The following is a 103,418-nucleotide window of genomic DNA, read 5'->3' as shown; positions in this document are numbered from 1 at the left end:
GAAAGAGAGCGGGCGGCAAAAGGATAGACGAGGATATCGTTATGGATTGCTTGTTTGCTCCTTGTTGTTGTTAAATTTTATGTTTCCACAGGTAATACTCGTAGTAGTCATGGCATCGCCTGAACTTGCTCCTTACACTCCACATCCTGCTACATCCGGCTTGAGCTCCATTGCAGCAAGGTTTTTTTGATTGATGTTCCATCCTTTCGGTGGTCCTTCCTGGCTGCTTCCTGGCAGCCTTTCTTCCTTTCTTCTGACTGGTGCTGCTGCTGCTGCTGCTACCTTCCGCTTCCACTTCCCCCCTGGCTCCTCAGCTGCTTCTCACTTGCTTACAATCAATTTAAATGCGCCTCTGTGCATTGTAAAATTCTCTTTGGCTAAATCGTTGTGTGCGCAGCCATAAAACGGGGGATAACTGGGCCAACGTCGGGTCATACCGGCACACTGCCACTTTCCACATGCTGCATGCAGGAGGCTGCCTCCTGCCTGCCACACGGCTACACAAGTTACAAGCAAAAGTTCCTCCTTCTGCAATTCTGATGCAAGTTTTGCTGTAACTGTGGCTTTCGCTTTTCGTTGGCATTTCGTTGGCATTTTCCCTTGGCTTTTCCCTTGGATCTGCCGAGCAGATCATTTATCATTTTTATAGCTCCTCAATGGGACATTGGACTAATCTAAATGATAGCATCGCAGCCTCCTCCTCCGCCGCCATCGCTCTTTCCCAAATCGAGAAATAGTCAAAAGATAAACACATAAATCAATCAAGTTACGGTAAACTCCGACAGAATCACAAACAGAGAGACAGAGAGACAGACTGTCCGACACTTGATGTTTCATTGCAACTTCTTGAAATTGTCGACGCTCCCAGAAATTTAATGATACCCAAAGAATGATGTCTCAAGCTTCAGCCAATGATTTGTGAAGCTTATGAATGCACAGAGAGAGGAGAGAGGAGAGAGAAGAGAGAAACTAGAGGAAAACTAACGCAATTTTCTGTTCCAGCTTTGCTCTTTTTATGGCAAAAAGGAAGAAGCTCTTAAGCAACGAAATCTCTCCCTGCAGCCCCATAAAATCTTGTGTTGCTGCCATGTGTCCGGCACTAAAGGCATTTTCTGCATCCGTAGGAATGTAGCTACATATTTTCCTTAATAGATTTTCCAACAGAGCGTTTTCTTGGGTACCAAGACTGCATTCTGGGAAACTTGTCACGTCAATTTTGATGGTAAAAAAGGTAATTTGGAGTGCTCTGAATTGAAGTTTGTAAGCCGCTTAAATGGTGCAATTTGTGTCCGATTTTTGCCGAATTTATTCTCCACATTTAATGTTAATGTGAATAATATAACAATAATCGCCATAACACCCACAAAAGAGTTTTTTTTTAGATAATAATAATGATTATTGAGACTGATGTATGGTAAAATATTGTATGCGTAAATGATTGGCAACATTTATATGGCTAAGAACCCATAATAAGCATGCCAAATTTTGGACATTCATTTTGCACATTGACTTTGATAAGGGTCCTTCAAAAGCTCAGAGTGGGAGAGGGATTTTAAGGGCAAACTGAAATTACAGTTGGACTTTTGTTATGCCCTGACCGAGCACATTCCATGTATGAATAATTAAAGCAATAAATATCTGAATGAAATGAACACCCAAGTTAGGTATTTTTTATGCACATTTGGTTTAAATATTTATCAAATTGAACTGAAAATTGCATTGACAACGACCCTTGGGGTGGGCGCCGTGCTCTAGTTCTTATGCCAGAGTGACCGCAGAATTGCACTCATCTAATCCGATTTTCACACTCGACACGCCTCTCCACTCCACCACTCTTGTGTGTGGGCTGTGGCAAGGTTCTTGCTTCGTGTTGTGGCAGGGCATGGAATACAGGCAATTGAACAGCAAATTGAATTATGCATTGCATATGCTTCTTGTTTTGTGTGCTCCCGGCTGGCAGGGTAAACAAATTGATTTTGATTTGATTTATTTACGGAACCAAAGCACACCCCCACCGCCAACCCCGCTCTAGCCTCTATTTCGCTATTCATTTTCAGTTTTTCAGGCTGCAAAAGTGTTTGAGATGGCCCAAAATGGTTGCACTCGTCGGCTGCTGGCTGTTGCCTAGAAATACGACAACCAGAAAAACCCAAAAACATTGCCAGAAAAACCAACCCGAAACCGAGACCTCAGCCTCCAAAATAATGTCCCGCTGCATGCATTGAAGTTGACATCACACAGATACACACACGGACACAGGCAGTAAAAGCATTTTGAGTGGAGCGGCGGTGGAAGGAGTACAATGGTCATCCAGTGTACATGTGATTGCAACTGCAGTGATAGTAGAGATAACCGGAGCCTCATCGCGTCCTGCCTTCCAGCAGCCACAGTGCCAGCAGGAGGACAGCAGCAGCATCATCCCTACGGCTCTTTAGCAGCAACAGCAGCAACAGCAGCAGCAGCCTCTGGTGGCGATGATATGGAGCATAGGATACCATACTATCGCCGCTTATCGAATACCTCATCAGCCCTATACGGCAGCTGTCCCCAATTGCTGCCCGCAGCAACAGCCGCCCAGCCCTGTCCCCACCATCTGGAAAGACACGCGGAGGATAGACAGTACTCGAGTCTGGTGAGGCCCAAGCACAGGAGTCCCGTGCTGTGCAACAAATGTGCGCTGTGACGAAGATACAATCTGAGCTGTGAGCATCCGCAACCGAAACAGGGCCACAAGTCCGCAACGAACACAACGAAGAAGCTGGCAGAGCAGAGCGAGCGAGAGCTGAAACCGAAACTGCAGCTACAGGATAACAAGGAGGCGACACAGGCACAGGCACAGGGACAGGCACAACCTGTCCACCACACACCCGCGCGTTATTTGTGCACCGAGTGTCGTTTCAATAATCAGCCATTGGCCTGGTGGGTTTCATGTCCCCGTCTCTCGAATCTATCCACTGAACAGCTCCAGGAGCTCCACGAACAGCAAACAAAAATGCAGTCACACTGCCAGGCTGGAGGCACAGCCGCTGGAGCTGGTGCTGGTGCCGCCGCCGGCGCCCTGCCGCGTTTCCCTCTGCAAACGGCCAAGCGGCATTGTGACAATTTTGGCAGCTATGCCACATTGCCCACGATTGACCAGCATCAGCAGGGACAGGCACAGGGACAGGCACAGGCACAGCATCCTGTCGCCTGCAGTCGACATGGCGGCGCTGGCATATTGCCCGCCCCACCGCCACCCAGATGGTACGGGGGTGGTGCGAATGCCAATTTGAATGGCTGCTGTTATATGTACAATCCCAGCACGGGCACTCCACATCACCAGCATCATCAGTATGCCCCCCAATATTGCATCTGCGATAATTGGTATCAACAGCAGCAGCAGCAGCAGCAGGTGCACCATCAGCAGATGCAACAAAGAAACAAGCCGAATGGCGGCGGCTGCTACTTTGGTGAGTAATGAGGCCAACCCGGTGGCCATTTTGTCCATCATTTAATCAGTGGTTCGATTGTTTTAGGCTATGAGGGCCACTCCCACCCAACCATGGGCATGCCCATTCATGCACCGACGACGACACATTTGCCGGTGCCACACATTGCCGACGAGGAGGATTCGGCTTTTCCGGCACTCGCCGATCGGGAATTTCATATGCTCCATCGGAATATACCGGCATTGCGGCGCACGGGTGTGGATACCACACGCATCCGACAGGTGAGCACCGCCCACTGGCACTCCTCTTTCACCACTGCTTGTCAAACTGTAATTGTCTCTCTCTCTCTCTCTCTCTCTTGCTCTTTTTTTGGTATTTTGTGTTGTGGTTTTTTCTCCCGCTTGCAGTACTTCTATCCCGATGGTGGCTGGGGCTGGATCATCTGCGGTGTGTCCTTTCTCGTTCACATTCTAACCACCGGACTGCAGCTGAGCTACGGCCTGCTGTTGTTCTACGCCGTACAGTATTTGCATAATACCAGTGGCATAGGTAAGTCACAGGACACAGGTCAGAGCCTAAGACCTGAGACATGGCCATGGCCTAATCGGCAGTGTGTAATCAGTGGCCAGGGCAGTCTGTTGTTGATTGTCATGTTTTGCTGGTAATTTTCTAGTTTTGCTCTGCATTTTCCTGGTTTTTCTGCTTGTTTTCTTTGTTTTTCGAGAGCCTGTCGACTCCCCTGACTAGCAATCAAAATGTTTGTGTGCCTGCATCTACTTGTGCATACTGAAAATGCAAATATTTTGTGTAATATTCGATGTGTGCTCTTTGCTCTATGAATATTTGTTTGAGTTTCGCTTACCTCCGGTTTTAAGGCCAAGTGTTGAGTGTCGAACAAGGTGTAAGAACACTGCCAGCACTCGGTGTTAACTGACTCCGACGGCAAGAATAATACAAGTACTCTGAAGGATGTGTAAGTTCATCCTTTAACACACATTTTCATGTCCATCGGCATGTCTTCATGTTGAAATTGCTTGTATTTCCTTTTGATTTCTTGCCTCTGAAATGGCAATGTGGATACATACGAGTTTATTCACTTTAAAAATGCTGTGAAAGCGAAACAATTTCTTCATTGAATCAAATATCGGAATAAATGCACAGATGTTTACTAACCTTTTGTGAAATGCAAGCTAATTCAATTTTAACGTTTAGCATTAGTCCGACTTTACCCCATCAAAAGCTTGCAACCAGTTGAACATTTTTACCCACTAAAAAGTTTGTAGCTCGTTGGAAATGTTACCATGAAAACACACATTTTGCACACCCAAATGTGACATTAAAAAATCAGTTAAATTTACAACATACGAGTGCCGCTCTTCAGCTTTTAAACTTCATTTGTATTCCCATGGCGCATACATTTTCCTGCAATTAAATCCAGACACTCACACGCAGATCTCTCACGAAAGGACACATTTGTGTGACAACACAATCCTTTTCATTTGCGTTCTAATTACATGAAACACATCCCCACATCCGCACAACCCCAAAGCAGTAATTAAAAGCTTAGAATCAATTTCAAAGAGCTGTGACCACAGTTTTCACACTCTTAAATTGCTTTCTTTTTATTTTAATCGTCTTTCCCCTTGTGAGATTACTCAAGAGATTACTTTTCACTGCCACCTGAAAATGTGTTAATTCTCCTTGGTTTGCCTGCTGCTGAGGGAGAATGACCTTCGTCAAAGTTGACTTTTCTGCTTTAAAATATTATCACTCAAAAGCTTAATTTTCCACCGCTTGTGTCTGCCATTCCACAGAGCTCCTGGGCGCCCTGAGCTGGTCAATTTCCATGCTGGCCACACCGTTTGTGGTGTCCCTGTGCCGAAAGCGTTCCATTCGTTTGCTGTCCATTGTGGGTGGACTGGTGATGCCTTTGGGCATACTGTTCACCTCATTTGCCACGGAATTTGGACAGGTTGTTTTCAGTTATGGTGCGTATAAATAAATAACTTTGCCCGGACAGTGCCCATACTGAAACTCGCACCCCACTAAATCCTCGCAGGCATCGTCTTTGGCATTGGTGTCGCCATGGTGCGTGAGGCATCCACCGTGATGCTCGGCAATTACTTTAAGCGTCGCCGTCAATTCGTCGAAATGGTGGCCATGTCCGGTGAGGGTGTGGGCATCGCATTGTTCTCCGTCATCCTCAAGGAGGGCGTGGGCAAGGCCGGCTGGCGCCTCGGCCTGCAAATTGTGGCCGCCCTAACGGCACTCAGCTTCTTCATGGGCCTCATGTATCGACCCGCCTCCCTCTACCACCCGCAGCGACGGGCCATCCAGCATCTGAAGAATCAGCGCAAAAAGGTAAATTAAAACCCACGAATTCCATGGATACAATAAAGTTTTCGCTTTAAATCAATTTTCCATCCACTTAGATGAGGGAAAAGAAACCGATTTTGAGCCAGGAAGTTGGGGTGGAGTCGCCCACGAGATATCTTTTTTTGGACATATCATCACTGAAATCGGTGACAGTTAAGATTTTATTGATGACCTCCAGTGTGGCGTCCTTTGGCATTTATACACCCATGTTCCTAATGGTAAGTAATCCATAATTGATATTGTATTCCTTGTTTAAATCTGTTATTTTTGCAGGCTCTCAATGCCGCCAAGGAGGGCTCTGATGTCCAGGAATTGGTTCTACTGCAAACATTTCTGGGCATTTCCATGGCCTTGGGTGTTGTTATAGCTGGTGCTCTGCTGCGTCGTGTTTTTGTGATACGACACTTTGTAATTAATACAAAAATTGTCACACAGGTGGGTGTTCAAAGAGAAAACATTTCCATTGAAAACGTAATCCTTATTGGCTCTTTCCTAGCTCTTCATATCAATTGTGGCGCTGGCCATACTCTTTCTATCCTTTGTCATGGGCTACAAGGGCCTGTGCATACTCAGCTGGCTGTATGGCATAGGCCTGGGCGGCTTTCAGTACTCGCTGAAGATTTTGGCACTGGAACGCATCAAACTAAAACATTTCTCCAAGGCTTGGGGTAGGTAGAAATAAGCAAATACAGTACAAATAAATTGCATGTGAATCAAATGCATTTTAAGTTTGCGTTTGACGCTTCAGGTACCTGCGCGCGTTGCTCGTACTTTCAATTCTCTTTTATGCTGACCTTCGCCTCTGAAATGCTACTCAGCTTCCTCAATGCATTGACCAGCGCTGAAGTTTTTGGCGCGGCACAGTGGGGACTCATCCGAAAATAAGTGGCTAAAGTCAAACCATTGAATGAGTGCCCTGTACATTAATTATGAAAATACGCATTTTAGAGAGAGCTTAATTTTAGTTTAGTATATATAAGCACACAAGTTGAAATAGCCCACCGTGCGATGGGCTAAAGCTTGAGTTTATGCAGGCATCAACGTGCAGCAGGGTCTCGGTCAGAGGCGAAAAGATAATTGAGACACCGCGCACTCCCTCTGTCTAACGGGACGTCTCACACACTCATAGAACATATTTTTTCATTGTCTCTGTCAGAAGATTATACCTCAACAATTTGCATTGCTTATACTCTGATTGTATTCCCTTTCAGGTTTCATTCGCGGTGTGGAATCGGTGCCTGTGCTGATCAGTGTGCCATTGACTTCCTTTCTCAACGATTACTCCCTGAAGTATGGTCGTGCGGGTTACTACATTTGCTCCGCGGCGGCTGCCATCTCTGGCATCATAATTTTCTTTATCAGTGAACCGCATCACCAGCAGCAGCATCACCAGAACCACCAGCAACACCAGCAGCACCATCACCAGCATCAGCATCGAGGTGGACAGGCACATTTGAATGGACACCTGCCCACTCCCATGCTAATGCGGCACTCCTCGGCGCGACAGCATCGGCCCACCCCTCACATGCACATGGACTATGGCTATGGGGAGTATCCGGCACCAGATCTCCTCAGTCGCAGCTGCATTAGTCTCAATCAAATGGATCCGTATCTGCAGACCAGCGCCAACTATTGCCAACGCCACATGCAGCAACAACAACAACAACAACAACAGCAGCAGCATCATCATTCCCATTCCCATTTACATGGCACTGGTCCGCCTCAGCAGCAGCAGCAGCATCCACAGCAACTTGGCTGCCACAATCTGGACATGCAGCAGGTGCGCGGTGCTGGCGGCGCCTATGAGGTGGGCCAGGGCAGCATTGGCGCACGTATGGGCAAGCGTCTGCAGCGCAGTCTGTCCTTCATACAGCAGCACAACTGCTGCGATGGACTCTACTGCAGCTTCCACAGCACCTACGAGCTGGGCTGCCACAAGAGCAACAAGTAAGTACACACAGACACAGCCAGACATTAGAGCCACTGGCCACTACTCTCTAGTAGCTCTGGTAGCAGTCTGACGAATGGGCTGCCTAATCGGTCCCGGTCACTGGAGAGCAATGAGCAACCCCAACCCCAACCCCAGCCCTCTCCATTGACTGGCTGTCTGGCCACAGTCGCCGGTGTGCAGTGAACCTTTGCCTTGGGGCTTAGCTGTGTTTATCTGCGGGCAAAGTACTGGAGTATTGGTAGCAAGTCGATTGCCAAATCAAAGTGCACATTAAGCGGGTGGGGAAACGCTTTAACTAAATGATTACCCTTCGACCAAAGCTGGGCATAGAAAAGGCAATTAAATTCTTCCTTAGAGTGCGTAGAATGCCGATTAATTATCGATAAATGCCACTCCCAAAAGTCTAGCAATTCTACATGCCAGGCAGAAACCTCTTGAAATAAGCAATACTCCATGGGTGGCAGTACCCAAATTCAGGCATCCAAAACCGAATCGAAATGAAACAGTCAAAAACCAATTAAAAGATTTCCCATTGAGCAAGACAATCGAGAGCAATCAGGCGAGAGCGAAGCCATAGAGGAACAGACAATCAATTTAGCAACGGGCTTCGCGTGGTGGCCTTGTGAGGCTCCCCCTTGATAGCCTGCTGTGTCGATGTGTTGACACTTTTGCCTAAAACCTTCAAATTGTTACACTTTGCCTTTTGCAGATCCCAGGATGGCAGGCAGGCATTGATATGCACCTGCAGTCCCAGCACCACCACCACCACTGCCACCAACTACGGAGGAGGACACATGGCTGGAGCACACTTGGCTGGTGGTGGTGGAGGAGGAGGAGCGAACTCCACTCGCAGCCGCAGCGTTCCAGAGGGTTTATCCACCATGTCGCAGCAGTGTAACTGCCGGCACGGTTCAGGTCTAGGTCCAGGTGCAGGTCCCACTCGTGAGTTCATCTACGTGCCGCATGCCTATGCCTCGCTGCAGAGAACGCCACATCGTCATAGCCAAGGAGCAGGAGGAGCAGTAGGAGGTGCCTGCCAGACAATGCGAAACAATCCACAATGCCGTCTGAAGCGTTCTCAGTCTCTTTGTCGACCCGGAGCCGTGCAGTTTGTGGAGCAAATCACCACCTCGGTGTAGAATGTAGAATGTAGAACCCCCAATTGGGTCCTATAAAACTTATATTTTGCTATTATAGTAGTCCAACCCACACACACACACACACACACACACACGAACACACTTGCATGTTACGTGAATCGAATTCAGAATTTTGGTCAGATCTCTTCTAGTCTTTTGTCGTAGCTCTATTAGAAATGTAAACATACACGCCAAGCTCCCAGCTCCAGGGAGCACTAACGGAATGTGGAAAATGCTGAAAAACCCACTGCCAATCCCCCCCTGCCAACACCTTAAACAAAGAAAGAGCACTCACAGCACATTCATTAAGCTAGGATGAAAATTTGTACTCATTAGCATATGAATATATTATGGAGATTACAGACAGACGAAAGAAAGCTTTATCGGGTGTCTCAAGCTAAAAATAATAATAATAAATGGAAAGAACAGAAAAAAGAAAACAGAAAGAAGAACAAAAGTATTGAAATGATGGCAAAAGTAACATAAATATTTATGAGGCACTTCAAAATGGGTAAAATCGGCTCCAATCGAAACGAAAAACGAACGCTATAAAACAAAAGAAACTTCTTAAATGGTCCATTTTATAAACGTGCATACAATTTAACCACCGAATACCGATTACCAATCTATATATACTGAATACATGAATACATATATGAATATGTAAGGTCGACACACATTACAGATGTCTCCCCTGAGGCGGGACCCAGCAGGCACCAGCGGCGATCCATTGGGAAGTGCCAAGTGCCAAGTGCCGTGTGCTGATTGTCGTGACAGCAAAAGTACTTTATTTTTCAATAATATATACATGAATGTATACACAATATACATAATTAAGCAAAAGACACAGAGAAAGAGAGAGAGAGAGAGAGACACAGAGAGACCGTAACTCAATGAAAATGAAAATTACTTTTGCCACGCTGATTGAGTGAAATGAGCCTTATTTTCGGAACTCAAACGAGGCGAAACTGCAGCGAAACCGATACCCAAACGAGGCATATAAAATAACAATGATTACCATTATGATAAACATAATTAATTGAAGCTGCAAATTATCACAGGAACCGAGCGTTAATCCACCATAAATTGCCTACAACAATGGCAGCCAATATTGGCATACAAATTGTAGCAACAACAAAAACAAACACAAGTGAAATTAGTATAAGAGAAAGCCATTTGGCAAACAATTAGAAATTCAACAACAAAAAGTGGCAGCTAAATTAAAACTAAAACTAGAAATGCGGACTCGAGGTGTACATATAATTAGTGGAAAAACAGTGGAAAGGTTTCGTGCAACAGTTAAACGATGGCATGAAAACATTTAAACGAAAAGACCAAAGTGAAAATGCCAAATGGCAAAGGGCAAAGAGCTGCTGTTTCACGATGCGTTTTACACCGACAGAAAGTCGCTGCCTAGAAAATGTATTCAATCGAAATCTCCCATCGTATACATAAGGCCATTCTCGTGACTCTTTTGTTGCTATTCAGCGAATTTTTGTGCACTTTGTCATGCTGGGCGACAGGATTTCCCATAGATACTTGTTGACCCGCTGTGAATAGTGGGACAAGCGCATCGTTTAACAGCCGCTGCAGCTGCTGCAGCTTGAACAAACATAAACAGAATATTTTATAAAATACTTGACAAAAGCCCAATGAAACGGCAAACAAACAGCAAAATATCAAAAAGGAAAACAACATCAAAGTGTCAGCGGTGGATGATTGTTGCATATTGTTTTTGGAAACAATAAAAGATACAAATCTAATGCAAAAAAGGCAAGTGAAAATGTTTGCATAAAAACAATATGTAAAATAAATGAATAGAAATCCTAAAAGTCATGCAAAAACCAAACGAAATTGAGGGATTCCCATAAATGGGAAAGAGCCCAAGGAAAATGTACGCCTCAAACACTGCCATCTAAATTTCTCACACAAAACTCGATGAAAACGAAGCAAATAAACTGCCAGCAGGAGAACATTTACTTATATTATGATATCGAAGCCAAACTAAACTCCTACGAACACATTTTTCCACTCTTTCAAGGTCATTAAAATTAGATATAAACTTTCCACTAAGAAAAAACCCTAAATACTCCCACATAAATGTTTGCCATTTGTGTTCGATGCGAAAAAGAGAGAGGAAAAACCAATGAAAATTTGCATCAAATGAACGTACATTAAAACAAGAAAAAAACGGAAACTGATAACTGAAAAACTAACCAATTTGAAGGTACAACTTGTAGCTAAAACAATTTTTATCTGTGCCAAGATTTAGATATGGGATTTTTTCTGGCGCAAAACCTAAGCAAGAAACTCAAGAAAACTTTGTAACTCTTTATCATTAGTAGTTTAGTGTGATAAATGTTAATAAAGGAAAGCAACTAAATGGAAACTTAAGCCCAAGCCCCACAACTATATTCAATTCCATTCAATTAGGGTCGTGACATTAAGCGACAGCCCCAGGACGAACAGTTTTAACCCCAAACGACGTGGCCAAAGGACAATGGACGCTTGCCAGTGGCCACAGTAAAGTTTTCATTTATTACGTGCTAAAATTTAATAAACAAGTTCAACAGCACTGCCAATGTCATATTTCATTTATTAATTAATGGCATTAACATGAAGCGTCAATTTGTGTGTGTTGCCACAACATGCCCCAAAAAGGGGGCCCCCCCTCTGACCACCCTCTGTGGCACTGTAAAGCCGGGGCCGATTAAAAAGTTTACCCTAGCCGCTCGCCAAAGTCAAGACCTCCTCTTAATGTTGCATATATTGTGTGTACACACAGCCCCAAGCTACCCATTATGGTACGTGCCTAGACTGTAAACAACCGCACAATCGACACAGAGCACAATTCCACACAACGTCAATGACATGCTCAATTTTTCATGCATTATGCCACAGAAACAGACACAGCGCACAGTGCGTATGCTTGATATTGACTTGGGCTGCCGCCATAGCAGAGCACATTTAAGCCTCGGAATATTTGCGTAGTAAGCGGCTCGACGGGCGAGAAATTTCACAGAGGCAGCTACGGCCGAAAAGCCATAAGACAATTTGCTGCAAGCTTACACAGCCGAACACACGCGTCTCATAGATGCTATTCTCATACATATGCATGCCACACAGAACGTGGCACAAACATAGATATGGTTTATTTTACCCAGAAGCACAGACACACCCACACACACCCTGGGCTGGGGGTGGATTTTGGTTAAGCAAACACACACGCTGCGGCGCCCGAAACGGATACGGATACGGAAACTATTGTCATCTGCTCGTATATGGTTTGCCGTATATGGGGAAATGTTTAGGGCAACGTTCGGGGCATTTTGGCTATATAACTGATTAGAGATTGCCATAGCTCAAGGGATCGTGATCCCTGCCTCAGCTTGTTGACTCAGCCCCCAAGCAAAAGGTTTGCAAATTATGATTTACTCTGCGCTTGCATGCCGGCTAGCCATTGTCTTGGGTCTTGGGCCATCATTCATAAGTACATAATTTTATTGCAAAAAGAGAGAGAGCGCCAAGCAACTCTTTGTTGAGTAAACTGAGGTCTTCCCCTTTGCCATTGTTTACCTTTTTACAGCCACAAAAGTCTTGGAAATAATGCAAATTTATTGGCTTTTTATGCGATGCTTTTTTCGACTGTGCGTTGAGTCTTTTATGGCTGAAATCTAGATCGAAAATGTATACTAAAATCGTCTGCAAACTATGATTTATTTATATTAGAAAGCTTATCCAAGTGTTTAGCCGCCTAAGCCTCTCCTAAGACACAAAATCCAACCACTAATCCCCAACTATTCATTAAGAATCTCCAAAAGAGTCCTTCAGCCCATTTAGCACCTTTGTGGCCCACATTCTCGGCCATTATCTTGCCCTTAGCCCAAATGCTAAATCTTTTAAAATTGTATGGCAACTACTGGTAATAACACTACACGGGGCAGCCATGGTGCACAATGATTGCCTTCCCCGGCAGCAGCAAAAAAAATATTATTTCGACCCCTAAAAGTATGCCACACGAAATGTTTGCTTTTATTTTTGTGGCTGAAAATGCTTCCAGCTGCAGCGGCGTTTTACTTCCGTTCCTGGGGCGGCTTCTGTGTGGCTTTGTTCTTTCATTTGTGGCAGATATCTCAAGCAAATTAACCTAACTACTCCTCTAATGCCGAGCTGCGGCCCTGCCCCCCCACAGACACACGAAAACCAATTAAATTCTTCCGCAAGGCAAGGGCATAAAAGCTTCGATTAAAGCTTCCCCGAAACTAGGGAGGCTTCGCAGGGAGTACAGAAAAAAGACAAGTGGAAGGGAGTGTGTGTGTGTGTGTGTGTGTGAGATGTTGTTGTGCCGCTTAAAGCTGCAGGGCCCGCCGTCGTGTGAAGTCAACTTTGGTGGAGGCGTCCAACACGCGTTCTAAGTGAAATTTAGCCGCTGGCTGGCTGCTGGGAGATGCTGCTGGGTACTGGGTACTGGGTACTGGTACGTGCCGCGCTTAGTTGGCTGAAGCTGTCATGCTGCCACTGCTGTTTCAATTGCTGCTGCTCTGCTGACGTCGCTGCTGCGCTGTCATGCGCACACGCACGCTCTGTTGCCTACTTCCAGGCGTCCGGATACAACATGAACCCCCCACCCCCCACCCGCCCTAGAGCAAAGACAAGTCCATTGTTGCGCTTTTGCAGTCGCTGCTGCCACGCACCCCACGGATGCCGAACATCTGTTTAATGTTTGCCGCGCTTCCAGCAGGAGTCTCTCTCTCTCTCGCTCTTTGCGACTCTGAACTCTCTCCGGACACTCTCTCTCGCACACGCTCCTACTCTCGTGTGCGTCGCGTATGGGAGACGTTATCCTGCGAGTGCCCAGCCGCACATTTCGTTTCAGTTCCAGCATCAACGCCGCGGCGCACGGAGCGTGTTTTTTGGATACAACTTGCCATTCCGTAACGCTGTGTCGTCTGTCGGGGGTTACCTAAAGCCACACGCAGCGCACCACACACACACATAGACAGGAAAAACCTTTGAAAGCAAAGGACTACGATGTGGAAATAGCTCAAGATATAAGCAACATTTAAACCCAAAAAAGGAACAAGCAAAACGCACTTTTTGGTGCAAGGAAAAGACAGCAGCAGCAGCAGCAGCAGCAGCAGTGAAGGAAAATCTACCGGAAAACGGAGTCTAAATTCTTGTCGGTGCTTTTTCGCCACGGTTCCCCCTTTTTTTTTTTTTTGGGCAGCCAACGCGAATATCGATTGCTGACGAGGACGAGGACTGCCTTGCATAAGTCCACAGGGGAGCTTAGTGTACAAAAGGCAGCAGCAGAAGGAAGCATCCAAAAGGATAACAACTCAAATGAAACCATTCAAGTCGAAGACAACGAACGAAGCGCAGAACTTGTAGCAATTAAGTTTTCATTTTAATCATCAATATTGATGCCACGATGCTCAGGAATGCTGCGAAGATGCCTCAGAAGATGATGTTGCAGGAGGAGCAGAAACTGCCTCAGAAATAACAGCAGAAACAACAACAACGAAGAAGATTTTGCACACATCTCCACATAGATTTCCACATTTATCTCTACGCTCTCTCCGTGTGTGTGTGTGTGTGTGTGTGTGTGTGTGCCTGCCCTTGTTTCGCTTTTCCTTTTGCTTTTCTTTTCTTTTCTTTTATTGTATTTCTTTGACTTGTGTTTGTTTCGCTGAAAATGGATATTGCCTTGCGTGGCACGGGCACAGCATCAACGACTGGCACTGGCACTGGCACAGTCGCAGGTCCTCGCAGCGGCACTGGTAAGTCCTTGAGTTCGCCACTAAAACATGGCACCTAATCACATATTTTATGTGTGTGTTTACGCCATGTTTTATGTACTTCTCTCTGAGAAATTTCATTTCATTTGCAGGCCTCCACCATGCTGTGTCATTGGGCAACATTGAGGTCTCCGCCAAGGTACGTAACCTGTGCCACACGCAGTCAATTAATTTGCAGAGTGGTTAAATCACAAGTGGCAATTGGCTAGAGGCAGGGGGAGCTGCTGTCAGTGTCACTGCCAGTGCCACTGCCATTTGCGGATGATTGACACAATTATTTCGATGGAAATCTTACTTCGGGAATCAAGGAAAACATTTGAAAGATAACTGGGGGCAGAAAGGAACTGAGGCACTTGGAAGGGCAGTGGAGTCATTCAAAGAGATTATAGTGGAGAAGTCTTTGTGGGAATAGAACTGTGATCAATATCAGTTAATGAACGGGTAGCAAAAGGGTGGAGCGAAAGAGTTAAGGCTGGGGAATGACTGAAAAGAATGAACAAGGAGCAGAACACAATCAAATTAAGTTAAAAAGAAAGGCCAGAAATATGCCAAGAAATCACTCTCGATACTTTTCTCTCGAAAATGAGTGATTAAAACTTGCTGTAACCATCGCAGGCCACCTACTCCAGCCACATGGATCGCAGCTATGACTCCGAAGATGAAAACACAGGCCGAAGACGACTACGTCACACGCTTTCCACCGAGCTACAACCACGAGCCAGCGTCTACTCGCGCGGGGATATCAGGGAACAGGCAAGCAATAAGATCTAACTATTATTTGTAAATATATATTCCTAAAATATATATTCCCTTACAGTATTGCCTCACAGATCGACAGCTGCACAGCATTGAGCAGCGTCCGCGACGAGAACGCTTCTTTGGTTGCCTTTCGCGACGCGGACAGACGCAGTCGGGCAGCTTTTTGGGCGGCTGTGTGGGCCGTCGTGTGCCCTCCGATGAGAATTTGGCAGCCTACGCGCCCTTCGAGAAGTATCCACGGTGAGTAGAACTAAACAAATAATACGAAAAGTATTCAAATTCCTTTGATTAGATATCAAAACAACTATACGGACACACACGAATTGGATAGTTCCTATTTTCGACGACAGCCAGCCTCGATTCTGAGCACGGGCAAGTCGAGTGAGCCGGATCTGGGTGGCAGATACACCTGGATAGGACAGCAGCAGCAGCAGCAGCAAAGCAACAACAACTCCGAGTACCAAACGAATCATAGGTATGTGCTCCGATACGCTGATAACTGAACAGAAAACATAAACAAAAGTAAATTAAAATCGAAAAATCGAAAAACTGTTAAAACTGCTATGCCACCAACTGTCTCGCTAGATCATGCTTTCAAACTGTCTCGCACTATCCGTAGACTCGTAGCTCTCTACCATAGCTGTACTGTAACCCTCGTAAATATCGTAACTGACTATCGCTTGCCAATGCTTGCCCCCAAAAGAGAATCAAACACCTTCAGCGCTTTCCCCTTTCCCCTTTCCAATCACAAATTTCACTTTCCATTTTGCTCGCCGCTCGCTTTTTGCTTCCCAAAAAACAACAACAACAACAACAACAAATATTCAATAACTTCTGCCCGAAACCTGAGAACTAGAAATGCTGTATAAAAAATACCTTTTTTCGTATACTCTTTCGTTATTCATTCACCTATCCCTTCTCTATCCAAAAATCAATCGAAAAACCAAAAAAAAAACGACTGTAAAAAATAAACAAAATTCAAACCCACAAATACTAAAAAAAAACAAAAAATGATGTAACAAAATGTGTAAAGGGCAACTTGTTGTACAGCACCACTTGAATCCTTTTACCAGGATGTTTTGCTACGGAATTATTATGTCGAGCTTTGCGCTCCACCAAATCCTACACCACCAACATCACACACCAATCAAATCGCTAATCTAAATGTTTGGTATGTAAAGTGATCCTAAAACTAACAAAAACTAAATACTTAAATTAAAAAATAGCTAAAGAAACGACAAAGAAAAAAAGAGCAAAAACCAAAAAGAAACATTAAAAAAAGTGCGCTAAAAATGTTTTCATTTTATGTTCTGTGTCTGCACGTGATCGAAATGCAAATGAGTAAAAAAAGAGAGCAAAACATAGTTGAAAACTAAAGTTGAATATAAAAAACTGAATGTAAATAATAGTCCCACGAGCAAGCAGCAAATGGGGAAAGTTGTGCTGATAGTTCTTTGTGTGTGATTTACTTACTCCACAGCTCGTATCACTGCCCCACATATGCCACGATGCCACACGCACACCATCATCAGCAGCAGCAGCAGCAGCAGCAGCAGCAGGCAGCGGGAAGGTAACCCATGGATCTACCCACAGATAAATCCTTTTTAATCCTTCAACTTTCTCCTGCAGAACCAAACACGTGAGCTTTGCTCGCTCGCACACGCTGACCAGCTTCGATAATGTCAATGCGGGATTTCGCTCCTCGGGCCGCTTGAAGTCGGCCAGCAGTCAGGAGCGTTTGATTGGTGGCAAGAAGCCCATCATAGCCTCTGGCTCCATGTACGAGACACTGCAGCCCGCTGCACAGAGCTCCACGCTGCCCAAAACGTGGCTGCCACCGCCCGTGCAACTGCAGACATGTCAGCATCATCATGCGCCCATTCATCTGCATCAGCCATTGGGGGGTAAGCTGCCATCAAGTCAGTCCATGATGATTATTATTGAACGCTTTACTCTTCCGCTAGACAACATGCTGGGCCTCATCATACCACAGCCGCTGCCGCTGCCGCTGCCACTGCCACCGCTCAGTCCGGAGGTTCTGATTGTGGAGAAAAAGTTTCGCAATGCGATGAAAACTCAGGCCACACAAACGGAGGCGGCGGCGCGCCGGCAGGCTGGGTACAGCACCCAAGTTCTGTCACTGAGTCCCAGGCCGCCACATCGCATCAAGGTGGTCTCCCAGGGAGCACAAACCAATGGCCTGCAGAATGGCAAGAAGTTGACAAAGAGCCTCTCGGAGATACCCAATGGCAGGGATGCGCAGGCGCAGCCTTATCCACAGGGGTAAGGCAGAGACACTCCTTCCAAGTACTTTGATCTAGTGGATCTTTGATCTTTTCGCAGCATAATCTACCCACATGAAATGATCTACCGCACCCAATCGCAGGATGTGACGCCGCTGCAAACCCTCTCGGATGCCCAGAACAATATTATGTACTACAAGCCACCGCCGCCGCTCCTCGACCCCCACAGCTATGGCCTGGGCATGGAGCACTTGAGCCGGGCAGGACGTCCCTCTGCGGCGGAACAGAATGTGGAGTATGTGAATGTAAATGCCGCAGCTGTGGCGCTCAACGAGAGCTTCGACTACGAGAGCAACAGCTTGCCGCGACGCACGCGCCCCGAGGCGGATTTTTACTCGAACAGTTTGCCCCGACGAGCGGATACCCTGCACGGACATTTGACGGAGGTTGTGGAACTGGACTTTACGCGTCCGCACTTGCTGCCACCGCCCAGTGAGTACTGCAAGAACGACGACGAGCCGGAGGATGTGGAGGAGTACTACGACGATGAGGAGGAGGAGGAGGAGGAGGAGGACGGTCCCTCGCATCCACACGAAACGGAGAGCTACAGCTCGGAGCTGTGCATGGAGCAGGCGGCGCGGCGCATGTCCATGCTGCCGCAGATGATGGACTCCCCGTTCCGCAGGGACGATCTGCGGCGCCAGTCCATGCCGGTCTATGGCCAGACGGAGAAGCTCATCGATGGCTTTGGGCCGCGCACATCCTTCCGACGGCGCGACAAGGTCAGCTGCTTCCCGGATGAGCCGCACGCAGGCGGCGGGCTGCGACGCGATGAGCAGGAGATTTTCATTGACTTTAAGCCGCACGTGTCCCCGAAGCCCAGTCCCAAGCTGCAGCTGAAGCATCGGAAGCAGCACAAGGCGGAGATTGCCATGCGGAAGATGCAGCAGCAGCGAATGGCCCAGGCCGCTGCTTTGACGCTCCCGAAGCTGAAGTCAGTCGAGGTTGAGGCTAGAAAAGTTGAGCTTGTGCCCAGCGACGCGGACGAGGACGAGGACGAGGAGGAGGACGATGAACAGGAGCAGGACCCCGAGGAGGATGACGAGGAGGAAGCCGAATCGGAGCGGAATCGCACAGAGAACGAACACCCCGAGGATGAGGATCCCATCTATGAGAACATAATCCCCTGTGGCTGCAAGGTGGAGCCACCAGCAGCACCACCGCCACCACTCATCCTCGAGGACATTCAGGACAAGCGTTCGCAATTCCGCAAGCGTTCCGTCAGCCTGGATGATGATTATGCCGCTGCCGCTGCCGCTGCCGCAGGCATCTTTCCAGCACCTGGACCTGGTCTACGTCTGCCCTCCACGCCGGCCAGTCCCTGCCGCGAGGAGCTGCTGCTGGCCAATGTCTCAACTTATCCATCCTCAGACTCGCTGGCCAACGACACGACACGCGACCACTCCGATGGCATTTGGAATGAGTCGCAGGTGACCGTGCTGACCGCCGAGCAGCACATCTCCGATGGCTCCTACAGCTCCAATCTGCTGCTGACGCCCTCATCGAAGCGCAAGAACCTGCTGCTGCAGCATCAGCAGAGGAGTTCCGTGGACACGGATGCCTTGGATTTTGAGGAGCAGGTGGGACGTGGGAGAGCTGCTTTGGGAGTGGTTGCTGATCTTCCCTTTTATCTTTTAGAGCCCCACCTATGGCCTACAGACACTGCCAAAGATCATCAAGACGCCAACGCCAACCACTTCCAGGCCTGCCTCCTCCACGCTGCCGCTGGTGCCGCCTCCAGCCATTGCCGTAACCCCATCCAGCATGGACTCTGCCTCGCCGCTGCTCAAGCTGCGGGCCATGATGCCCAGGAGTTCCGTGCCAGATGCGCGCCAGCTCATGTATCCAAGTGGACCAGCAGGGAAACAAAGGTGGAGCAGAAGCAGGATTTGAATCCTTCTTTCGTTTACCAAATTCTACTCCCCTTGCAGACACTCGGATGCCTCATTTCTGCCCATGGCTGTGCCGGACTATGCTCGAAGTGCGGACATCTCCGAGTGCAGCACGAATACAGAGGAGTATGCCACCTGCACGGATAACTCGAAGCGTACACCAGGTATTAAGACACCGCCGACAACGACCAGTTCATCGTCCGCGACACAAGTGCCAGGTTTGGGAGAGACACTCAAAAGTATTCTCTGTGTGTGTGTGAATGTCCTGTAACCATCATCAATGTTGTGTGCAGCCTTGTTCCGTTCAGCAGAAAGTGAAATCCAATCATATTTTGTGACCCACCCACCAAATCACCGCTTTCACAGCTTACAGATCCTTAGAACTAGTTGTAGTGTTAAACAGCCTATTAGCTCTCTCTCTCTCTCTCTCTAAATCTCTCTAAATCTCGTTTTCTCTGTCTCGCTAGTTTGTTGTTGTTGCCTGTTGCCTTGCTCGCAATGCTTTTAGCTGTGAAAAACCTTACAAAATATCTGCCAGAAGTTTTGTTAAATTTCTTCTTTGCCCTTTTCTCTCGACAGTCTCCACTCAGAGCTCGCAGCTGGATAAGACCCATGCGGGCAGCTCCTTCGAGAGTGCCAGCTCGCTGTACTCCATGCGGGAGGATCTGCTGCACGATGGTTCGTCTGAGAAGGAGAAGCAACTGAGAGTGTCGCAGTCGTCGCTCAAGTCCCCCATGGGTGGCTCGGTGGCAGAGTTGACCAGAAAGTCGCCCTCGCATTCGATCAGCAGCACCACATCCTCGGGCAGTTGTCAGGTTATCAAATCGCCAGCTAAGGAGATGCAGTCCCAACCCCAACCCCAACCCCAACCCCAAGCACAGTCGATGGCCAGCTCTGCTAGCCAGCAAATCAAGGTAACAGATGCAGCGGCTGAGTCTGCGGCTGTGGGGAAACCCAAACCCGAATCCATATCCGAGGATGAGCGCAGTGAGGTGCGTTACTCCTCCTCCGGCTACTACGAGAGTCCACACGAAGAGGACGACGAGGAGCAGGTCACCACCACCTGCAAGGCTCGCCGCCTCAGACACGAGGATAACAAGCGGCGCAAGACCAGCATGAAGCTGGACATTGAGAAGGAGAACATGCGCGCCCTCACCAGTCCCATCAAGAAGTCCCTGGCGGGGAAGCAGTCGCTGCAGTCCCCGGAGCAGCACAGTGCTGGCGCACTGGAGAATGGAAGTCCCAGCAAGATCAAACGTTTCCGTCCCAAGATACGGCGACAGCTGCGCAAGAGCTCCAGGGAGGATGTGCTGGCAGCGGCAGCGGCTCGCAGGACTCGACCCACCATCTATGGACTGAGCAGCGCCAGTGGGGATACGGAGTTGCTGCTGGATGGCAGCATGACCACCACAGTGGGTCCCAGCCCGAGGCCGAGCATTGTGCCCACGACAGCAGCCATAACGACGGAAACCACCACCACCACAGTCATTGGAGTGGCGCCACCGCCGCCACAGGAGAAGGAGCTGCAGCAGGACCTCGAGCAGGTGAAGAAGCCTCAGCCACAGCCACAGCCACAGCCACACAGCTGTGCCACGCCCACATCTCTGCTATCGCCGAAACTGCCCACAGTCAGAAGCACTCACTCCAAGTCCGCTTCGGAGGCGACGGGCCAGCTGAAGGCCAAATCCATCGAGTCCCTGCGCTCGGTGTCGCCCGGCTCCGATTCGGTTTTCTACAGCGAGGCCGCGGATCAGGGCCACTGCCACCACTGTGGCAAGGAGATGGAGGGCAAGCAGCAGGAGCTGGTGGGAGACTCCGTGGAGTCCATACCCTACATCGAGCAGGAGGCGGACATTGTGAAGCCGCCGTCGGACTTTGCCGACTCCCCCGTGACCACGAAGACCACTCAGCGGCTGTACAAGAAAATGGACAAGCGATTCCGCTCCGAGGAGCGCTATCACGCCGGGGAGCGGGGCAGGCACTACAAGACACGCCAGGAGAACATCAGAGCCAAGAGCGAGGAGCGTGGCCGAGCGCCCAGTTTGCCCAACACCCCTGTGCTACGTCCCGCTGGCTCCAGTCCCTGCGTGCTGCCCGACATCGGCACGGAACCGAACCAGCATATCATCTACAAGGGCCACTACGACGAAGGCAGATACACCCGGCTCACGGATGATGATCTGTGGACGCAGCTGGACCATCAGTGTTTCGGTGAGAGGAAATCCTAAATGAACTTTAGCTGTGGATGCTAAGTTGTTCTCTTCCACAGATCGTTCGCGTGAGCGCCGCGCCTCCACAGAGTCCGAGAAGGGTTTCCATGCCAAGTACCAGGTGATACTCCATCGTCTGGTTCAACGTCGCTGCACGCTGGAGATGTATCATCGCCAGAAGAATAATAATTTCCGTAAGTGAAACAAAAGTAAACAAAATACCAGGGAGAAACCGTTACATTAACGACTGCAATGGGAGAGCGAGCTGCGCACGCTCAATGAAGAACAGCTACAAAAGAGAAGCGCAAGAATCGGTCTGTGCTTGAGCGCAAAACGAAATGAGCCAAGAGAGACTCGATTCGCATTTGTTTACAGTTATTTGCGAGCTGTGGCTGTGCCGTTTACTCTCCCACACTCTTCGCTGCACTTTGTTGCTTTAATCTTGAGACACCCTGTTTGGTACTCACACTTCGGACACCCTTTTCTGTGCACAACCAAACAATATTCTAATTTTGGCACAACGTGCGCGCTGCGAGAGAGGCGAGCCACTGGCCGGAGCGGGAGAACTGTTCATAGATAATGAATGGTCGGTCGGTCGGTCGATGGCGCTCCGAATTTTCATGACCGGCACTTGGCATAGAGACAGACAGATAAACATATGCTGCAGCACCATTAGAGCGAACCCGTAAAAAATAAACTACACACTCGTAGTAGTTTTTTGTGGCTAGTTGTGGTGCGTGCTTTGTTGTGTGCCGACCGTAAAAACGCTGCCCAAATGTGAAATAAAAGTGCGAAAAATTGTGAGAGACTATTACCAAGGCCAAATTCGATATTTACACAAAATCTTAGTTCCAATGATTGGTGGGTAAACAGTGGAGCAGCGGCGCCATGCGCATGGTTGTTTAAGCCTTTTTGTTTTCGTTTGTGTCACAGAATTAATAGCGTCTAATTCCACGCCGGATTCCGTGCGTCGCAAGTTGGAGGAGGTCTTAAAGCTAATGCTTTTGGTATGGGCACGTGAAAGTTTTGTGATATCAAAGCTAAGCAACGGCACGAGTGGTAAATAGTGAACGGAATATATATTCCGGAAATAAAATCACACAAATCAAACAAATCTCTTTCGCTTTATATAAATTCTCTTGATTATATTTATTCCTCTCCTCTCACGCAGGCGTGGACAAAACCGTTGTGGTGAAGAGCGATTCGGGTGAATTCGGTTTCCGCATCCACGGCTCAAAGCCTGTCGTGGTGGCCGCCATCGAGCCGGAGACGCCAGCGGAGAGCTCTGGCCTGGAGGTGGGCGACATTATCATATCGGTAAATGGCATCCAGGTGCTGGACAAACATCACACAGAGGTCGTGAAGATTGCCCACGATGGCTGCGAGAAACTGGAGCTACAGGTGGCCCGCACCATTGGAGTGCTAATGCACGAGCAGCTGGAGCCACCCAGCGAGCCCATCTTCAGTGGTTATTTGTGGCGCCAGAGCGGACAGGCCAAGGGGGCGCCCAATGCCAAGAAATGGGTGAGACGTTGGTTCTCCCTGCGGCCAGATAATTGTCTGTATTACTACAAAACAGAAGATGTAAGTGCGATCCCTGGCAGAGTTTGTTGGAACATTTCATAATGGATGTTTTTGCAGGACTCCCAGCCCGTTGGTGCCATGATCATGGCCAAGCACACTGTGGATCTGTGCCCCGTGGACATTGGCAAGCCTTTTGCCTTCAAAGTGGATGCTGGCGAGGGCATACCCATGTACGTGGCCGCCGACTCGGATGACTTGGCCAACAGATGGCTGAATTTGCTGCGCCAGGCTGCCGCCCAGGATAATCAGTGGCTGGACAAGAGGTGTGTGGGTTACTGATCTTTGAGGCTGGGCTCGTTTCTCACATCATTTTCCCCTCACAGTGCGCGGTGCTTGTACCAGGCTCCGACCAGCATTCAGCGGCCCGATTGCTTTGGCTATTTGCTGAAATTGGGCTCAAGGTGGTGCGGCTGGTCGAAACGCTATTGTGTACTTAAGGATGCCTGCCTCTATTTTTACCAAGATGCAAATAGCAAGAGTGCATTCGGTGAGTCAACAACAGCACGATACACGGACAGCCAGACAATTAATTGAATTTCTTTAGGAATGGCCTGCTTGCACGGCTATAAGGTGGCCTCAATGTCCACAAATGCGTCCGGCAAGAAGAATTCATTCGAGATAATACCACCAGAAACGAAATTGCGTCACTATTATTTTTGCACTGAAAGCGAAATGGACAAGAAGCGGTAACAGCTCTGGAGATAATCCCTATATCTATTGTGTAATTATTGTGTGTGTTCCTTTCAGCTGGATATCCGCCTTGGAGTACTCCATTGATCGCTGGATTAAGTCCGGGTAACTAAGGTTAAAAACGCGCTCCAGATCGGTCTTGGGCAGCCGTCGAAAGCGTCGCAGTTTTAGCTACTTCATGGATTAAATTGATAGAAAAACCAAACAAAAAACATAAAACGATTTTCAAACATTGTTCGACACTAGTACGGGTACTACATTACATTACATTACATTACATTACATACATAAATACATACATTTACATAGGGTGTAAGCCAAGGAACAAACACAATTAGTTATAGTCGATAGATGATTGCTTAGTCCAAGGAATTTAGTCGGTCATTCAAAGCGGGTTTAAAACTATTTTGAACATAAATGAATACAATTGAATTTTTGGTGTGTATTCTTACAACAAATATAATATATCTATATACACATAAAAATACTTATGTTTAGTGAGGTTGTCATGTCATACACATATACATAAATATTATAGTATATTTAGCCCCGAGAAATGAGAGAAAATGATCATACAGCAGACCAAAATTGATTGTCTAATGTATATAGGAATTCGTATAGAAAATTGAAAATGTTTAGGTATTCAAAGGCTCAAAGTTTAGATAAATGTCTATTTACAGAAAAAGCGTAAACTAGAGACCAAAAAATTCGAAATTACGACAAATGCAAATTAATGCGAAATTTCAAATAAGTATAATGGAAAATAGTTATTGTTACAAATCGAATACACAATGATTTCCTATGCTTTCCCATATTCCCTTCCCCAAAAAAGATTCAAATGAAATATTGCTTAGTTAGACACGCTCAAATATTATGATAAAGATTTTGTATAAGCTTTGACTTTGTTTTTTTGATAAGTTGAGGTTTTTTAGGACGACAGAGACATTTCCACAAGCCACACATCACGCATACTAATTCATTGTAGAACAAATAATAATTGTATAGAATATGTATATTAAATGCATTCAGAATCCAGTAGTTACTTTGTCATTTAAAGATATGATCTTTAAAATGCTGATTTCCCTTTTTTTGGGTTCAGTGTTCGTATGAGTGAAAAAGCTTCATTTTTAGTAACCAAACAAAATAAATACAATATATATTTTGTATATTTTAAATAGAGATTTCCACGATAATAAATGTATGCATTATGATTATATTATATTATATACAACACATACAAAATATACAAGCAGAGACAGCCATTTTATGTTGAAAACAAAAACAAAAAACAACCAAAGACAACAACCAAACAGAAATGAAGCAAAAAGAAAACTAAATAAGAGCTTTAATTATTAAATAAAGAATATACCAAGAACAAATGACAAATGCGTGTACTGCTGACAGCCGCCAGGGGATTGGAAATGCACCTAAATATCATTAATTAGGCTCAACGATCCCATTCCCAGCCCCCCATTCGATTCGATGCGATCCCAGGGCCCAACCCAAAACGATCTTGTGCCGTGCTCCTACCTGCCGGCCTGCCTCCTACCTTTCACTAATGTCGAGCCAACGAAGCATTTCAAATGCGATCAATGAACCTGTTGCCGGCCCCCACACTCTAGCACTCTTTCCCCACAGCACAGCCAAACAGACAGACAGGCAGACAGACAGACACCCAGTTGGCCACATGTTTTACACAATTTTCAAGTAATTTATTTTAAAATCGTAAAGCGATGCAAAATATGCACACAGCGCAAAGTAGAGGAACCAAAGCAATGCAATGGAGACATCATTGTGGGATACCCTGTAGATTTCATTGTACTTAATATTGTCCCCATCTTTATTTGCGCATCAGCAGATATGGATTCTAGCATTAGCTTATTGGGTCAATAATACTTAGTTGCTATGTTCAAACATAGTTTCCGTCGAATGCGTCTTGCTTCTTCCTGCTATAAGCATACATCGCTTCACTTCATATATACCCTTCTAATCTACATACAGATACTGGGTATCAAAGCAGCAGCAGCAGGCACACAACGGCAGCAGCAACAGTTGCTGATGGGGGAAGTCAACGACTAGCATAACAATTCGCTCGCCCTATGAGGCGGCTACCGTTTTCTCTTCTCTTCCCCTTCTTTAACTACTTCTTCTTTCGACTGCTGCTGCTGCCGCTGTTGTTATTGCTTCTGCTGTTACTTTTGCTGCTGCTGCTTTGGTTCACCGTTTACTGTTTTGCTATTTCTCGAGCAGCAGCAACAAAAACAATTTAGTTCCACTGTGCGCTGTGCACTGCCTTAATTACAGGCACAGCAGCCGCTGCTTCTACCTCCACCTCTGCTTCTACCTTTGTCTCTCTGTTTTTCGGGTTTTTCTTTTCGGTGTGCTCTGGCAATCATCACCATCACCATCATCATCATTATCGTGATCATGACGAACGTTACTCCCTCTCTTTTCGGACGCACATACTCCCTCTGTATTTTTGGACCACAAACTGAAGCCGGCCAGCAGCTCACCTCAGAAGCAATGCCAACGAAGACCCTGACTGCTTTTTGGGTCTTTTGTTTCCTTCTTTCCTTTTACCACTTGACCGCATTGATGCTGTTGCCTCGAGAGATGAGAGGTTGCACAAGACGTTGCCAGATTGTTGTACGCAAAAACAGTTAGATGGGATATAATAAATCCTATCATAGGTAGGATAATCTACAAAAAGAGGATAAGGTTCTTAATCTGTTTCAGCAATCATCAGTCCACAGCCAAACACTTGATGGAATTTTTATTTTTGAACTTTTCGCAAATTAAGTTCAGACATCGTATAAATAAGTTATATAAAACCCTTCCCCAGATTACCTTCGATTGTACTCTTGATGCTCTCGGAAAATATCAAATGATTATAGAGTCTGGAAGGAAACCAAACCCCTCCATTCACCAGTACTTCAGGTAATCTTCAATAAATATTCATAAATACACCTTGTTGGAAGTGAATCATTGCTTTACAACCCTCTTTTGTGCAAGGAAGGAAGCCTTATCTTCCTTTTTGGGCCAAAATAAATTCCGATTAGTCATTCCCCCAGCCATAATCACACATCACACGTCTATAAAGAAACAACAAAAAAACTGCCCCTTCAAATGAGTGAACAATAAACGGAGAGGACTACCCGAATTACACCCTCTCCAGTGGCCGGAACCGAACCCCTACACTGCCCCTGCCTCTTACGACCATGAAGCCAAAGCAATCTGGCAACACTCGGTCGGTGCACCACCAGTCAGTCTCCATGCTACCCTCCGTCGCACCCTCCAACGAGCAGAAAAAAAATGAAAATAAGAAGGCTGTCGGTAGTCGGTAGTCGTCGGACGGTAAACTGGTAGCGCTCTAACTGACAATAACTCGTCGTACGTATGCACGTTCCACGCTCCGTAATATCTGTCCGCCCGCTCTGTCCAAGTGTCCGTCCAGCAGCGTACGACTGGCGGACGGTTTGGGATTTTTGCTTCTTACTGGTTTTTCTCATAGCTACTACCGCGGCTATCGATCGGTCCTCTCCCTACTCGTTGGATTTCTGTGTGTGGAGAGTAAACACAGATACAGTTCTCTCTGTATCTCTCTGAGAGTTACTCTCTCTCTCTCTCTCTCTCTCTCTCTGAACGTGTTTCGAGCCCTCGTAGCTAGTTTTTTGTGGCTCATTCTTCGACTGTTGATCGTGGTTAAAGCACCTGCGCGCGGATACGTGTTCCACCGAAAAAAGTGAACTGCATTTTGTATGTCTTTTTCTCTCTCTCTCTCTCCATATCTATCCATCTTTTTCTCTCTTCTTGTGTGTGTGTGAGTGTGTTGCGTGGCTGAGTGAACTTGTTGCACAGAGAAAAGCGCTTTTCAACTGCAACTGTTGCCGCTGCGCTCGGCTCCTCGCAGCTCTGCCGCTCCTCTCTCGCTCGCGTTGTGTGTGGGAAGAGTTTGGGGACTACTTGAGGAGCGAATTGGTAGCTGCACTGGCTTCAGCTCCTATTTCAAACAAAATGTAGAAAAACACATTTCAGCTGCCGTGTATCTTTCGGTCTGGTTGTGTTCGTTTCGAGTTCGGTTCGGTACATTTCGTCGCGATCGCTGTGGGGTTCGTTCGGTTCGGGTTTTCGTGGATACGAAAGATACTTTTGTATCTGTCTGTGTGTGTGTGTGTTGTACGTGGTTTCGGTCGCCGCCAGTCGGCCCCATCTACGTGGTTTTGTGGTAGCTGACTGCCGTTGATGCTGCTGCTCCCGTAACACCCCCTGACTGCCCTCCCCCCACTCACACCCACCGCCCGCGTCTTTCCCTTTGGGGTGCTGGGGGACCGTGATCGTGCCGTGATTTGTATCTCAAGAAAGCCCAGCATTTGTGTGCGTGTTTCGAGACGTGTTCGTGCGTGCGTGTGTTAGCTTTGGCATAGAAATGTTTAACGAAAAACCACAAAGATATCATTTGTTAATAATATCTACTATCTTTTATATTATAGAAAATTCTGTGGAAATGCAAACCAAATTCCCATTGAAGTGAACTAAAACGCCACAAAAATAAACACCCAAAATAAATTTCCTGAAACTAAATCTAGTTCTGTACGGAAGTTCATTGCTAAAATTTCTTCGCCAATCATAAAACAATGCCAAGCATTTTAGAGCTTAAAAACTAACAAGAAATACCATAAAAAAACCCACAAAAAAACTTGTTCAAACTACTTCGGATACTTGGGAGCTCAACCACCAACCGCCAGCATCATAATCATCATCATCGGAGCCAGCAGCATTTGAAAGCTTGTAGAGCCTGAGGCTTTCTTCCACCAAAAGGTAAGACGGAGTACCAGCCCAGACGACAGGCCCTGCCCACTAATATGAACACTGAAATTCCTTAGTAGTTGTGTTTTTTTTGGTTGTTTTTCTTAGCTGTTTCTTAGGGCTAGCTAATTATTTTCTGTTTTATTTTTGTGTGTTTTGCGTTGGCCAAAACCAAAAGTCAGCGAGTGCTCAAACCAGCGAGTAAATAGCGAGAGAGAAAACCTGCTCCCAAAGAGACAGACAGACAGACAGAGAGAGAGAGAGAGAGAGACAACGTTGGAGGCAACTGTCGACCGTCTGCCGCAGCGGCTTCCACTACAACTGCATGTGCCACTGTCATTGCCACCGAACTCAGTGTGGTGCCACAGCAGCAGCAGCAGCAGCAGCAGCAGCAGCAACAGCGCTCTGCCCCAGCCACAGCCCCAACGTTTCCCCCATTGACAGCGCCGCTGTCTGTGGCGCTCACCCGGCTCTGGGCCCTGTCTTTGGACCGGGCTCGGGCTCGGGCTCTGACTCGCGTTCGGGCCTGGCCCGGACTCGAAAAAACCTTCGCTTGGAATTCTTTGCTTGTTTTTTTTTCCACTGCTCTGTAAACCAGTTCACTTGTAGCCAGTGCCAGTGGCCAGTGGCTCTCTCTCTCTCTCTCTTCCTCTCTCTTCCTCTCCGTGTTCCATCGTGCTCGTTTCGGATCCGGTTTTCATACCTTTTGTTACTCGTAGGCTGCAAGGGTATGCTGTGTTTGTGTGGATCTATGCAACATAAAACATTTTAAAATGTACCAAATAAATTACTTTCATTAAAAATTGGTTAAATAATAAAGTTATTGGTATCCAAAGAGACCTTATGATCATTTGCCCAATACATTCCAAATATCTTAACAGATATCTACCAAAATACCTCCCATTAGCGGGTATCTGATAGTCCGAATATACAGAGCTATAGCCATCTCTCACTGGTTTGGGCTTGGTTGTTGTTGTTGTTGTTTTTTTGGTTTTGGTTTTGTTCGTGGTCGCGGTCTTGGCTTCCTCTGCTCTGCCCTGCCATCCATCCCCAGCCCTGGCTTCAGTTTCAGTTTGCCGCGCGCTTTAATTGTTCAGAACGTGTGTCCAAAGAGGAAACGCAATTGCCGCAAGCTTCTGTTGGGTACGGCTCGCTTCAGATTCAGATTCGGATTTGGTCTGTGGCTCCAGCCTCCGCTACAGATTCAGACTCCCAGCCCCAACAGCGGCTTCAGATTCATTCCCAGCCCCAGCTGTGGCTTCATCTTTGCTTCAGTTTCGGACCCCGATCATCATCATCATCATCGTCATCTACATCTCTTGATTTCTTTTAAATGCTTTAGTTTTTTTTTCCATCTTCGGTTTTCCTCCTTTTTTATATTTTCTCTTTTTCTTGTAGTAAAACGCCTCCCGCGCTCTCACAGTCTGGTTTTTTTTTAACTTTTTTTTTTGTTAAGGTTTTCTTGTTGCTGGCTTGCGGTTCTATAAAGTTATTGGCTTTTGTTTCGCTTCAGTGGAGGAGATCTATTTTGAATGTTCATTGTGTCTGGTTTATGGGCCATTTGGTGTGTGTCCAAAACAGATTTTTAGCATAAGAATGGACCGAACCATAACATTTTATTGCATTTTACCTCTTTGGGTGGGTTTTTCTTTCATTTCGATCTTCGGTTGCAACGACTGCTGCTGCTTCAGTAGGGGGGGAATCTGCTTAATTGCCTTTTGGCAGGAAAATCTAAATTAATTAAAAGACGTTAAAAAATCGTGATTAAAAAAACAGTCAGATCCATAAAGCGAATGGAACAATGGCCACTCAATTGATCGTTTGGTTTTTTTTTTGCCATATTCGGAAAGAGGAGACACGGCAGACACGCCTCGGCTGTGGCACGTGTCTATAATTCACTTGATCGATTCAATTTATTCGACGTTCTGCTGCTTGGAGGACAGTCGTAAACTCTGAGCAGCAAATTAAATGCTGTCTCGTGGGAATATGAATAGTTACAGGTTTTAGCTAGGGCCACAAGATTGATTATTCAAGATCATTTTTGGGCATTTCATTTGGCAGGAAAAATATGTATCTCTTGGTTACATCTTAAGTCTAAACGTTGCCTGAAATTATTAACATAAATTTCATTAAATAAATCGGAATATCCTCTCATAGAAATCGCCAGACAAAAGAGTGTCTGGAAAAAGTGGCAATCCGCTGCACAAAAGAATCTTAAGAACTCTATTGATGGGTGAAATTGTTTGAATGGATTTCGAGTTCGAGTGAAAAGAGCAGCACAATACAGCCAAAGGAAATTTATGAAGAGATCCGCTTAGCAAACAGCAAAGTAGATTACGGAAAATGGGTGTCGGCTTAGACAACTTCTCGAAGTCAGACTTAAGTCAAGTGTGGATCAGTTGGCAGCGCGTTGACAGTAAGAACCAATCAATTGGAATTAAAACTATAAATAAATGTTGGAGTATCTGTAAATAGCTCTTGGCTGGAACCATCTTTGCTTTTAAGAATAACAAAGCTGATGTCATAACTTTAAAGCATTTTCAATTTCGACTAACAACAGTATCAATCCTTGTAAACGCAGACTGCAGCTGCGTTCCCGAACCCATAAAACTTCATTAGCAGTTGTCCATTTTCTGGCCCCACTTTTTCCGCACCCATCGGGCAGGCAGCCACAAAACATGGCCGCGAAATTAGCAAAGCTCTTAAATTAATGGCCAGCGCACACATAGAGCCGCAGAGCAGTTGGGTTTGGGGAGGGGAAAGCACTCCAAATGTGTAAATCTTATGGATATTAATCAAGAAAATTATATAGACAAGGCAGTGGGCTCAGAAAACCAAGCAGATCGGAGGCAGCAGTGGCAGTGGCAGTGCGCAGAGCGCCTCAGAAAAACAACAGCAGAGATCGGAGGCAGTAACTTGTTTTTCCATCTCCCTGCTGCTGGAGCTGCTGCTGGAGCTGCTGCTGGGACCTGTGCACAAGGCAATGATTATGCTAGATTTTTAATAGCTTTGACTATAATCTGTGATGCCAGAGCATTCCCCATCCCATGCCCACCATCCTCCAGCAGCAGCCTTCTGGCCGAAAGGGTTTCCAGATTAACGCATGCGAAGTGCAGGTCTCTCGTCTCTCTTCTTCGACTATAATTATAAGTCTGCCGCGCTGCCCCTGCCCCCGTGCTCTCCTCTCTCTCTCTGCTTTTTGTATCTTTTTGGTTCGTTTCGTTTTCTTGATTATTAGCTACCTCGACACACACACAGAGGGAAAAACGTATCCCGAAGGGATTAAAAAATGCTTGCCCAAGAGCATTCCTTCGTGACCCTTTTCTTCCCCGACCACTTCCCCTGCCCTGGTCCGTCCCTTCTTATTCATGGGTTGTCTGTCGTTGTTTGTTGTTGTTGTTGTTGTTGTTGTTGCATGGCGTTGGTATTTTGTAAGCAAACTAAAGTGCATATACTCAGAGCTCTCTCAATCCAGAAGATATTCGGCTGAACTACAGGGATACCCTGCATGCTGATCGTGAAGAAAGCTGCACACGAAATGAAATGAATACTTGATAGAATATCTCTCTAGCCACTTTTCTCATGTCATTGTCAAAGTTAACACCCGTTTGAACCCAAGTTAAGAATAGGAAAACAATCGCCACTCTTCGCAGATGATTGTTAAAGCTAATACAAATTTATTTTAGCGTTATTCCTGGCAGCTTTTTATGGTTATAACTTATGAGGATGTTAAAGTTGCGTTTTAGCAGAACATAAAGTTGAATTAGCAGTTGAACAGAGTTACGTTTGCGCCATTTAGGGGAAATATTTGTGGGGAAATATGTGGGGAAAACACGCAACGTTCAAGATAGCTGCAGATTTTAGTGTGTAAATATTTCGTGTAATGCAGCAGCGCACATCTGCTGTCATTGCTTTCCTTGCTTACTGCTGTATTAGTCTGTATTCAAATTTTCCTTTGGTTTGACTACCGACTATGCCCACATCCAAGCGAAAGTTTTTGTCAGCGCGTTCATCATGGACGCCGTGAATTCTGAAAAGTACAAAAGAGCCATCAATATTTGAGTCATAAGAGACAAAAGGTAACACACATTTCAGCAGCCGCTTTGACCAGCTGATCCGTAGGCAAATCTTTAAACTCAAACTTCTCCATTTCGCTCCGAGCCTGCTCTGAGCCCTTGCCAAAGGAGCAACAAAAGTGTCCCGTGGTGGTGCCTGATGGCTCAATTTTGTAGAGTCTCGGTCCATTTTTGTTATCCCAACTTGCCATCATAATGCTAAGTGCAAAGGGACGAACGGCGCTGTACAGAGTGTAGGCATGCAGAAAGCTGTCCACGCGCTCGCAGAGCAACTCCAGGGTAATGCCTCGCTCATACTTTTGCCGATAGCTCGCGGCCTCCAGGCGGGCGCGATCCACCAAGATGCTGCAGTCGCCCAGCAGCCCACCGACGGCCATGCCCATGTTGCCATCAATATTAAAAATGCGCTGATTAGCATCCTTTTCAAATAGTTTGTTTATGTTTAAGTTCTCAACGGCTAGAAGAACAGAATCCTTGCCACAAATGCCTATGACAGTGCCACTATTGTCAGCAGCTCTGGCGGCATATTCCAGCTGCAGCAGACGACCATTTGGCGCATACTGACTGGCGCACAGATCAAACTGCAAGCAAAGGATATTTATGATTATTTAAGGAGATTTTTGTTGTACTCACACCAGCGCCTTTGGAATATGTTTCCGACATTTTATGACTAAATGTTCAGTGAACGATAATGAGCAAATGATTGACAAGTTGAAGGCTTTAGCTTTGACAGCATTTTCATAGATATTCTTCCTTATGCCTAACCGAATATACCCTTTCAACGCATGGACATTGCCGTACCAACCATCGTTGGGTAGGGTAGATGGTAGATCATCATCATCATTCGAGGGACAAAACTTAGCGTCTACTCTGCTGCCACCAGCACTCCTCTGACCCTCCTCCTCACACACTCTCTCTCTCTGTCTCTGTCTCTGTTTCTGGGTTTTCTATACAAACATCAAATCCGTTTGCGCAGTGTCCATGTGTGCCCGAGCCTGCGTGTGTGTTGGTGTTTGTTTGTATATTTGTCTGCTTTTTTTTTATCAACGCAACCAAGAAGAAACCTTTCCACTGGGCCCTGGCTCGAGCTCTGGCCTGGCCTCAGATGTGTGTTTACACAAAAACCCAGCAAACGACGCGATCCCGGACCCAGAGACCAGACACAGAGTGAGGCAGCAGCAGTGGCAGCAGCAGCAGCAGCAGCACCACCACCAACAGCAAGAAAGAGGGAAAAAAAGTGGCAGCCAAATTGCTCCTCGATATCTTTTATTTTCCTCCAGCAGTAGTTGGGTCTTCTGGCGGGTTTTTATTATATGTGTGCATATGCCCGCGTACCGTCCATACCCTCAGATACTCTCACACACAAAAGATACAATATTTAAGCCTTTGGCTTCATTTGGTGGGCAACGCAACCGTTTGCGCAAACGTTTCTGGGCCCAGACCCAGACCCAGACCCAGAGCTATGGATGTATCTGTAACTCTCTCTCTCTCTCTCTCTCTGTCTCCCTTTGCTGTACTCGCACTACGTGCCGTCGCTTTTGCTGATGATGTCCATTATTTACATTAACTTTATTTGTTTTTCTTATTTGGCTTGACGTTTTTTCAAAAGTGCCGATGTTTCAAAAAGATAATGAACGCCTGGAAATCGTACATACATTGTATGTAGACACACTCACAGAGGGGGTGGGGGCAGGGGATGGGGAAGGGGAAGTATCGGTCAGACGACAGTCATAAATGCAAAAGTGAGATACCTAGAAAAAAATATAAAGTACAAAACCCCAAAACGGGTTACACATTTTCGAGGGTTTCGAGTAGGCTACCAGAAAATGCTACGTGAGATTATCGCCCTGCCCTGCCCTGCCCAGAGATATGATGGGCAATCGCTCATCTCTGGTAGGGGGGGAGGAGGAGTTCTCGCTGATTAGATCAGCATTTTGTGTGTGTGTGGTGTGTGTGGTGTGTGTGTGTGGGGGATTTATTGGATAATAAAGAGATCAGATAAGTTTTTTTTATGAAATTCAATCTAGGCAGATATAAAAGAGAATATTGGCTATGGGTTCCATTAATCAAACAATAAATGAATTCGTTAATTAATCACTTTAACCAGTTGGGATTAGTTGGGCATGTGCTAATGATAGCGGGGATTGCATAGAGATAAAAGAGATAGTTTTCCAATATTACGATTGAATGTTAGTCAGATAAAAAGTTCCCTGATCTTCCCATAAATGCATTCTAGTTATTCCCATAAACCACCCAAATTCCCTGCTTAGCCACTCCCCTGCTCCCAATATCTGGCTCCAGCAGTCACTTCTGATAAAGCCATTTACCATAATAAGAGCTGACTTATCCCAGTCATGATGTCAACTACTTTATGGAGCTAATCTGACAGCGCACTCTTCAGTCAGCCAGTCAGCCAGTCAGCCAGTCAGTCTGACAATGCCAAAAATCATTTCCAAAAATAAGAAAAGATTTCCATGGCTAGTCACCGCCTAACAGAAACGGTAACTCCAACAATGGGGCGCCTCTTCAACAGTCCCAAGAGATCCAAAGCTGTGGGGGGAGCCTACGCTCTAAGAAATCTAATCTGTGGAGCAGCCCAAACTCTGACAATCACTGTGGATGGAGGTTACCTGAGCTATGCTTTGGGTTGAGGTTTGGATGGATGTTGGTGATCATGACGCTGCAGCATTGGGCATTACGATTCACTTTGCCAGACAGAGAATGATTCTGGCAAAATGATAAGCAAAACTGTCATTGCACACAGAGACCTGGGAGACGTTGGATAGTCCAAGTAGAAGAGTTATTCGCTGTGCTTTTGCGCAACTGGTTTTATATTTAAATGAGGCTTCAACAAAACGGCATAGACAAGAAGCGAAGAGTAAGTTTTGGGTAGCGAATATTTAAATACCCTAGGGAATAAGGTTTATACAATTTCTTAATGCAAACCATCAGCATTAATAAGTATTTCGAGTTATAGCTACTGGAGTTTAATTACTTTTTTTTTGCTGTATGATCAACTTATGCGATCCAATACAAAACGATATACCCTTCCCATAAGAGCATAAAATCCCCAAGAGTCTGATGTAGTGGTTGGGCGGAGAGGGGTTATAAAACGGGCAACAAATTTTATGGTTCAGCCATCATTATGATCATCATTATCTGCATTATTATTTTGTTATTATCGTGATGATCACGTTTCCCAGTGCTCCCTCTGCCGCCGCCAGCTGCTGCTGCTCCACTCTTCTACTCCTCTTTCTCCTCTTTCGCTGCTCCTCTGCTGCTGATGCCGCTGCCGCTGCCGCTGCGGCTCGGCACTCAGAAGTCGCTCCTGTTGCGTAAATCCAGTAAGCAGTCGGTCGAGGTGGTGGGTTCGGAGTCATTTACCAAAGCAAAGCGGACGGCACGGGCACGGGCACGGGCACGGGCAACTTGGGCCGCGACTCGACTACAGTTTTTCTATCTCTGTGGCTGTGTGCCTCTCTCTCTCGCTCACTCTCACTGGGTGGGTGTGTGTGTGTGTGTGTGTGTTTATATCATTACTACTGTGCTGTGCTGCTGCTGGGTCTCCTCTTTGGAGGTAGTAGTCAGGTTTTTTTAGACGCACAATCTTATCTAACCTGCCAGCAGCACCGACAACTGCGACTCGTTTTCAGTTTAGTTTCACTCGCCGTCGACGTTGCCGTCGCCGCTGCCTGCCTGCCTGCCGTTCCTGATAATAATTTAACTTCAACAAAATTCGTAAGAAATAACAACAACTAAAATCCAAGTACAACAGCCCACGCGTAACGCGAATGTGATGAAATATTTACATACCCTGTGATAAAAACAAAAGTTGTGCCAGCATATGGGTAATGCTTCTTGAATGTGAATCAGGCGGAAATAAAGTGTCAGACGGATCAAGTGTGTGCCATTAAAGATACAAAATCTCATGATATATGGATAAGATTCAGTTTATAGCGTGATAAGAAGTGCAAAAAACAAATTTGAAGATCTTAGAACGTATAAAACCAGAGTTACAATGGGATATGATAAGGGATAGACCTTTATGATTTTTGTGAATAATCAAGGAAACCAGATATACGCAGATAATATATTTTAAAGCAGTGTAGGCCATAGAAGAGAAGAATAGAAGGTGGAATACTTGAAGGATACGAGTGGGTGAGGAACTAATTATAATTTATATTCAATAAGGAAGATAAAGAACCCAATTTAAGGATTATAGTTACACCAGAAGTCAAGTTACTTTCGGCTAGTAAGCACACATTTGCGCATGTGCAAGACGAATATACATAAATCGATGTTTTATCATCCAAGAAATCATGATACAACATTTGAGCAATCTCAATCTTACAGCAGCTGAGTTACTTGAGGATGGTCACTCTATTTCAAGCGATATCCGAGCAAAACATATCCAATTTGTTTTCTTAGCCATAATGACACACCAATAACAAATTTCAGCACTTTGGCTACCACGGAAGCTGAGTTACGCTGGGTCCAAACACATAAAATACTCCCAAAATAAAAAAAACCCACTCTGATTCCCCCTGTGCTTATCATGCTCGTGTGTACCCTATGAATGGCTCATAAAAATACACCGCAAAATAGCTGTTTATTGCACTTGAAACGTAATTAAGATAAGCTCCAGTCCCGCTCCCCTTCCCATTTTGCGTCAATTAACACGGCACAAAGTTTTAGCTAATTGTTATTTACCACCCTCAACCACTCAACCCTCCGCTCTCTATCTCTATCTGTCTTACAGTTCTAACGGAATGTGAAAAGCCTCCATTATGCCCACGGAAAGCTCATCCAGCGATGTCGGTGGCGGCGGAGGAGGGGGCGCCATACCCATGCTACGAGCCTCACGCATGGACCAGTTCATGTCCACGGTGGCTGCAGCAGCAGCGGCAGCCAGCGGTGGCGCCTCGGATGGCTCGAGTGGAGGTGGCGACTCGAGGAGCTCATCGGCCAGCAGGATCTCGGCGGCAGCAGCCGCCTACGAAACACAATTGGCCTACCAGCAGCACCTGGCCGCGGCCGGACTGCATCCTGGTCCACCGCCACATCATCGCGAGATCTCCGCCTTTGTGCCCGTGCTGCCCACGCGACAGGCACTGGAGGCCAAGGCGCGGGCCGGGAGCAACTCCAACTACGAGATCATTGCCATGATGGCCGACAAGCGGAAGGAGCTGGCCCTGAGGGAGGCCGCCGCCGCGGCTGCCATGCTGGGACGTGGTGGCCCGGGGGGTGGTCCACAAGGTCCGCCACCCGGTGTCCTGTACGCACCGCCACCCCCACCGCCATATCTAACCGGGCCCGGTCCCTCGCCCACGGGTGCGGGCAGCTTTCCCTTCCCACCGGGTGCCGCCGCAGCAGGACTCTTTCCCCCCGGCCTGGGGCCGGGCATGCATGCCGGTCTGGACCGTCGCCTGTTGCGTGCACCCGGTCGCGCCTCGAGGCCCAAGAAGCAGTTCATCTGCAAGTTCTGCAATCGACAGTTCACCAAGTCCTACAATCTGCTGATCCACGAGCGGACACACACCGACGAGCGACCCTACTCCTGTGATATTTGCGGCAAGGCGTTCCGGCGACAGGATCACTTGAGGGATCACAGGTGAGATTCGGGACAGAGAGTACTCCGGGGGAGTGTCTGCACTGGTAATTGCTGTCAGGCCCACAGAAATAATGGTTCCAGTAGTGGTGGGGGCTGCTCGAATGTAGGAATACCCTAAGGTGGTAGCAGAAGAATGAAACTGATGTTGGAGATGCTTCGATAGGAATGAGTAGATACACTCTTTCAGATCTGAACTCTGTGATCTTAAGTTTAGGATTATTATAAAACATTTCTGTGTAGACTCTAAGGGGTTATCCCTAGCACAGGTTTCGCTTAAGTTTCCTCTAAGTTTTGTTACCTAAATTCCATTGTCAATGGCTACAAATTCCCTTCCAAAATGAACTTACAAGTTCAATTGGCAAAACACCAAAAAGAGCTGCCACCAAAAAGAGCATCTGTCGTGTACCTCCATCTTTGTCCGAGTGCCACACTTGACGCTGGATCTCCATGCAGCAAGCAAAGTTAATTAACTTTGTTGGTTTTCCGTTTGTGGTTTTCGACCAGCGTCGCAGAGTCGGGAGGGAGCGAGTGTAGGATTTAGGCAGCTCTGAGAGACCTCAAGTGTCGGCCTGTCCGAGCGGAGGAGCGGAGGAGCGTGGAGCGTGGAGCGTTCTGTCTTTTGATCGCTCGGTATCGGTCCATTTGTCGTTTGTTTGCTTTCTGCCGCGGGGCTAATTCCCTCTCTGCTCTTTCGGGCTGCGCGTCAAGCATCAAAGCAGAAGAGGCCAGGCAGCAGGCAGCAGGCAGCAGAAACGAGAAGAATCTGGAGATCGTGGAGAACCTGTTTGGTTTTCGGTCTCTGAAGCAGCAACAACAACAGCAGCTGCTGATGCCTGGTGCCTGATGCTGGGGTTTAGGTTGAGGCTGGGGACAGCGACTGTGGGACTGGGGCGGCTTATGTCCAACAACAAGTGGACGCCATTGCCAAGATGGCGGCCATAAACATAAAAAAAGAATAATACCCAACAATAATATCAGTGGGAGAGCAGTTGTCTGGCGGAGCAGAGATAACTGTCAAATGGAGCTACCAACTTGGGGCTTGGTAGCCGCCACACACGCCCACGCATTCCATTCCTCAATGTCTCACCTTCCCTTCTCTCTTCTCTTGTGTTCCCTGCAGGTACATCCACTCCAAGGAGAAGCCATTCAAGTGCACCGAATGCGGCAAGGGCTTCTGCCAGTCGCGCACTCTGGCGGTGCACAAGATCCTGCACATGGAGGAGTCGCCGCACAAGTGTCCCGTGTGCAGCAGGAGCTTCAACCAGCGCTCCAATCTGAAGACCCATCTGCTGACCCACACGGACCACAAGCCCTACGAGTGCTCCTCCTGTGGCAAGGTCTTCCGCCGCAACTGCGATCTGCGGCGACACGCACTGACCCATGCCGTGGGCGAGGTTAGCGCTGGGGACTATGTGGACGTCGGCGAGGAGGACGAGGCACGTCATCTGAGTGGGGATGAAGAGGACTCCCTGCTGGAGGTGGACTCCCCACGGCAGAGTCCTGTCCACAATCTAAGCGAGTCCGCAACGAACGGGGAGAAGGATGAGGCGGAGCGCAGGCGTCTGAAGCGGAAGGCGCCCGTCGATCAGGAGGAGAGCGAAGAGGAGTTCGATGACTACGATGAGGAGGAGGAGCTGCAGGAGGCAGCAGGCACTTTTCCCAGGGAAGAGCTGCGCGAGGAGGACGACGACTTCGAGGCCGAGGATGAGGTGCAGCAGGAGGTGGCTCTGGTGGCGCCACGACAATCATCAGCAGCTCCAGCTGCTGCCACAGCTACGGCGACTGGGAAGCCGGAGCGTCAGGGTGTCACCCACTGCCATCACGAGGGTGGAGAGACCTACACCATGCGGCCACATGGCGAGAGGCAGCAGGAGGAGCCATTATCCCTGCCACCCAATGGACCACCGCCACCGCCCGGGTTTGTGGCCAGTCTGAGGTATGCAGGAGGCGCACCCCCACCTGTTGTGCCGCCCCCACCGCACCTTCAGCCGCATCCGCATCTCCTGCCACCCAACGGAGATCCCTATCTGCCGATACTCCACGTGCGTAGGGATCTGCACCACAAGAGCCTCAATCTGAGCAAGGGTGCACCGGTCCCAACACCCGCCACACCGCCCACCATCATCACGCAGCCACCGGAGACGAGTAAGCCACCGAATCAGCCGCTGCACTCGCCCCACGAGGCAATGCCCAGCTTCCTGGGCTCCATTCCCATGCGCAAGAGGATTCTGCCGCCGCCAACGGTCGATCTGATGGATCATCATGCCCATCCCCATCATCATCCGCATCATCAGCGTGCGTATCTGGAGAATCAGAGCATCTATGCCCTGAACATGTCGCGGCATCCGCCACGCCAGCTGCTGGGCAAACCCCCCAGCACCGAGACGAGTGGCGCAGCCACAGAGAAGGGTCCACCTGCAGTGCAGTCGGTACAGTCCGTGGTGGCACCACCACCTCCTGTGGCACCACCTCCCGCTCCGAGACGCACGGGCTTCAGCATTGAGGATATCATGAGACGCTGAAGATCGTTTTTAGTACACTATGACAAGATTGATTGACCCGGGGGACCGCATTCCTATAACCCCCCGAACGCTATTTTAGAGAAAAGTGCACTTTTTAGTACATTTTTAGTACAATAAACCCGCTAGACTAAGGCCTAAACATAGTGCTTAGCCAACTGTTGTTGCATTTTATAGCCAAGTAGGAGCATCCACAGCCTAAATATACGTCGACTTAGTTCAGTTTTAGTGCGAGCGTCTATCGATAAGTAATCGATTTAATCGGCCAACATTTCCTTTCCAAGCGAGTGAATTCCAACCTTTAATTTATGTTTCTTTTTAGCATCTAAGATTAAACTTAATGAGTGAATAAAATAAAGATGTACGCGAAATCGTTCGTCGATTTTGTGTGTAGGGAAAAAATGGTTGAAAGTAAAAGTTGGCTAAGTGAAAAATCAAAAAGCAAAAGCGGAAAACAACATTCCAGCTGCACATTTTTGTCTAGATTTAGTCTAAAATTTAAGTGTAGACTTTAAGGACTTTTTGTAGTAGCCTTAGAGAGTATCCCATAGCATTCCATTCCATGGTCTTCCTTGAATTTAAAATGATTTTATTCAAACTATTTCAAATAAAGTTTGCCTATTATACAAGAGACCTCTCTATGGGCTTCTTATCGGGACTCGGAGATCAAGTGAGTCACAAGAGCGTACGCGTACACGCGCATAAAGGCCATCAATCACAGTCCGCAGCCACACATCAGACTTCATAAAATAATAATAATAATACTTCAGGCACGTTTTCGCATAGGTCTTTCCCGTCTCTTTCCAGCTAGACACGACAGTTTGCGGTTTTTGTGGCAACGCCTTTAACATTGGACTCCACTCTCCGCTGTCGAATCGAATCGATTCCAAGGCAAGGCAAGAGCAAGGGAGGAGGCACATAGCACACATCACACATCACACATAAACAAGTACAAGTACGCCACTCAAACACGTAGAAAGTTCAATTAAAATGCCACGTAAATTGTCGTCATCGTCATTCAAAACCAAAATGAAGTTGCAATGTGGATTTCCTGGAAATCTGATGGGTGCCTGTGCCCGTGCCACTGCCCCTGATGACATCAATTTCTGGCTCAACTATAAAATAATTCCAAGTTTCTCTGCTGCCGGAGATGATATCATATCATACGGGGTCCATGAGGAGCACGTGATTTGATTGCAGAAATCTCTCCCCCGCGACAAGACTGTGAGAACATTTGGAAGACAAAAAAGTTTAAAGTTACCGGCAGACTTTTTTTATGGGGTTTATGAGTGCAGAATTTGTAAGCGGAGTTTGCTGAAAGTTATGTTATTATTGCTCGAAAAACAGTTTTAAAAGCCTGAAAACAGTTTACGTTCCATCCATGCGCTCCACAATCCACATCAGCCTCAGGCACGGTCCTCACAACAATTTGCCGCTCGAAAGTATGCAACAACTTCGCATAATTTATGTAGTGCCAAAATCAAACGCTAAAGCGCCACTGTACTGCAAATAATTCTGTTATCGGCATCGATTTTTATATTTGAAAACTTGAATCCGTTGCAATCAGGAAAATTTAAAGATAATAAAGAAGAAATTGGAGAAGTCTAGGCAGTATTTGCAGCGCTATTTGCTGCTATTACGAATTAAATAAAAGCTCACTTTTTGCTTAAAACTATATTTAACGGGTGTGTAGGAACACATAAAAGACGCCTTCCCCTTCCATGTGCCTTGCACATAAGAACCCAGCTAGGCTCTAGAATTTTACATAAAGCCACCAGAAATGTTAACAAAGCAACAGGTACCACAACTGCCTCTGTTACGAATCCCGCTAAAAGCTGCTTTGTTGCAGCGACTGTTACTGGTTGCTGCTTGCTGATACTTTACTGCCACTGCGGTTGCCGCTGATGACATTTCGGCCAAGGTAACTCGAGAGCAGAACGCCAGCAACCTCTCTCACCTCAAACCTCAAGCCCATTAACATTTTGCGCTCTGGCTGTAGGTACGAAAGCTTCGCTGGCGTCTCTCACGGCGACTCAGCGTGCTCAGCGACGCTCTGGAGTCTAGACAGCTCTCCCAGCCAGCCCCCAATTCAAAAGGTGTACGACGGCGCGGCCGAGAAGACGTGTGCGCTCTGGACATATTGATCTCAACGGTGCTTCTCATTGTATTAGTCTGTCGCGTATACGTATACGCGAGCTGTGCCCAAGTGTAAGTGTGAGTGTGAGCAAAAGATCGCTGCTGACCGCGCCTTAAACGTCAAAGCGAATAGCGTCGTTCGCCAAAGCCCACAAAACTCATCGAAATTGTGAATAAAAACCAAAAATAATGAATTAAAAGTGGCTAAACTGGATGCATTTGCAACAAATTGAAGAAAATATTCAGTGCACACATGTGAAAAGCGTTAAAGCTTCCAAAAAGTGAGGTTGTGTTGGTGCTGGCTTGGCCAAAAAGTGTTACCAAACACATACACACACACACACACACACAGGCATAGAGCAGTGCGCGGAGTACACAAAGAAAACATACAAGAGGGAGAAAAAAATAAACGCAAGGCGGCGGGTTCTCTGGCCAAAAGAGATTGGGTTCTTGGCTTTTGGTTTTCCAGATATTTTTTCGGAGGGGAACACTATGGATTGTTAGAGCGCAGATGCAGAGTGGAGTGGGTCTCGGATCAGCCATGTGTAAAGATAGCTTGGAAGCTTCCAGCCACCAACTTCAACTTCAAATTCTGGTCTACTGCCAACTGCTTTTGCCTCTTCTTGCTGCTGCTGCTGCTGCTGCTGCTTATTGCACGCTTTCTTGAGTTTTGTGTGCTTCTTTTTTGTTGCTGTTCAGTGCTTAATTGCCACATCCGATCCACAACATCTATGCCAATTTCTGTGGCCAATAAACTGCAACTTCAACTGTGCAAACTGTGCGTTCAGCCAGCCGCAACGCGTTTGTTGCACTTGCTGCGCTCCCTTTAACGCATTCCTCTCTCTCTCTCTCTCTCTCTCTCCCTCTCTCTTTTTTCTACATAGAGACAGGTTGGTCCCCTGTAAGTTCCTGTGTTACTTCCGTTATGCATTACTCATCGGAAATTGTGTATGGGCACCCGATGACGCGTTGCCCCCGTGCCTCTCTCCCTTCGGTTGCTTACAGGAATTAAAAGTTCATTTGGCTTACGTGAAAGGAAGTGGAACATTATCAATCACGTTCTCATAGATAAGGTGACCAGCAGCAAAGACAAAGACTTTGATAAATATTCTCAGTGCATTCTGTGGTGGGGCTATAAAGTCGCCTAGATAAAAACAAATAAATATAATAAAACAAACTAAGGGCAGTGGATTGAGTGAGGAAAAGTGTTGCGACAAAGAGATATCCATTAGTTGAGGAGCATTCTCTAGCAGCATTTATTTTTCCTTTCACCAAATTCTCAAAAAATAATCATAAAAATATGATTTTATTTCTTAAAAAGTCACCTTAATCTTTTCAATCTGTGCACATCGAAAGAAACAGAAAAATGATTACAGGTTTGCTTTAACTGCACATTCTCCAACACAATATGCTCCGCACGTGCAGGGTATCAAAAGCTTGCTGGTCAAACTTATCAGCATTTTAAGCATCAAGTCGCATCATGAACGCTTGAATGGAAGAGGGAGACAGAGCACATACTACGCCGATAAAGATAGAGATAGCATTAGGTGACTCCTATTGTGGGTTGTATTAGTCACTCCAGCGTTCATCTCATTGATGCCGGCAAATGACTAACAAGTACTAGATGCAAATGCGAGCGAAACCAAAAATACAAAACGAAAGCAAATTGAACAATGATGAGGCGAGGAATCAGCCGCAAACTACCATAAAATTGTTTAGGTAATTGAATGGGTTGCCACAAAGTGTGGTCTAACGGGTTGTTGAACCGAACCTCTCTGAAAGAACGGAAACTAAATTAAATTGCTGTAAAATTGGTCAAAAAGCAGCCGCACAGCAGGAGAACCCCTTCAAATTGTTGGCCACTGGAGTGAAAGCTTGAACTAGAATCGAGGAAAATGAACTTGGGCTATGGGAATTTTGAGGTTTTAGAAGAATGTTTTTAGTTTGGAGTTGAGAAATGGGTGGTAAAATGTATGGCAGATGTTTAATTGGTTTAAGCAGTTCCCCAGCCATCTCTAAAAGCATTGTTCCAATATTAATGTTCACTTTACTAACAAATGCATTTCCATCATAAAATACCAATCAGCAGCAAGAGCAGGCCTAGTCGCAGTTCCAGCCACAGCCCCTGGCCCCCCGTTTAACATTAACTTAAAGTTAATAAACCCATAAAAAGGCAGACAATAAACTTTTGAATGCACTTCAAAATGCAGTCACTGCAACAGCCACGTTCAACGTCAACGACTTGCATCGCTGGCAGTTGAGTCACATCCAAGACAAGATACAATCCACACACGCATCGCTTGGCCCCGGTACGTTGCTTGTGCCCCACCAAAGCCACTTTGCATATTCGATAAATGTAAAATGCTGGTTGCCTGTCTGCCCCAAAAGACACTGTGGAGGGGGGGGGGGTAGAGCTGTTAGAGTTGGGGGAGTTGTCAGAGAGGTGGAAATGCTTTCTTCTTTCTTACTACGCACACGTAACCCCCACACAGAAGACGAAGGAGAAGATGCAGAAGAAATGAGAAAAACAGACAGAAACAACAGAGAACCGTTAGCTGCGGAGAACGAAGCTTTGGATACGCTTGCAGTTCGATCTTTGCGTATTATATGGGAATGGGGCGATCGTTTCTACAGATAATATTTCAGCCGAATTTGAGAAACAAACTTTACATATTCGATCGCTAATTTCAGTGATAACTTCGATAATCCGTCTGTTTACTCTGATCAATAGCGCTTTCTTCACTCCATTCCCAAACCCCTCTAAAAATCTGAGTACTCTCTTCGTGCAGTGTAAACCACAAAACTTGCAGTGCGTGCGTCGCTCTCGCTCTGGCTACTCTCTTCGTGCCGTTGCTCTCTTTCTGGCATGAATGAAATGCCTACACATTTACAGTTATTTTACAAAAAGCGTTCGCGAGGAGAGGGAGCGAGGTACAAACAACTTCGAATATTTTACATGCTGTTGTTTTGTTCGGTTGCTTGGCGTCCACCACGCTCTTTCGTGCTCTCTCTCTGCATGCTGCTTTCTCTGTCTCGCTGCCCAGTTGTCCCCCCACTTAGTCGCTCGCTCTCTCTGTCTCTGTGTGTAATGCACGTAATATAATATATGGAAACCCTCTTGGAGCTCGCTCGTCACAGTCGCTGCTAACGGTTCTTTGCGTATAGACGTGTTTTTTTTCCAAACACGAAACAAACAAAAGCTGCGTGAGTGGGTTAGCGGGGTGAGGGCGGAAGGGGCATGGGGGAGTGCATTGGTATTTGTGTTTTGAGTTGTGCGTTTTTGTTGTCATTCTGTTGTTGTTTTGTGGGATTGGTAATATTTTCGGGCCCTGTTTTTCCGTTTGCGGCTTATCAGAGTTGTTAACAATGCAAGAGACGACGACGGCCTGGCCACAAAATTCTCAGGTTTCGGTTGGGAAATCTTCGAGAGGAAAACAGTTGAACAGAGCCCAGCAGAGAGTGTTGTGAGGTGTTAACTGATGGAAGAATGCATGAAAAAGCGCAGGGAAATCGAATTTTGTTAACGTAAAATGAATATTAAAGTTTTGATAGTTGTGAGAAGAGTGAATGTTGAAAGTTATAAACGAAATTCGGTTTTATATATGTTTTATATGTTATAACGAAATTATAAAAATTAACTAATTTAAAACCATATTTTCTATCAATTTAAATAAACTTTCATTGAAAATGTGACTAAAAACATTTTACAATTGTTATGAAATTATAAAACAAATTTTCGGTGTGACATAAAAGATAAATGTCGTAAGAAAAAACTTTAAACACAATGGAAAAGCAATTAAATAAACAATTAAACAATTAAAACAAACAATTAAATAAAAAATGTGTAATAAATTAAAAAAAAAAAACAAATAAATTAACAATAAAGTGTCTAAAATATAATAAAAATTTAACATTTCAGTGAAATTTAACCATAAATGACCAAAAAAAAAAACACAAACATAAATTCCTTTAAAATGTTATCTTAATATTCCCCCTACTCCCTTCAGCTTTTTAAACAAAAATCCCACTGCCATGGAAAATATGTGAAAACTAAGTTAAGTGCAACAAATTATTGAGCGAGAAATCAACGACACGATATTCAACGATAAGGAAAAGTGATATAAAAACAATGCACAAATGAAGCTGCAACGACATAAAACGACATTCCACTGTCACAAATCAGAGAATCAACAAAAACACTGCCTGCCGCCCACTGCCCCACAATGGGGCAACATAAGGTTGCTGCCACTGGCGGCCCTGCTGCTATTGTCCTCGTGCCAAGTGGGTCGCGCCCAACAGGCACAGCCACAGCCACAACAGGGGTTGCCCCCAGTGGCAGACATGGATGTGGAACTGCTGCAGGAGAATGATATCGAGTTCGCCAGTCTCGATGGCGCCACACAACTTTTACCCGCCACACGGCACTCGGCAGACGCCACCATGACGCCGCCGCCGCCCCAGCTGTCGACAACAGCCCCGCTGACATCATCGTACACGGAGCTGCAGGGTGGCGAAATCCTCAGCGAGCGCACTCTCCGGCGCAGCGAGAGCCCATACCTGGCGCGCGATGACCTCGAAGTGATGCGCGGAGCACGCCTGACCATCGAGCCGGGCGTCACCATAGAGTTTGCTCCCACCAAGGGCCTCAAAGTTAAGGGAGTTCTACAAGCGGTGGTAAGTTTTGATTGGCATAAAACATGAGAAATTAGTGGGGAATACCCTTTGGCCTTAGGTACTATGGGGATGATGGGATGGTGGAAAGATTAAGAAGATTTTCTGACAATTTCTACAGACAAAATTTCAAAACTTCAACTGTTCCTGTAATTTTCTAAAATTACCTACAGGGCACTGCCCCAATCGACTATCCACCCACTTCCCTAGGCACCTGTAGGCACCTTTTTGGCGAGTGATTAAGCGAGAGGGGCACCTGTTGCTATCAGAGCAACCTGCTCGGCGAATGAGTAACCTTAATGATAGATAAGCCCCAGCACAACACACAACCAAGAACGCCACTACGAGTTCTCCCAATGTTGACTTTATCGTTGGAGCGATAAGATTGCGATTGTCTGATTTACACATTGAGCGAGAGAGGGGAGATACCCCATTCTGGGGATCCAAATTCCATATGGAACGAGAGTGGTGGTAGGTTAGGGCGTCAGAGCATGCGCAATGAATGGAGATGTGACTGTGGCATGTGGCAAGTGGGTCACCAAGTTCAGACTAACTTCCTTCCAATTACCGTTGCCGACATCAAAGAGCGACGGTTGCATTCACTTTGCATGTTGTTCCGTTTCTTTCCGCTCTTTGAGAGTCGCTTAATCAGCGGTCAAGGGGTCATTAGGGGTTAATTAGATTTAAGTGAATGTCGGAGTCGCATAATTGACAAATTCATAGAGCCCAAGCCAAAGGGAAATTATTCAATTAGCTCTGTGGCAGCTCCTCCCTTTTCTTGAGATGATCTTCCCGTAAAATATTGAACTAATTTTGGACACTCTTTTGGGGGAATATGCAAAACAGCTGTGAGTCATTTGGGTTAATAGTTCACTGGCTTTTTGTCTTTAATTAAATAATATTTACTCGCCGCTGGAGTGGGCGACTGTCTGTCTGTCTTTCTACATCTTCGTCATGGCACAGACACTGCTTAGGTGTTAATTGATGAGACTCGTAGCATTTCTGTTCAAGATGATTTTCATTGGCAAACGAAGGCCAAATGGCGAGGCAGAGCATCATAATTGAAAATGAAAATAATTGCATGAAAAGCCACGAAACGTGAGAGCTGAAAAGTCAAAAGTGAAAATGCGTGCGAAGTGGAAAATGAAGCCACAGAAAAGCTTCGAAAGAAGCGGGTTAATAATGGGGATACAGGTACAGATTTTTCATCATTTTATGAGCCAATTCACTACTTTTGGTAGATGTTTAATGACCAAAAGAAAGTTCAATTTGGGCGGCATAAATCAGAGCTAATTATGGCTTTAGCTTGCCAAAGATCTGCTCCAAATAAATCTCTATTAAATCTCTTTTTTACAGGGCACTCCCACCGCAAGAATTGTGCTGAAATCTCAGAGCAACACAGCAAACTACAAAATGGAGCTGCCCGATGATCAGGATAAGGGCATACGTCTGGTGGATGGACCCACGCCCGTCGAGGGCCGACTGCAGCTGTACCACAAAGGTGCTTGGCGTTCCGTGTGCTCCAATTCCAGAAAGTAAGCAACAAAGAAGTTACCCAAATATCCATACTAATCCAAACAAATTCCAGTTGGACTCTGGCGGACTATGGTGTGGCCTGCAAGCAGTTGGGCTATCGAGGGGGACGCTTCTGGAACTGGGTGGAACGGACTCCAGGCTACTATCCGCGACTGCTGTACGAGCAGCCCAAGTGTCGTGGCGGAGAGAAGCAACTGGTGGATTGTGCCTGGAGTTCGAGGCAAATGGGCGCTGGAGCCTGCGACTACCACAACGATCTGGGCATCCAGTGCCAGCCCGTGCATGCGGTGCCACTGGGGCACTGGCGTGGCATCTACTTCGACAATGCACCATCCACGAAGGCACTCGGCAGGGATAACACGGTGTACGCGGCACGATCCGAGTCACGACTGAAGTACGTGGACATCATAAGAGCGGGAAATGGCGAAGGTTTCAGTGCAAAGTCCGCCGTGGAGGTGCAGGGTTTGCCGCCGCAAATGGAGCACGTGGTGATCAGCCATTCGGCGTACACGGGATTCAACAGCACCCTGCCGTGGGCTGGATTCCAGCTGCAGAATGTCACCGTGAGGAAGTGCAACGGCATTGGAGTGTTTGTCAATTCCAGCCAGGGAATGGTGCAACTCGACGGCTGTTCCATTGTGGACAATGCGGCAGATGGTGTCAAGTACGTGGGGCACGATCTGCGCGGCACGGAGCGCAAGGATCGTGCGAGCATCTACGACTTTTGCACACTGCCCACCACCTCGGGGCAGACCTATCCCATTTCGCTGTCTTTCACACAGAAGTACTACGCGGGATCGGTGAAGGAGTGTGGCAAGTACTTCTTCACGCGTCCCGGCTACCTGTTGACGCTCCACTTCGAGCACTTTGTGCTGATGCAGAATGAGACGGCCACCGTGGAGATCTACGATGGAGCCTCCACCAATGATCGGCTGCTGTTCCAGTGGCAGGCGAGGAACTACACGCGTCCGCAGAGTGTCACCACCACCAGGGAGAAGATGTTTGTCCGCATTCGCGCGGATGCCAGGCAGGAGATGAATGGATACTTCCGCATCACCTCGGGCGACTCGGTGGCCTACGATCTGCGCGTGTCGCAGTCCACGGTGGAGGATAATGGTGGCCGCGGTGTGGCCATTGATAACATTCGCTCGAAGATCCACGTGCACGGGAGTTCCGTGTCCGGCAATGGCCATGTGGCGGGAGTGCATGTGACCAGCGGTGCGGGAGATGTGAACATAACCAGCTCCAACATAAGCTTCAACAATGGCGCAGGTGTAAACATCACTTACTATGGCGGAAATCGAAACATTTCCCGCTCCGCGCTGACTGCCAACAAGGGCTATGGCATGGCCACGTGGCTCAATCACACCACGGACATCGATCGCGTGGAGTTTATACCCTTCAATCAGACCAGCGTCGTGGAGTACTCGCAGATTGCCGGCAACCTGGAGACGGGCGTGTTCCACGGCAACTTCTGTCGCCCCATTTGGGTGAACATCACGGGCAACAGCTTCAATGGCAGCCAGCAGAATGACATCTTCATCGAGTCCTGCTACCAGGCCACAGCCAATGGGCAGCCCAACATGCAGCTGCAGCTGGGACACAATCAGTTCAAGTACTCCCAGGCAAACTCCATTAATCTGAGTCCCGCCTTGAATCTCCAAGGCAGAATCGAGTTCAATGTCTTCCGCTTTGGCAGCTACGGATGCCTCTACGTGAACAACGACTACATTTATCCCGAGTTCAACTACTTCCCCGTCAAGCTAACCATTCAGAGCAATTACTTTATGCGGAACAGCGGTGTCCATGTGGTGTCACTCGGTCTGTCCCCGTATAGCCGCGCGGAGGTCCAGTACATTCTCTTCACGCGAAACTTTGTGCGGAGCAACAACATCACCGAGGCCTTTGGCCCGCTGATTGCTGGCAGTGAAGGCTCCGACGGGGCAGGCAGACTCAATCCCAGATCGAGGGTGGCTGCTCCTGTCGTGGTGGGCTCCAGCAACGTGGACATCTATCGGAACATTCTGCACAATCTGGACTCCATGTACGAGATTGGCTCACAGCTGACGGACCAGAGCAAGATCATCAATGCCACCTGCAACTGGCTGGGCCACACCGACGAGAACCGCATCTATGCGCGACTCTTCCATCGCAACGATCGCTACAATCTGGCCAAGATCAACTACATCCCCTACCTGCTGCACAGCTCCAATCCGGGATCCACTGCCATGATCACGGTCTCCACTGTGGTGCCTCGGTTCTTCCACGAGGGCAGCGACATCATTGGCGGCGAGGTGGATGGCCAGGACATGGTGCCAGCTGGCACCTACACCGTCACCAAGGACATCAACATACGACCCGGGGGCAAGCTCATCCTGCAGCCAGGCACAACGTTGAGGTTCGAGCCAAGTGTGGGGATGATGGTGGCTGGGAAGCTGGAGGCCAGAGGCCGTCGACCCGATGACATTCTCTTCACCCTCAAGCGGGAGACCATCATTGGGGAGCACAACGACACGGAGACCATCGATTTGGACAGCGAAACGGAGGCCATAGACATGGAAACGGAGGTTATACCTTCGAATGGGATACCCAGGATCCCCGTGCGCCTGGTGGGCGGTTCGGGTGCCAATGAGGGCCGCCTGCAGGTGTACGTGAAAGGCCGCTGGGGCACTGTCTGCGACTACGGTTGGAATGTGCTGAATGCCGCTTTGGTGTGCCACCAACTTGGGTACTCGCTGAACCCACAGGACTGGCGATTGCTACGCTCACAGCTGCCCAATGCTGGCACCTCCGAGGACATCCTGGTGGCCAATGTGCGCTGCACGCTGCAGGACAAAGATGTGACCCAGTGCCGGGCGGAGTACGAGTTCGAGAACACCTGCAGCCACGAGAATGATGTGGGTCTGAGGTGCTACGAGGGCGCCTGGGCGGGTGTACGCTTCAGCATGCTGGCAGAGCGAGCAGATCTCCAGTACGTGACCGTGGAGAAGGCAGGACTCTTCGACTACACCACGAATGCGTTCAAGCCTGCCGTGCAAATGGATCACGCGCGACACAATCTGGAGAACGTGCGAGTGGTGAACAATCTGCAGGATGGACTGGGCATCATCTATGCGGACATTTATGCCGGCAAATCGGTGAACAACATCAAGAACTCAGAGTTCTCGGGGAACCAGGGCAGCGGCATAAGCTTCAAGCAGCTGGATTTCCGCATCTCTGGCTCCATCATCAAGGAGAATCGCGGCAGTGGCATCTCCCACGATGCGGTCATCTCCGCGCTAGACCAGAAGGAAATTGGCGGCTGGTTCAACATGGCCCGGGACTTCAATGCCTACGAAACGGACTACGATCCGTACTTGCTGCCCCACGAGGTAGCCAACATCGATCTGGGCACCTTTGAGCACAAGTACATCCGCACGGAGGAGCTGCTGGGCGTGTCCATCAATCGCAAGATCGTGGTGCAGTGCCCCGCGGGCTATGTCATCGGCATACAGCTCCTCAATCCCATCCACAATCTGTCCACGGAGAGCATCAGCATCCTGAATGCGCGCACGGAGAACATTCGCAGCGACTTGTGGCAGGTGAAGCGCGATCTGAATGTGTTCCCCGTGACGAGCAGCAGCTATGGCATCATCATTTACTACGAGAGCGGGCACGAGGCCCTCGGAGGAGCTGTGCTCATGCTGAGTACAGTCACCGCTCCAGTGCAAAACATTCGGAATCGCATAGTCAGCGGCCCAGTGCCCACACTCGTCATACGCTCCACGAAGATCCAGAAGAATCTGCGTGGCATTACGGGCAGCTACTACAACAGATACATCGGGGATAATGGCGAGAACTATCTGCGCAAGGCCAACGAGTCGATTCGTTTGATCAACTCGGAGCTGAGCTACAACGAGCGGGAGGCGATCCTGATTCGCTCGCCCTTTTGGGATGTCATTTCCAGCAATCTCTCGGAGGTGACCATCCACGTGAATGGTTCGTTGATTGCCCAGAATGGCCATGGCATACGACAGATGTCCAAGGATCTGCGCTCGTCCAACAATCTCTTCCATTATGTCATCCAGGACACCACAGTGGAGCAGAACACCCACGGGGGCTTCCAGGTGGCACTGCCCTACGTCTGGCAGTACAACGAGAACTTTACCCACTCGATATACTTCGGGAACAGCACCTGGCAGCGGAATCGCGACTTTCACATCTCCATCCACGGCCACTACACGGTTTTCAACATCACTTCGAATGTCTTCAGGGAGAACAACTGCCCGAATGCCCTCATCGCACTCGATGGCATGGAGAAGCGTCTGCGCTTCGACAACAATCGCTTCGAGGGCAATAATGCCAAGTTTGTGCTGCTCTTCAAAGCGGATTCGTTGAGTGAAATCATCGGCCAGGTGCCCGCCAGCATAGAGTACAACAGCTTCAAGGATAATCGCATTGTGAGCCTCACGGCGGACTACCGACATCACTACCTGAAGGCGGTGCGGAAGCTGCGAAAACAGCATCGACTGCCCACCGCTGTGATCCGCTTGGATGGTGTCCAGAATGTGCGACTCTATCGGAACTTGATAGCGGAGAATGACATGGACTACAATCTGGTGGCGGGTGTACGTTCTGCCAGACTAAACAACTACTTTGAGGCCAGGGAGAACTGGTGGGGCACCAAGGACACGGCGTACATCGAGTCCAAGATCTTTGACTTTGACAACTGGAACGATCACGCGGATGTCATCTATCAGCCCTTCCTCATCGAGGACAGCTACGATGCGAGTGTGTCCGTTGTGGTTCCCTTCAATCAGGATCGGGAGATCGATTTGTACACCTACCGTGGAGGCAGAGTCTACAAGGATCTGACGCTGCTCAAGCAGAGTTCTCCGTACTACATCGGCTCGGACATCACGGTGATGCCGGGCAAAACGCTGACCATTAATCACGGTGTGACCATGGAGTTTGAGCCGAATGTGGGCATCCTCGTGCTGGGCACACTGATGGCCATTGGCTACAAGGAGTCGCCGATTGTGATGCGTCCCTTCCGCAATGCCACACGCGAGTCCATGGTGGAGGCACAGCCCCGCAAGCGTGCCCTGGAGGACATGAGCGCGGCCCTCACCGACTTTGACTCCATTCGACTGTGCACCAGTGCCAACAATTGCACGGGCGAGGCGGATGGGCTGTTCGGGTTGAATGAGGGCTTCCTGGAGTACTTCAATCACACGACGCTGCAGTGGGTGCCCATATGCGATGGTCGCTTCACCGAACGCAATGCCCAGGTCGTGTGCCGGGAGCTGGGCTTCGATCCGCTGAATGTCTACTATGGCCACGACAGGCGCATTGAGTTCCACACGAACTCGTTGACTCGCATTTGGTCCTGGGTGCAGCCGCTGGAGTGTCGTGGCGATGAGGAGCGCATGGAGGATTGCGCGGAGCGACTCAATGGCCAGCTCTACGGACATCGCCACGAGTGCAAGTGGGACGATGTCTACGTGTTTGTCAGCTGCAACAGTGTGGCCGATGATGAGGTCTACTGGGGTGGCATCCGCTTTGCCAACTCAAAGTTTGAGGAGATCCAGTACGAGCATCGGCTGCACAACACTCGCTCACATGCGCGACTGCCGCTGAGGGAGAGCCAACTGGAGTACGTGAGGATCGAGCAGGCGGGCATCCTGCACAACCACAAGGCAGCCGCCATCCAGGCCATCCACAAGAATCCCACCATAAGCTCTGTGAGCATCGAGAACTCGGCCAATCATGGCATCAATCTGATTGCGCCCAGTGGCAAGCTCAATCTCAATCATTTGAACATCAACAAGACCCTCGGCACAGGCATCAGCATTGTGTCGCTCACGGGCGAAGGGCGGGACAGCGATGAGTCCAGCTTTTCCCCCCTGAAGAAACTCGATCTGCCGTACAAACTCTTCTCTCTGGTGGACATATGCGATCCGCAGAAGGTGCTCGACATTGAGGAGCGAATGCTCATCTACTACAAGTACGACAATAATCCCGTCAACTGTGTGAAGATCTTCACCTCGGCATTCCGTGCCAAACCCATTGGCTTCCGCTTGCTGCAGTCCAATCTCTTCAATCACTCGAAGCTCTATGGCAGAACGGACTTCATCAAGCTGTACGACGGGGACATCTACAATGTAACGGCCACCTATCTGGGCAAAATTGAATCGGACACGGACAATCAGCGCTCCTTCTTCAAGACCAAAGGCCCAACGATGAGTCTGCAGCTGGTGGCGAGTGGTGCACCCGAGACGCATGGATTTATCGCCGAAGTGGTGACAGTTCCCATCTCCACTTTGGGTCAAAGTAAGCTACAGAATACCCTTACATAGAGGCACTTTTAACACTTAATTTCATCTAGATCGTGATGCCCTGCACAACATTACGGATACTCACATCTCCGGGGCCATGAAGGGCGCTGTCAGCTATGCCTCAGCGGGTGAGGTGACCCCGACATTGACCCTCATTGGCAATCGCATTGAGAAGAATTGTCGCCAGTTGTATGGTAACTTTTCCACCTGCGCCTCGGCACTGAATTTGGATGTGCAGAACATGAATTCCATGTACTTCATGGTGGGTTAAAATAAACCTTAAAAATCTCTTAAGCTCAAACCTTTTCCCCTGCAGAACAATCTCCTCGTGGAGAACCAAGGTGGCCTTCGCATTCGCGCTGATTCGCGAGGTTCCGCCACCTCCCTGCGTGGCTTTATACATCACAATCTGTTCATGAGAAATCGCAATCGTCCTGCTTTGTATGTGGAAGGACGTCAGTCATCGCCGTACCAGGAAGTGGAGCTCTATCGCAACTACTTTGCCCAGAATAATGCTGGCTATGAGGATGTCATTCGGCTGTGCCAAGTGGTGTCCAACTTCAGCTACAATTATGTCCACAGCAACATGGGGGGACGCATCATGGAGGTGTCTGGCTTCGAGAAAGTACGCCTGCAGATCTATCAAACCACAGCGCATAATGGTTTCTATAGGTAAGGGATAAAATGCTGGAAAAAGTCTGGAAAGTTTTCTTAGGCTTTGTTTTATCCTTGCAGAAATGTGGCCACCAATTGGATGTCTAGAGCCACAGTTGTGGCCGGCACTGCGGGTCAGCAATATGTGGATAATATCTTTGAGAACTACGAGAATGATTACGAGCTGCTGACTGTCAATAATTCCATGTAAATATGTGATTTTAATTCAACTTTGGAGTCCACTTTATGCCTTAAGTTTCGCTTTTCACTTCTCCATAAAAATATCTTTATGCCTCTACTCCTGAGCTCTTTCGTGCGGCTCTTTCTTTGCGGTTAAGCTCCAACTAATTTCTTTACTTTCTCTGTTTTTCCTGTACATCTATTTGTAGTATGAGTTTTGACTATGAAAACAGGTAAGATGTGCCTAGAAAAACTCAACTAAAAACCTCTACTAAATCATTTCTCACTCATCCGTAGGACCTTCGAAACCTGGAGCTCGAGAATCGATGCGCGACACAATTATTGGAGCTACAACAATACCATATCGGTGCAGTCGCGCATTAAAGATAAATCAGGTAAAAGTTTACACCAAAAATATCCTTAAAGAAACACTTTTAACGCTTTCTTATCCCTCGCAGACGATCCCATGCTGCTGGAAGTCCTTGCCGTGCCCTTCCAAATGAACAATGAAACCATTTTGGATGGCAAATGTCCACCGGGCTGGGCGCTCGTCCATGACACTTGCTTCATTTATGTTGGGGCACCCATGACCTTCCATGAGGCGCGGGATTTCTGTCGCTCGGAGAACTCCACGATGCCCTTTTTGAGAACAGATAAGACCACCCTCTGGAAGTATCTGCAGAGCCAAATGCGGCATCTAAAGTATCCCGAGAAGGTGTGGATACAGGACTACAATCACATCGAGCGCTGCACGAGCTTTGTCTTCGGGGAGATTGAGGTGGAGGATTGTGGCAGGGAGCGGGGTTTCATCTGCGAAATGGATCCAAGAGTAAGTCTGCAAATCAACCAGGGGAAAGCCTTAGTTTCAATGCATAAATCTCTCTCTTGCCCCCTAGGTAATCATTGATCCCTTGTCGTGGCGTGCTGACATTTTTGCCATTAGTATTATCTCGGCCTTCGTGCTGGCCATCATTCTGCTCATTCTGGTGGCCTTCTGCTGGTTCGCCAAGTCCAAGCATCGTCATGTGCAGCGTCTGCAGCGGCGGAACAGCATCCGGCAGAGTCTGCGGAGTCTCAACAGCATCGATCCGCAGGGCTCCCTGCGCCGGCGACCCAATTATGTATGATTTCTGCAATTATTTTCGTTTAGTTTTGAATTTTAGTTGATTTTTATTTTGTTTACCCTTTGGTTTCCTTATAATCCTCCCTCAGAACATGTCCAGCAACGGCACACTGTCCAAGAGCCAGGACTACAAGCAAATGGTGGCCAATGGCTCCATTGACTCCATGGACAAGAGCGTCCTCAGCTCCAACTTCGAGGGCTACGAGCAGAAGCCACACTACAATGAGTATGTGAATCAGAATGCCCTGCGGCCGGCGCAGGCCCCAGGATCACAGGAACACCAGCAGTCATCCTCCCCCCACAAGGTGGCGACCATCTCCAAGGCCACGGGACATCGAGCCAGAGCTGCAGCTGCAGCTGCCGCGGCAGCCGCCCTACCACCCACGGATGCCTTCGAGTTGAGTTACCGCAACGAGGGCTTCCGGGATAACTCCACCTACGGCGGCGGCACCAGAGCCAACTCGATAAGCACCAGCGTGGCCGAGGACACGCCCATTATCCATCAAACGGATGCGGAGGGAGAGGAGGTGGGCTCCGATTACTACGGCAATGCCAGCACCCTGCCCCTGAGAACAGACACGGGTGGCAGCAGCACGGGCGGTGTGTCACGCGGCAGACGCGGGCAGCCGGGTCTGGCGTTCCTCAGCGAACTGAAGCAGAATCTGCCCGAGTATCAGCGGAGCTCTCACAGCAGCTTCATGCCACAGAGGAGCAGCGGCGAGTCGCTGCCCTTCGATCAAAAGTTGGACCAATTCAACTACTCCACAGAGTCGTCGCTGTACCGCCCGGCGCCATCGGTGCCTGCAGCTCAAACCCCGCAGCAGCAGCAGCTGGATATGCGACGTCCAGACTCGTATTATACAGCCGTGAGGAGCAGCAAGGCGCCCACATCACACTACCGGACACCACGTCCGTTGGCCCAACCGCCTGCAGCGCCCACAGTGCAGGCGCGACCCAAGACTGTCTACCAGACGGCATCCGAGGAGTCCTCTCCCACGACGCCCTCGCCGCTGGCCGTGACCAATGCCTATCATCGATCCAAGTCGGAGGCGCTGCTGGAGACCGATTTCGATCACGATGATGGCGCCGGCGGACTGCAGCCGCTGCAAACGAACGGACGGAGTCACAGTCAGCCCCTGGAGACGGCTATGTGAGGCGGGAGGGGAGTTTCAGCTCCATTTCATACTCTAATTAACGCTCACTTTACACTACACAACACAACACAACACAACACTTTCTAGTTTTTTAGTTTTGCATCATCCAAACCGAGATTATGCTAGCCGACACGATCGATATTGAGAGACGAACACGCCCGCCCGTTGTTGTTTTTTTTTGTGGTATACTTAGATCATTCCATCCATTAGTTATAGTGCAAATTGAATTAGAATCGAAAATACGAATTAGCTGTAAGTTGTTGTAAATAAACATATGAGAAAATGACTACAAATTAAAAGAAACCCGGAAATCTATTCCATACCCTAAAATTCAAATTCCGATACCGATAGCGATAGCGATTGCGCAATTGCGACGTCAGTTGAGACCAGAGATGCCACATTCTTGTCACACAAACCAGAAATTATTACCTCCGCACCTTTTTCGTCGTCATATGATGCATAATGTTTGTCTGGCATATTAGTTATGAGTACTACGGCATGCACAGTACAGCAAAATTCGACGGCACGCTCCAAATCTATCGGTTAAAACGCTAAGCTGGCATCTCTGGCAGCGACACGGCATGTCTCGCGTCAATTGTGACGTCATCACAGCTCATCCACACTCTGTTGTTACTTCTGTTTTTTTTTTGTTGTTGTCGCGGTTATAAGCGGGCCATTAATTTGTTGCTGCTCTCCCATCTATCGCTCGAACGTGTGGAATCCAATTTAATTGCAAAACGCCAAACAAATGGGAACATATCACAAATAAAAGATGTGATTGTGCAGTGAAACAGTTGCTGTTAAATGGTTAACAAGTCTCAAGTGCCGTGGAATCACTATTCATGATGACGCGCTCTAAGGCAACAACAAAAGCTGGTGAGTATGAGTGGGGGGTGTATGTAGATTGTGTTGGATAGTGTGACGTGTACGACTTGACATTGAAAAGTTAATTGCATTAGACGATTGCAAAAATGTCTGTTGGGTTTACTTTTTATGCAATGCACTCACAAACGTGCACAGAGAGGATTTATATGGAAGAGCGTAAGAGAGAATAAGAGAGAGATTTCCAGCAGTGTTTGCTTTGCTACAACTTGTACATGAAGGGTATGATGTTTTCAGTAAATGTTTGCCAGAGCCATTAGAAAGTCAATAAAACTAGACTTTGAACGTGGCCCATGCATTTTTTGTGGCCCGTCGCATTTCTATATACCATGTGTGCATAAACAACAGAGACGTTATTTTTACAAGGGTATCAAAGCATAGACCCGAGCAGCGAGTATTCCCTTTATGTGTAGCGTTTTTGTTGCGTTTTCCTTGTGTAGTTTCTGGCGTAAAAGCGAACAGAGCGAGAGAGAACAAGAATGCTCTCTCATTGCGCTTGTTTTGTCAATTCTCCAAAACGCGTCGCGTGCTCCACACACACATACTCGCTCACGCCACCCACCCACCCCCACGGCCTACAGTCTGCTGCTGTGGGGCTCCGTTCGCAGTCGCTGCCGCTGCTGGTAAATTGTAGTAAAGAGAGCTCCAGTCCAGCCATTCATCGTTCGTCACTCACTGCCTGCTGCTGTTGCCTGCTGGCCCCTGGCTGTGTAGAAGTTTTTCCATTTTCCTGTCGTGTCGAGGATATAAAATTTTTGTGCAAAAAGCAGTTGCAACATTTCGTAATTGTGCCCCCTCCGTGAACCTCTGCCCCAGGCCCATAAGGAAAGGAGAGGCAGGCGACCCAAGTAAGTGTAAAATGGATTAACGGTGAATTCTCTGTCCACTAGTTTTTTTGGCATTGCATTGCGTGCAGCATGCCACTATTTTGAGTGTTTGTGTGCGATTTGTGTGTAAAGTGTAAGTGTGCAAAATGTTATAGAAGGAAAAATTGGAAAAATCCTTGTGGAGTTGCAAGCCCAGTGCTAAATTTAGACCTGAAGCAAGGCTGCAACACGCAGTCGCTGCGCTGCCTGTGCCTTTGCCTGCTGCCTCCCCGAAGAACACCCACACCAGAGTGGAAATTGTAGCCACATGCATACGTCAGACGCTCGCTCGCTCTCTTCTGTCTTCTGTTGTGTATACGTGTTCGCTTGTGTGTGTGTGGTATGAATGGAACAAAAGTACTTGCTGCTGCTAATTCTGCTGCAGTCGCTGCCTCTTTGCCAGACTTTGTTCTCTCTCTCTCTCTCTCGCTCTGAGTGTATATGTTTGTTAGGGGAGGGGGAGCTTCGGATAAACGATGCTCTGCAAAAGCCGTTTACGTTTTGTGGCACGTAGTGTGTCGTAGTATTTTCCCCGTAAATTGAAAGCAAATTGAAAGCGGATTGCACAATGAAATCTAGAGGGGGAAAAGGGGTAACAGGAATAATAGAAAAATGTGTAAGGTAATACGAAAATATGTGAAGAAATACACCCCATACAGGAAAAGAGTAGAAAAATATTTGGTGAAAATTCACGAAACCGAACAAAGTTGTAGAAAAACTACACAAAAAATTTAAAAAATGTGGAAAAATACACAAAATATAGGAAAAATGTAGGAATGATAAAACAAAAAGTAGCAATAGCACCAGAAACCAGTCTGCTCCTCGTTGCACGTTGCAAGTTTCAGTTGCAGTGGCATAGCCGCCGCGGCCATGTTCGTGCGTAGTTTTCCATGCCATGTTTCCACATTCGGCGGATCGTTGTATTTTTTTGTTTTTTGTTGTAGCTGCAGCTCAAAACAATTTCTCATATCATCATTGCAACGAGTTTCGCACGCTTCGTTTTATTTGGCTTTTTTGTTGATGTTGCACGAGTAGAGTACTCGTACTCTTCTCTGGGTCTCCACATTACTACGAGACCCCGGGTATGTGTGTATGTGCCTGCCACAACCTGCCCGCTGTTGCTGCTGCTGCTTCTGCTGCCTTGGCTTCTTCTTCTGCTTATAACTACTAAGGTGCGGATCAGAAGTTTAAAGCAGTACATTATAAGAAAATATATTTTATATTTTTAGGTTTTACGATTTGAATATGTTACTAATTCGATTCCTCCGATTGCCAAAGAAATGAACAGACTTCAAGGTCAATCTGTGAATCAAATCTCCCAGCGCAGAGTCCGATTATATTTTTAGAGTGACTGTCTGTCACTTTATTAGTCCCTTTGTTCGTCGCGATTAAGAGCTGTTTATTTATATTTATATGTATATTTTTATTTCCACAAGAATCCAATTTAAAACTTCTGGTTGTGAAGCATTAAATTGCCTGTGTTTATCAAAAGTTAGATATTTACATGATTATACAGCGCAAACATTATACACATTGAACTGAAATTGGTCTTAAATGTGTCATTCATTTCGTATTCGTATCAAATATGTTTTATAGTCGTCGAGATAAGACTAGAAGTAAACAACCTTGGATGCGAGGGTGAATGAGTAAACATTTATGGTTTGTATTCTTTGCAAAACGACACCACAGAAATATAATGACAAGGTTCCTGCAACTTGAAAGTGTGCATTTCTTATGGCACGCACCTTATGAGGTTGTTGGGGGCACGAGTTGTGCGCAAAACCAAACACGATGCCTCTGCTCTGGCATGGTCGGGCCCCACAAACCAACATAACCCTACACACCCCTTCTCTTAATCATTGTTATCTCTCTCTCTCTCTCTGTGCTTCCATATTCTCCCTCTCACACACTCGCATTCAAGTAAGTGCACTGTAGTGTGCCCGGCAGCGTTACCAGACTGTTGCAATTGTTTTGTGGGAATGGGAAAAGAATTCAATGAATGGGAAAACAATGGCATACAAAGGGGTACAATTTCAAAGAAAAATATACCAAGAGTGATAATTTGTTCAATTAATTACGAATAGTATGAATGCATTATCAACCCTCAATCATTGTGTGCAACTTTGTTGAAACTATAAACAATGGTTTCATTTTAAATTGGTCAAAGTTCAATTGCCTTTAATCTATTATTTCGTAAGGAAAAGATTAATGTAATCTACGAAGAGGCATTTTGAATAAATTATTCTCAAATGGTGAATGATTTAATAAATATTAATTGAGATAATTGGAATCACATATTTACATCTTCCTAAAATGTGTCTGGTAGAACATTATTCGCACCCATCTGGCAGCCCCGTGCTAGGCCGTTGCATGCCGCCTACACACACCTACACAAGCAGCCGTGTACATACACACAGACAGAAACTGCAAGTGAGAAGAAAATCAGCCGATGCGCCAGGGGTATGGCTCTGGACAGTGGGGGGCTTGGGGCAAGCTCCAGCGCCAGCGCAGAGATTTCGAGAGACAGTGTTGCCCTGCTACATTGTGACCATAATTTTTCAGTTTGAGCGCAGCACTAGCCGGTGACGGGCGAAGCGATAGTAACACGTAGTAACTATAATCCCAGCCAGCCAACCAAGAATCCTGGCGTGGGCGGACACAACCGTTACAAAACGGTTTTTGCAAGTGCAATTTGTTTCATAGAAAGATGGACAGAACCGGGCGAGAGAGAACAACTAAAGAAAGTGAAAATGGAATATAATGAACTTTTCTGATTGCTGTGCGAAAAAAAAGCAGCGACACCACATAGTCAGACACGGATACGGATGGGACACGCACACGTTGTCCTTTTTTTTTTTGGATTCCTGGTCGTCTGGCTTCCGTTATACAAAAATCAATAATTCCGTGCTGTATAACTTACGGCGAAAGGTGCGCGCTCGCATCGGACTCGAGTGGCGTTCGGCTCTTCCCGTTAGTGCAGTCGGGTCGCCATCGCAGTCGCAGTCCCCTCCGGTGGGGGTGGGTAGCGGGTGTTACAACAAAAATCGTACAACCCATAGTCCGCGTGGTGGAGGCGGAACGTGATTGAAATATTTGCACAAAAAGGAAACGGCGCTTACACTTTACACGCGCCAAGCGCCCAACAGCGTAGGCGGCAAACGAAAGAGAGAGAGAGAGAAACAGCAAGAAGAAGAGATAGAGAGAGAGAGAGTGTGGGGAGAATTGGAGCTCGTGGCGTGAGTGCAGAAAGAGAGCTGGAGCTCGTGCTTGACAGAAGAGAGAGATTGAGCGTTTCTCTGCCGTTCGTTCTCGTGAATCAGGAAGCAAAAGACCACATACATTCTGCCCCATGTGTTGGGGACATATTGGCCAGTGGGAGCAGCAGGGAGGGACAGACGAGGCATAGAAAGAGCGTGTAAAACGTAACGGGGCAAAAAAGTTGTAGTATGTAGTAATAGTAGAAGAGAAGCAGAGAAGAAAATAACAAAACACATATACGCGCTGCGCTGCCCGCTGCTAACGTTGAAGTTGACGTAGACGCTGACGTCGACGGTGACTGTGGCTGTGACTGCAACGTAGTCGTAGTAAGTTTTTCCGCCGTAATTGTGGGAGTGTGTATGTGCGTGAGCGTGTCGGTGTGCGTGTATGGAATGTATAATATATACCATATAAAGCACATAGCGAGAAATCATGATAAAGTTTGTCAGGCAGAAAAATCGCGAGAATCCATTAAAGGCATCGAAAAATTTTCTTCGTAAAAAGGTTCGATATTGGAAATACCCTTCTTATTATTCGAAATCTAAATAATCGGTAAATTTCTCCCCGTCTTATCCCCCGCAGCGTGAATCGAATGACTCTGGAACCGAATCGGATGGTGAACTCCTCGATGTGGAAAAACAACGTCACTTAGACGTGGATATGGAAACTAGTAAGTGCGACAGAGCAAACCCGTTTCTGGAAACCAAATTTCAAATTTTTGGAGTTAAAATGTTTTGAAATGGCCGAAATAGACACCGTTTCGTAAAAACCGGTTACGGACAATTTTGTAAGCTTAGAAATGCAATCGTAAGACAAATTTTATCCGTGTCCCACACTGTTAACAATGAAATCAACAATTAATTACCAAAACTAAATCTTTTAGAATCACTTTAAAAGTACATTTAATTAGTTGATTCTTACGGTTTTCTACACTATTACTGTTGGTCACAAATAATGTAAACATTTTCCAACACTGGACATTTTCAGCACTTGTTAGCAATTATCATATTTTAACAGAAATGTCTTGTACTTTTGTAGCTGTCGCTGGCCAAAAACCAATTTCTCCTGCAATGATGTGTCACCACCAGACAACGTCATCCTGCGCCCATCTCATGTACGATCAGCACAGCTCCGAGGAGGAATTGGAGGTGATCAATGGGCCATCGACGGTGGCAGGCCATGGCACCACGACCGTGACGGGCGCTTCGTGTGCTTCGCGACTCTCCAATCGTGGGTGCACCTCCTCCCTCGACACGGAGGCGCCCTACGAGGAACGGGCCACCACATCCAACTCGAAGCGTTCCAGCTCAACGCTGATGGTGGAGAACCGTAAACGGTCCTTGGCCCACAGCTCCGACGATGAGGTGAGTATGTTTGAGAATATTGTAAGGATTCTGATGTCTGATCTGTGGTCTTTGTATTTGTTTTATAGTTACGCAATTCGCTGGAGCCGATTTTGACGCCCGTGAATTTTCGCACATCGCCGCCATTGGAGGCATTCAAGCCAAATCGTAGCCATATGATGTTCCGCTCCACAACGCCACTGATATTATCGGAGGCCAGATGTGGCATCGAAAATATTAAATTATGTGATAATAGTGTAAACGAGGAGAATGGCGACAACGGCGGCGGCGGCGCCAGCGGCGGTGGCAATGGCAACCATAGCAAATGCCCAAAGCTGGGCGGAGCTGTGGGTGGTGGCAACGAGAACGAGCCGAGTGTGATCAAGGCGTGCAGCAGCTCCCTGAAGATGAGCAACAGCAGCCACCACATCTATCAGCCGCAGCCCAAGTATAATTTCCACTACAATAGCTCGCGGAGTAGTCCGGCCAGCACCACCGGCCTGGATATGGAGGTGCGCTCGGTTAGTCCTCCCGCGAAACTGTTCCACTGCGCCATTTCGCCCAGGCGTCGTCCTAGTAATAATTCGGGTTCGGCTGCAGCGGCAGGCACATCAGCCCCAACCACAACATCATCGACGGGCACATCATCATCCACAGCAGCTACAACAACACACAATGCTGCCAATGCCGCAAGCGCCGCCGCTGCCACTCAGAGACTGCAGCGACCGCATCGGCCGTGTTTAGATTTTGATAAGATGCAGCAGGTGAGCCTCTAATGCAGAGCGCGCTAACAGCGAAGAAAAGGATCGAATGGAAAGGGGAAGGGAAAAGGCAAATCAAAGACTTTTTATACGAAACCACAACCACAACCACAGCTACAGCTACATCTACAACAAGAACACAAACTGCAAATAGAGACAGCAACTGTACCTAACGGTTAAGGGCGGCCCAGCTGATGCTTGGCAGCACTGGCCGTCCGATTAGGAGCGCCCTCTACACGACATCAGACATCGCGTCTCAAGGCAAACACAAAAAAATACAGAAAAGAAAACAGCAACAGACAGAGAGGAGAAACCAGCAACACAACAGCAACAGCAAGGATAAAAATATCATCAAATCAAATTATATAAAGCTAAAGGTAATTCAAATTTTAAATGCAAACAAAACCTAAAATTTACAATAGATGCAGCTATTTTTTCACAATTTTAAACTGAACAAGAAACAAGAAACAAAAAAATCGTATGAAAAAGTTAAGAAAATGCAGAACAAGAGCCAAGCGCAGAGCAGAGCAAAGGAGGTGACAGCAGCAGTCGGGGCTGTGTAAAGAATGATTTAAGATTTAGATGTAGCAACTACAAAAATGGAGAAAATCTGCAGAATTCTGTAAAAGAAAAAAACCAAAACTGTAAACTGTAAATATTGTATTTGTGTGGGAAAACCAAAAAAACTTTTGAAGAAATTGGCAAGCCAAGAAAAGAGAAAAGGAGAAAAACATTTTATGAACTGTGGAAAGAAGAAAGTATTTTAATTTTTTTAAAAACCAAGAATCTATGTGGTGATGTAGACAGAAGACTCAAACTTATAAAACAAAACAAAACAAAACAAAAGAAAAGAAAAGAAGGGAAAAAGAGCAAAATTATATTTCTATAAATTGAAGAAGGAAAGGAACTGTGAGCGGTTAGAGGGAGCAGAGAAAGTGAGGAAAAGACAGTGGGAAAATAGCGTAGCAAACACTTGGGACGCAGAAAAATAGTAACAGTAACAGTAACAGCAACAATGTGAAGCAACAATAGCAACTAAAAGAAAAAACAGTAACACAAATACAGAAAAAAACAGAATAATAATGAACAAGGAACCTTTTGTATGATGTATGTATGATGAAAACCGAAGGCCGATACAAACTGTCCAACCACGACGGTTGTAAAAACAGTTAAATATGTGTGTTAATGTACAACATGAAATAGCAAGCTATTTTATAAAACAATATTCTAATTATCCACAATGTAAGAAAAAACCGATCGGAAGAAAAACACAGAAAACAGAATACAAAACCAAAAAGCTGCCATCAAACCATCATGCATGCGATTAAAGCTCTTCAGTTTTACCAATATGATTGATGATTGATGAGGGGAGGATTTGATGACTACAGTAAACGCAACAACACACCACACGAACAATTGGCAACTGTTTGCAGGCTCATATGTGTATTAGTAAAGCATACTTAACATTTTCTTTGTCAACTAAATGAAGAAACAAAAGCGAAATGCTACAAAATAAGCCCATATTCAATTTAAAGATTACCAATTTAAAACAAAAAACTAAACAAACAACCAGTAAATGTGTGCATCCATAGCAAAAGCAAAAGTAACGAAAAAACATAAATTTTTAAGTACCATATATATGTATGTATGTAAAACCAAGACACAACAAAAACAAAAATGAAGAAATATTCAAAGTAATGCTAATTTTAAATCATATTTACGAACAACAGGCAGGCAAAATTTCAGTTCACTCCCAAAACGTAGTCGCAAAATGTTTCGTATGCTAATTTTTCAATAGCCATACCATCATACCCGTTAAAAACAAAATATTTCACACACACACCATAAGGATCCATAAAGACACACACACACTCAGAACACTCAACCTACCAAAACAGCATAATCCACACCACCAAGACACCAAGAAACCAAGAATATATATAATGATTAATAAAGAAAGAGTAATGGAGAGAATGAACCATCAGGCAAAGTTAGGATCAAGCTGGGAGAGTGCAGGATACTGATACTAGGAATGCAGTTTTCATAATTTTTAATTAATTATTAATTAACACAAGCAGAGGAAGAAGGATGGAGAATGTGAAGAACGATCATCATCACTGGATGAAGATGAACGATGAACAGAGGAAGAATTATATTATATATGGAAGATAAATGGAAGATATCATGGACTGAGCGTACATTAAAGCAGGAGAGAAGAGAAGCATGTGAAGCAACCAATACTAGGATTTTAGTTTATAATTCTTAAGAGAGAAACATTGTGAAATAACGAATTATGAAAGGAAAGCACACACAAATCTATGGAAATGTATGGCTGCTGGAGCAGGTTTATGTTGAATATTTTTGAGAAACAAAACAAAAAACTGAACGATAACGATGAATGATGAAGATGAATGATAAACAAAAAAAAGAGAAATACAAATTATGTTGTAAACAAAAAGAATACAAAGATTTCATTGAGTTTAGGGCACGTTGTCAGGCGACGGCCCCAGACACTTGTGTTGTACATAGTTACATTAATATTAACGATATATATATACATGTATATATATACAGGCATATATATATGTATATGTATCTTACTCATTAACATCTAAGTCGATGAACGGTACAAGTGCAAAAACAGAGAAAGAGAAAAAAAAAAAAAAAGACAAGAGAAAAACATGAAAACTAATAAAGAAATGCTCTGCAATAGAATTTCGATGGACTTGTTTTTTATTCAACTGCCAGCTGGGGAGACACCAGCAATGTGTGGAATATCTGGGGATGTCTTCGCGCGAAAAGATTGGAACATTTACGAGTAAAAGCCATGGTTTACGTATTTGATATTTACAAATTGTGTGGTTTGGTACAAACATCTTAGGATTTTTAGTTAATAATTTACTAGTACAAAAGGTTATGTTACACAAAGATGGAGCATACCAAAAAGTATTTATGCGATTTCAATGTGTGGTTTAATCATTGCTAATACTATATTGAAGAACCTTGGGCCAGCAGGGCTATAAGCCGAGAATTTCCTGCTCTGATTCGTCGCACAAGGCGTCAGACTTATGTTTACGGTTGGCAACCGCCACCACTTCCTCCTCCTCTTCATTCTCATTTGGAATCTGGTCTTTGATTTGCTTCAGCTTCTTTTTCTTGACTTTTGTGGCGGGGGCCTGACTATTTCTGGAGGGATCGTGAATGCGGGAATGCCGCTTGAGATCCCCCGAGACGCGAAATCGCTTCTGGCATACCTCGCACTCGTGCGGTCGCTCTCCCGTGTGCACCTTGACGTGGCTCAGAAGGTAAGAACTTGCACGAAACGTCTTGTCGCAGTACTGGCAGGCGTAGTTCCGCTCGCTGGTGTGGATCCGACGGTGCAGCACCAGGGAGTACCTTCGGGAGAAGCTCTTGCCGCAGAACTCACACATGTGGGCCTTGATGTCGCTGTGTCTGGAGATGATGTGATACTTGAGATCGCCCCACTGTCGGAACTTGTAATCACATTTCTCGCACTCAAAGGGCTTTACGCCAGAGTCTGTTGAGGAAAAAAAGATTTAAATGAGTTTGTTATTAGTTGGGGGCTAACTCTTACGTGTTTTCTCGTGTGCTGTGAGCGCACTTTGGTTGTAGAAGGATCTTTCGCAGCTTCTGCACTTGTGCGAACGCTCCTGGTTGTGTGTATATTGATGATATTTGAGGGCATTGTATGAATTGAAGTCCCTGTTGCATTTCTCACAAAAGTGTTTCCTCCTCGCTTTGCTCGGGGACTCTTCGCTGGGACTTGTGTCTATGCTCTCCATGGCATAGCCATCGGTAACGTCTTCATCCTCTCTGTCGATTTCTTCACTTTCAAATGGTGAGGGCGGTGCGCTGTCGTCAGGCATTTCATCAGCCTCCAGTTTGTAGGCTGCTTCGTGTAGGACTAGGGGGGAACGACGCAGCTGTTCAATGGCCGAGCCAGGCGGTGGCGCAAGAGGAGGTGCCGGAGAGGTGCAGCACATTGGTGGCGCCACCAGCAAAGGCTGCTCAATCCCCTCGATGGGCTTTTCCAGCTTCTCCATTTTGACGTCATTTGATTCCTCGCGTTTGCTGGCATTGAGAAAATCCAAATCCATCTGCTCCGCTTCATTGGGATGATCCTCTTTGAGCAGCGGCGTTGTCGCCTGCTCCGCTGTCACTGGAGGCGGCTCCCCAGGCAGCAGCAGGCCCGGGAATGTGATGTCGCTGAAGTTGTTGTTAAACCAGGGCGCTCGTATCGTGGCGGTGCTTAGCTCCAGATCCACCAGCTCATCGCAAGTGTCCTCAATGGACACCTTGTCCACTACGTTCCGTATGCCCTCGAGCATGTCCTCAGTGTCACTGAACTCTACATCATCCACAACGGGCACCACAACGTTGACGTTGGGCGTGCTGCTGCTGGCACCCACTGAATTCATTTTGTCTGTGGCCTCGCCATGCATCACCATATTGACGCCAACATCGTTGACATTTACAGGCACACCCACGCCCACGCCCACATCGTGATCCACATGACTGATGGGATGAAAGTTCTCAAAGTTCAGCTGAACATCTTGAAAGACCTGATCCAGTTTGGCCTGCTCCTGCTGCAGCTGTAGGGGAATAGGGACAGGGATTAGCAATCGAAATATATCAGTGGGACAGACTCACCTTATCCTGTGACGAGAGACCGCACATGTCCAGTGGCTCCTTCTGCTGCTCTTGTTGCTGCTGTTGTATGGGCACTTCCAGTCGCTGCTCCATGGCCATTGGTGGCTCATAATGCTGCTTGAGATGTGCAAAGAAATCCAACTGTGTGTGCACTGCATAGCCACAGATCTCACAGCTATAGAGAGCGGCCGCCCCGACCGGCACATGCTGAACCACATGCTTGTGCTGCTGTTGCTGCTGATGCTGCAGCTCCATCTCCGCTTCGATGTTGCCCTTGAGCTTCCTCGAAATGCGCTTCTTGTGTGGCAGCACCTTGCGGGCATTGGTCGTCAGAGCATTGTGCACATACAGCAGATCATCATCGTCGACGGCGTGCAGACCCGTCGAGACATCGATGGGCACTGTGGGCTCTATGGCCAGGGCTGGGAAGGCAGGCTGCGGCACTTGCTGGGACACCACCGGACCCACTACACTGTCCCCCGACGAGGACTCGTTCACATGCTTGTTCACAAACTGGAAAATTGTGTTGTGAAAATTCAGCTCCGGCGTCAGGGCATCCTTCTCCACGTAGCCGCCAGTCCCATCACTCGGGGTGTTTCCTGTGCTGGTTGTCAGGTTGGTGGGTCCCTCGGCTTTGGGAAACACGCCCGTGTGATCGATTAGATCCATAATAAAGTGATTTGGATCCCGCATTAGCTCCGAGGCCAGCAGCGTCTATTTATGGGATGCACACCAGAAAATCAGTTAAATTACACTCCAAAATTCCATTCCATGTACTCACGTGATCAATGTACTGCTGTGCGTCCACTTCTTTGCGCTCCATTTTCCTTGTTTCACACGATAATTCATTAAATTCATTAAATTCGAAATGTACAAACAAAGTTGAGCAGTGTGACCACGGAGTTATCGATCAAATATACCAACGCACCCTCGGAAATATACCCAAATATGCCCTTGCATTTTCAAAATATCCTGTAAATATACCGTGAATTTTAAATTATTTTCCTCGATTTTATGTTGATATGTTTATTTGATATTACTAGCTGGTTAGGAGTTTCCGCGCTAAAACTATAATTTTATCCGAATTGTCCATCAATTCTCCACAAGAGTGGCTGGTCAACCAACAAAAAAGGCATAAAACGTTACGTGAGTGGGAAAGGTTTGCTTGTTGTTGCTTATCAACAATATAAATATGGAATTTAATATACTGAGGAAATTCATTAATATACAATGAACTCAATTTCATAGTCAAAATATCCTGAATAGTATAGTATACCTTAAGTTGAGCAAAAAAATTATTCAATTTAGTGATTAGTGCTGGGAAGCAGCTGTTAGCCATTTCCACAACCTGCTATTGGCGTCGCTGCGCTAAGTGCTGGCTAATGCAGAAACTTAGCTAGTTTCGCAACCAGAAGCTGGGCGCGGAGTTTAAAATGTTTATGGTTTAATTTATTATAACAAGATGGGATTGTAAAAGGGCAGGAATATACCATAATAGTAGATGACTAGACTAGATGACTCTTCATTAACTTAGCCTAAACGAGCATATCTCTCATAAAGTCAATAATGTGCCCATAGATATGGCTCTCAAAATCCAAAAATATTCCCTCGTAGCTGCAGTCGAGTTTGACTTTAATCAGTGGCGCCCCAGATATTGATTTCACTGGACTGATGGTATGCGGCAGCTTCAAGGCGTAGAGCAGTCTGATGGCCTTCTCCCTCTCAGTCTTAAAGGTGTTGGAATTAATAATTTTGAAGCCCTCCTCCTTGAGCTCCTTCGGTAGGTTCTTGAAATAGTTGTGACGATCGCACATTGGGATGGGCTTCGTCTCGTATTCGTATTTTTTTATTAGTTCCCGAAATGTCGCGAATTTGCGTTTCCTTTGAACTTTATCCTCGAATTCAAAGAAGTCATCTGCTGGTTCCTCTTTTACAGCACTGGCTGGCTCTGCGACACTGGCGACATTTTCGATGACTCTGCTCACGTGGATCTGAGGACTGGGTTCGGGTACTTCCTCGACCGTTACACTTCTTTGTTCTTCTTCAGAGATTGGGGAACCTTGACTGCTTGCATCTGAAGACACTGAGCTGTAAACGTCTTCCACGGGACTACTCTCTGAACCTTCCGTTATGTGGAGAACCCTCAATGCACTGCACAAGCCCTGCGACCCATGCGATCCGCCGCTCACTGGCAATATTGGCAGGGAGAGCGTTGTCTGGAAACTTGAGCTTAGCACCTCTACAATGGGCACATTCTCCAGGACTCTGTCTCCCATTCGCACATTCGTGGTGGGTGCCTCTTCTGGGATGCTCCTCTCTAGCAGCTGCAAGTTCAATTCACTGGCGATGGACTCACTAGTGGATGCCAGGAGCAGCAGCTCCCGCAAACTGTTTAATTGCTTGATCTTGAGCAGGCGCAACTCCCAGTAGATGTCCCCCTCGCGGATGTATGGCATAAAGTCCTTTTCTTGCAGCAGTACTCGCACCGCAGGATGCACCAGTATCTGCAGCCAAACTTGTCTTGCAGCCACGTGCGCGGCTGTTTTCTTTGTACGGCCTGTCGGTGGGGAAGTTAAAAATCTTTTGGACACTCAAACATCACCAACGGGGGGAGTGCTCTACCAACGCCATAGCCTGACATGCCCTGATGATTGATTTTGCAGCGAAAAACTATATTTGGTTCCACAGCAAATTCGAATTTTGGCATATTTAGCTTCAACTTTTCGCTGAATTCTTTCAGGTACGTCACGAAATTGCGGGAATCCATTTTGAACAGCACGAGTTATAAATTACAAGCTTTATTTTCGCCTTTTTCTTTTGCTTTATGCTGTCACAGCAGTTAAATTGAATGACATTCCAGTTATTTTTAGTGTTGAGTAATGCTATAATCATATTTAGATAGTGTTGAAAAGCGTTCTTACTAATATTAATATGGAATTGGTTCTACCGAGCCGCCTTCATGGATCTGGTGGAAGACAATGATTGGATTAAAGTCAACCTTAATTTATTTTATTTGTAAAACCAAATGTTATCTTCCTGCGCTTAATCCAGCCCATCCCAATCCATCTTTTTTTCAGCAGTAAAATGTAAAATTTTTGCTTAGTTCCAATCACGCTACATAAATTTCTCTAGAAAAAAAATAACTTCACCGAAGAGTGCAACATCAAAGTATAGATCTTCGGCTGCTTGGAAACTGCCACTCCGAGGGTGGCTGTCAAGGTGCCTCTTGATCGATTCCTCTACAGATACAGATTCCAATGTTATTGTTATGATTCGATGGAATTCGTGTGCGTAATTTTCGGATTTTGATCTAAACAAGAGCCGTGTGATATTTATTTTTACACACCCGCCAGACCACAGCGGAGTCTACAGTCAGTCACTCCAGCGGAGAGCAGATCAAAGATATATTGTCTAATAATTGTTTATTAAACATAAAAAGACTTAAGGCTGTGGCGAAGTGCTAAGCAGCCGGCGGTCGTCACATGGGATTGTCGAAAAAGTGTTCATTAAATGTTATGGAGTTTTTGCGGTTTGTCTCTCCGACAACCGAGCATTCAGAAACTATAAATATCAACTGGAACATATGGCTCAACCACTGACTGGGCTCCCAAATTGGTGCGCCCCAAGCCCTCTGATCCCGTTTACCATAAATATGTTGATATATCACTGAGCAGGATTAGCTTCCTGTTTGCATCCATCTGGAGATCGCTCATGTTCATGGGGCCAGGGATGGAGTGGAGTGGAGGGGAGCATACGCACTTGGGATTATGTGCCACTTAAGAATGTGGTATATAATATTTATGGAGTGTTAATTTGTAATGGGAGCATTAATGGGGGTGTGTTTAGTTGTTGAACTTTATGTTGCACCAATTGGTTGGGCAGGGTAGGAACTACTGGGATTTATATGTGTGGTTTCTTAGAGTTTCTTTCCCTCAAAAAGAAATCATCTAATCCCAAGCATTTCCAGATGGTTTTCGTATTCTCTGATCATTTTTTGATCACTTTTCGTGCCTTCCACTCCTTCCATTTCCAATGCAATATTTTTGTGTGGCATATAAATATTATTTTTTCATTAGTGGAAAATGCAAATTGTTTGCTTTTTGGCTCACACATTAGTAACGCCCACCAGCTGCGATCCCCTGCCCAGTCCATGCCATTCCCATCTCTATAGAGGATATTGCTACCTGCCTTCTTCTGACTCTTCCCTGCTCATTTTTCGTTTGTTGATTTTGCTTGCTACCATTGAATTTTGTTTGTTTTTGGTTTAACGTTTGTTTAAAATTTTATATAAATAAATAGCCATCATTTTCCATGGTTTTCAAATATTTTTCACAAATACGCAAAGTCAATATTTGCACATGGCAAAATAATCTAAAATAAAAATAATAACAATAACCTGCCATTGGAAAGTAGAAAGGGATTATAAACCATAAAGCAGCATAAAGTCTTTCCAGTGATTCGGTCCATGAAGATTCAGCTACAAATCCTGCACGAAAATTTGACCAAATTAAATATATAATTCCACCTCTTGAGGCCAAAGCCAAATCCAAATCCTCTGGCCTCAGCTCGTTAGAGAAGTTTGTGCAGCAAAAAAGGACTGCGGCTGTCAACATTTTGTATGTATTACATAGAGTATATGTACATATGTATACATATACCATACATAATGTCATTATTATCATAAGCGTGCTTTTTTGTGGATACAACAAAAGCAGCAGCAGCAAGTAAGTTTTGTAAAAAAAAAAACAGAAGCACAAGGACCATCTCTCTCTCTCTCTCTCTGGCCGGAAACATGCAAGTGCCCAAGTGCCTTCTTTTGTTCTTCGTCACGTACTGCGGTACTGTGGGCCCGTGCCCGCCTCCCCCAAATGTAACAAAACCACCTTAGCCAGAGCCAGAGCCATACGTAAGCAGGAGTAGGACCAATACCAGGAGCAACCTACCGCAGCTTCGAGTTTTTCGCTGGCGCAGAAGAGGAAGCGGAAACAGCCACAGGACACACACAGCAGCAGGAGCAGCAACAGCGACAGAACCAGCACCAGCACCAGCACCAGCCACAGCAACAACAACAGACTTCATCAAGTGCTGTTCGATCGGTGGAGAGTTTGCCTGATGCCCTGTAAGCACTGCAAGTGGGAGTATATTGGGTTTGAGTGTCCGTTGATTGTAAAGAACAATATTTGTAGGGTAAGGAATTATATACGAATGATTATAGAAGGAATCCATTCCGTTTTAGGGGATCCAAAGTTAAACAAGAAAATTATTCCTTCTGCATAAACTTCAAACTTCTGCACATTGAGAATCCATTACAGTTGCTGGGTATCTCCCATTCGAATGAACTCCTATAATCTCGTTTATTTGTTTTGCTCGATTTTTTCATAATTCTCTTTGTTTTTGGGCTTCTCGAGTTTGTCGCCTTGCGGCTCCAAATTATAAAACAAAAGCTGTAAAATGTATGAAAATGGAAAAACAAACAGTGGAACAGACAACACCACAAGCTCAGACTCCTGTTGGATGCCATCCGGCTTCCCCTTCCATTCCTCCGCTGATGGGGTGCCGGGCAGCACTGCTGTTGTTGCTGCTGCTGCTGCTGCTGGTGCATAAATATTGTCAACGACTACAGCAACAGCAAACGGTAGGAGGACCAGCAGCAGTCTGGGGCCCCTGGCCATAACGCAACCCCATTCCCACACCCTCCAGCTGTCACATGCCACACCCACTTTCCTCCTTCCACCTCCCACAGCTGAGACCATTCTCTGCTCACGTTTTTTTACAACGTTTTTTGCTAACAATTTTGTGCTCATCTCAGCGAAAAATCTGTTGACGCAATTGTCACGTGCTGTGTTATTCCATCAGTTTTTTACGCTGCTGCTTCGTGTCCTGCCAAAAGAATGTGGCACGCTCACTTGTTCCTATAGTTTTATCCACACACACACAGAGGCTCAAGTATATGTGCATATATGGAAGGAATGTCTTGCCTCGTGCCACTTTGTCCGTGCCCCTTGTCTGCTGCTTGGGTCTTGGCTTGGCTTGAGCTGCGCTGCGCTCCTCGTTAAGTGCAATGCGGCGGCGTACAAGTGGCGACGGTAATCAGATTTATCCCTCGGAAAAAAGGACACCATAATAAGTACCATGTGGGCAGAGGTTTGTAATGTGGGGTTGCAATGGTCTATAATTATTACAATTTTAATCGGTGATTGTCTGACGTTTGTTCAACAACTTTGCCTTGAATTATAAATGGCAATACAGGTGATCATAGAAATTAACATAATTTTAAATCAGAAATATAATCTACAGTTCCGTGAATCAAGCATTGGCATGCTCAGATCTGCTGAACATCAAAGATCAGATCAAAACAAATAGCAATCCAACAGAGTAACAGAAATTTGCTTAAGCGATTCTTTTCGCGAAATCGATCAAACTGTGTGAAGAGAGAAGAGTGCTTGCAGCAACAACTTACAAGTGAGAGCGCTACTGCACAGAACGTTTGGTGAGCGAGAGAAGAAGAACAGTTACTTGGTGTACGGTGATGCATAACAAAAGCTACGAACACGAGCGGCGCAGCAAAAATGCAAAGAGGGGGCGTACATTCGAAAAGCAACAACACAAACACACGACTAGCTGAAAGCGAAGTTGAAAGAGGAGCCGAAAAACAAAAACAAACACACGGCACCAGTGCAAGTGCGCAAATGGCTGCTGAGCTCAGCTGAAAGCTCTTTTACCGATCCAGGAGGGAAAAACACTGCTCAGTGCAAAACGAGAGTCTCTTAAGACTTATTACCCTGCAATCTTCAAGCTAAACCCACATTTCTTTTGCAGTGTGTAAATTCAATTGAATCCTCCAATGACCATCCAGGGTCAATAAACTTTAAGAACATAATATTTTTCATTTGCAATTTCTGTTTTTTTGTGTGTGTTTTTTTTTTATTGTTCAGATAGATTCCCGTCACTTTTTGATGTATCCACACGGCAACCACCAAACTAATTAAAGAAATCGCTGGCTCTAGGTTTTCTTTGAAATGTCAGCTTGCCCCCCAGCAGTAATCAGAGGGGGTAAATGGTAAAACCCTAAAGAATACAATATACTGGGAATGGGACCTACCCGATGCTACCCGCTAAGCTTGCACACGCCCTGCTCTACCTTTTTGCCAATTTCTTCGATATTCAAACATTTGTGTATGTGTGTGGCTCGAAACTGTCCAGGCCGACACACCCCATCTGGAGAGCGAAACCCAAGCCGAAACCATAAACGACGCATAAATATATTTATATGAACGATTCCCTGCCACGTAACGTAACGTATTTGTAGGACTGTGGAGAGCGATAGTTTTCACATGTTTTGTTCGAGCATTAATTCCGTTTAAATGACTTTAGCAATCGGAGTGGAGAGAACTCGAAAGCAAACAGATTTGAGCTTTGCATGTAATCAAGTGGAAATGAATTTGACCAACACAAGAGGTTTTTATACATTCAGTTCTCTTTCATTTATATTTTTTATTTTTGTATTATATATTTGCTGTGGTGCGCTGCCCCATTAGGTTGATTGTTTCGAACCGCAGCACCGCTTCAGGGCCATTGAGCTGTGAACAGAATTCTGCAAAATAAAATCTGGCAATGGAAACACGCAGCAAACTTGAGATTAGTTGACATCCAAATCGTGACTGTGACTGTGACCAAACAACGCGACAGGATACATGCAAAGGGATCTGTTAGCAAATGGAACTCCCATCTGCTGAAGGTCGTTGCATGGCCACAATTTAGCGACCAGCTACTCCGCCGTTTCAATGTCAAAAGTTTTCAACGGTTAACCAGGAGAGGCCAAAATATCCCATTTACTCTGGCCACACATCACCGTGGCGTAGTCAAGGACACGACACACTGTCCAAGGACACTGCCTCAAGGCAGTGCAACAGCAAGCAGCACACAAGCAGCAGCAGCAGCAGCAGCTGAGTTTTTGGCCTGCTTGTTGTCGTCGTGGCTGTCACCAGGGCCTCGCACCCACAGCGGGTGCATGCCCTTTTCCGGGCCATGCTCGCATACAATCAATCCAGCTATGGTACACTCGAGTCTCATCATCTCCTGCCGCGTGCGTCTCTCGCTGTGGATCTCTCCAGCACAGCTCCCTCCGGTGCGCTGCTGGTGCAAATCGTCTACATTTAACACTAACCTTCCGATCCATGACTGTGCCTACTGGCTGAAGGCAGCAGGCGACAAACACAGGCAACAGAATGCAAGAATTTTTGATTTCAATTCAAGCAACACCTGAGGATGTCTAGCCCAAAAACTCCTTTGACATGAGTCTGCACTGAGAGGTTTTTGGAAGCTGATGGACAGGCTATAAAATTGAATGAATGCAAAGGAAGACAATGAGCCACTAAAAGGGAATCAAAGATGCAAAATGGGTTTGTTCATCTCTTCCTGAATTAAATAATAAATTATACGAAAAATACAGCACAAATCCATCAATCAATCTCAGACTTTTCCAAGTGTAATCACAACTATTTCTTATGCTCACCCCAACATCATTTCTCCCGACAGCCTCAAGGATTCAACCCTACTTACACTTCAACTCCAACTCCAACTCCATCTCCATCCTTCCCTTTCTCCCAAAACAAGGAACATATTTACACAATGATAACCAAATATTGTCGATGCCAAGACATTTTCCAATTTGAAGCAATGAAAACATACAAGTACAAGTCGCTGGCGGCCTTTGATGTTGCACGTTCTGTGTCCCTCTGCCACATGAAATTTGAGTGAGTCAGTCAGTGAGGAGGCATCCACCAGCCTCAAGTGTATCTGTGTGTTGTTCGTTCTCTAAGTATATATCGATCTTCGGGGGGTTTTCTTTTCCTTTTTTTTTGTAATTAACCGACTTTCAAACACATCGGCGGCACTGCCTCCTTTTTCATCCGTGGTCCCATGATGTGCCACGTCCACGCCTAAACACTTCACTTGCCGCATGTGTTTCCTCCTCACCCCGCTCTCCATCCATCCATCTATCCATCTTTCGCCTGCCACTGTATCGTATTTCCTTTTCTCCAATTCTCTCTCTCTCTCTCACTTCAAGCAGCGACGGCGCTCCATGGCCAAGACATTAGCTCTGAATTTAGAGGCAGGCGCCTCTGGATCCCTCCCCTGCCCGCTGTCAGCGAATTTTGACCGCCTTCGCCTGTTTTTGTGTTAATGAGAAAGTGTCACCGATTTGACGTCCATCTGTCGTGTCGCCCCGTTCCGCGGTTCTTGCGGTAAAAGACCAAACGCATTTCCCATCTTGTCATTATGTCAACGAGGTGTGATCTGACTTCCACTCTGGGGAGTGTCTGGTTCTGGTTCTGGTTCTGGGTCTGGGTAGTGATCGAGTTATCCCGGTTCTCGCGCCGCAGCTGAAGCGAGCCATAAAATGAGTTGACACACTTTTCATGTGATGCGGAAGGAAGTTGTTTAATTGGAACTTGGCAACCTGATAATGCTAGTTGATTTGAGATTTACTAGTGGTAGTGGAATATAAAGAACTATCTTTAGTGCTTTTAAGACATTTTACTTTGGATATAAATATATTTAAACATTTAGTGCTAAAGATGGCCACCCTCGAACATGCTCGGCGAATGTGATCTTCGAACATGAATCAAGTTTTACACATGCCCACGACAAGTTCTATGGCGTCGAACAAATTTGGCAAACCAACAAAAACTTACGAGCAAGCGCATCCCACAGTTGCATCTTCGGCAAGCGCAACAGGTTCGCTAAGCACAGGTTCGCCGAGCATGTTCGCTTGTAGGTGTGCCACCTTAATGCAGATTTTATCCTCACATGCTCGATCATGCTTTTTATATTCTTTTTTATTAGCAGCTAATACAAAACTCTTTATCCACTTTATGAAAGAAATACTGTTAAGATTATACAAGATATAATTCATAAATATTTGGACCTATTTTCGCACCAGTTTTGCTTAGTAATTGTTGAAAGATCTTCTAATCTTCATTCCAGAGTCCGATTTTCTCGACATAAGCTGCACTGCCATGGCAATCCCTTATCCATATCCTTGACTCATATATTCTTAAGACACAATCCAATTTCTGACCGCTCCATAAACCGATCATCATCGGGCATACCTCGATCCCATTAGACAACACATTTTGCCAGCTGTTGCAAGCTGTTTTTTGTGTGTTGTTCCTTGTAGATCCTTTTGACATATCCTGTTGCTGCATAAATCAAACATAAATTCTTGCTCTTTAGCAGCCGTTGTAAAAAGTTAATTGCTGTGTTAACACGTCCAAACCGACACACAAAAGGCGGCAACGGCAACGGCAACAGCAACAGCAACAGCAACAGAAACGGGCCATCGTTCGGCTGCTGCTCATTTCAATAAGGCCAAAAAGGAATCAATTTTTAAGACTATTAAAGGAAGAACGAACGAAACTCAGGCAGCAATCCGCTTATGGCTCCTTCTACCTCTCCTGCATGCTCCGAAATTCCTTCTTTTTGACTGTTTAATTGTGTTGTTTTGTATTTGAATCGGAATCGTTTGTTGTTGGCTTAAGATCAGGCAGGCAGGGGATGCCACGCCACGCCACGCCACGCCACGCCACGCCATGCCGCTGTTGCCTCAAACATTTTGCACGCGCTGCGATCATTTGTGGTGATTATATACAGACATATATACTCATACATACATATATACATGCGGTGGCTCTGTCTGATCCTTTGATTGCGTGTGCTGCTGGCTGACTGGGGCTCCAGGATCAAGGATCGCCGTCGCATAAATCAAGGATCGCCCGCTGAGGAGCAACGTGCACACAATGTTCAGAGTCATCATCGAGGCGTTGCCTGTTTCCCAAAGTCAGTCTAAAGAAAGAAAAGAAAAGAAAAGGAATAATTGAGACATTTGCTGGCTTGGCGGCTGCTTTCTAGTTCTGTCCGCAATGTCCGCAATGACAATGTGATAAAATGTGTCCTGGCCCAGCACAAAGGCATCAAAGTCGGTCCATCGATCGGTCGATCGGTCGATCGTTCGCTCGATCCATGTCCTTTTTCTTCTAGCCTTTGGATTGGTCGAACGGCTGCTTCTTTTGCTTTGCTTTTCAGGTGACATTTTGAGTTGGTTACAGCTCTATTTCCACCTTGCCACCTTTCGGCACGTTGACAACAATACGCGTCGGTGGCTTCTTTTGGTCTTGGCTGCCCCACTCCCAATCCTCTGTAGCTTCTGCTTCTCTATGGATCCTTTTTAGTGCGGCGGTTGTCATCTTTGCCGACGCCTTGATAATGTTGTCAAATGTTTTTGTTTTTGTACAAATCACAAGATTAGACGAAAATCACGACGCTGATGAGGGAGATGGAGCTACCCAATGAGATTTCCCTCTCGTCTCTATGTGGATTATGTTGTCACATTTGGCACACAATCGGGTTAATGGGTTTTCGGGGAACAACTCACTTTTGTAAGGGATACTTTTTCTAGCACTGTCACTGTAATCGATATGTGGAGATCAGTTAAGAGATCAAGCGATAATGCGCTGGCAAATCAATGCAAGAAAAGTGTCCAACGGAGGTGAGAAAACAGCAAGAGGTGGAAAAACATTGTGACAATGAGGCTGGGCTTATAAAGAGATTGTTACGAGCTGATTATGATATGGTGGGAGCCTGCCAAGGAAGGAATAATTGGAAATAAATGAATATATTTAATTAAATTCATGAAATCTTGTACCCAGATCTTGTACCCCAATATCAATAAAGCTCACAATAGCCCCCTATTAGCACTCCCCAACTCCCTTGCCTGTCCTCTAATCTCACCATAATTTGAGCTGTCAGAACAGGCAGCCCCTCTCCAGAGCCCACACCTCGTCTTTTCAAGCGTTTAAAATGTATTTTATTTGTTTTCCATATGTGTTTAAGTTTCTCTCAAGTAGGTTCTGGCTCCGCCCCACACATATGACAACAGCTGGCTGCCATGAGCAATTGAAGAACTTCAGCAACTCCTCTTTGACAACTTTATGGGCAAGCCAAGAGCCGAATTAGGGACAGATCGTAAAATGCCCAAAGGATCGCTAGGGAGAACCATGATCGTGGCACAGCTACTTGCCTGACAACACCCACTGTAACGAGAACTAAAACCCATTGGTTCCACATAAAAAATATTTCGCAGCCTTCGCTGCAGAGTGAAACTTATTGATTAAGTTGTCTCTGCGGTCTGCGCCATGTGCCAGACAGGATGCAAGGCAAATGGCTGACCAAACAGACACAGAAACAGAGATATCTAACCCATAGTTGATCGAATTATAAAGGCAACTGGTTGCCATGCCCGATCCCGATCCCGATCCCGATCCCAATCCCTCTACCGATTCCATTTCTCGTTTTTTCCCATTGCAGCTTGCCAGAACTAAATTGATTCGTCACGCAGATTTCGATACATTAAATGCAATCATTTGACAACAGGACGAAAATATTTTCATCCATTGTGTCCTAACAATATGCAGCAACAACACACACATCTGCATCTGTATTGTGTATCTGTGTGTTCAGTTTGACTTTGTATTTGTGTGTATTTTTGTGTGTTTGCCTTTTGCAGGTTTCCATGCTGCTGGCTGGCTGGCTGGCTGGCTGGACTCCCCCCCAAAGCGTAGCAAATGCGTGATGAGGATTTGCTGCCTTCTATACAGGATATCTCGCAGGGTTTTGGCTCTCTCTCCCTCTCTCACGCTCTTTTGAAATCACTCTATGCGTCTCTCACTCTCGCTGGGCGTGTGAAATCGTGAAACAACGCCTGGGAGCTGGCGATAATTGCTCGTTAGTAGCAGCACCATGTCCAGCCAGCCATTGGGTTCGTTTCTCTCTCCCACTAGCGTGTGTTTGCCTGAGTGTGTGTGGAGTAAGACGTCGCTCTTTGTGTGTGTCAGAATCGGCATCGGATTCGGGATTCGGGATCGGGGTAGCACCAAGTGGTAACTGTACCAACTGCACCAAAGGGAGGGTTCTCCTTGAAGGCTCAAAATGTTCCTCAAGCTGGGGAATAATATTTATATTCATTTGTATTTTTGCTCCCAAATAAACATTTATTTCCTGACAACTTAATTGCATAGAAAAGTTCTTGATTTAATTGAATATGAAGCCACAACCAAAGAGAGTTGACAGCCAAAATCGTTCAAAACTAATTCAAAAGAATTTCTAATGCACTCTTGAATAAAGTTTAATGCATTTTTAAGCATATTCTGATGGAGAATTTCTGCATGGGAGGTTCAAGACGAGCGTTCAGTCTTCTCGGGCTTCAAAATTATCTACAATTTTTGTATAATATTAAAGTTGTATTAAGATGAAATTTACGCTTTGTTTTGAGCAATTCGACCCTTAAATCTTTCGAATTCTCCCCCTATAACTTTTAATTTAATTTCTCGCCTGCCACTCAGCGAGCTACAAAATAATACATTTAATTCTTCCTTCACAATGGGTTCCTAAATATTTGCACCACACCCTCGACCACTACCTGTGGTGTACCCTTTGTGCACCCATAAACTTTGCAAAGTTTGCGGCGTACTCGTACCTGTGGCAAGTGACAGCCGTAAAAGTGAAGGCAGATCATAAAGGCGAAAATAGACTTAAATCCGGTCGGGATGGTGCTACCTAAGAAGTTAAGAAGCGGGGGGATTCATTCAAAATCTAGGATTGTCACAAGATTTATCAATAAACTAAGATTTACAAAGAAAATACCCAAAGGATAGGGGAAAGAGGTAGTAGAGAGCGGCCTCTGATTAGTGCCAGGCATTGAAGCGTTTCGCACTGGATGCATAAAAAATCGCTTGATTTTTGAGGCCTGTAAAGATGGATAGATAGAATGGATAGATCGATCATGGGCATTGTTTGGCCATAAAATGCGGACCGAGAGCGAGGTTTCGTATCCTGTCGACAGCCAGGCCCACAGGGGACAGTGGCAGAAAGGCAAAGTGCGAGGACGAGGACGAGGACTCGCAGAGCGCGACAAATGCCGATGTCCTGCTGGTGTCCAGCCTCGGGCCCAGCCATGTGACAATCGTCGAGCCTGTTGACAGCGTGCAGTGAGGAGAAATATCGCACATTACGATCAATTATGAGACTCAATGCTGTCCAGCAGTGGAACGAAATGGGCGAAAGTTTCGCTTTGGGTTTCAGTTTTTGGCCAAAGAAGTTCGTCCTCGAAGGGAGGCGAGGAGGCAGAGGAGATCTTGTGGCGTTAATTGAAAATTACATGGACATTGTCTGTGGCCACGGTGTCTACTTGGAATTCGCTTATGCATTTCCCATAGTTTTCAATAGATCTGTTCTATGGTTAATGAGGCAGGCGTAGCAGTCACCTCAAGCGTGAAGCTCTCGCCTAAGTGTGGTTTTGGCAATGAAACCATAATGTCAGCCAGCGTGGAGTCCTTGTCAGAGTCCTTGTCGTGTTGCTGATCACCCAATCAGCGACCACATGCTCTCGGGAATCGGGCACCGTTTTCCCCCCATCGACTCAATGTGTGTGTCCAGGAAGCAGAGGCCCTCGGCTTAGTGGATTTCACAAATCAATTAGTTTTGTCGCGGCTGTCAAAATTATGCACTCACCAGGGAAAAGTCGAAGAGTCAGAGGCGGTAAATCCACTTTCATCTACAGCTTGCAAAAAAAAACACAGAGAGAGAAAACGAAGTGAAATCCCACTCAATTAGTGAGGAAAGAGCAGCCGCCGCCGCCGCCTCACCGAAAATTGAGGCGTTCAAATCTCCATTTATCCCTACGCTTAGACACAAAAAAAAAAGAATAGAGAAAGAAGCGAAGCGAAGGAAGCACAAGAAAACGAAAGAATAGATCGGAGTAACTGAACCTGCCGCCGTAACCATTGTTGGGCACTAGCCGCCGCCTACTTTTTACCAGCTCTTCGTTCCCCCTCCCTCGCCCGCTCTCTCTCTCTCTCTTGCTCCTCGGACCTGCTCGCTCTTCGGCTCCGCTTTCAACTTTGCCGATCCTCTGAGTGCATCATTATCATCGGCAATTGGACTACTGCGTCAAAAGTGCGCTGCCTACTTTTTTTTTTAGCCCCTTACCCACGGCACATCCATTGTTCGGTTCTCTTTTTGTTTTTGTTTTTTGTTTCGCTGAGCGCAAAAAACAAAATAAGTAAGAAGTAAAATTAATAGACAGTCATTTGGAACATGTGCTGCTGTAGCCGCTGCTGTTGCTTTGATTGTTTTGTCAAGTTGTCTAAGATATCAAAAGCATATTGCCGCCGACAAGTAATGTCTCTCTCCACCCATCCCATAATAACCCACAGCGCTGACGTCTTCATTGTCTGTACTTGACTTTCGCCCAATTTATATACGAGTATGGGATGTACATATTTGTTCAATTGTTCTAACAAAACATGCCATAAAAACATAAAACAAAAACCACTTGTACTTCCTTGTTATTGTAGTCGGTCGGCTTCGCTTCAGTCCAGTCCAGTCCGCGGTTCGTGGTCCGATCGTATCCCATGCCCAAATCCCATCCAATTCGGTAGTCTAGTCTAGTGTCTAAGACGCTTCGTTTGATCTCAAAGGACTCTTCAAAGGACACATGCATGTTGCATGTGGCAAAGGAGCCGCTTGACTTCACTTACAACCAAATTGTCAACGCTGCCAATGATGTATGCAATTTTTGTGGAATTTTGTGTGGCGCATTTTTGTATTATTTTAGGAAATTTTGTATTAGAAAATGTATGGCAAACAAAAATCACAACAAAAAAAAAAGAATTTTTGTTACTAATTGAATGGCAATGAATTGGAAATTTATTCCATCAAAATATTTCAACATTTAATAAATATTTTCCCTGCTAATGCTCAGCATTCTTTGCATAAATTATGCCAAAGAATGTTCAGTAATAAACATTGGAATTTGTACAACAAATGGTAGAAAATGTCACAGAAGAACTCTTAGAATAATTACATAAATAATTCAGTTGAATATTCTGATATGATATAAATATTTATATTTTTCTATAATCATTAATTCCCATGTTCCACATGTCTTTAACCTTCTGAATATTTTCTTTCTCTTCCATTAATGCCTTTATCCCATTCTCCCCTTCCATCCCAGCCTCCTTTTAACTTCCAAACAAAATCTGCACAACATTAAATTAACTTAAGTTAAACCAATTTTAAACCAAGTACAGCCCGAAAACCTAAGCACAAATATTTATTTTGCACAAATTTGTAATCTGAAGAGCGTTGCTCGAGCGGCTTGCAGCCAGAACTAATTCGCAGATCTGTCGCGAAACTAGAACACAAATCCCGTTGATTTAGGGGTGAAGGGTTAACCCTTAAGCAGCGGAGTAGGAGCGAAGGAAGCATCAGGGGATTACCTGGCCAACAGACGCTTGAGCTCCATTGAGCTGTTGAAAATCGTGCCGTAAGCCAAGTGAAGGGATCTGCCTCAAGTAATCCAGGACGAGCACCAGGAACCCTTGAACTAGTTTGGGTGGGATTAGGTGGAATATCTCTTGGAACTAATTCTACGAATTCAAAGCAAATGATTTGATTTGGATATTGATTAAAGTGCACACCCCACTCTGCGCTACTCTCTGCCTATCCCAATCGCAAAATTGTTGGTTCAATTAATGGTCAAAACAGTGGGCGCGAAAGAGATGGTCGGATGCAACCCCATCTGGCTGTTTGGATTGGATGTAATGGATATTTTGACGCCGAAGCAGCAAAAGACTGCAAATAAACATCCACACAACATCCAAAATACAACAAAACAAAAGCAAAGCAAAGCAAAGCAAACGAGAGAGAGAGAGAGAGAGACCGAATCGAACCCACAGCCATGTGGAACGTGTGGAACAAAATGGTTGAGCAGCAGCAGCAGCAGCAGCCAAGTGGAGGGCGGAGTCTCTTGCGTCTCTTTCGCTCGTCTACCTAAGCAGCAAGCGAGAGAGCGCGCGTGTGGTGTGTGTGTGTGCGCTCTCTTGTGTAGACTTCTGCCCTCTGCGCCGGGCTGCGGGGCTGCACTATAAATAGCCCGCGTCGGAGCTGTAGAGAATCAGTATTGCCAGCAGCTTCGTGCCACAACCAACAACTAACAATCCACAAAGAGAACTCAAAGAGAACTTCCGTGTGTGAAAAAATAAATATAACTCTCGAGTAAAATGGTGAAAAGTGTTTGCGAAATGGAATTCAAGAGCAACTTCTCCATCGATGCCATTCTGGCCAAGAAACCCACAAACAAAACCACAACAATCATCAAGCATGAGCCACATCATCATCAGCAGCAGCAATATGTGCAGCAGCAGCACTATGTCCATCCTTATGGCAACTCCGATGGTGAGCTCTCCGCCTCGGAAGACTTTGACAGCCCCTCCCGCACCAGCACACCCATGAGCAGCGCCGCCGAGTCGCTGTCCTCCCAGAACAATGACAAACTCGATGTGGAGTTCGATGATGAGGAGGATCAGCTGGAGGAGGAGGAGAGCGAGGGGGAGAGCAACCCGAGCAAGAAGCAGAAGATGAGCAGCAGCAGCAGCGACACCAAGAAGCCGCCCTACAGCTACAACGCGCTCATCATGATGGCCATCCAGGACAGCCCCGAGCAGCGGCTGACACTCAATGGGATCTACCAGTACCTGATCAACCGATTCCCCTACTTCAAGGCCAACAAGCGGGGCTGGCAGAACTCCATCCGCCACAACCTCAGCCTCAACAAGTGCTTCACCAAGATCCCGCGCAGCTACGACGATCCCGGCAAGGGCAACTACTGGATCCTGGACCCCTCTGCCGAGGAGGTCTTCATCGGGGAGACAACCGGCAAGTTGCGCCGCAAGAATCCCGGCGCCAGTCGCACCCGCCTCGCCGCCTACCGCCAGGCCATCTTCTCGCCCATGATGCCCAGCGGCTATGGTGCCCCAGCGCCTGGCTACGGCTACCCCGGAGTGCCCTTTGCCGGTGCTGCTGCTGCCGCCGCCGCTGCCGCTGCTGCCCTGTACCAGCGCATGAATCCGGCTGCCTATCAAGCGGCCCTGCACCAGCAGATGCAGTACCAGGCTGCCGCTGCCGCTCCGCCCTCCCACCAGCAGTCGCCGCATCCTGCCCAGCTGCAGGGCTATGCGCCGCACATGAGCGCCGAGCTCTTCCAGCGCATGCAGTTCTTCGGCAAGTTCCCCGCCAGCTAAGCTGCCTGCCCGCCCCAAGCCGGTGCTTTGGATCCACGGGACAAGGCTTTGCCAAGCCGCCGCCGCCGTCACACAAACGGGTAGTGGGAGTGGGAGTAGGAGTGGCAGTGCTCCAGCTGCAGCTGCTGCCTTCTCCCCTCATCCCATGACGTCTAAATGCTGCATTTAGCAAATTCTTTCGGCCATTTACACACACATTTGGTCTTCAGCGGGCCCCCATTGTCGGCCTGGAAAGTCGACAAAGAAAAAAGCCAGGAAAAACTTTTTGGTCCGCTCTGGCTCAGGGCTCCTTAGCCCCGCCCCAACTGGCGCCGAATTGTGCAACGTTTTACGATGGGGGCTTTTGTAGCTAGGCTGCAACATTTATGTACAAACATTTTAAACATAAACAAAATAAAATATTTTAAAAGAAAAATTTCAAACTTGTTTCTGAATTTTTAGCAATTTTTTCAGCATTTTGAAGCTTAAATTTCAACAAAAATTTGATTTAATTTGTTGGAAATATTTGGCCTCATAATTAATCATTCCTAAGAAATATGTTTTACGCACACAAATAAAATATTTCTCTCCTTTTAGTGGCTTCCTTTGGCTGTCCATCAGCTGCTGTCCATTTATTCAGCGCTCCCCCCTGTCCACTTTCTTGCATCCCGATGATGACTTAATTAGTTGTTTGCTGAGCCAGCGGCAAACATGAAAATGATTCCCGAAAAAGGCAGAAAACGAGCAGGCAGTAGGAGTCTGAAAAGTAGTTTCAAAATGAGCCATCACCCATTGACTTTACCCCCAGCGAGTGTGTGTGTGTGTGTGTTGGTTGTTGTCTCAATTTTGTTTGGGTCTTTACATGCCCAGTGACAACTCCAGCTGTGAGAGATGTGCCGTGCACCGCAGGTAAGATCCCATGCCCATTCCCATCCGATACGATATGGGATCCAGCCTGCCCATTGTCTAGTAGTTCTGGACAGCACACTTCTCCGGGCAATTTCTCTTAACTTTTGTTATACAATTTCTCAAACTAATATGAGCACAGCGGCTCGTCTTCGATTTTTGGTAAGATGAGAACCTTTAAGGGCACGAAATACTAGAAAGGGCACCGCGACCGTTCTTGGGCGTTGTTTGAGAAATTTCTCAAACTGTTTTTTGGGTTCTCTCCACAGTCTCTGCTCTCTACTCTCTGATGGCTTCATTTTCGAACATTTCACTGAAAGCGGCTTCTGATTCTTTGATCACTTGACATGTGTGTTTGTGTGCTTAAGTGCGCGTTGGAGTAAAAGATGTGAGAAAAAGGGAGCACAGAGGAGCATCAGCATCATCATCATCATCATATCAATGGCATCAACAAGTTTTCCCCCCCAATAACAAGCCCTGAAAATATCATAAATTCAGCGCTTCTCTCTCTCTCTCTCTGTCCCGATTTGTAAACGAAATGATAATTAATATCATCGTTACTAGATTAATCTCCCAGTCAGTGGCAATTATCATATTTTGTGTGCCCGATTCTTCTTCGTTTCAATAATTGTAAATTATTGTGTGTGTGTGTGTGTTGTGGGTAAATCATGTTATTGAAACGATTAGCTGGCAGTTTTATAAGGTGTCAGATGGTTGCAGGCAGTGGAGATTGGCCGTGGATTGCCTGTGGAGTTGTCCAATAGTTCAGAGAGTCAGCTGGCCGTCGTGCTGCCTAATGGATAAATGATAGTCTCACTGAAAGGGAGAGAGAGAAGGCAAAGCTACTGCACTTTTCGGTGTGATTATAAACCCTACAGCACATTTGCAGTTCATTTATTTATAAGCATAATCTCTGGCTCACCCAGCACTTTGCTCATTTCAGCAGCAACTAAAGCAGAACTCTTTCAGAGCAGCGAGCACCTCTCGTTCCCTTCTGAAAACAAGCTCCTAGTCCTAGTCTATGGTCTGTGCCCCGTGTATGTACATATTTGGGGTTTATGCGCAGCTTAGGGTCCAGCGCAAGAGTTAAATCGCCTTTGGCCCACGCCTTAAGCCAAGCCAGCGACGGGCAGGCCCAGGGAGAACTTTTGTGGCACAATCCCCAGATCACGGGGCATGAAACAATTCCGCTGCTTGGCATTGTTTTATTGGGTTAGGACCGAGGCCTGGACTGGTTCGGTTTGTGCGCAGCTTAAGCTGGTTTGGTTTGGTTTGTTATTGAAATAGATCGGATGAGCGCATTATATACTTAACACATTTCCCAATTATATGTTTGCCGGGGATTGGGCTTGAATTCAGCAATCCACTTACCTAAGCCAGGCACTGGGACTCGGACTGGTACTGGTACTGGGACTAAGGCTGAAGGTCTAAGTCCAGGCATGTATCCTGGAAGCGTTCATTATTGGTTCATGGATTGCGGCTGCTACTCTGGGATTTATTTAACTGTATCACTTTAGAATAGAATTGGCCAGAGAATGGGAAACCAAGGGGAAAGGACATAGACAGGGAGTAGCACGCGCTCGAGCGTCTTAGCCAGCTCCTTTGTAAGGATATTTGCTCGTACTCCTTCCTCTCTCATACTCACACAATTGGCTTAAGTGCTCGACATGCAATTTACAAAGATAACAAGCAGAATGCAGAATGCAGGAGCGCAGACTCGGCGGATCGGATCTGCCTTACTTATCTTATTACCCGGGTTAAGTGCACGGATTACGGATGAGTCGAAAGAGCAACCGGCGTGGCGAGGTCTCCCAAGAGCGAGTAGAGAAAGGCTCAAGCAGATGCCCGAGCACTGATTACACAGCAGGACAGCAGGACCTGCACCAGGATCTCTTTTCAGAGCAAAAAAAAAAGGAGAGTAGAGAGTAGAGAGTAGAGCGAAGAGAAGATCTTCTCGGTGCGTGTGCCGTTTGTTACACTTCTTGTGCATTTAGACTCCTGGTTGCTCCCTGTTGTCCATTAATGATACAAACCCCTCAACCAGGGCTTAGTCCTGTACCTATCCGTACGCCACATCCTTCTCCCTTCTCTATTTCATAAATATTTGATATGTAATCGGTTAGTTCCTCGCTTTGTGTGCGCCCAAAGGCTTAAGGTTTATTTCGTTCCCTTTGGGTTTCGGTTGCTTTTGTGTGAGGGATAACTATAGACCAGATTTCTATGGAGATCTCTGATAGGAGCAGGCAATATGTAAGCTGTGGCACTGCCAGCTAGGGAACTTTCTTAGACAAGAGGTGTCTAAGTGGTTGGCCAAGGTGTCAGGGATTGGAGGGGAAATTGCAAAGAAGTTTTTGCAGATGTCTCAAGACAGTTTGGGGATGGAATTCTCGGGATTTATGACTGCCAACTGCCGCTGCATGCTTAAACCCACAGCTCCCAGCTGACATTAAGCCGCGTTCCACTCTTCTGCAGGCAAAGTTGTCAGGCAAAAATATTGACATTATCGATTGGATGCGCACAAAGCCAGTTTGATGGCCACCACAGTAGCCACAGCAATGGATGTTCTTCCATGGGAAACCCTCCAAGTATCGGGCGTGTCACCTAAGGAAAAATTGGAACCAAAACCCAAAGCAAAACCCTAAGCCCCGCGACCCAGCCCGGCACCAACTAAGTGGCGACCACACAGTGACCACAAAATGTGTTTTTAATTGAAACTGATGTGGCTGCCCAGTACTCGATGACGATGATGGTTGCCGGTTGATGGTCGCTGGTTGGATTCAGATGAGGGCATGGGCATGCCCCTTCAAATATTTATTAATATAATAATTGTTAAGCCATGGACAATAATCAAATAATGGCAATACAAACACAATTTGGGACAAATGCGCAAACCCCGCAACAAACAATAGAGAGAAGAACACACAAAATAAAAACCATGTGGGCAGTGGGCAATCGGGGAGGGAAGGGAGAGGAGAGGAGAGGAGACTGCTCTCCAGTAGTTCTCCTTAATTAGTTTCTTCCATTATCTTGGCCTCTCTGTTGACCCGAATTTCAATTAAGTTCATTTACGCCCGGACCTCTGCCCAGACCTCTCAGCCTCACCATCGGCGCACCAATTCGAAATAATAATAATAAATACTCGTAAATAAATGAATGAATGAATGAAGCTCTAGCTAGTACGCGGTACGCTGTGTCGTCTCGTAGTGCTTTCAATTGAAGGAATACTCACAATTAAACGAGAATTATGAATGAGTAATTCACGAATTGCACTTGAGGTCTGACCAACACAACGGAAGTGAGTTCATTCCGGGGTTCAGATCTGTGCATCTTGAGGAGACAGCTTGCATGATCAGTTGGCATCTGAACTTTTCAATTTTGCACTTTGAGTGGCGGGGGAAATACGAGTCTCTGTTGTGGGGTTTAAAGTTCAAGTCAGAGCCGGAAATGAAGCTGCTAGTTCTGCTAAATAACTATAAAAAGTAAGCAGCAAACAGGCACCAAAGATAGAAGCTCCTTCACGGCAAAGAAGGAACACATTACCCACATAGCCCTCAGTTGTTGTTGCTCTATCAAAATTCGTCTCTAACCCGATACAACCCCATCAGCACCACAACCACCAGCAAACACTCTTTCTGCTTCAGATTTCACACTGATAGACACTGCTAATGGCCACAGCCGCAGAGCAACACACAACACACAACAAATCAACAAATTAAGCCGGGCCAAGGGCCAGCACTTGGACCTCAATTAAATTGATTTAGATCAGAGCAGAGACCGAGTCAGAGCCAGAACTTGTGTTTTCTTTGCAACTCAGCAACTGACCCATGCACTGGCATTGGCATATGGAGAGGAAGTTGCGGAAGCACCAGCATAATCGTAGCGATTCGATCTCTCAGTTGTAGCAATAAATCGGCAAAAAGAATGCAACACCCAGCCCGCAGCATGTCCCTGGGGTTCGAGGTTGTGATACAAGCGCGTGGCCAGTGACTTTTAAAATACACTTTTGGAGGGTACTACGATTGGGATGAGCAGTTTGTAATGCAGTCAAAATATTTAAATATATGCTTAATCCATATCTAGAGAAGATGCTGCAGAAAATCCTGTCTGTGGCTTGGCTTTTTCTCATTTTAACCATTAAATTTTGTTTGCCAGAACTTTTTTGTTCTGTTTTTGTTCAATAAATTCCCTTTTAAAATTCCCATGCTTATCCTATAGATCTCTCAGTTAGAGCATTCCCTTAGCTAGCATTTCCTTCCCTTTTTTTGTTCCAACTTGCGGCTATTGTTGATGGTTGCTGTTTTTGTTGTTGCTGCTGCTGTTAATTGTTACGCAGTTCATTAACACACACCAGAGAGCAGCACATCACACCGTGCACCACAGTTACAGTCCGGTTTTCCCCCTTGATGGTTGTGTGGTGCCACCCTTGCGTGGCACACGCGACACGCTCCCGCTCCCACTCCCACCAGCGCTAACGATGACATCTAAGCGGTGGCTGCTGCTTCCCCTTCCCCTTACCCCCCTTCCGCTTCCACTGCTGCTGCTGTTGCCCTTAACGATGTCGCTGACGAGTGTCGCCTCGCCGCGACTCGACTTTGTCAATGTTTTGTGGCTTGTCAATGTTTGTCGCTCGATTCGGCTCGTGTTTTGTTGTGTTTTTTTTGTTGCTGTTGTTGGCGCTGCGTGAGTTTTGGCAATGTTTCTCTTTTCGTTTTCGTTTTCGTTTGCGTTGAATGCGAGTAAATCAGTTTATAACACATTGTCAACAATTATCAAGTGTTACTCCAGAAGAAAGGGAAGGGGAAGGGGAAGCGGAAAGGGCGATGGGCGATGCACGCACCAAGAGGGGGGGAGTGTTGCAGCTTTTTTTGGGGTGTATTTTGGTGACTTGTATGATGAGGGAGTAGAAAATGAAGAGATAAATAATTATGCAGAATGTGCCAAAACAGGAACTATTTTCCACACATTTTGAATACAAATTTACTCAATAATTATCATCACAGAAGATACTTCTCAAATGGAAACTATTTTTGCATTAAATAATTCTCCGAGATTGTTATCATGAAAAAATGCACCACAAAAACCTCTGCAGGAAGCGCACATTTGCTTGTACTCCGAGACCTTTTAATATTTATATTACACATAATTATGTGCCTTATGCCGCTTCCTCTACCCCACCATATGGCCACACACAACTATCTCTGCGATGATCTCCCGCCGATAACTGCCTTTCCATTACCAATCCAGATACAAATATCTGTCTGTTTGTAGCGCACTTAACAACCACCGCGACTGAAAGTTTTTGCTATTTCTAAATCCTTGTTTCCGGCTCATCATCGCCGTCTCCCTGCTGTTGCCCATGGACCATGGACCATGTCGCTGGGCTCCCTCAACCCTCATGTCTCCGCACCCCTTTTGGCTGTTGTACTCAAGGCAACCTCTAGGACACTCATTTGGCTGTTTATTTGCAAAACGAAACACACGATAATAGCAACAACAAGCAACGGGGCAACGGGGAAACAAGTGTGTCCGAGTACTGCCAACAGTCCGTCCGGGAACGTGATTTCAATGAAATTGGGCCAATTTATGTGTGGGAGAGCGAAGACCCCACCAGCACAGGCAGAGGCAGAGGCAGAGGCAAGGAAAAACTCGTCAACTCGTTTGGAAAACATTCATACAAAATGTTGTTAGCTGGTTAACACGCTTAAAGCAGAATCAGATGTCAGCAGAGAGAGTCCAGAGTCCAGCCTGGGTGTCTGAGAGAGGTTTAACCCTTTTTCCCTTTTAATCGAGACAAATCCGAAATTGAAAATATTTGCATGGCTAAGCGACGGCGATTAGAGGGAAAAGCAGCAACGCCAAGACACGCACAAGGAGAAGGACATGGTCGAGGATGAGAACACAGCTTGAGGTCCACGAAATGAGATTAATACGCGCTAAGCTAAGTCCCCTCCAGAGGATCGATCTAATCCTTGCTTAACTCTTTCGAAACGGTAGCCGCGAGTGTGTGTCTGGTGGGTAGGTACAGCTACTGCGGATCGCTGACTGTGTGGCCATGTAAACAGACAATATAAACAACGGAAGCGAACGAGGCAGAACCGAGTCGAGCCTTAACCCGTTCAGCTACCTCTACAGCCACCCACACAGGCCCTTAGGTAGAGGCGCAGATCTCTGGCGATCCTTCTGCTCTCCTACCTTGTTTGCATGCATCGCGCTGATCCGTTGGACAAACAAGCTAATCCTGCGGTTAAACTGCCATTGAGTTGATCAAAATATCAGGCTCCTACGCGTACCCGGAAGGACATGCTCGGGCGTTCCACGTGGGCGTAGCAACTTTACGGCGCGGGAACGGGTTGAGTTCGCTAGCCCGCGGATTTATTTCTCCCGCTGCCGCTGCAAATATCAAAAGTTTTGCCCCTGAAACAAAACTAAATGCCGGCTATAAATCTGCCTGATTAGTAAAGTACTCTCGCCCCCCGACTCTGCGACTCTCTGGGACTCTCTCTCTCTCTCTCTCTGTCAATCCGCATCCAAATCCCCTGCCGGATCAGACACTCAGCTCGACTCACATATTTGATGTCCTACCGATACGGTAGCCTTTGCAAATCTGTCGCCTTTTCAGCGTTTTAATCAATGACAAGTTGGTTTTTTTTTTGCCCTTATCCTTCTTTCGTTTGTCACGAGGTTTTTGTGGCATTTTTGTTTGCACGTGGTAATTACGGTCTGCCGTCTGTAGTTTCCGGATTGTCGGGAAGTTCTAACTTCTAAAGATTGTCGCCGTGCAGTTTCGTTTGTTATTTGGTTTGTGGTAAAATATTTGTGTTGTTGCTTAAATTATTTGGTTTATGCTTCCCTTTTTTGGTCTTCCAAGCTATTTAAATAAGCAACAATCACCATAAATATCCATCAATTACGCACTTTAAAACATTGATAAACGATGTGCCCTAACTATTACTTAAAAACCCTCACAATATGCCCTCAACTCGCAGTATAAATATTAAATAAGGCCACAATTATGGCCACTAAAGACATGTCCAAATGACATCCTCTTTTCCCTGTAACATCTCTATAATGCATAAAGAATAAACGTTCAATTTGTTAAGAAACCCATAATTATTCTATCCCCTATAATTCCTGACCATTCGTTTAGTTTGAATAGTTGGAAACCCCATCAAGGTTTTATTCAAAAGCAAACCAAAACAATTACAAAACAGGGAAAAACAAGGAAAAAATAACAATGATTAATAATTTAATTGAAAGACGGGGCAAACAATGGGGCAACAAAAAATCAATTGAACAAATTGCTGGCGGGGGCAATAATTAAAATGCCTTTGAGGTGAGGCGCCATTTTGTTTTGAGCACCCAGTTGATGTGTGGAAGCTCCACTCCCCCTCTCTCTCGCTATGGTTGGGGCTCTGCTCTCACGTTCTCTTTCTCCCAGAGAGCTTTCGGCGCTGAGAGCGCATGTCTCCACTGGTGGGGCGTCCAATAAGTTGTGGCCGCAGCAGCAAAAACACGAGTGGAGACCCCCCACACACACACTCACACTCACACATAGAGATACAATTCCAACCACATTCCGTTAGGCCATCGATAGGGCATACAAACATGGCGTCTTCGTCTTTTGGCTTCGTCTTTCGTTTCGGCTGCACTTTTTTTTGTATGATTCAGGTAAAACAAGTTTTTCCCCCCTGCCCTCTTTATGGTTTATAGAGATATATTGCGTGATGGGGGAGGGGGAATCTCCAATCCGGGCTGGCTGGCACAACAACTGCGGACGGAGTGCACGCCCCCAATTTGTGAAAACAATTATTATGATTACAGAAATGATTTCGATTTTGAGTTCGGTTCGCTTTGCTTTGCTTCGCTTCGTTTTGGATTCGGCTGGGGAGTGGCTCTCTCATGGCTGTGGCATGTGTGTGTTGCGCGTTCGTTTTGGTGGCACATGCGAATGGCAGCAGCTGCTTTTCATTTTGCAGTTGAGTTCTGGAAAATTCCCTTCTTCAATTGATTGCAGCAAATTACACTTAAACGTTCGCCTCATGTTTGATTTACCAAAGAAAATGTGGAATTATGTGAAAATTGAAGAAAATTGTTGGCAGAAAGTTTGAAAGAAAAACAAATTTGTTATGATAATTAAATAATTAAAGCAATTTTCGATGTTTGCAATTTTTGAGAAATAAATTATTGATTGATAGAAAATTGAGGAAATTGTTTGAACAATTTTAGGAAAATTTAAGAGGTTTTTTTATGGTAAGGAATTCTTAGACTTTATGCCAGCGTGTTCCAAGTGGAAGATTTGAGCAAGAAGCTATAAAATAAATGCAAAATAAACCCATTCAACTTTCACACAAATTTACAAAAACTATCACCACAATCCCTCATCAAAATATTCCCAAAAATCAATTCTGCACAAACATTTGTAAAGAATAAATGTAGATCCCTCAACAAGATCCTTCCCTTTATAATGCCAACTAATGAACATCAGTCTGCTGCCTCCGCCCTGCAACCGAATGTCACAAATCTGTTCCAAATTTAACTCCGATGTCAGCAACCCCCTTTCAACGGTCCGCCATGGACATGCAATACGATCCATAAGTTTGCAAACTGGCGAAAAATTAACGGGGGCAAACGGGCAAAGCAAACCGAAATCTGGCATGGGATACAATTAATAATGGAAACTGTGTGTAAAAACAAGACATACATTAACACCAACAACGACTGAACTGACAGAGCGGAGCAGACACAGCAACAAACACGAAGCAAGAGCCAGCAGCTGGCAAAGAGGAAGAAGAATGCTGTCAGGGGGAGAGAGACGAAAAACCTAGCGTATCAAAATGCAACCCACAATGACACAAACACACACGTGCATGTGCTGCTTCGCTCTCTGTACGCCTCTCTCTCTCTCTCTCTGTTAGCAGCGCTCTCTGCGTGACCGTTCCACAGCGGCGATTGGTTGGCTGGCAACATCCCCCGACCGGCAAGCGGTAAAGCAAACACACGGCACGCCGCGGAGCAGTCCTCCTATACGCAGCCAGCACAGTACAGTGGATTGGGTTTACTGGGAATTCTTGTTTTTAGTCTACACTAAACCCGACAGAGCAACGGACGTGAGAGATCTCAAACAGAAACGACGACGAACCAAAACGTCGTCTCGCGTCGGCAAAACTGAACGTAACGAAATCTCAGCGACACAGACTTAACGAAGCGCAGACCCAATTTGAATTTAGATTTGATTTTGTGTGCCTAAGAATCCGAAATAAATAATGACATTGTTGTCCATCGCTGGGTAATACGGGTAGCAGCAGGCTGTGAAGCAAAAATGGTGAAGATCGTTGATGGTCTCCCCGAGATCAGCGCCCACAATCATCATCACCACCATCATACGCCCACGCTTGCGCATCATCATCATCATCCGCTGACGCTCTCATCGCATCCACATCCCGTCGGCATTAATCTCACGAATCTGATGAAAATGGCCAGAACGCCGCATCTCAAGTCCAGCTTTTCGATCAATTCGATACTGCCCGAGACGCTGGAGCATCACGACGACGAGGAGGAGGATAAGCCCGAGGATCAGTCAGTCCTTCAATCGAAATTTCTGCCCAACCACAACAACAATAATCCCGTTGATGCCACGCACTGGGGCAACGACGAGCACGATCCGGAGAGCGATGTGGAGTCTGATCTGGATGTCACGTCCATGTCCCCGGCGCCGGCTGTCGCCAACAATGAGAGCAGCGACGTGGACGAGGTGGACGACTGCGACGACGTGGACGAAGACGTGGACTGTGATGCCGATGGCGATGGTGAGACCACCGACGGCGACGCCGAGACCAAGTCCAGCGATGGCAAACCCGTGAAAGATAAGAAGGGCAACGAGAAGCCCCCCTACAGCTACAACGCGCTCATCATGATGGCCATTCGCCAGAGCCAGGAGAAGCGGCTGACCCTCAACGGCATCTACGAGTACATCATGACCAACCATCCGTACTACAGGGACAACAAGCAGGGCTGGCAGAACTCCATCCGGCACAATCTCAGCCTCAACAAGTGCTTCGTGAAGGTGCCGCGGCACTACGATGATCCCGGCAAGGGCAACTACTGGATGCTCGATCCCTCGGCCGAGGATGTCTTCATCGGTGGATCCACTGGCAAGCTGCGGCGACGCACCACAGCCGCCTCCCGCTCCCGGCTGGCTGCCTTCAAGCGTTCGCTTATTGGACCCATGTTCCCCAGTCTGGCGGCCTATCCACAGTTCGGACAGTTCCTCACGTATCCCCCCACGGCGCCCAGCCTGCTGGCCAGCATGTACCAGCGCTACAATCCTTTTGCGCCAAAGAGCGGACCCGGCGGAATGCCGGGCATGCCGCCGCCTCCGCCAGGACCTGGACCGGGTCAGGGCTTGCCGCCGCCTCCGTTCGGGGTGCCGCCGACAGGCAACGAGCTCTATCAGCGCCTTCAGTACCAACAGCTGTTGCATCAACATGCGGCAGCCGCCGCTCTGGCGGCACATCAAAGACAGCTCTCTGCGGCGGCGGCGGCGACGGCACCACAGCCTCATATGACACATCTGGGGCAGCCGCCCTCGTCGCCCAGTCACCTCCATGGTGGAGGTGGAGGTGGAGGTGGAGGAGGCGACTCACCAGGTCCCTCACCACAGCCGCTGATCAATCCGGTCCAAGTCGTCTCGCGCAATAGCTGAAGGAGCGAGAGAGCGAGAGAGCGGAGAGCGGGTTGCGGCATGGCGTTTGGTAGTTGATTTAGTTTAAGTATTGATTGTACATAGAAATAGCCGCGACTGAGGCGCTAGACGCTTGTATATAGAGAAACCAGGATGGGTGCCAGCAGGGATTCCATTTGCAGAGTTCAAAAAGTGCAGGCAGGTGGGAAACTACGAGGGAAGAGAGCAGAAGAGTAAAACGATTTCTGTAGCGGTTTTTCCATGCAATAAGAATAGTTTCTTGGAACAAATTTCAACAGCAAAGCGGCAAAGTTGTACATTTTTGGTAATAATATTTCCCTGAGAAAGAGATTTATGGATCTTCTGGTTATGCAGAAAATTATATAAACCCATGAGGGAAACCTTAAATACTTCAAGAATATTTTGAACAACTTCCAAAGGGGAACTGCATCATAAAAGATACAGAAATTCTTCATTAATTTCCACAAACAAAATCTGTCAAAATTCTCTTCCCTGCCTCACACAACTTCCTCTGCACTGGACAGCACCCTCGCCCACGTGAGTGTTTCGCAGAGAGTTGGATCAAAACTGTTGTCACATATCTACGATACAAAACACTCTACGATTAACTATTAACTATTAACGATACTTAAGCGCTGCAGGCAAGGAACTAAGCACTATTTAATTTATATTTATACAGATGTATTATTGAATATTTAGACACGGAACGATACGAACAACAAAAGATCGGAAAAACAACTAAAGATTCTATTTGAAATAAAAATTGCAAACAAAAAAAAGAAACAGAAAAATCCAACATGGAGGGGAAGCTTGAGAAATATTTGTGTGTGCGGCGGGTGTTAAATTGAACTGCAGTGGCCGCTAAATGAATCTGTTGTCGCGACAAAGTTGTCGACAATCGGCCAAACAGGAAGTCCTTAATAAGTGGGAAAGACACACACACACACACACACAGCCAGACACACCGATGCTGCTGTGGGTTGGTGTTGTAAAAGCAGCGCTAAAAGCCACTGCGAAGTGTCAAATCAAATGAATTTTTAGCGCATGTCCCACACACGACAAGCCCGAAGAGGGGGAGCAGCGAGGCAGAGGGTGTGGGCTGTGAGGCTGCTGATGAAATTGTTTTACTGACTAACTAAGTGCAGTTTTAGTTGTAACGCTCTGGCGCCAGAACAGAGGACACTGCGACAATTCAAACTAAAGAAGTTTAAGCAACATTTTCGCAGGAAAGTAGCTCCCAAAGAGCAGCTAGTCTGTCATTTCCTACCAACTGCAAATCGAGAACAAACCCAGACACTCGTTCATCTAGTTGACACACTTCTTGGCTCCACATCCACCTCCACCTCCACCTCCAACTGGTGTCTAGCACACCTTGAATGCTGCTCAATCTTCCAACTCGATTCACTTGCTACACTCATAACACATAATTCATAGCTGATTCACATGATTCATGCGCCTGCGAGGTGAATCAACTGCAAACCCCAATGCACCTTCATGCGAGTCGTAGGCTAACACGGCGAATGCGTGATATCCATCGCATCCATCTAGTTGACAATTGCCGCCTGACATTTCTCAGTTGCACATTTCAATTGAAAGAAATCTTAGACAAGCCGAGAGGCGACAACTTGGCGTCCAACTGAATTCTCCTGTTGAGTCAACAGTCTGCGATTTCAGCGAATAAGAATGAGAATGAGAATGAGAATGAGATTATCCAATTCACTTAGTTAATACGAGTAGCCAGACAGCACTCTTGAGTGCATTTTATTGTTAGGGTTTCTCAATTGGGGTTTTGCCTGCTACTCAATTCCATTCAAGTTGCCAATTATGCGACCATTATTCAATCAAACTAAATTTATTTGTTTGTCTCTTTTCCACGTAAATCTCTCTCATCTCTCCTGTGTGTCTCCAGACACGGATTTCCACAGATACACTCGAAAATCTTTCAATTTATTCGCCTTACGCGACGGATCATTGTCTGCGTAAACATTTCAAGTGAATTATCCCATGTACAGCCGTACTATTCACTCAATTAACATCACACATATGTGAGTATGAGTGCAGCTCTGGTCGGGGTTCACAAGTTCAAGAAACTTTCAGAGCTGTCTCGGATTTTAGATTGAATGTGGCGCCAGTTTGTTGTGGGGTTTTGTAATACTTAACTGGGGAAGTGTGTGTGAATGCTGATTAGCGGGTTAGACCAGTTGTAGTTAATGTTCTAAATGGAATATTACGGAATAATCTAGAGTGTGCGCTGTGGAAATGTTACAATCACTTGGTTTATCCTTATCCTTTCAACCCACTCGAATATATGTAATTTCGGGTAACCTTTAAGGCCGAAGGGGTCTCTGAGGCGGATCTCCGACGGTTCCTCTGACGGCAGTGTGAATCTTTTGTTTGACTTGTGGCATGGCTAAACTGTAATAATTGGATGAGGCGAGACCAGGGCAGAGCCCGATGAGCATGAGCATGAGCATGAGGCTGAAAACGATGACGAGATGATGATGTTGATTATGAACATGACTGCCTGTGACTGGCATGAAGAAATCATTTTATTCATTTCTGAATTTCCAAAATTATAGCATGCTACATCGATACACAACAAGCCGCAACTAAAGCGGCACCGACACATGGAACAATGCACTGACAGGAGGGGTTGGGTCAGCGATTGCGGGCTGGGGGGAGACACTACTAATGACGATAATTGCACACAACTCATGTATGAGTTCGCTTAGGTCATAAATACAGACATTAACACCTGATCCGAATGGTCCGAGGAGCGACACAAGTTTTTCTTTACATTTTTCTCTACACTTTTCAGTGTGTGTTGTGCCGCGAGCTAAAGGTGTTTTCCCTGCCGCACCCCATTGTTATGGTAAATAGTGTCCATTCCCCTCCTCCTCCCCATTATAACACTCTTTCTGTGCCGTTCCGCTCTTAATTATAGTCGCAGCTTAATCTGGAGCGAGGCAGCTGTAGTCGCAAGTCGATGCCTGA

General features: G+C 46.4%; 9 protein-coding genes across 19 annotated transcripts; 7 read left to right on the top strand and 2 right to left on the bottom strand.

Annotated features, from left to right (window-relative positions):
* The first annotated feature begins 2,094 nt into the window (after positions 1-2,094).
* Positions 2,095-9,870, top strand: LOC117582240. The gene is made up of 11 exons (XM_034269851.1): positions 2,095-2,672; positions 2,916-3,449; positions 3,516-3,709; positions 3,836-3,977; positions 5,243-5,416; positions 5,488-5,789; positions 5,861-6,022; positions 6,078-6,239; positions 6,301-6,472; positions 7,016-7,751; positions 8,465-9,870. Exons 1-11 carry the CDS (start codon positions 2,303-2,305, stop codon positions 8,892-8,894), a joined length of 3,378 nt encoding a protein of 1,125 aa, XP_034125742.1. The 5' UTR covers positions 2,095-2,302; the 3' UTR covers positions 8,895-9,870.
* A 3,913-nt stretch (positions 9,871-13,783) lies between these two features.
* Positions 13,784-24,322, top strand: LOC117582019. Of its 4 annotated transcripts, none has more exons than XM_034269540.1 (19): positions 13,784-14,674; positions 14,785-14,831; positions 15,308-15,445; positions 15,510-15,691; positions 15,744-15,926; positions 16,485-16,622; positions 16,932-17,021; positions 17,081-17,355; positions 17,416-17,734; positions 17,795-19,334; positions 19,393-19,625; positions 19,686-19,864; positions 20,226-21,857; positions 21,916-22,050; positions 23,028-23,440; positions 23,498-23,703; positions 23,764-23,927; positions 23,985-24,126; positions 24,188-24,322. In XM_034269540.1, exons 1-19 carry the CDS (start codon positions 14,590-14,592, stop codon positions 24,237-24,239), a joined length of 6,153 nt encoding a protein of 2,050 aa, XP_034125431.1. In that variant the 5' UTR covers positions 13,784-14,589; the 3' UTR covers positions 24,240-24,322. The 4 variants fall into 4 exon arrangements, with proteins under 4 accessions (XP_034125431.1, XP_034125432.1, XP_034125433.1 ...); XM_034269541.1 differs by having other exon boundaries at positions 19,686-19,810; positions 24,188-24,318; XM_034269542.1 differs by lacking the exon at positions 16,485-16,622 and having other exon boundaries at positions 24,188-24,318.
* Positions 24,323-27,806: 3,484 nt separating this feature from the next.
* On the top strand, positions 27,807-41,773 carry LOC117582566 (protein bowel). Of its 3 annotated transcripts, none has more exons than XM_034270404.1 (4): positions 27,807-27,886; positions 28,621-28,945; positions 37,770-38,623; positions 39,744-41,773. In XM_034270404.1, the coding sequence occupies exons 3-4, from the start codon at positions 37,800-37,802 to the stop codon at positions 41,143-41,145; spliced, it is 2,226 nt and encodes a 741-aa protein (XP_034126295.1). In that variant the 5' UTR covers positions 27,807-27,886; positions 28,621-28,945; positions 37,770-37,799; the 3' UTR covers positions 41,146-41,773. The 3 variants fall into 3 exon arrangements, with proteins under 3 accessions (XP_034126295.1, XP_034126294.1, XP_034126296.1); XM_034270403.1 differs by having other exon boundaries at positions 28,621-28,948; positions 37,772-38,623; XM_034270405.1 differs by lacking the exons at positions 27,807-27,886; positions 28,621-28,945 and adding an exon at positions 36,972-37,170 and having other exon boundaries at positions 37,772-38,623.
* LOC117582567 (proteasome subunit alpha type-3-like) lies at positions 32,644-33,718 on the bottom strand. The gene is made up of 3 exons (XM_034270407.1): positions 33,646-33,718; positions 33,025-33,593; positions 32,644-32,966 (listed from the first exon to the last, which is right to left on the bottom strand). Exons 1-3 carry the CDS (start codon positions 33,673-33,675, stop codon positions 32,858-32,860), a joined length of 708 nt encoding a protein of 235 aa, XP_034126298.1. The 5' UTR covers positions 33,676-33,718; the 3' UTR covers positions 32,644-32,857.
* Positions 41,774-43,241: 1,468 nt separating the features above from the next.
* Positions 43,242-59,216, top strand: LOC117582564 (protein bark beetle). 4 transcript variants are annotated; one of them, XM_034270399.1, is made up of 12 exons: positions 43,242-43,356; positions 47,286-47,952; positions 49,306-49,484; positions 49,538-55,797; positions 55,853-56,064; positions 56,119-56,474; positions 56,538-56,663; positions 56,846-56,869; positions 56,934-57,031; positions 57,095-57,465; positions 57,533-57,757; positions 57,849-59,216. In XM_034270399.1, the coding sequence occupies exons 2-12, from the start codon at positions 47,416-47,418 to the stop codon at positions 58,911-58,913; spliced, it is 9,453 nt and encodes a 3,150-aa protein (XP_034126290.1). In that variant the 5' UTR covers positions 43,242-43,356; positions 47,286-47,415; the 3' UTR covers positions 58,914-59,216. The 4 variants fall into 4 exon arrangements, with proteins under 4 accessions (XP_034126290.1, XP_034126293.1, XP_034126291.1 ...); XM_034270400.1 differs by having other exon boundaries at positions 43,248-43,350; XM_034270401.1 differs by lacking the exon at positions 43,242-43,356 and adding an exon at positions 46,467-46,482.
* Positions 59,217-59,639: 423 nt separating this feature from the next.
* LOC117581719 lies at positions 59,640-68,426 on the top strand. Of its 3 annotated transcripts, none has more exons than XM_034269099.1 (4): positions 59,640-59,789; positions 64,502-64,589; positions 64,958-65,283; positions 65,352-68,426. In XM_034269099.1, exons 2-4 carry the CDS (start codon positions 64,580-64,582, stop codon positions 66,036-66,038), a joined length of 1,023 nt encoding a protein of 340 aa, XP_034124990.1. In that variant the 5' UTR covers positions 59,640-59,789; positions 64,502-64,579; the 3' UTR covers positions 66,039-68,426. The 3 variants fall into 3 exon arrangements, with proteins under 3 accessions (XP_034124990.1, XP_034124989.1, XP_034124988.1); XM_034269098.1 differs by lacking the exon at positions 59,640-59,789 and adding an exon at positions 60,425-60,643; XM_034269097.1 differs by lacking the exon at positions 59,640-59,789 and adding an exon at positions 64,194-64,423.
* Positions 68,427-68,747: 321 nt separating this feature from the next.
* On the bottom strand, positions 68,748-71,600 carry LOC117581718 (zinc finger and BTB domain-containing protein 11). Its single transcript, XM_034269096.1, has 4 exons — positions 71,476-71,600; positions 70,695-71,408; positions 69,619-70,636; positions 68,748-69,561 (listed from the first exon to the last, which is right to left on the bottom strand). The coding sequence occupies exons 1-4, from the start codon at positions 71,515-71,517 to the stop codon at positions 69,041-69,043; spliced, it is 2,295 nt and encodes a 764-aa protein (XP_034124987.1). The 5' UTR covers positions 71,518-71,600; the 3' UTR covers positions 68,748-69,040.
* Positions 71,601-87,699: 16,099 nt separating this feature from the next.
* LOC117581845 (fork head domain transcription factor slp1) lies at positions 87,700-89,215 on the top strand. The gene has a single exon (XM_034269300.1). The coding sequence runs from the start codon at positions 87,818-87,820 to the stop codon at positions 88,835-88,837; it is 1,020 nt and encodes a 339-aa protein (XP_034125191.1). The 5' UTR covers positions 87,700-87,817; the 3' UTR covers positions 88,838-89,215.
* Positions 89,216-98,792: 9,577 nt separating this feature from the next.
* LOC117582341 (fork head domain transcription factor slp2) lies at positions 98,793-101,162 on the top strand. Its single transcript, XM_034269992.1, has one exon. It carries the CDS (start codon positions 99,042-99,044, stop codon positions 100,422-100,424), a length of 1,383 nt encoding a protein of 460 aa, XP_034125883.1. The 5' UTR covers positions 98,793-99,041; the 3' UTR covers positions 100,425-101,162.
* Positions 101,163-103,418: the final 2,256 nt, after the last annotated feature.

The sequence above is a fragment of the Drosophila guanche genome, unplaced genomic scaffold (assembly GCF_900245975.1).
Source record: "Drosophila guanche unplaced genomic scaffold, DGUA_6, whole genome shotgun sequence".
Lineage (NCBI taxonomy): Eukaryota > Metazoa > Arthropoda > Insecta > Diptera > Drosophilidae > Drosophila > Drosophila guanche.
Note: the sequence above shows the minus strand (reverse complement) of the source record. Positions and strands in the feature narration are given on the sequence as shown.

Excerpts from the sequence above, each read along its gene's own strand:
- LOC117582240 (XM_034269851.1), top strand. The coding sequence starts at position 2,303 with ATGGTCATCCAGTGTACATGTGATTGCAACTGCAGTGATAGTAGAGAT. Across the intron at positions 2,673-2,915 it reads TCCCGTGCTGTGCAACAAAT|CCTGGTGGGTTTCATGTCCC; the intron begins GTGCGCTGTGAC and ends ATCAGCCATTGG. Across the intron at positions 3,710-3,835 it reads ATACCACACGCATCCGACAG|TACTTCTATCCCGATGGTGG; the intron begins GTGAGCACCGCC and ends TCCCGCTTGCAG.
- LOC117581718 (XM_034269096.1), bottom strand. The coding sequence starts at position 71,517 with ATGGAGCGCAAAGAAGTGGACGCACAGCAGTACATTGATCAC. Across the intron at positions 71,409-71,475 it reads CACAGCAGTACATTGATCAC|ACGCTGCTGGCCTCGGAGCT; the intron begins GTGAGTACATGG and ends TCCCATAAATAG. Across the intron at positions 69,562-69,618 it reads CACAGCACACGAGAAAACAC|ACTCTGGCGTAAAGCCCTTT; the intron begins GTAAGAGTTAGC and ends TTTCCTCAACAG.
- LOC117581719 (XM_034269097.1), top strand. The coding sequence starts at position 64,352 with ATGATAAAGTTTGTCAGGCAGAAAAATCGCGAGAATCCATTAAAGGCA. Across the intron at positions 64,590-64,957 it reads AGACGTGGATATGGAAACTA|CTGTCGCTGGCCAAAAACCA; the intron begins GTAAGTGCGACA and ends GTACTTTTGTAG. Across the intron at positions 65,284-65,351 it reads CCCACAGCTCCGACGATGAG|TTACGCAATTCGCTGGAGCC; the intron begins GTGAGTATGTTT and ends TTTGTTTTATAG.
- LOC117582341 (XM_034269992.1), top strand. The coding sequence starts at position 99,042 with ATGGTGAAGATCGTTGATGGTCTCCCCGAGATCAGCGCCCACAATCAT.
- LOC117582567 (XM_034270407.1), bottom strand. The coding sequence starts at position 33,675 with ATGTCGGAAACATATTCCAAAGGCGCTGGT. Across the intron at positions 33,594-33,645 it reads CATATTCCAAAGGCGCTGGT|TTTGATCTGTGCGCCAGTCA; the intron begins GTGAGTACAACA and ends CTTTGCTTGCAG. Across the intron at positions 32,967-33,024 it reads GTCAAAGCGGCTGCTGAAAT|AATTCACGGCGTCCATGATG; the intron begins GTGTGTTACCTT and ends TGTACTTTTCAG.
- LOC117581845 (XM_034269300.1), top strand. The coding sequence starts at position 87,818 with ATGGTGAAAAGTGTTTGCGAAATGGAATTCAAGAGCAACTTCTCCATC.
- LOC117582566 (XM_034270404.1), top strand. The coding sequence starts at position 37,800 with ATGCCCACGGAAAGCTCATCCAGCGATGTCGGTGGCGGCGGAGGAGGG. Across the intron at positions 38,624-39,743 it reads GATCACTTGAGGGATCACAG|GTACATCCACTCCAAGGAGA; the intron begins GTGAGATTCGGG and ends TGTTCCCTGCAG.
- LOC117582564 (XM_034270399.1), top strand. The coding sequence starts at position 47,416 with ATGAAGCTGCAACGACATAAAACGACATTCCACTGTCACAAATCAGAG. Across the intron at positions 55,798-55,852 it reads CATCTCCACTTTGGGTCAAA|ATCGTGATGCCCTGCACAAC; the intron begins GTAAGCTACAGA and ends AATTTCATCTAG. Across the intron at positions 57,466-57,532 it reads TCTGCGAAATGGATCCAAGA|GTAATCATTGATCCCTTGTC; the intron begins GTAAGTCTGCAA and ends CTTGCCCCCTAG.
- LOC117582019 (XM_034269540.1), top strand. The coding sequence starts at position 14,590 with ATGGATATTGCCTTGCGTGGCACGGGCACAGCATCAACGACTGGCACT. Across the intron at positions 23,441-23,497 it reads ATTACTACAAAACAGAAGAT|GACTCCCAGCCCGTTGGTGC; the intron begins GTAAGTGCGATC and ends ATGTTTTTGCAG. Across the intron at positions 24,127-24,187 it reads AGCGAAATGGACAAGAAGCG|CTGGATATCCGCCTTGGAGT; the intron begins GTAACAGCTCTG and ends TGTTCCTTTCAG.